General features: G+C 44.8%; 1 protein-coding gene across 1 annotated transcript; it reads right to left on the bottom strand.

The window, feature by feature from the left end:
- Positions 1-908: 908 nt before the first annotated feature.
- LOC138249297 (extracellular calcium-sensing receptor-like) lies at positions 909-107,127 on the bottom strand. Its single transcript, XM_069203254.1, has 6 exons — positions 106,994-107,127; positions 71,235-71,526; positions 32,090-32,932; positions 30,277-30,504; positions 7,365-7,488; positions 909-1,816 (listed from the first exon to the last, which is right to left on the bottom strand). Exons 1-6 carry the CDS (start codon positions 107,125-107,127, stop codon positions 909-911), a joined length of 2,529 nt encoding a protein of 842 aa, XP_069059355.1.
- Between the last annotated feature and the right edge of the window lie 4,563 nt (positions 107,128-111,690).

Raw genomic sequence — 111,690 nt, 5'->3', positions numbered from 1 at the left:
GGCCATCACTTTTCAGATTCAAAAACATACTTTTGTATATACGCCCTCTGCTGTCCTTCAAAGTGAGAGAGGTGTGTTGTTCTTATAAGGGAAGGTGACCTGTTAAATCCATGTCCATGAGTGGAATGCTGTAAGCTGTGAGGCATGGGCATGTACGTCCTGGCTCTTGGTAGGGTATCTTCCCACATCATAATTACAGCTGTCCCTTGAAGCGTGTGTTGCATTAGATACAATAAAGAGGTGTGGTAAATGAATAGGTGAGTCATGCATCATGAGTACCACAGAGCACACATCCAGCAAATAATTTGTGTACAAGAAAATCTTAAAAACAACCAGCAGTAGCTCAGTTCTAAGCCTGGCAAGTGGTTTGCAAATACCGAACTTCTTGCTGTACATCAAACAGTGTCAAACATTCCGTGTCCCACTGGTTAACTGTGTATCTGTTACTCTCACAAGTGCTCCACAACCTCCTGACTGCGCCTATATCTTAATGATGTCATGAAAATCAATTAAATGAGTTATTCATTTTGGTGATAACAGGCATTTTGTTTAATCAGATCCCAATTGTTCAAGGAGTAGGACTTGATACATATGGTCCAGTTGCATTCCTTTTGGCACTCTTTTCTCTTCATACTCACCCATATGATCATTTATATTTTGTCCATTATTCTCCCTATTCTTTAATAACATGGGACCAGATTCACTAACTGTACTTCAAAACCTATTAGAATGTGCTATTCACAAAATGCACTTTTAAAATGACTTACTTTTTTGTAGTAACATACACTTGTGCAGTAAGTCCCTACCTCCATTATTATCTATTGGATGGTTCTGCAATACCATAGGTTGGCCATGTATAGTGATGGACTTAATACAAAAGTGTAAGTTACTACAAAAGTGTAAGTTAATCAGGCCCTTAGGGTTTTTCCAATTAGATGTTGCCTTGTATTGCTGTCTGGTCTCACTAGAATGATATAACACTTTGGTAAGAATATGCATCCCAGCAGGCCTGCACTGGAGCACTGGATTGCAAACACCTCCACGACCACCATGTACTTCCCGCGTGTGCTCAGGTATGCCGGGATGAAGGAGATCCACACACTGACAAACACCAGCATACTGAAGGTGATCAGCTTGGCCTCGTTGAAGCTTCCAGGCAGATTCCTTGAGAGAAAGGCCACTATAAAGCTGACTGTGGCCAGAAGTCCCATGTATCCCATCATACAGTGGAAAAATACAGTATTTCCTTCATTACATTCCAATATTATCTTTTCATTATAGTACTGTGTGTTCATTGCAGAAAAGGGAGGAGACATCATTATCCAGCTAACACAGATTATAATTTGGAATAATGAGCAGAAAAAGACAACACAGCTTGGGGTTCTTGATCCCATCCACCTCCTGGCAGAGCTGTTAGGATGTGTTGCCTTGAATGCAAGGACAACTATGATTGTTTTTGCCAAAACAGAGGAGACACAGATGCAAAACACAATCCCAAAGACAGTCTGCCGCAGCATGCAGGTGTGCTTCTGGGGACGGGCAATAAACAGGTTAGAGCACAGGAAGCAGAGCATGAGGGACACAAGGAGCAGGTAACTGAGTCCACAGTGGCTGGATTTGACAATGGGTGTCTCTCGGTACCTAATGAAGACCCACAGGACAGAGCCAGTGAGGAGGCTCAGGAAGCCTGCAGAGATGGCTAGTATTAGACCCAGGGGCTCTTCAAACAACAAGTGCTCAAGTTCTCGTTCAATGCACAGGTCACGCCTCCTATTGGACCATTGGTTTTCCAAACATTTTAAACATTTGGCTGCATCTGAAACAGATAGGTAATGATGAGGGTGAGTGTTATGGGTTAGTCTATGTAAGGAATAGAGACAATGTGAGATGTAAGATAATAAAATAAATTAACCACATAAGTAAACATTACCTATCTTAATTTTGATTTGATTTTGAGTTTTAATTAGTAAAGCACAGCATTTACCCATAGGCATCACAGCACTGTAGTCACAAAACTCCGATACAGATCAGTGTCAATCAAACCACCATTTTCATTTTAGGAAAATCTGCCTGGATGGTAAAAAGCCAGGTCTTAAGTGCCTTTCTGAAAGGCAGATGCCAAGTAATCACAGTCAGAGACTGAAGAAGCAAGTTCCAGAGTCTGGCAGCAGTGACTGAGAAGGCTTTGGCCTCCCATCTCTTCCTCTGAACCCTTGGCACGATGACCAAATTGAGATGGACAGAACAAAGGTTTCTACGTGCAATTTACCAATGAAAAATATCCCTAATTCCTGGTAGGACTGGGATGGTTAAGAGCCTTGTATACAGTACAGAGAGCCTTAAACATGATGTGCTTTCTGATGAGGAGCAAATGTATCTCACAAAGCCCCACAGTGGACCAGTGCTTAGGAATGTCAAGGATTGCCCTACCAAGCATAGTCTGCACTACCTGGAGTTTTTCATGGGTTCTGCTGTTAGAGTCCAGAAAGAGGGAGTGTCAATAGACCAATTTGGACATGACCAAAGCTAGCACAACCTACTTTTGGGCTGAGAAGGAGATGAAGATGAAATGTTCTTTACCTTCTTTATAAGCCATAAGCAGGTCACAGCAATACAATTTGCCTGTCCATTCAGAGAAAGTTCAGTATCTAGGATCACTGAAAGAATCCATTCATGATTGGATATTGAATATATATATATATATATATTGAGATTTATTATATCCAGATAAGTCATCTACAACTGAACCCCACAGTGCGACAGCAGCCACTTCTTACCTCTCAAGCTCCACATTTCACATGGAACTCCCAAGTACATTCTATCCAAAATGCTGTCCCATTTAACCCAACATACGATACAACAATCATCCCAAGATTTTTGGCCTTTTCAACTGGAATCGGGAAGGTGCCTAAGGTGTCCAGCAACCAGTTGCCATTCCCGATCAAGGATTGCATCCCAAAGTGTAGCACCATTAAGTTTGAGGAAATTAATTTCCATCTAGTTTGCGACCGCCAACATACACTGAGAGAAATTATATGTAATAGCTGCGGATAATTTGTTTCTGAATTCTTTAAGCTGAAAACACATCATATGTTCTCAGCAATACAAAAATTAATGGAGTGAATACAGAACCAGTGAGACGAAAATGCACACAAGAAAATACAAAACATGAAAATAAAAAATAAGAAAATCATTGCACTTTTCGAAAGCAGGGCAGTAAGGCATTTCCGGAGGTTTACACAATAGTGGAGAAAACAGGAATTATACAAATCATACAATGTGTGTGGTAGAGTAAATATAAAAAAAAAATTGAGTTTGATAGCACAAGAATAATAGCAAATTTGAGCTGAAAAGGTTAAAGTTGTCACATTTATAGATGCTGGACACAGTGAGAGCCCCAGGTGAAAACAGCTGCACGTGGAGTGGTGGATGGTAACAAAGGAGTATTCATCACTGCTGGGGTGGATATGGAAAGGACTGAAAGCAGGAGGGCTGCCACATGGTGTGTCAGTGTGATGCCAACAACGAAGCTGGACCTGCCATTACTTGATGTGCAGAATCTAAAGAGATCTGATAAACCAGAGGACTGTTTAGATTATAGAGGGATACACCCAGCCCAAGGTGTATCCCACTGTGTACAGAGGGCTGTGTAGGTGAGGTTTGCCCATAATTGACTACAGTGGATTCTGGCAGAACAGGATCAGATGCAGGAGGACAATTATCCTTATGCAGGAATTTCTACCAGTAAAATGGATGAAAGACATTAATGAGTCCTAAAGGTGGCTGTGAGAGATGTGTCAGTTCTGGCTGCCAGGGACCTCTCCAGCGAGAGCCCCCTTGCCCAAGGAACAGGGAATATGTCAGAAATGTCAGTTGTCTAGAGACTTGCCCTGATACCTTTGCTCATTAAACCTGGTGCTCTTCAACTTCTGCTCAGATATGAGGCCAGCTGTCCCGGTGTCAGACCCATTAGCTCACTTGCAATGCTGTGTCTTCCCCAGAAGTTCATCCAATATGAGATGCCTGACTATGAGCAGCGTTACTAGTGTACAGTGTTCTAAAGTACCCAAGATGACTAACATATGTAGAGAACATGTAGAGTATGTTGAATGAAACTAACAGAACATATTCTATAGAATCTCCGGAAGGAGCATTTTTGATATGCTCACAAAAACTGCTAAATATAATATTGTGTGACAAATAGAGGGGGTGATGCAGACGATAGCTAAGGCTGAATTCAATTTACCCTCTGGTTTATGACACTGACGACGGAGAGGGATGAAAGGAGGAGGGAACTATATATTTCTTTTTTTTACGTATTTAATAGCAGTTTTTTAGTTCGCATAAAAGCACGACTGACAGAGCAATTTAGATAGGAGCAGCTTCACAATACAGAGAAGGTACATTAACTCTTTCGCTGCTCTTACAAGGTTTTTATACACCATAAAAGGGTGTCATAAGGATGCCTTTATGACATATATATATATACCATATTGATTTTTGTTGGTTTTTGACTCCCAAAATTGGCACTTTTTAAAAATTTGTTTTTGGCCCTCCAATGGAAAACAATCTCCTTTTCGTGTGGGAGGGATTTTGCTGGTGCCTGATTTCTTCTGGCTTCAGGTAACCTCCTAAATTAAGTGGTCATGGGCTTAATTCTAGCCCAACTCACTGATTTGCTTCTACATCACATGTAACATCACATAAATATCAGAACTTGTAGTAGGGATTATCCTGCCCCTCGAAGTCCCTTCCCCAGGATTGGGCCAGTAGGCCAAGATCTGGGAAGGGCTAGGCAGGTAAAAATTGCCTCCAACTCCTAGATACCTATACCCACTAACACAGATCCAGTTTTTCTGTAGGCGTTGTAGGGGAGGAGTTAGGAAGGTTGAAGGGAAGGTAGGAGTCAGCTCCTTCCAACTTCCTCGACAAATTCTATCTGACTTCATCAACAAAAGAAATTAACCAGGAGGAGGGGAATGGAAGCAACACACTAGGATGGTTCTTTTGCTAGTCTTCTTTCATTGACTGAGTTGAGGGAGGGACGGGAGAGGTGGAAGTGAGGGTGCAAGGGTCTTAGGAGTTCAGAGGGTAATTATTGCCTGTGAGAAGTTAAACTCTTCACTGGGTGAAACCGGTACCCAGTATACATACCGCAACTCATTGTGGTCAGCCTGAATTTGTGACTTTGACCCGGTCCAACATGACCTTTGCTCCTGTGTTACATATTGGATTTCTGTTGTTTTGGAGTTATTTTATTAGTAAAATATATTTAGTTTTTCTAAATTGGTATAGATTTTTTCCTTGCGTTGTGTTTTCACATTGTTATTGTTTGAGTGTTGGATAAATACTTTATACATTTCCTTTAAGTTAAGCCAGGGTACTTATGTGTGATAAGCTAAGAGGGTTATGCACCGATTTATTCAGTGACTTTTGCGGTTCACCTTGACAAGAATTTTGTTTAATATTCTGAGTCGGGTTCTCACCCCCAGCTAATAACCCCTTTTTTAATAGTAAGGCACCGTGGTTCAATGCCTGGCAAATAGTCAGATGCTATGTTTTTTTCCTAGCCTAAGTAATCAACCATCATTTCCTATTTTGTGAGTTATACCTGCTTGTCACTTCTGGAGAAAACTATGTAAATCTCATGGATGATCTAAGAAGGTTGTGAAATATTGAAATGTTTGAGAGGCAAGGACATCTCTAGGGTCTTGACTTTTAAACAGCCTCAGGAAACAGGTTTCTCCCAGTGGTGTTTGACCATGCCATCTGTTACCCTGAAGCGATATAACTGAGGACTGTGACTGTACCTTTAGTGGTTAGCACCCTTCTCTGTATCTTTACTGGGGTATCTGTTTCCAGGGAAGATGTTTCAAATAGGGGAACACAGTTCATGTCAGCATACATTAAGACCATGTTGGATCGTTGTGAGGTGACCTACAAGTTTCCGATGTCTCTCAAATGTGCTTGTGGAGAGATTGCAACACCGCTAAAGAAATTGATGGACGAAGTGCTGAAACTTTTCAAATACTCACCCCCAGTCACAGACCTGGGTTTAATCCATTGTGTTTTTTCTTGCCATGCCACCCAAGTTTGGACCCAGCCATATGTAAATCAGTCTTGACCCTGTTGCCCATGGGAAGAGTCCAGCCAGAAGTGCCAAGCCTGGACTGGAAAGAAGCATTCTGGGACCAGCTTCGGTGTACAACCCCTCATCATCAAGGCTAGGTTGAATCCAGTGGCACAGAGACCAAGGGACCCCCGTCTGCCCTAGCTACTTTGGGCTCACATAGCACACCACCAGATAAACTGATGGACAGAGTGCTGAAACTTTTCCAACACTCACACCCAGTCGCAGATCTGGGTTTAATTCATTGTATTTTGCCTGTCACGTCACACCAGTTTGGAATCAATGAATGATAGTTCTTGTAAAGAAACCTTATAAATGAATACTTGCATTAATTGTTGCTTCTACAGCACTTCTTGTATAAAACAAACATGTTCTACCAATTAGTATCAGGTCTTTTTTTCCAACTTATAAGTCGATAAAATCACACCTCTTGGAAATGGTAAATTTACTATTACTGATTTTATATTCAAAAGGGAAAGGACTTAGGGCCAGATGTAGGAAAGCTTTAGCGACTCGCAAACGGCGAAAAACGCTGTTTGCGAGTCGCTGAAGCCCATTTGGTATGTAGAAATGCATTTTGCGAGTCGGAACCGACTCGTAAAATGCATTTCCAAGTCGCAAATAGGAAGGGGTGTTCCCTTCCTATTTGCAAGTCGCACTGGTATGCAATCGCGGTCGCAAATGGACTCGCAGTTACCATCCACTTGAAGTGGATGGTAACCCAGTCCCAAACGGGAAGGGGTCCCCATGGGACCCCTTCCCCTTTGTGTCTGGAACAAAAAATAATTTTTCAGAGCAGGCAGTGGTCCAAGGGACCACTACCTGCCCTGAAAAATACCGAAACAAAAAGTTTCGGTTTATTTTTCAAAGTGCAGCTCGTTTTCCTTTAAGGAAAACGGGTTGCACTTTGAAAAAATAAACTGCTTTATTTAAAAGCAGTCACGGACATGGAGTCCCCTGAATCGCTATGGGGTCGCAAATTGCGACCCACCTCATTAGTATTAATGAGGTGGGTCTTTGCGGCCCCATAGCGACTCGCAGAAGGTGTCTGAGACACCTTTCTGCATCCCAAATTGCGACTTGCAATTTGCGAGTCGCAGGGACTCGCAAATTGCAAGTCGCAATTTGGGACTTTGCTACATCTGGCCCTTAGTCTCCTATAATGAAAATCCTACAATATGGATAAACAGGGTTCCAAATTCATTAAAATCAAGAACATATCAAAATTATTTACCTGTGAAGTTGCTGATTTCACCTGGTGAACAGGGAACACAGTCAAAGCAGCACACAGGCTCTCCTCGTCTTGCAACCTTCCTATACCCAAGAGGACAACTATTGCTGCAGACCGAGAGTGGGAGCTGAAATCCAAAGAAGAGGAACAACAATTAGCTGCTTGTTAATGAAGTAAAAAGGGAGAGGCAACATAAAGACTTAAACATCATAGACACTTACAATGACAGCACTGAGCATTACACTTGTATGCTGATTTAGTCCGGATACTGCCTGAGTCCAGAATAAAATTCAATTGAGCCTATATTGCCTCATTCCTCTATAAACCTGATTACTTTGCTCAACCATCAAAAGATCCAGTGGCCCTAGGAACCTACAAAATATACCCAAGAAATTCAACATGAAAAGCAACCACACAAGATGTCCTCTGTGCTAGCACAACAGTGTAGAACTCCCTTTCTGGAAGAATGAGATAATCATGATCCTAAGCACTTTTTAGAAATGATTAAAATATGCCTTTTTCTACTTACACTATACACTGCTCTCTGAACCTCTCCCAAGTTTAGCTTGACTGCTTGACTGCTGGTTATCTTCGCTGCCTTAACTCTCCTCATACCTCTAAACACCTTGTTCTATTACCCTCCTTCTCCGACTACCCCTTCACATTATCACACTCTGTCTCACTTTTTTTCTGAACCATTTGATTATCTCCTGAATACACATTTGCTTCATCAGAACATAACTTGCTGACACCATTCCATCCTTGAAATATTTTTTTTGCTTACTGTTGCTGTTTTATTGACTGCTGCATGCAACATGTCTAATGACATTCTTAAAGGTAGAGTATGCTTATGCCATTGTTTGAATATCATTTATAAAAATTAAAACAAAATAGAAAAAATATTTAAATAAACTGAGTTTATCATTTTGCAGCTCAGCCATTTCTAAGCCTGCATGTCCTAGAGATAGAATCAGAATGTGGGGGCCCGTTTCCAGGACACATATACACAATGTCTGTAAGCAGGTGGGCGTTCATGTTAGCACTTTTAAAGCATTTATATTACAGCACCACCCTTATATCTCTAATAGTCCCTGACAGATGCAATACCAGGTGAAATGGTGTCAGTGAAGAGGCACTAAATTGGGCTACCAGTCGGACACCATTGCTGTTGTGGTCAGGAGAGCAAAATAGGTGTTCTTGAGGGTAGAGCAGATGGCTGTCCATCATACAAACCACCTGTAACTGCTTTATAAATTAGGTGACAGAGTACAGAGGAGGGTGGACAGGACATCCACATCTTCTTGAAGAAGTATTGTTGCCAACCTCCTCTAAGTAAGGTTCACAGCTAGTCTAAAGGAGATGACAAACAGGGCTGCATGACACGATGCACTCAGTGTATAGAGCACCACAGAACTCGGTATCACTGCACAGCACCTTCCAATCTGTCTTCGTGATCATCAGGAGTCACCTTCACTAAGAGATTGTTCATTTACTGATGTGGGAGCTGTTGCCCATGGAAATAAGGTGACAACGGGAAGAGGCCTTCAAGGGGAGTGTAGCAGTAGAATAGCACAACTATTTATCCCAGTCTCTAACTCAGAAAGAGGAGTGCCATGGACTCTGCAGCATTTCATCCATCTTTTAATGATCACGTGATCAAGACCGTGAAGGTCGAAACGCGTTGGTGTTAGTTTGTTCGGGGTCATTTCATGTATTAACAGAAGATATATGCAATCCTGTGAGTGCCGCGTCCTTGACATAACTGTCAAACTGGTGCAAAGATGAATTAAGGGAATAGGTCCTTCCCTGGCGTAGGCACCAACATAAAGCAAGCGCGCCTTTTCTGGACCTTTTGGAATTGATATAAATATATATATATGTACATATATACACGTATGGGCAAAACATGTGGCCCAGCCCTGTGGTCACGTATCTTCCACTTGGGTTGGCCACAGGGCTGGGCCACATGTTCTGCCCATTGGGGCCATCCAATCTTGCAGCGGGTGTTGCACAGTGGAGTTTGGGCACAAGGTATGGCCTGCTGTCAGGCCCTGAGCCCTGCTCCCTGCCTTCTGAGCAAAGCAGTCAGTCATTTTGGCTTTTAGTTTTGCTTGTGTGTGTTTTTTTTTGCAAACTGCATTAAAGTTAGGTCCAATAGAGTTAGGGAGGAAATGGTAGTTGAATCCAGCACTTAAAATTACAACTGCTGAGCTTGAGAGCCGGCAGTGATTTGTGCGAGTTGTGTGCCACATATGACTTTTCTCTTAGGCAAGCCTTCCATTTTTAATGCATCTTAGTATCGCTCACAACTACCCTTGGGTCAGTCATCTTTGGGGTTATTTCCCCATAGCTGAGGATTTTTTTTTAAACTCACTTGCTGACTCATGAGTTTCAAGATGGTTGAAAATAGAAAAATTGGGGCCTAATCCAAGCAGACACATTTTGCAAACAATTAATCATGATTGCTTTCATTCATGAAATGTAGGAGACAGCAGAGATATGCAAAAGTGTTTCCCCTTTAAATCCCGCTCTGCACCTTTTAAAAACCTGAATAGATCAAAAAATACCGACCAAATTAACATGAAATTAAAAAAGCATGCTTTCTGAGGTAACCTGTACTTCCATGACAAGAATAATGTAATCCGCAATTTTTCCTATGGGGGCTAAAATGGGGAATGATACAATTGTTGACCCCCTTAACTATTTTTCCTGGTGATGGATCTGCTTACCTAGGTCTATTCCTCAAAAAAGAATGGGACGCTCGGCCCCTTCAGTGAGGGAGCACTCCCACCCCTCCTTCGCCAACTGACAACTCAATCTTGTTGCTGTAGTTTTTTAGTTGAATCGGGGCTATTATTGTAAAGCTAACTTCATATGTTTCCCTCTCTATGTGCAATATTTTGCTGTTTCTTCTCAGACCGAGGGGCATATTTATACTAGTTTTGCACCGAATTTGCATCAGTTTATTTTATGCAAATTTGGTGTAAAACTAACTCCATATTTATACTTTTGCGCTAGACTCGTCTAGTGCCAAAGTTATGGAGTTAAAGTCATTTTTTGTATGTGGAAACCTACCTTGCATCAATGAGATGCAAGGTAGGCGTTCCTGTGCAAATAATGGCTCTATGGCCTAGGCGCCATATTTATCCTCCCATACTAAAATCACGCATGGGGTAGGAGGGGTCAAATAATGGCGCAAAGCTTGCTTTTTAACACTAGCCTACCCTTTGCACCAGCTTGCACCATTCCATAAACATGGTGCCCAGCTGGCGCTCAAGAATGGTGCAAGCCGGTACAAAACATTTGGATTAAAAACTGCGCTAGTGCAGTTTTGTACCAAAAAGTATAAATATGCCCTGAGTGTCCTTTCACTGGTGGTCTGGTCTGCATATTCAAAATTATGTAAAAATATGCATAAATACAGAGGGAGATTTTGACAAGATAATGTAGTTTGTTGAATGAAAAAATATTCTGCAGCATTTTGGGCCGGATTTAGATATTGGTGGAAGGGTTACTCTGTCACAACAGTGACGGACATCCCATCCACCGAAATCTAAATGCCATTCGGTCCAATGCGGACAGGCTATCTGTCACCGTTGTAACAGAGTAACCCGTCCACTAGTATCTAAATCAGGCCCTTTGTTTGGAATTGATGCTACTTTAGCTTCAGCAGTACAGAGTCTTGTGCAAGAAGGACCCCAGTCCACAAAATGTAGAGAACTGTTGTGATTGCAGTTCCTGTCTATGCACAAAACAATTGAAGGACAGCAAAGTCAGATATGATGGACAGCTAGCAAAGCAGGATTTTGTTTTTGAAAAAAAAAAAAACAATGGTCCCACTTGACTTGACTTTTCTCCAAGGGTGAAGGGGTCAATACTTTTTTCCTGTCTTTTTTACAGCCAGGTTTCACTCTAAATAGGGTGGATTGTATTACGTTTTTTCTTTGATGCCTCATAGTTTGTTGGCCCATCAGCGGAAGTATTCTGTCGAGAAGCCACAAGCAAAGTAATAGGAATATAATTAGTTGAACTGAATGTCATTGGAATATGACTTCATTTTCCCATTAAATCAGAGAAAGATATATAAGCATCAAAGACACAGAAGAAAACTCACAACATTTTTTATTCATTGACTTTATTACAAATATTATGCGAAATATGACACTGAATAAACCAAGGCATTTTGTTTTCGCCATTCTTGTGATCTACTGATCAATAATTTCACAGTTCCACTTTAATACTCATTTTCCAGACAGGGGATGTGGATCCACTATTGCAGTTTCAGAACTTATTTGGGGTTGTTTCTCGTTCCAAATTAATTTTCTGACTGTTACTCAGACACAGCCTTAGGGCTAGGTGGTGACTCCCACAGCAGTAGCAATAGTGCTGGCTCCTAGCAGAAGTATCCCCACACATCTACCATCTACCCTATGTCGTCACTCAGGAAAAACTAATCAGTAGTCATTTGCTAAAAAGAACATCACAGATTGTTTTTATGTAACCTTTTCTACAAATATCCCTAACTTCTGTTCTGGGTCTTCACTCTCTATCCACAGGGATGCAGTGATTGCACCCCCACTGTGTAGGTAAACTACATTTGCTCTCCATCACGTGATGCAAAATGCCTCACTGATCCATCATCATCACAATAACTTTTATTCTGATCAAAAGGTCATGAAAGTACGCATAACAACTAGAGATAGACAATGTTCATCTGAAAAGCCATACAATCCAGATCATTTGAGAAATATAAGACGGTAATTAATAAAAATGAAGTAATCATAGTCAAGGAATCCCACTGATCTCCCAACAACAGTGAAAATGCATTTGCGCAAATTAGCAATAAAGTGCACATAATAATAATAAAAAATCATTGGTAGCAATAAAGTGCAGGTTTTACAAAAGGACTAGAACAGGCCTTCTATAAACACGGATTAGTAAGCTGAACACCTATACAACAAGATTTATGTCATTAACTACACTCTAGCTTGAATGCATTTAGTTCACCCGATCCAAGCCAACATAAAGTATCTTTTGATAGAAAATACCACCGATCTGGAACAATCAGTACTGAGACTCTGCCTCCAAATGCCTCCTGATACCCAGATTCCTGCACCAGGGCTCTTTCCACTTTGCTCTTGGTGCCCATAGGCTGGGCAGAAGAATAAAATATGAATTAATGACTCCGGCAGACCAGCCACTCCTGCAGGTAGTACATCCGACCACTTATTACAGTAGGCTCTGTTTGGAAGGGATTTATTCCTGAATTGTATACACAGTTTCCGAGGCAGTGGTGCTGTGATTCGTAGATCATACTCTCATACAGTGGGAAGTGTTTAAAATCGGTAAACTTCACTGTTAGAGATCCTTTACATCTGTGAAAGGTACCAGCAGATACATACTCCCAATAAAATATTTTAATATCCATTTCAGAAAGAGAGTTAATCTCTCCTCTGGATACAACTCACACCTCTCCAGTCCCAGTTTCCCCAATACATTTTAACATGGGTCAGCCACAGTATTTTTGGGACACAAGCATCAACCCAAAGATCACTTAGATCCTCTTGATATGCTACTAGAACAGGCCAGGTCCATAACCTGTACCAATAGATCAAGGGTCTGCATTCAGCTTTCAAAGCAATCTTTTTGATTGCCACATCCAAATGCAACAGAATCAATGGAGTACTCACAGGAAGGGCAAAAATAGATCTAATGAATCGATTTTCTGCCATTGACAATATACTACTCTTCACATACCCTCAGATCTCTAAGCCGTATAAGACTGCTCCCACAGCCTTAACATTGTAGATCTCCAGTGCCGGGCCACTCTCTCAGAAGTTGTTTTGTTATAGATCTTAGAGATATTTGTAGTATACTGCAGTAGAGATACATGTGATTTTTGTTATTACAGAGTACACTCTAAATTTGGGGTTAGTCCTATCCCTAAATAGTCAAAGCTAGAGACCTGTTCTATTGGATCATTTCCCGCATGTAGCCTGCATTTATCATTTTTCGTCTTCGCAGGGTTAAAAAGAATACATTTTGTTTTTGCGCTATTAAGCTCCATCCCAAACTCTTCACAAAAGGCATTTAAATTATTTAAAAGCTGTGGCTTGCCCTTTACAGATCTGGAAAGCAGTAAAGTATCATCCATACCAAGCAAAGCAGGTACTCTCATTCCTGTCCTGTCACAGCTGCCTTAATCCAACCACTCCATTGCATCAATTATATACAATGAAAACAAAGTAGGGGCCACGGCACAACACTGTCTAACTCCACACGTAATCATTATTGACTCAGTAAATTGGCACTGATACCCCTCCTGCCCCCTGCATAGTTTTCCGCATGCAACTGTACAAGGATTGCCAAAACAGTAGATCAAATACCCATCCTATTTTGGACATTCTACAGTTGTGCTCTCTGAACCAGATCAAATGCTGCAGGCAAATCAACAAAGGCAACAAAAGTCAATACAAATTACTAAAGTGAGACACCCAATCCTAGGGCTGGACAAAATATTCCAGTGATTTCCTGGAGCCACTTTTTCCCTGTACCAAAGTTTTTCAAAATCCTTTATTATCTTTACAACTCATGGAACGGAACACGTTTTCACAATGCGCATTCTCCCTTGCTCACTTGTCTTTAGCCAATTCCCTTTTATGGTAAAGCCCTATATAACATTTAATCACACCTATTACTAGTCTTTGCTGCACATATTAGCCCTTTGCTATTGCACATGCTTCATTATACCACAGAGCTTCCTTCAAATTAGCACACGTATTGCCTTGTACCAGGAGAACTTTAATTGATGCAATAAGTACTTTGTGTTCTTCCTCCAGGGCCAAAACTCCCTCCTCAGGGAAAAGGCCATCAAATTTCACTATCAGATTATTAACTTTGCTGACTACCATTCCCAAGGCCTATGGGTGCTTCTCAACCCATTCCCACCGGATGGCTTTCTCATTGCTAGTATGTAGACATCCTCTACTTGATTATTGCCTAGGATGCTAGGACTTTCCGCAACACTACCTAGTAGCGACAAACTAAAGGCATTATAGGTGCCATCAACCCTGTCTGTTGCAGTCATATCACACAAATGGCCATAGCTTCAAATAGGGTAAAAACAATTATCAATTGAATTGGAATGGCGCGATCTATAAACCGTTTGCCTACCCTGCTTATCAGACAGTGTTCTTCCACTTGCTACTCTAAGGTTACTCTTTAGCACCAATGCAAGTAATTGTGCCACCATTGGTGTCCATTTTGCTGGGGGAAGCTCTAGGAGGGGAATTCTCTACTTGATATCTTGGTCAGTTGTTAGATCTAAGAGGCAACAACCAATGGTTCATAGAAAGAGTTTAAATCTTCTGCCACTATTATAACACCTTTATCAGTAAACTCTAGAAGGGGATCCTCAAGTACATTTATAATTATGGCTTCCTATTTATGCCCATCCACCGATTATGCACATCAAATATTATAAGAGAATTGCCCTTAGGGAGACTCATCCTAACCGCCAATAAGGTCAGAAGAATTAACTGGTATAAAGCTGGTAGAACATTAAAGTCCCATGTTAACCCAGATCGCTAGGCCACCCGAAGGTCTTCCCCTGCATGAATGAAGAATGCACTAAACCCATTCCTAAAATAGGAGTTGTACTCCAGGTCTTCTCGAAGAGACAAATATCATGGCCATGTATAAACTCTCCTGATTCGGATATCAGTCAGTTTAGAACTAATCCCAGCCACATTCCAGGACAAGATTTTATTCTGATTAGTAGGGCCATCTTTAGGTACAACCTGAGCACAATCATCAAAAGCCCTCTCCAGCATACAATCACTTGTGGGCCCAATTTTATCCAGCAGAGGACATTCTCCCTCCCTGACCACCAAGGAATTGGCTCCACCCTCTCCACTATCATTGTAAGGGTACTTGCTTTAATTATACACTACCAAAGCCCTAGTGCTATCCTCAGACTCAGTGTCCTTTGGTTCACTCCCAATGTTACACCTTTTTCTGTTTCCTCTGTGTTCGCTAATTTCACACAATCAATCAATATTACCCAGCCCACTAATTCTAAGTGTCCTCTGAACATTTGAGTTTAGAACATGCTGCAATTCCCCTTGAGAACGCACTTCAACGTGTGCTTTATATTTGGTCTGAGTTTGGGTATTAGCACAGATTTTACGAGCAATGGACATAAGACCATCCTCCAGGGCTTGGTGCTTTCAAACCAGTCTCACTGAGTCACAGAGATATCCAGGAGTCTCAATTTTCTCAACTCTTAGGATATCACTTTTTATAATCAAATAACCCTTCTTAACATTCTGACACCACTAGCTGACCTTATTTGTTAGGGAGTCTTGACCTTCCCTTCGCACCTGCATAATCGTTGGGATTTGGGTTAGGAATGTCTGCCTTGGTTCAATGGAATTCGCATAAGTGGCTAGGTCTTCCTGATGGATGCGAGTGGTGACAATATGGGGTGGGCTTTGTTGGAGTGGACCAGGTATTGGTTAGTGTCCCATTCTGGGTAGCCAACTCCTGTGAGATTCAAGATCTAGGGCCACAACTTCTAGGATTTCTTCATCCCTTCCCCCTCCCTCCAGATATGTTTAACTGGTTATAATGTGTCTCCCAGCACCTATTAGAGTTAAAATATGAAGGCTCGCCTTGGATGGGGATGCAAATGAACAGAATCTTGAATCAGGGGTTCATTGTGAGGCCTTTGTGCCATAGCCCCTCTACTTCCTCCTTTTGCCCGCTCAATCTGGCCAGAATTATTTGGGGACAATAATTCATCAATTTTACCTTACAAAGGTTTTATGGTGTGCCTCAAAATGCGAGTCCTGTGTTTGAGACCCAATTTAACATCTACCAAGCTTTTCGCAATCACGGAGTTTCTCGCCTAATGGCTCAGTGGGTTACTATCACTCCCCTCATCCAGCTTCACCCCCTCCTTGTATATGTAGTACAGCATATCTGTTTTATCAATGGACAGCCGGATTAACAAGTACCAACTCTTGACCACCTGTGCCGCTTCCAAAGCATATGCTTTTTGAGGGTTTCCTAAGTGAATAGCCTGCAAGGGAGAATCAGGCACCTTTGGCTTCTCTATCATTTTTTGAGTCCTCTTTGTTCTTTTATTCAGGGCAACATGAGGGGTTTAATTTGGGGGAACAACAATAGAGGATATGATAGTGGGTTTTAAAATGTCCTTACCTTCCTCCAAAAGATCATCAATTCTAATCATTATGAAGTTCTTTCCTGTTGACTTATGGTTTTTGTAGCTGTAGTTGAGCTGGCAGTCACATCAGATGCCTTCCTCTTCCCCATTGTAGTTAAGCTAAATTATTTTTAGAAGCTATAGGAGGCTGGACCTCTATGTAGTGTGCAAATCTATGCGTAGGGTCTAGGCAAACTCACATTGGTTCACAGAGGTAAAACCTGGATCCACCCATTGCTCTAATTTTTAAGGTAGCTTGGTCGAGCAGTTAGACTAATCGTGGAGAAGTGCAAAGCATTTATTGTACTCACAGTATCAATAAATACAAACATACACTCAAAATAATAACTCAAGATCAATTTATAAAAACACTTCTGATTTTTATAAAATGTTGCAAGACCAAGATCATCAAAATCGAGTAAGTACTTTTTAAGTTATTATTTTTTTTCGAAGTTTAGAAAATGTCTTAGTTCTGTGCATAGTTACTCACCATAGGATTCATAGGAAAAATACTTATAAAATGCATACAATGTCAGCCAATGTGTTTACAAATGTATGTTCCTGGTTGTAGGGTGAGTTCATTGGTGGGCCCTGTAGACTAGTTGGAGAAGTTAAGGCAGCTCCGAGTTTTAGCGGGAGCAGCTGCAGAAAGTCTTTGGAGCTGGTGCAAGGCCACTGTGGGGGACCACTTGGAAAAACAATGCACAGGTGGACTTCAAGGTGAGTCCGGAGGGTGTCCTTGGAATGTTGAGGTTGCAAGGTATAGGGGCCCCTTAGAACAGAGCTGGATCTTTGGCAAAGGGCACAGGGCGGTCGGGTGCTGAGCAAATTGGTGAGCCAAGAGCTGTGTGCAAAGGTGCCCTTGGAAGCAGGAGGTAGGTCAATTTGAGGATTACTTGCAGGTCAGCAGGGTCACTCTGGTGGAGGTCCTGGTGTTTTCTAAAGTCCCTCGGCTGGGGCTTCCTCCAGGTCCTTTTGCAGTCTGGAGTGGACAGTCCTTCAGGGTGTCCGATGTTGGGGGTCCAGTACCCCTGGCACAGTTGAGATCGCAGTACCACCAAACCGTACCTTTGTGAAAATGTTAGCGGGGTGACCAAGCCCAGCCTCCTATGGGCTCAGATGGGTATGGGCAGGCCCACCCTTGGCCAAGGCTTTGCCTGGATGCATCACACTCTGAGCTGTCCCAGCTTTTAGACCCAGAGTGGGCCTACCCTTGCTACCTAGTGTCGGGAAAAAGGACACAGGGCTTCTGTGTGATGTAGTTCTCCCTTCACCTGGCCTTATTCACAGCATGAGTCTGACACTGCAGGAGTTGTTCCTTGCTTTTAAGCCCCAAGTGAGCCTATCTTTCTGCCTCCTGGAGGGAGAAAAAGAACAGGACATCTGGAGGATGTAGTTAGCCCTTCACCTGGCCCGAGTCACCGTATACATCCCACTGATCCATGCACTAAGACTTTCATTACACGAAGAGCCTTACTATTACGCACTTAGAGGCATATTTACTAAAGTTGTGCATTGCCTTTGCATCACGCAAGGTGATACAAGGCAACACAAAACCTTGTATAGGATTTACTAAGCCACACAAAATCACCTTGCATGGCTCTGTGTGGCTTAGTAAATCCAGAGTAACACAAGGCAGCACAAATCATTTCTTTGCAATACCCTCTGTTGGCAAGGTGTTGAATAGGAGGAGCATGGACATTTTTATGCATCCACTATGATCTGGTATGCCTTCCCAAGTGAGACAAAAGACAAAGGGGGTCATTCTGACCCTGGCGGTCGGTGATAAAGCGGCGGCCAACCCGCCAACAGGCCGGCGGTCAAAAAAATGCAATTCTGACCCTGGCGGGAACCGCCAACACAGGCCGCCGCTTTAACACTCCGACCGCCACGGCGGAACAAACAAACAGCGCGGCGGTCCCCGCCAACAGCCAGGCGGCAGACAATGTACCGCCCACCCTATCACGACCCACCAATCCGCCACCTTTTCCGGGGCGGGAGCCCCGCCGATAAAAACACGGCGGAAACAGACATTTTCAATGGAAAACGCTCACCTCGAGACACTCCACGCGGAATCCGGACAGCATGGAACCCGAATTGAACATCATACCTGCTCTCGTCTACCTGCTCATCTACCACGAGTACGAACTCCGGCGCAGACGTCAACGGTGAGTACTGCACCTACGACACACGGGAGGGGGGAGGACGAAAGGTTACGGGCACACACATATGCATCCACCCCCACCCCCCCAATATGTACACACCAATGCAGAGCAACAAGTCACAGTGACACCACACAAACACCCGTAAAAAATACAATGACACAACCAAATTTAGAAGAAATATGTATGTACAAAAAAAGCTCCTGGAAATCATGACCAACCGTGATAAATATATACAAAAATAAAAAATATATACACATCAGTGTATAACTGGAGTAACAAGTCCTGCACATCCTACGAATCGAACATGTCCGTGGGCCAATGTTCTGCGAAACAAGGGCAAAGCCCACACACGAGACCTGAGTCCTTTGGAGAGAACACTGCAGGGGCATCTGATGTTAAAACTACAGGCACCTCAGGGGGAAGGGAAGGGGGGGCCACCACAGCCACATGAGTCCACGACGCCAGATCCACGAGGAGCCACCATGCCCACTGCACCATCCTGGGGAGTGCAAAGCTACAGTCTCTCAATGTCTCTACAGTGGGTGGGCTGCCCACTGGACCATCCTGGGGAGTGCAAAGCCACAGTCTCTCAATGTCTCTACAGTGGGTGGGCTGCCCACTGGACCATCCTGGGGAGTGCAAAGCCACAGTCTCTCAATGTCTCTACAGTGGGTGGGCTGCCCACTGGACCATCCTGGGGAGTGCAAAGCCACAGTCCATCCGGTGGATGACAGTCTCCACTGGTCAAGGAGGAGGCATGGGGGGCACAGTGAACCATAAACAGTGCCTGAGACGGCGGTTCCCAGCGGAGCGGTGCTTGACAGGAAGGGCCCAGCGGAGCGGTGCTTGAGATGAAGGGCCCAGCGGAGCGGTGCTTTAGATGAAGGGCCCAGCGGAGCGGTGCTTGACAGGAGGGCCCAGCGGAGCGGTGCTTGAGATGAAGGGCCCAGCGGAGCGGTGCTTGACACGGCGGGGCCCTGTTCAGCGGTGCTCTTCTGCACGGCGGGCCCTGTTCAGCGGTACCTGTCTTCACGGCGGGGCCCTGTTCAGCGGTGCTCTTCTGCATGGCGGGCCCTGTTCAGCGGTACCTGTCTTCACGGCGGGGCCCTGTTCAGCGGTGCTCTTCTGCACGGCGGGCCCTGTTCAGCGGTACCTGTCTTCACGGCGGGGCCCTGTTCAGCGGTGCTCTTCTGCACGGCGGGCCCTGTTCAGCGGTACCTGTCTTTACGGCGGGGCCCTGTTCAGCGGTGCTCTTCTGCACGGCGGGCCCTGTTCAGCGGTACCTGTCTTCACGGCGGGGCCCTGTTCAGCGGTGCTCTTCTGCACGGCGGGCCCTGTTCAGTGGTACCTGTCTTCACGGCGGGGCCCTGTTCAGCGGTGCTCTTCTGCACGGCGGGCCCTGTTCAGCGGTACCTGTCTTCACGGCGGGGCCCTCTTCAGCGGTGCTCTTCTGCACGGCGGGCCCTGTTCAGCGGTACCTGTCTTCACGGCGGGGCCCTGTTCAGCGGTGCTCTTCTGCACGGCGGGCCCTGTTCAGCGGTACCTGTCTTCACGGCGGGGCCCTCTTCAGCGGTGCTCTTCTGCACGGCGGGCCCTGTTCAGCGGTGCTCTTGCAGTATGTCAAGGGAGTCAGACCTGGCCTGGACACCCTGCTCACTCGCCCTCCGAACGTGCAGGGTCAGGCCCCTTCGGGGACGGAGTCCTGGGCCCTTTGGTGTCGTCCCTTGCAGGCGGGATGGGGCTTGTGGGGCCCTCCTGCTCCGCGCTCCTGGTGGCTGTCCTCTCCGCCCTGCTGTCCTTCCGCTCCTTAGATGGGGCTCTCGGGCCCTTGCCTCCCCTGGCTGTTGTGGCAGGTGAAGTGGCCAGAGTTACCTCCTTGGGTGCAGCCGTCTCTGTCCGCTCACGGCGCCCCTTCACTTTCCGGGTCCTCTTGCCTGGGGGGGGGCTGGCTGTCCCCTTGCTGCTCACCGAAGTGTCACTGCCGCCAAAGGGTGGACTCCACATGCCATGCACCACTTGCACTTTAGAAGCTGGGCTGGTGGTGGCTGAGGTGCCCTTGGGACTTTTCCCAGTTGGAGGGGGTGGGTCAGGGGAGGGAAAGAGGTCAAGATTGGAGAGGTAATATTTCTTGTGACCAAGGTAAGGGGTAGGAGTAGTGGTGAGAGAAGTGGAGGAACAGGATGTGGTTGTATGAGAGTCAGGTGTGCTGTCCTTGGGTGCAGGTGACTGGGACGTAGGCTGTGGTGAGGTGGTTGGCTGTTGTTTGGGTGTCTGCCTGCGTTTATGTGTCTTGGAAGAGGGGGTGACAGACACAATGGGTGAGGACACAGGGGACGTGTAAATGCCAGTGGGGGTGGTGACTGCAGGTGTGCGGCCTGTAGTGGAGGGTGTGCTGGTGGTGGAAGAACTGGCTGATGTTGGTGTGCATGCAGGTGTGAGTGTAGACGTCACAGGGAGGGAGGAGGGAGACGAGGAGGACGGGGACACAGAGGTGGTAGTGAGTGTTGATATGTCTGCATCTGTGTGTTGCTTGGGTGAATGCTTGTGTTTTCTGTGGTGCTTATGTTTGGAAGAGCTGGCCTTGGGTGTTGAGGTGTGTGCAGGCTGGTCTGATGGTGTGGATGGGATAGGCTGAGGTACAGGAGACAGAGAAAGGGTGGAGGCAGATAGAAGAGGGAGACTGGAGACAGGGACAATGGCTGCCGTCAGTGCTGAGGCCAGAGCAGTGAACGCTCGTTGATGGGCAGCCTGACCCGAATGAATGCCCTCCAGGTAGGCATTGCTCCGATGCACCTCCCTTTCCACCCCCTGGATGGCATTCAGAAGAGTAGTCTGCCCAACAATGACCGTCCTCACCAGGTCAATGAGCTCCGCACTGAGGGCAGCAGGGGTAACAGAGGCAGGGGCTGAGGTGCCTGGGGCGTAGGAGACGCGCGCCTTCCTGGCCGAGCGGCCACGGAGCGAAGAGTGAGGGGCTGCTGGGAGGGCGGTGCTGGTGTGCTGGGTGGCGGCTGTACCTGTTGTTGCGGGGGGCACAGACGTTGCCGCCACCGCTAGGGAGCTCCCAAACGAGGACGTGTCCGTGTCGCTGGTGTCTCCACCGGCCCCCGTTGTGGTGCTCCCCTCGCCCTCCGGATCACTGGTGCCCTCGGTGTCTGTGTCAGTGCCCACCGGGGCCTGGTGACCTGCAGCTCCCTCTTGCTCCGACGCCAAATCTCCTCCGCCTGATGATGCTAAAGCACAAGAAAAAAAAGATTTAGGGTGGGGGGAGAAATAAAACAAAGTTGAGTGCATGCCTTATCAATGCCCTTTGCGGAGAGGACAGACACAGGTGCCTCATGCACTAAGTCGCGAACTAGGGGTACACTACTCAGTACTTCTGACTAGGCCAACAGGTCTAGGGACAACAGACGCGCAACTGGGTGATGCTGGACCATGGGTAGCTGCGTTTGGCACCCTACAGAGGTGGGGGGCGGGGGCACAGGGCCATGCCTAAGGGAGAGGACTACACTACAGAAAGCGCCCTGGCCTAATGTCACCCACAGCCCTCCTCCCCCACCCAGACGCCTCCACTGTGCATACAGATAGGAGAATGTGCAGATGCTCACCCCCTTGTGTCTGCTGTGCTGTCCTCAAGCGCCCATCCAGAGCAGGGTAGGCCACCGCCAGGATCCGGGACATCAGGGGGGTCATGGTGCGACTGGCACCCCTCCTAGGTCGGGAGGCCATCCCCAGCAGTGTTTCTGCGGTCTTCCTCGTTCCGCGGCGGATGTCCTCCCACCTCTTGCGGCAGTGGGTGCCCCGTCTGTTGTGGACCCCCACGTTCCGGACTTCCTTGGCGATGGCACGCCAAATATCGATTTTCTGATGGTCGCACACCTGTTTGACATGTACAGGGTGGGAAAGAGAAAAAGTCACATATCTGTTTGTTTGGAGTACATGCCCCCCCCTCCCCAACCTTGCCATGGGTCCCATTCTCTCATCTGTCGTGCGTTGCACTCCTCATTTCCTCCCCACCCCACCAACTTGCATCCCCCCCACACCACACAGGCATAACCCATTCAATGTGCACTCAGTGTACTCACCTGTTGGTCTGGGGGACCGTAGAGTAGCGCATACTGGGGGAGGACCCCGTCCACGAGCTTCTCCAACTCTTCTGAACTGAAGGCGGGGGCCCTTTCACCAGTAGTAGCAGCCATTGTCACTTCCAGACCGAGTTCACACTTGCAGTATAGGTCCTCTCCTGTGGATGATCAGGTCTCGAGTGATTAAGCAGATAGGAAATGGCGGTCACGCCCGCGGCGGTGCGTACCGCGGCGGTGCGTACCGCGACCGCCGGCGCACATCGTCATTGGCTCATGAAGCCCATAGGCTTCAATGTTAACCAATGCGTCTTCACACAGCGGTCTTCGACCGCCTACCGCCACGGTGTGTCCCGCCAGCGCAGTGACCTCACATCCCATTGTCCCACTTCACAGGTCAGGCAGCCGCCATTTCAAGGGCCCACATGGCTTAATTTCTACTGCATCACACAGGCCTAGGCCTTGCTATGGCACACATACAGACATAGCAACCCATACATTTACCTGTCCTGTGCAAGCTGTGTTGTACGTACCTGTGAGTGGATTGACTCTGTACTCCATGTTCTCCTTCCTAGGCACCGTCCGCTGGGACTTGCGATGAGAAGGAGGAATCCTCGCGTGTACCGGCCGCTGGTGGACCTGTCGACAATGGAAGAACGCAATATAATACTACGATACCGACTTGACAGAGCCACCATCCATGAACTGTGTGGCCAGCTGGAGCCAGCCCTGATGTCCCCCATCCGCCAACCCACAGGAATTCCCCCTCTAGTGCAGGTTCTGTCTGTCCTCCATTTTTTTGCAACTGGCTCATTCCAGACAACAGTGGCCATGTCATCTGGGATGTCTCAGCCTATGTTTTTAAAGATCTTGTCCAGAGTGTTGTCTGCCCTGATGAAACTCATGCGGAGCTACATCATTTTCCCAGAGGAGGGTGATTTGCCTACAGTGAAAGCTGATTTCTATGCCCTTGGACATATCCCCAACATCATTGGTGCAATTGATGGAACCCATGTGGCTTTAGTCCCCCCAAATGACGATGAACAGGTGTACAGGAACAGGAAGAATGACCATTCTATGAATGTGCAGGTGGTCTGTTTGGCTGACCAGTACATCGCCCATGTAAATGCCAAGTTCCCTGGGTCAGTGCATGACGCGTATGTTATGCGAAATAGCAGCATTCCCTATGTGATGGAACAGCTACAGAGACAGCGTGTGTGGCTAATAGGTGACTCTGGTTACCCCAACCTGCCGTGGCTACTGACCCCAGTGAGGAATCCCAGGACCAGGGCAGAGGAACGGTACAATGAGGCCCATGGGCGTACTAGGAGGGTGATTGAGCGAACCTTTGGGCTCCTGAAGGCCAGATTTAGGTGCCTGCATATGACTGGTGGATCCCTAATGTACTCACCAAAGAAGGTGTGCCATATCATCGTGGCGTGCTGTATGCTTCACAACCTGGCTTTGCGACGCCAGGTGCCTTTCCTGCTGGAGGATGGTCCAGATGGTGGTGTTGTAGAAGCCGTGGAGCCTGTGGAGAGTGAAGAGGAGGAAGACTCAGAGGACGACACAGACAATAGGGACAGAGTGATACAACAGTATTTCCAGTAACACACAGGTAAGATTCACCCACGCCATTTCAAAATTGCATATAGCCTCCTGCATCTGTACTTTCTGTAGTTCCCCCCAGATCTTTTTCATTAATTTTTGCCTTTCCCTTCCCTTCTCAGTGCTGTCTGACTCAGTGCCTGACTTCTGCTTGGTTTGCCCATGAACTACACCGTATTGACATTGGTATGTTGTCATCAGTAATTGACAGAACAGATATTGAACAGTAATATGTAATACATTTGTTAATAATACAGCATGACTCAAAACAGATTTGTGTGCAATATGTGATTTATTTACAGTGCTAGATATCGGTACATGTGATTCTAAGGGTGATGGGTGGGGGTGGAGGAATATCCATGGCAGAGTCCAGTTCTCAGTCTCACAGGTGCATTGTCCTTTTGCCTGTGGAAGGATGGAGCATAGGCAGTTCAAGGTTGGACAGGGTGGCAATGTGGGACAGTGGGAAGACTTGAGGGGGTTTGTCCTGCTGGCGGGGGTCTTGACATCCTACTCTGTCTTTTTCTTTGATCTCAGGCTCCTCTTACGGGGTGGTTGTTCTTCAGCAGGAGGTGGGGTTCTGGTGGGCTGTCGTGGTGTTGGGGCCTCCTGTCCACTAGCGCCGGCGGAGGTGGTAGGCTGTTCCTGGTCCGGGCTAGTGACAGGGGCCCTTAGTGGTGCAACATGGTCCCGCAACGCGTCCTCTATCCTGTTGAGGGCCAGGACGATGGTCCCCATTGCGGTCCCGATGATTCTCAACTCCTCCCTGAACCCCATGTAGCGTTCCTCCTGCTGTGCCTGGATCTCAGTGAACCTGGCCAGTACCGTCGCCATCGTTTCTTGGGAGTGGTGGTAGGCCCCCATGAGGGTGGTGAGGGCCTCTTGGAGAGTGGGTTCCCTGGGCCTCTCCTCCCCCCCCTGTCGCACAGCAGCCCTCCGAGCTGCCCGGTTTCCCCCGGCCTCTGTCCCCTGGACGGTGTGCCCGCTACCACTGCCCCCAGGTCCCTGTTGTTGTTGGGGTGTTGGGTTAGCCTGGGTGCCCTGTAGTGGCAGACACACCGCTGATTGACGTGTCCTAGAGACAGAGGCATGGGCCCGCTGGGTGGGAGCTGTGCTGGTGTTGCCAGAGGGGGTCGGGTCTGGTGTGGCTGCCTGAGGGGAACCGACTGCCCAGAGGTCCCCGATGGTCCGGGCTGGTCATCAGGTTCACTGTCGACAGAGCTGCTATCCTCAGTGTGGGCCTGTTCCGGTGGTGGGATGGACATTTCTGGACCCTCCTGGCTGGTGTGTTGTCGTTCGGGTCCTGCAAGGGGTAAGAGAGTTTGGTTATTGTTTCTGTGTGTGCAATAGCGTGCGTGTTATGGGTCCCCTGTCCCCCAGTGCAGGCATTCCCTTGAGGGAGGTGTTGTGAGGGTAGTTAGTGGGGGGGGGTTAGTGCAGTGGTCATGCTTAGGTGATGGGTGTCCATGGTTTGTGTTGGCATTCAGGGTTTGGTGTTGGGATGGGTGGGTTGTGCTGGTGAGACATTGTCAGGGAGGATGTGTGCTGGGGGGTTGGGGGTGAGGGTGTGGGTTGGCATGCTGGTGGGGTGGGGGGGATATAGTAGTTGAGATTGGACTTACCAGAGTCCATTCCTCCGGTTACTCCAGCGAGGCCCTGAGGATGCAGGATGTTCAAGACGTCTTGCTCCCACGATGTAAAATTGGGAGGGGTGGGTGGGGGTCCGCCGCCAGTCTTCTGGACCGCGATGTTGTGCCTGGAGACCATCAATCGGACCTTCCGCCGTAGGTCGTTCCATCTTTTGCGGATGTCCTCCCTATTCCTGGGATGCGATCCGCTGCCATAGCTCCGCCTTCCTAGCTATACTGGTGTGCTGCACCTGCGAGCCGAAGAGCTGGGGTTCCACTCTTAGGATTTCCTCCACCATGACCCGGAGTTCGTGGTCCGAAAAGCGTGGGTGCCTTTGGGGTGCCATGGGGTGGTGTGGGTGAGGTGTGGGGTTGTGTATGTGATGATGAGTATGTTGGTGTGCGGTGCTTTGTGCTACTATGTGGTGTGTGTGATGGTGTAGTGTGCCTCAGTGTGTCTTGCTATGGTTTGTCTGCTGTGTCTCTCTCTCCTTCTCTCAATAATTGTGGTCGCAGGGGTTTGTGGGTGATGTGGGTGTGTGTTTTATAGTTGATTGATTGTGTGGGAGTGGTGGATGTATGTGTTTCAGGTGTGTGTATTTCAAATTGTCCAATGTGGCTGTGTTTTGGTGCTGTGTGTGTATTTTGACCGCGGCGGTGTGTAGCGCCAATGGAATACCGCGTTTGAAAGACCGCCGTGTGGATTCGTGGGTCAGAATGGCATGGGCGTATTTCTGTTGGCGTGACGGTGGAGGTTTGGTCATCTCCAGTTTATCGCTGCCCGCTGATGTGGCGGACTGCAGTGGAGGTCGGATTTTTGGAGGTTTGGCCGTTGTGGGTCAGAATGACCGTGGCGGCTTTCTGCGGCCGCGGCGGTGTTATGGCGGTCTTCTGACCGGCGGTAAGCGCCTTTTACCGCTGAGGTCAGAATGACCCCCAAAATATCTTTATTGCTTCTTGTTACTTCCTCTTTCTATGCTGCCTGGACTCACATAGATGCCATCCTGCTCCTGATCTTCTCATTTCAATTCCAGGTCCTTCTGTGAGTTTAGGTGTTGGTTCTCCTCTTAGTCATGTACCAAGTCCTCCTTTTTGGGGTTTTATGATTCTTCTAACCCTCATCCTGGCCCTAGTTTAACTCCTTTTGCTCACCCTGGTACTGGCTTTCTGAATCTAGGGGTTCTGGTTGTACTCTTTCCAGACTCTACTTCTTTAGGCCCTGCTCCTGGCACATCTCTTCTGGGCCTCCTGATCCTGGTACTACTGATCCTCATCCTGATGCACCTGTTGCTGCCTTTATTAGTCCTGGTCCTCCTAATTAGATCCTCTTGGTCTGGGGTCTCCATTTTAGTCCCATTAGTCATAGTTCTGGTTGTCCTGGTTCCCCTGATCCTCAGCAGCCTGGTCCTAGTACCACAGTTCCTAGTCCTCCTGCTCCACTTGGAATTTCAGATCCTGGTTCTTGATTCTGACCTCTCTTCACCTCCTAGCTCTGTTCCTGGACCTGCTTATTCTTATTCCTCTAGTCCACCTAATCCTCCCCATCTGGTTTCTGGTCTTAATGGCCCTAGTCAATCTACTCCTGACCTGACTACTTCTCCAGTCCTCCTCCTGCTCGTTGTAATCTTAAACTAGCTTGCCAACTTCCTCCTTGTTGGAAAGTGGTTTATTAGTAGGGGTTAGTAGGTACCCAGCGCTAGTAATAAGTCTACAACATAAGGTCCAGTGAAGGTCTCATGAAATTGATCCCTTGCTCAACCCTTGGTAGCTGGCAATGAGCAGGCAGGCCTAACTTAGGAGATAAGTGTGCGGAGCATTTTACCAATACTTTTAATAAGTAAGACACAACACAATAAAAATCCAACACCAATTTATAAAAATAGATTATATTTTTATGAATAAATAGACACCAAAACAACAAAAATCAAGTGTAGGGAACCAGAGACGTGACTATTTAAAGATTAAAAGTAAAACTAGTACTCAAAGGGTTTACAAAGGTTCGACTGGTGCCCTGGAACTGGTACTCTTTGGTCTGCCTATTTGGGACTGCTACTCCTGTCCCTGTCTGTCCTTGTCCCTCTGGTCCTGATCAGTGTACGCAGGACCTCATATCCTTTTTTTGTCATTATGGTCCAGGGTCTGCTTTTCCTTCTGTTCCTTCGGGTCCTTGTCCACTGTGTCCAAATCTCCCTGTTCCACATCCTCCTGACCTTCCAGACCCTTTTCACCTTTGGCCCAGTACCACTACTGATGTTTTTCATTGTCCTGTTCCTCATCTTCCATTTGCTCCTGGCCCCCTCTGGTATTGGTAACCCTGGTCCTCATAGATTAGGGCCCGTATTTATACTTTTTGACGCTAAACTGCGCTAACGCAGTTTAGCGTAAAAAAAATTAGCGCCGGCTAACGCCATTCTGAAGCGCCATGCGGGCGCCGTATTTATTGAATGTCGTTAGCCGGCGCTAGCAGACCGGCTCTGCCTGGTGTGCACGAAAAAAAAACACGTACACCAGGCAGCGCCGGCATTTGGGAAAATTGCGTTAGGGCGTCTTAAAATGGGCCAAGTCAGGTTGAGGCAAAAAAATCGCCTCAACCCGATTTGCGCCATTTTTTTACGACGCCCAGGCGCCATTAACATGACTCCTGCCTTAGTAAAGACAGGAGTCATGCCCCCTTGCCCAATGGCCATGCCCAGGGGACTTCTGTCCCCTGGGCATGGTCATTGGGCATAGTGGCATGTAGGGGGGCACAGATCAGGCCCCCCTATGCCAAAAAAAAATATAAAAAAAAATACTTACCTCAACTTACCTGAATGTCCCTGGGGTGGGTCCCTCCATCCTTGGGTGTCCTCCTGGGGTGGGCAAGGGTGGCGGGGGGGTCCTGGGGGTAGGGGAGGGCACCTCTGGGCTCATTCTGAGCCCACAGGTCCCTTAACGCCTGCCCTGACCCAGGCATTAAAAAGAGGCGCAAATGCGGGTTTTTTTGACCCGCCCACTCATGGGCGTGTATTTTGCCCGGGAGTATAAATACGACGCATATGCGTCGGAGTCATTTTTTAAGACGGGAATGCCTACCTTGCATATAATTAACGCAAGGAAGGGGTTCACGCCAAAAAATGACGCTAACTCCTCAAACTTTGGCGCTAGACGCGTCTAACGCCAAAGTATAAATATGGCGTTAGTTTTCCCTGGGCCTGGTTCTTGTCCTGGTCCTCGTGGCTCTGGTTGTCATAGCCCTCCTAATGGTCTACCTCTTGTTCTACCTTTTCATCCTCCTCTTCCTCCTACTGCTTCCATTCATAGCGCTTCCTCCACAATTACTTTAGTCAGGTATATCCTCAAGGTTTATGACACTGATTTTTATTATTATTATTTTTTTTGGCTTCCAGATTTCTTTTGCTGAGACACAACTGTCAAGTACAGAAATGACGGTGCTATTCAACGTGCACCATGTCATGTCTACAGAAAAGGGCTTTAGGACACCTGGGGACATTGCATTAAAAAAATAGTTCATGCTGGCTCCCATTATTACCTGCCAAGTGAACTGCCTTTGGCGTTCAGGAAGACACTTCAAATTGTGGAAAATGGAGATAAATTAGTGAAGTGACTGTGTTTAACTACTGTTCATGTGGCACCTTGTCACCTCATAGTTGCTCTACTTACTGGAGTGAGACCTGAGCCTCTGTTTGTTGGTGCTAATTCTTGCTACTGGTCAAAATTGATCTAAAAAGTACACACAATATGTGTATCATTAATAAAAGTATACCTGCTAAAACACCGGTAGCTATGCCTCAATAACAGTTTACACTTTACCTTTGAAACTAATGTGCTTTCTTACTGTTCCCTCCAACGCCTTCCTCCAGCATGAGTAGGCTGAAAGATGGGTTTGACCAGCTGCGTGTTGATCTATTTCCACAGGGTGGCCATGACAACATCCCTTCTGATAGGGGTCCTCCTTCACATGTTTAAACAAATGTGAGGCACTCAGATGAGTTTAGCAACTACTCAGCATTTTCCTTCTGTTAATATATATTTTTTGCTCATTTCCAAATGTTTATAAAGCATTGGCACTGACTTATGACAGTGTGTAATACATATTAGCATCAAAACGCTAAGTCCATTGATTGATTGATTGATTGATTGATTTCATATAACTTCTTTCTTTTTATTCATCCTAATGTTTCCCTCAAACACAGGGCTTGTTCTAACCTTTGAAGATCCATCACTCCACAGGATGGCACTGCTGTTGATGATGATTTCTTTTCCTTCCCCTGCAGTCGGGTCTAACTTGCCTATCTTCTCAAGTCTGAATTCTTCTTCCTGAGATATCTGCACATTCAGGATGTCGTAGACTGCTGAGGCGTCCCCATTTGCATCAAAAAATATTTCCTTACCAGTGTGGGTCTTAAAGTGTAGATTTTTCAGATAGTGAAGAATCTGGAGGATAAAACGGGACAACAAACACAGACTAAATAAAGTGACACTGGAACATTGCATACCATATCAGCAGGAATAACTTACATGCAATTTTTCCTTCTGCCTTTTATTATTACTACTATAAAAGTAAAATAAAAAAGGAACTAAATCTAGCTGGAACGATATACCAGTAGTGCTAGGTCAGCAATGCATCATCAATTTGCATTGGAAGAAACCATCTATTTAAGGCTGATGAATATTCTTTCTTTCGAGATACCACTTCCCTGTCCCCAAACAAGGTGAAGTGTATACACAAGTTGTTATTACACAAATTGTGTACTTGTCTTTTGTTGAACATTTATTCCTTTGTTAATCACCTTCCTAAAATTATTAGTCACATTACATACTGTCCTCGTCAATCACAAGATGTACATAACCACAGCAAGTTCCACATTCTGTGTTCCGTCCCTAGGTATACCTCCTTCTTGTAGAGAAGCCACAATATATACACGTAATCTGTTCTCCCAGACTCCTTGTGCCAACTGAAAATTAATTTATAATTTCAATATTCCTGATGGGCTCCTTCTTTTGGATGGCTGACACGTTTCTGCCACATTTGCTCTGCCTCCTCAGAACACAACAAGGGAGTGTGTAATTACGATTCAAACAATAAATGTAGTCGGCTTAAGGCATGTACCTAATGAGGTATGGGTAAGGCTCGTCATAGGGCCCATGAATAATTAAAACTACTTGCCCATGTGCAAGCTGTGTTATAAAAGAAATCAGCATTTGCTACATCTGCTCCCAATACCTCTGATATAGGGAAGGATGGATCACATCCCAGAATGTAGAAGTGGCCGTCAGATTACATCTGCAGGCTTTAGGCAGGAAAATTTAAGTTTCTAAAAGTTTATTTTTCAAAATATTCATCAAAATGTCTGCTTTACCAGTAAATTGGGATTCTGACAAATATTTTTAAAAAAGTCTGAGAATTAGTTTTGTAACTGTTTCATAGTCAGAGATAACAGTATTAACAACCAAATCTGCTACTGTGAACATAGCTTTTGGTGCCTCTTCTCTGTAAGAACATGTTTAACATTAAACATTTACTTGTCCTACTTTTAAATACAATGCACTGTGCCTTCTGGACAGTAATGCCTATTTGAGGATGAATTGCTATTACTTAGAAATCAACATTTAGGCTTGTCAAAAGCGGTTATTTTGGCAGATGGGATTTGCAGTTTAGAACTGCACAGCCAGGCTACAAATTAAATCGTAGGCCTGCAATCAGGGGTGGACTATCACTATCACTGCACTGGGTGGCACAAGGAGTGCTGCAGCACACGGGTAACATTTAGGTTACGAGCCAGTGGTTCACTTTGTACCATATACTAGGGACTTACAGGTAAATTAAATATGCCAATCAGTTGTACACAGAGTTCCATAGCCAGCAAAAGCATAGGGTCCTATAGAAAGTAGAAAATACTCCAGAAAGGGCACATTTTTAATGAAAAGCAGACATTTTTTATCATGAATCCCTTGTAAAATTAGTGTTAGTAGCTTCAAGCTCCTTTCCGCCAGTCCCAATGATGCATCTTTATATTACCTGCCATGCTTGTATCTTGTTGATATCCGCACAGGATTGGTTGGTAAAGGGTCCTTGTCCCGGCTTGCAGGATATTAGAGTATTCAATGCATGTGCAAAGGCATAAACTGCAATGTAACTGTGGTATGTGTAGCTCATATCATTCAGTTCAAATAATGTTTTGCTTACGTCCTCCAAATTCTCTTCCCCTGAGCACATCACTGCCCCCCTGTCTCTCTCGCCTTTTGCTGCAGTTTCCGTCTGATTGGCGTCCTGAAGCTTACAAAGGAAACCTTTTTCCCAAAGGAGCTTCATGAATATATCATTGGGGTAGTGCAATGGACGTAAGCGATACAAAAAGGCCTCAAACTCCATCATGTGGTCTGTGAAAGGGACAAGTCCCAGAGATCCATGAAATATTTTCCAGGCTTTATCATCCAGAAGTCCAGGGGTTATTGTGAAGGATGCAGTAAATATTAAGACTTTGCTAGTGTTGTTTTGACTGTAAAGAGTTTGCAGTAACACCTTGACATGCACTTCATTACTATGAACAATGATCACCTTCACTGGATGTCCCAGGATCATCTCTGCTACTTGCAGGACCTTCTGTTTGGAGAAGATAAGGCTAATTTGAACCATGAATGCCACACAGCCGCCATTTTCCTCAATGCCTCTCCTTATGCTCTCGCCTCCCTGCAAGCCCACATCATCATTAGACACAACCATTCCAACCCAGGTCCAATGGAAATGGCCAATCAGTCGGGTGAGGGCAATGTTTTGGAATGCGTAACTAGGCACAGTGCGTAGGAAGGACGGGAACTGGAGCTTGTCGCTGAGGGAAGAGATCACAGTGGCATGGCTTATCTATGATAAACAAAGTATCAGAAAAGATTACTGTTAATATGATATACAGTTCTGTTAGAATTTGTAATACATTTAGATTAATATTCTACTGCATACACAAATCATACTGTTGCTACTCCCGCACTTTCTGGGATACACCTAGTTAGCAATGCTGTTAGACTGTGGATCATTTGGCCACACCTTCTCAGTTTTACACCCATACCTGCCAAATGTGTTTGCATTTCTACAGAAGTGCGCCACAATCATTTGGTAGAAAATAACTCACAATAACACCCTTCAGGAAAAAACATCAGTAAGGAAGCACATGGCATATTCCATGTTGGGGCGACTAAGAAAACTTCTACAGTCACTTGGATCCAAAATCCAAGACAGTCACTTGTTTCTGCGCAGATGGAAGAACATGACAAGCATTTGCAAAGCCAATAGTTCACTTGTGGAAGCAGAATACACAATACGGAAAAGCACAGAGTGAAGCAGATGACTCAGGTAAGCAGTGCAAACAGGAGTACAGAGGGCCAGTAAAGCACAGAGGAATGGACTGTGGGTACTAAAGAGGAGAAAGACACAGTGGAAGGACGACCATTAAGGGAAGCAGAACAACAAGGGGATAAAAGTTCACAAGGAGGTAGAGCAGTGAAGTAAGACGAGAACACAGTGACACAGAACACCAGTGAACCAAAGGATCAAAGGAAGCCCAGTATTTATGAACCCAAAGAGAAGCAGAACACATGAGGTAAGGGGATACAGATGCAGAGCACATACGAAAGGAAAACAAATGGGGAGACCATGCAGAGAGACCGAAGCAATGTACACACAGACGTTAAGATCCCAGAGAGTTAGAGGTGGGGATGCAGAGCCTATAGAAGGCAGAGCTTCAAGGGAATCAAAGAACACAGAGACTGAGCAGCAAGGGAAATCTCACACCTAGAATGGCAAAACATTCATGGAGATAGATAAAACAACTACAAGGTCACTTGAGGAGGTGGAGAATATATGGCATAGCAGAGAAGGAAGCACAGCAGACTGAAAAATAATACTATGAAAGATCAACAGACCACACAAAAGGCAAAATGCCATCTCACTGCCTGTACCCCAGAGTGATTGGCTAATGGTGTGCAGCTCAGATTTTGGAAATGTTTGCAAAAATGTGAATTAAATTCTGCAATAGGAAGCAGTCCTTCTGTGTTCATGGGTGCAATGTCCAAAATAGTATCAATGTAGCAGGCAACTCATACAGTTTACTGAGTGCGGAAGAAGACCCTTTGCTACACAAGGCAGCTAAAGTCGCACAAATCCGCCTTCAGGAAAGTAAAGTGAATCAACTGGAGATTCCCAACTGAGTCGTATAATAACGTGGCATAACTGTTAGACAACGTTTTGTTGCAAGAGCCAATTTAATATGCTCTCCTCTCACCATTCACAGTTGTTCAGTGTTCTAGGTACAGTCCATGTATAAAGATGCACCCATTAAGGAGTTCTGTTATCCTTATGACAGGTATCATATGAAAGGTACAATAAATGAACAAGTCTGGATTAATGTGAAGGATTACATGCAGGTGGCCAGACTTGTAAATCAAAAATGTGATACACTACTGGTATATGCGCATGCCTCACTTAGGAATGCCACTGACACTTTAAAAATGGTACAGACATCTCTAAAAGTGCATATTTGTGATATTCTAACTTTAAAAACCTAGATTGGTCAAGTCATAATTACAAATATTGTTAGTTCCCGGCCAACACGCTAGGTTCAGCCCCTCTCCTGGATATCATGTTAATACAGCAAGACTGTCAGCTCTACACATTCAACAAAGAGACTCCAACTGATGAAGCCCTGGATAATCCCACCCCCTAGAGGATCCAGCACGAACAACAGGGGTGATTGCACTTTCACAACATCATACACCTTAAAACTGAATGTGAACTCATCTATTCATTGCAGAAGTTGCAGCTGGAGGTTTTGAGTCTACCTTTGTGGGATCAAATGACACATATAGTGCCTCACACTTGAAAAACACATCTGTGTGCTTCAAGGATCATGCCAAGATAGCTTTTCTTACACCAATACCAATTAATTGAAAGTTCTAAAGATCAGTAATTATTGTTACAAGTACCATCTCCAGGTCTTACCCAACGGAAGATAACACCTAAGGTGAAAAGTGTTGAGCAAGTTTCAAACCTAGGGATTCCTCCAAAATGCTCGGGCATGGAGTATTGCAAATCAGGGAACCCATATCTCCAGACACCTCAAAGAAGAAATGGGTATGAAAAATAACTTTACACATTAGTATGAATCTTGTCACGAGGTTCACATAATGTATGCTATAGACTCTCTAATACAAATAGGAAATCACTTGGGGAAACTAAACCCTTTCTAGGTAGATTGAGAATCACAGATTCCTTTAGAAGCCTAGGGAACAAAGAATGCCAAGATGGCCAGACCTATATGGAAATCAACTATCCAGCAGGAAATATAAAATTCACAAAGGAGGACATGATATAGAGTAAACCGAAAGACAAACAATAGGCTTAAAATTAAACCCTATGATGTGCATAAGGCCTTTCAGTAAAACTTTCCGAGATAGCCCCACATTTTTTAATCCTAGCCACATAACATCCAGGCCATTCATGATACAAGCGAACATAAAAAAGCATGTGGTGGTAATTTTAATTATGACTTAGCTAATTTAAAGTTTTTAAAAATAAAAAATCACTAATGAAAAGGAACCTTCAGAAAAGTTTTTACTTCTAACTTGTTTGCAGTATTTCATAGTAAAGTGTAAGCATTTGAAGTACTACAATAGATCTGCTTCTCGATTAACTGATTATTGAGGTGTTGCCAATACCCATTGCTACATGCAGACATCATGGACTGAAAAGTAGACATATTTTTCAGGAAACAGACTGCACATCAGTTGTTTCCTGACAATTACACCTGCATCTGTGGTAGGGGCATAAGTCCAGAGTACCTGATCCATGCCAAACTTTCAGGGCTATTGGTGACTATGTTAATAAGTGCCATGTTGAGTAATTGTGGGTAAATGTGCCTTACGAGGATATCCTGAAAATGTGCCAAGCACCATGCCCTCGTAAATTGTTGTCTAAAGCACCAGCCAATCAACCGCCTGCTATGTTTCTTCCAGGAGTTGAAATGATATATATATAAGAAGAAGTTATCCGGCCTTCTGCTTTACAAAATAATGCAACATGTTTAGAGCTTTGTGTATTAAGAGGCAAACTCTTATATCACACCATCAGTTAACCAACACTCTTCGCTGAATGGTTTGTATTGTTACTTTCCTCTTACAGAAGTATGGGCTCAATCATCTGAGCATGTAAAATGGTGCTGTTATCACTCATGATATGCGATAACATGACAGCTGTATGTAGGGCAGTTTATAATTCTTTAGGAGGCACCCAGGATTAACACCATGGTGCTGCTGTATGAAGTTCATCATCAGGCCACTATGAAATCATGATACGCACTGGCTGGAAAGGTCCACTCCTGAATGGACCGAGCCGCAAGGTGCTGTCCTTTCCCTCATTCAGGAACTCACACCTGCTCAGGCCCATATTATGAGTGAGGGACTAAATTCTGGTCCATCTGTAAACACTTGTAAAAGGCCTTGAAAAAAGCAAAACATGGGGAATTTGGTGTGTTAAAAACAGATGGATCTTACACAGGTAGAGGGCTAGGAAACAATATCTGAAAAAAAAGAAGACACAAGTTAAGATGATAATACACAGGCCATTCTAACTGAATATCTGAGGGCAAATGCAGCACTGAATGGTCTGATAGTGATTAAAGAACCACACATTTTTCTGAAAGATGCATCTTTCAGGAGGGACTGGTACATAGAAGTATGGAAATACAACAGGGATGGGCTCCTTTAATTGTTAATACAGCTCAACAATTATCATATGCTCTTCTAATCCAAATTGATACAAATAAACATTTATTCAAAACATAAATCCAGTACACAATGTTAAAAAAGAGATGACAAGACGATGGGATACAAGGAGTTCCTCGCCCAGTCTGAGATCATTAAATTACAAAGAGATCTCAAAGAGTTTTCATGAGAAAAGGTGTGCTCCTACATTGGAGATGACTATAGAGCTCAGAAAGATCTGGCCAATTAGGAACGCAGCATACCCATGGAAGAAATTAAATGGAACATCACGCTCGAGAAGTGATGTTGATTCAAGACCAAGATATAGAGGACAACCATATTATCAGGGCCATCAACAAATGAATCTCCTTCCTCCACTGAGGCTAGGCTTTGGGTGGCCAGGTGTATATCCTCCAGTACAACCTTTCCACTTCCATCTGAATACCCAACCTTTTCTAGCAAGAGGCCATAGGATTGGGAGAGAGAAGCAGACAAGTCAGAAATTTCAGTAGGAGGACTTTAATGATAGAGTTACACAGAGCAAAACAAGAGACTGCATGTCAGAAAGAACAAAGAAGGAACCTAATGGTGAACCTCACCAACAAAGTACTTACACCACCACAATAAAGCAGTTTTGAAGATGGTGTATAAGTTTCTATTGAGATGCGAACCAGTAGAGTATTTTATTTTAGAATACGCTTGAGGACAATCTTCTCTATGGAGCTCCCAGACAACTTGGACAAGGGGGATACAGGATTATGTCCCAAATCTACATTTTTCGCAGCACAGACCCAGTTATCCCCATAGGTTGTGACATGTGAAAATTTGGTCATACACGACATTGAGAACATGGGGGCACTCAATGAGGACACTTTTGGTAAATTGACAAAAGCAGAGAAGCAAGTATTAGAAGAATTTAGAAAGGAAGTTAGAACTGATTAGTAAACTGCTGAGAAGGGAGCGACTATTGTACTTCAAACAAGAGAATCATATAATCTCTGAGTGTCTTCTTCCTTCAGAATGATGGAGTGAAGTGGTCCCAACGGTCCTGAAGTCCAGATGTACAGTAACAGGAGGGCAGAAACCTGTCCGTGAGGTGGCTGCAGCAGGGTCGTGCATCCTCCGATGACTGACTGTCTTCAGCCTGCACCAGAAGAACAAGGGAATCCCTTGAAATTAAGGAGTCACTTACCTGCTTCAGCAGGCACCACTCTGCACCAATGACTGGTGGCTTGGGACCACTCTCCCAAAGAAGTGTGTGGATCCAGCAACAAGGGTGGTGGAGTGAAGTGGTCCCAACGGTCCTGAAGTCCAGATGTACAGTAACAGGAGGGCAGAAACATGTCCGTGAGGTGGCTGCAGCAGGGGCTGCCTGGAAAACATCAGAAGGCTGGTTTGGCAGTGCTGGGGGTCCCCTGTGAAGCCCCCAGAGTGAATGGAATTATACAAGCAATGCTAGAATCAGCATTGGGATATAATTCCAAGAGGTTAGACACCTTACATGGCTATATTCGGAGTTACCATTGTGAAGCTGGACATAGGTATTGACCTATGTCCAGTGCATGCGTAAAATTGCATCCCCGCGCTCACGAAGTCCGGGAAAATAGTTCTGGATGGCGTGGGGGCACCTCTGCTAGTGCAGGGGTGCCCTCACACACAGGTACTCTGCACCCAGCCGTCAGGGTTGGAAGGCCTGGTATATGGCTGACCTATAAGTGACCTGGTGCAGTGTAAATGGCTGTAATAGGGTTCTTGCACCATTTCATACAGGCTGCAATGGCAGTCCTGTAGGAGCCTTTGCATGGGCTCCCTATGGGTGGCAAAAGTAATGCTGCAGCCCATAGGGATCCCCTGTAGCCCCAATGCCCTGGGTACCAATGTACCATGTACTGGGGACTTATAAGGGGGCACCAGTTTGCCAATTATGAGTGGAATACTGTGTTAGCAGCATCCAACAACCAAATTTAAAGGGGAGAGAGCATACGCTTGGGGGTCCTGGTTAGCATGATACCTTAGAAGATAGGCATGCAAACACTTAAGTGGGTTTGCTTTTTCATTGACAGATGGACAATGGCCTATCACTCCATGGCTTCAAAATAAAGCCATGCAGTGATTAACATGTTCTGTAAACCTTTCACTCCCACACTGTTTCATATGTGTGGGACTTAAGGCCTACTCCTTCTGCTCCTAAGCCTAGATGCTGCTCCCTTGTTGTTTGTTCCAGTAAAAAGCAGGAGAGCAGCACCTTGATTGCAGGCAAGCCAAACACTGCTTAGGAGACCAGGGGGCTGTAGCTGTTGTTTCCCTGGCTCACTAATGTTGTGCAGGTAGGGCGAGACTTCAAGTGTACATTTTCAGTCTGGACACAGAAAGGCACCTGTCAAACCTGACATGGACTTCGATTCAAGACATGACCACTTCCTCGCTAAGCCTGCAGTCCATTAAGCCCCCCCTTAGCCTCACAGAAAGGCCAGTGGCTGCAAATGAGCACAGCTGCAACAGGGCAGGCAGAAAAAAACCCCATTAATTTTATACTTAATACCTTTACAGATACAGGGGGAAATGCTCCCATGCCCCAATAGAGGGGCCACCCCTGATTTCACTTTTTCTCAAACTACATAAGACACATTTTAAGACTGCTGGTCAAGTGTATCCGACTGGCTCCCACCACTGGCCACTCTATCAGTGGCACCATAGTTAAAATCTTCCATATCACCTATATCCCAAAAATCACATGCAGTACAGCCTTGTATCATGCCAGAGGTCTGTTTCTCACAATCTCTACCTTGATGTTCCCAAAGTGTGTGTTTTAAACAGGAATTCTGCAAGCATGCCAAACTCTGGATAACATTGAAATCGAAAACACTTCAGGGTTACCAGAGAAAGACGCATCTGTGTTTCTGTAGAAGATGCAGGCAGTAACTCAGTATAATTGGAGCATTCTCCTCGCAATAAGGCCTATATTTATGAAAAAGTGGTGCTTCAGATCTGATGCTCCACTTTTTCTGTGCCCCTCTACCGGCACCTAAATTTCTGATATGGCACACCATGGCTGTGATTAGTAAAATTGTGGCACTTTGCTACACTGACATCAAACATTTTGATGCTAGTGTAGCAAAGTGCATAGAGGCCCACATGTTTCTATGGGTGCATCATTTTAACTCCTGCTCTGAGCAAGCGTTAAAATGCCAACAAAAATGGTGCAGTTAAATCCGTTAAATTTCACTGCTCCATTTTTGCAGGCCTCCTAATGTCGGAATGCCCCCCTTCCATACATTATGTCTGGCGCAGGCATAATGTGGATCAAGGAGTTACAAAGTGGCGTAGGAGAAGGCCACCTTAGCACCACCTTTGCATCACAAAAATGACGCTAAGGCAGCGCTAGTGGCTCTTAAATATGCCCCTAAATATCGACATGCATAATTTGAGGGTTGTACTACCATGGAAAGAATAGCATCACCACCTCTGTTTCTTTCTGTTCCTGGCACACCACCATTAAGCTAGGAAAAGGCCATGAGGCTTTTAATGCTTATTTAGAAGCCATAGGTGGTAGATTCACTGCTAAAAAGAAGGATTTATTCATATGTTATATAATATACAATTTATGTACACCTAGGGCCTCATTACGATGATGGCAGTCTAAGGACTGCAAGCCTCATTGTGACAGTTGGTCCGCCACAATTAATTGCGGTCAGACTGCCACATTACGACCTTGGCAGTCGGACTGCCAGGGAACCGCCGTCCTGCTAGGAACATAGTTCCTGATGGTCCAACAGTGGTCTAATTTATACTAAACCAGAGCGGCACAGTGTTCAGGGCCACCTGGCTGATTACAACTCTACTTACCACCAGACTTTCCATGGCAGTCTGACCACCATGGAAAGGCTGTCAGTAAGCAAGTGCTTGGTGCCACAGGGGTGGCCCTGCACTGCTCATGCCCACTTGCAGGGCCCCACTGCCCAGCACCTTCAGAATGAGCACTGTCTGCTTTGCACACAGTGCACATTCTGACTGTGCTGGGGGCCCCCCTGCAAAGGCATTGGCCTCTGCTCCATATGGAGATGAGACCATAGGAGCCGCAGTTTCCACTGGGCTAATCGGCAGAAGCCTAGGTTTCTGCCGGTCAGCCCAGTGGAAACCCTGTAATGGGGCGAGCCTGGCAGTGAGCTTGTCCAAATGCCAGGCTCGTAATGAGTCCCTAAGTGTACCAAAAACTCTTCCTCCAGAAACTCTCACTGTACATGCTCGTGCTGGAGAAGAGGATGATGGCAATAAAAGTCTCAATGAGTGTTGTACTTGGCTGGATCAATGACAGAATATCGGAAGGTAAAATATTTTGTGGGGAGAAAATTGTGTTAAAAATATCGAAGACCAAAATATCGAGAAGGTAAGTGCAAATAGGTAAGTATAGATTTATTATTCTCAACTCTTTATCTACAAATCATGAAGATATACATATTGTGAAGGTACATATATGTGGAGTTTTAATCAGTAAAACGTTTTACTTACCTGTTGAAACTTACCTTCTTGATTTTTTTATCCTCAATATTTTTGACACAATATTTTGTTTGGTTATGATATTCTGTTTAAACACCACCTCAAACTTTTTGCCTTTTTCCTCTACTTTTTGTTGGCCTCAGGACTCTGTGCACATCACCAAAGTTAGCAAATGATAAAGTGTTTGTGCTCTCTTCCTAAAACATAGTTGGATTGGCTTATAGCCAATTGACATATTTAGTTTACTTATAAGTCACCTTTAGAGTGGTGTACCATGTACCCAAGACCTGTACATTAATTGCTGCCAGTGGCCCAGTGGCACTTATTGTGCCATCCACTTAAGCAGCATTTAAAACATGCCCCAGCCCTGCAATTGCAGCCTGAATACAGTTTTAATCGGCCATGTTGACTTGGCATTTAAACCCCTTGACAAGCCCTAAATCCACTTTTATTATATATAAGTTACCCATAAGGAAGGCCCCGGGTAGCCCATAGGGAACGGTGCTGTGTTATTAAAAGGTTGGACATGTACTTTTAGATTTTACATGTCCTGGTAGTAGAAAAACTCCTAAATTTGTTTTTCACTACTGTGAAGCCTACCCCTCACTTAGGAAAACATTGGGGATTCCTTATTAAATTTAGTAAGCTGTAATTTCGAATTTCCCTCTTACAATTTTGAAAATGCAACTTTTTGAAAGTTGCCATGTTCCTGCCCGTAGCCCTTTGTACCTGCAGCCTGTCTCAGTTCACGTGACTCAGTGTAGCTGACAGTTCAACTTTGTGAATTCCTCCCAGATAGGCAAACAAAAGAGGTATTAGGTGCGCCTCAATTAGCCATTTGCTGGCAGGATGGGGGTGGAGATGAGCACAGCCCCACTTACGACTGAATTGCCTGGGCTATGCCTTAACACAAAGGGCCTAATAATCCTGCATTGTCACTGCAGCCAGCTTGGGCCAAGGCAAGGGACCCCAGTTATTCCATGCATGTCAAAGAACTTTTCCAGAAGTCTCTCTCACCTTCCAGAAGAAGGTCACCAAGTTATTTGATTAGGACCTTCAGACTGACTTTTCAGTTAGCTACTGTACCTGTCAAAGGACTGTCACAAGACTGCCTGCTGTTGTGCATTCTGCCACTCTACTGCTGTACTTGGAAGGACTGCTTTTCTACCTGGTGCCTGCCTTGAACCCTCAGAGGCCAGCCATGCTGTAGAGCCCTACATCTACGTCTCCACCCAGGTCTACCAGAAGTGACTCCATGGGCGAGTTTGCTAGCCTCCTGTTCAGAACCACAGGGACATAAAAGGCTCCTGTCACCTTGAACCCACACCTGGACCCAGCCGAAGTGAGCCCTGGCCCCCCGAGTGGTGCTCCACCATTCCCGGACCCCTTTGTTTTTTTCTAAATGTGCCAGAATAGTAGAACCCAAAACAGAGGACAAATTGTGGCCCAAAAGTGCTCTGAGAACCAGGAAAAGACTGGAACTAACCTGCTCACCTATCCGCCCAGGGTGCATCGTCGGTCGGATTGACTTTGCAGCTTCTCCCAAAATATTCTTCTCCACAGCAGAAAATCTATTTCAGAGGTCCATCGCCAAAGGGATATCTGACTTCGTGGAACTGCCTTCGGCTACAGCCTTCTACTCCGGCACCCTGGAGATTTCTGACTTCCATTTTCATGACTGAGTCCCAAACGTAGAAATCTTCACTGCGTCACCAACCAAAGGACATCCAAATATGAATCTCTCGCCTCAGACTTGCTGCAGCCTTGCCCTACTAAACTTTACCTCCTCAGACACTTTTTCCCAGAATGTTTCCAAGTCCAAAGGTAAACACTGACCAGGCCCAACCAATTCTTGTATCCGAATTGCACTCAATCCTGGTCGTCATTTATTTTACTATGACCCAGTCTCTCACAACCAGATGTTTAGGTGCTATTTTGAACCTTAAACTTTAAAAATTCATAACTCCATTTCTACTGATTGGATTTTTGTTGTTTTGATGTCAAATAGTTTATTAATATTTTACTCTATTTTCCTAAATTGGTTTGGTATTTTTCTTGTGTTGTGTTGTTACTTTATCACTTTTTGGGTGCTGCAAAAATACTTTGCACATTGCCTCGATGTTAAGCCTGACTTCATTTTGTGCCAAGCTACCCAGGATAAAGCCTAGGTTAATTTAGTTACTTTTTATGATTCATCCTGCAAGGGTCTATGGCTGTCGCTTGACCAGGGTTCACACAACAGTCAACCAACAACCCCATGTCTCACACTGAGTATGCTGATGTCATATGAACATTGAACAAGCAATTCAATCCCAGGAAAAATGTTATTAAAATGACAAAATACCACAAACTCCTTCAAATTTCTTAAGAGCCTGGTGAACTGATGGATGACTTTGTGGCAGCATTACCTACGTTGGCTGCCACGGGCAGTTAGAGAGATAAAAGTATATGTGATCAGTTAATTGGAAAGACTCGTAACAAGAAAATTCAAGAGAGACTACTGAGAATTCCTGTTTAGAAACACCACTTATTATTACAAGAAGTTTCGAAAAAATTTGAACATTGTTTGGCACAAATGTGTAGAGGGATGAGAATATGTGAGGTTAATCAAATTGTCAAACAACCTCATAAAAAGATCACTAAAACTGGTTCTGACACATCCCAAACAAGTGATAATCGTAGCAATGGCAGGATAGTAAGTGAGAAAATGCAAATTGTTATGTTTTCAGTGTGGTAGCAAATGTAAATAATGCCAAATGGTGCCCGTAATGATCAAACTTTAAAGAACATGCATGACGTAGCATCTGACAAAGAGGAGAATGTGAAATTAGTGTTATCCACGTCTATCAAAGAAGTCATTCATTTTGCTTCTATGAGCACTGTCCAGAGAAGGAATCCATCTTTTTGTGATATTACCATTGGTGGTGTCAAATTGAAAGTTATGGCTGATTCAGGTTTGCCTTTCACTTTGATTAAGGACACTGAATTTTTGAAGTTCAAAAACTCATGTCTCAAATATTCATGCGTTAACATTTCTGCATATGGAGGAAAAAAGCTAGAAGTTATAGGCCAGTTCAATGGCACACTTGGTTTTGACAACAAGGTAACCAAAGGCCACCATAAATGTCGCGAAGGTTAGGTCAATTTCACTGGAGTGGAAAGAATAAGGAAACCTCAAAATGATTCTGGATGCTAATCATCCTGAACTAACTTTGTCCAGACAAAGGCTCCTGTAGTTGTATAACACTCAGGTAAGCAACATAGATGAGTGTAGGTGGGTGAGCATGTATCCTAAAGTTTTTAACAATGGGCTTGGAAAGTTGAAAGGGTTCTAGAATTACATTATGTTGAAAGTATCAAACTAGTAGTGCATAAAGTCTGTTGAGAGCCTATTCATTTGAGGATGGAACTGAAGTTAGAGTTGGAAAGATGTTGTGCGTTCGGAATCATTGAGCCAAATGAGTGTTTAAGGTAGTTGATCACTGTAGTATTGGTGTGCAAATCTAAGAAGACTCTGAGGTTGTGGGTATTTTTGCATGACCAGTACTATAACATTTAGGTCGACAACTACTTCTAATATGAACAAATTGTTGTCCCCTCTTAAGGGGGCTCTGTTGTTAACCTCTCTTGATATGTCTCTGGCATATCACCAACCGGAATCACATCATCTGTGGCGCCAGAAGGGGCATATCATTGTATGAAAATGATATTTGGGTTGGCATTTACCTCTCTGATGTTTCAGAGGGTGATGGACAAACATTTTGGTAATATTTTAGGGGTTGTTTGTTTTCAGGACATTATTTTAATTTACAGATGATGAATGTGAGCACTATGAGAGAATGGGGAAAGTAATGGACATTCTTAAGGTGTCTGGTTTGACTTTAATGAAAGACAAGTGAAAATGAAGTCAAGATTGGATATATTTTTTGGGTCAGTACATGTCAATTAGGAGTGTAGAGCTCAAAATTAACTTCTTGAGTCCAATCAAAGAGACGTCTGCACCTAGGGATAAAAATCATCTGAGATCATTCCTTGGGTTAAACTCCATGTTTATGTGATTACCTCAAACAAATATGTAATATAACTGGGACTATGAGTGTGAAGAAATGTTTGTGTCAATCAAATGAGATATAGAGAGTTTTTACAAGTTCTAATGGGGGTGTTGCTGCCACAGGCTATCTCCCCGCCAGCCCCATTAACCCCCTGGGTGCCTTGAACGAGGTGATATCGTTCCAGCACACGGTTCCCGTGTGCCTGGGACGAGATCACCCCGTCCTGCACCCGGCCAATGGGGGGAGCGCTAGCGCTCCCCCCTTGGGCTTACCCACCCACCCCCGTCAGAAATGAAAGGGGAATCACTTCCCCTTTCACCCCCGACCCCCCGTGACGTCTGATGACATCAGCATGCGATCGCGTGCTGACCTCATCAGAAGTCGCCTCCCGTTCCAGTGCGATGCGGAAGAGAAATGCTTAGCATTTCTCTTCCGCTCGGTAGGAGGGGGGCGGGAGAGAAATCGGAAGAAATGAAAGGCTTTTCCTTTCTTCCGATGTCATTCTGAGAATTTCTGCTGCCCGATCGCAGAATTGCCCACTAGACACCAGGGATTTTTTTCTTTTTTTTTAATTTACAGGAGGTTGGGCAAGGGTTGCTCCCTAGGGGGGCTAATAATTTTTAGGTCATTTCTGCCCCCCCGGGGGTGCAGAAATGCCCACTAGACACCAGGGATTGTTTTTTTCTTTTTTGTGCAGGGAGTGACCCCTTAGGCCAGGGTCGCTCCCTGGGGGGCCAAATTGTGCTTAGGCCATTTCTGCCCCCCCCCCCCAGGGGAAGAAATGTCCATTAGACACCAGGGAACTTAATTTGTTTGTAAAATTTATTGTGAGGGGAGCGGCTTCATGGGCAAGGGTCGCTCTCCAGGGGAGCAAATAATTTTTAGGTCATTTGGCAGATCGGCCTAAAATTATTAGACCGATCTGCCCTCGGGAGGGGCAGAAATGGCCACTAGACACCAGAGATTTTTTTATTTTTTTTATTTTTATTTTATGTGCAGGGAGCGACCCCTTAGGCAAGGGTCGCTCCCTGGGGGGGGCAAATTGTGCTTAGGCCATTTATGCCCCCCCCTGTGGGCAGATGGGCTCAATATAATTAGGCCGATCTGCCCCCGGGGGGACAGAAATGCCCACTAGACACCAGGGATTTTTTTTTCTTTGTGTTTTCTGATAAAGGGAGCGCCCCCTTGGGCAAGGGTCGCTCCCTCGGGGGGCAACTAATTTATAGGTCATTTCTGCCCCCCCGGGGGCAGATCGGCCTAATATGCTTAGGCCGATCTGCCCCCAGGGGAGAAGAAATGCCCACTAGACACCAGGGATTTTTTTTTCTTTGTGTTTTCTGATAAAGGGAGCGCCCCCTTGGGCAAGGGTCGCTCCCTAGGGGGGCAACTAATTTATAGGTCATTTCTGCCCCCCCGGGGGCAGATCGGCCTAATATGCTTAGGCCGATCTGCCCCCAGGGGAGAAGAAATGCCCACTAGACACCAGGGAATTTTTTTTTTTTTTCTTTTTTTTTTTTCTTTTATGTGCAGGGAGCGACCCCATAGGCAAGGGTCGCTCCCTGGGGGGCCACATTGTGCTTAGGCCATTTCTGCCCCCCCTGGGGGCAGATCGGCCTAATGTAATGCCCACTAGACACCAGGGATTTTTGTTGTGTTTTTTTTCTTTTATGTGCAGGGAGCAACCCCTTAGTCAAGGGTCGTTCCCTAGGGGGCCAAATTGTGCTTAGGCCATTTCTGCCCCCCCTGGGGGCAGATTGGCCTAATATATAATTAGGCTGATCTGCCCCCGGGGGGGCAGAAATGCCCACTAGACACCAGGATTTTTTTTTCTTTGTGTTTTCTAATAAAGGGAGCGGCCCCTTGGGCAAGGGCCCCCTAGGGGGCCATAATATCTTTAGGCCATTTCTGTCCCCTGAAGGCAGATCGGCCTAATATAATTAGGCCGATCTGCCTCCAGGGGGGGCAGAAACCTCTAGTCACCAGGGATATATTTATATTTTTATTTACTTTATGTTTTTATGTATGGGGAGTGACCCCTTAGGCAAGGGTCGCTCCCCTCGGGGGCAAATTGTATTTAGGCCATTTCTGCCCCCCTTGGGGGCAGATTGGTCTATTTGTGTTAGGCCAATCTGCCCCCAAGGGGGGCAGAAACCACAAGACACCAGGGATTGTTGTGTGTGTATGTGTGTGTTTTGTTTGGGGGGGCAGCCCCTTGGGCAAGGGTCGCTCCTCATGGGGACACATTACTGTTGGCCATATCTGCCCCATTGGGGACAGATTTGCCTATTTTTGGAAAGCCCATCTGCCCCCAAGGGGGGCAAAAACTCACCAGAGAATGGGGAAGATTTTTTTTCAAAATGAGAGGGTGGGGTTATGGCCATACCCCCACCCCAAATAAATGGGGCCAAAGTTGTTCTGCCCACCAGTGGGCAGATGGGGCAATTATCCCGATCCACACCCCGGGGGGCAGAAAGTCTACTTGGTGCCATGAAATAAAAAAAAATAAAAAAAATAGTGGGGGGGTGACTACCAACCAGTATGGGCCTGGTTATGCCCTCACCCGAACTGAAGGGGCTAACAGTCATTCAGCTCTCCCCTGCACACTAAAACATCTTATGCCATGGCAAGCAAGAGGACATTTGATTTTTTTGGTTTTTGTTTTACATTTGGGCCATGAGAGCTTGGTAACTCTCAAAATCGTCCCACTTGGAATGGTGAGGGCTGCACTTCTTTTGACTTTGGGACGCTGCCATGTAGAAAAATCCACAAGACCTAGACACATCTGAAAACGAAACATCTAGTTGATTCCAGGGTTGTGTGCTTCACATGCACCCGCACCATTTCCTTACCCACAATGCCCTGCAAGCCTGCAACTTTGCTGGAAAGCACACATTTTTCCTACATTTTTGTGATGGAACCTTCCAGAATCTGCAGGAATCCACAAAATTCCTACCACCCAGCATTGTCTCATCTATACCAATAACATTTCTGCTGCACTTGTCTGCCTAAAAAACTGCCCTTTTGGACCCACTTTGGTTCCCCCTCAATTTCGATGGGTTTTTGGCTCTTCCCTCTCACAAACACTTGGCCATCTATATAAGTGAGATATCATTTTTACCGGGAGACTAAGGGGAACGTTGGGTGGTAGGAAATTTGTCCCGGTGTGGTGATCCCACACAGAAATGTGGGAACATTTTGATTTTTTTAGCTAAATTTGAGGTTTGCTGAGGATTCTGGGTAAGAAAACATTGGGGGATCCACGCAAGTCACACCTCCCTTGAGTCCCTCCCATGTTTAGTTTTCAGAAATGTCTGGGTTTGGTAGGTTTCCCTAGATGGCTGCTGAGCCCAGGACCAAAAATGCAGGTGCCCCGCGCAAAAACAGGTAGTTTTCTATTTGATCATTTTGATGTGTCCAGATAGTGTTTTGGGGCATTTCCCGTCGCGGGCACTAGGCCTACCCACACAAGTGTGATATCATTTTTATCTGGAGCATTGGGGGAACGCTGGATGGAAGGAAATTTGTTGCTCCTCTTAGATTCCAGAACTTTCTGTCACTGAAATGTGAGGAAAAAGTGTTTTTTTAGCCACATTTTGAGGTTTGCAATGGATTCTGGGTAACAGAACCTGAGGAGAGCCCCACAAGTCACCCCATCTTTGATTCCCCTAGGTGTCTAGTTTTAAAAAATGCACAGGTGTGGTAGGTTTCCCTAGGTGGCGGCTGAGCTAGAGGCCAAAATCCACAGGTAGGCACTTTGCAAAAAACACCTCTGTTTTCTTTGGGAAAATTTGATGTGTCCACTTTGTGTTTTGGGGCACTTTCTGTCGCGGGTGCTAGGTCTACCCACACAAGTGAGGTACCATTTTTATCGGGAGACTTGGGGGAACATAGAATAGCAAAACAAGTGTTATTGCTCCTTGTCTTACTCTCCATTTTTTCCTTCCAAATATAAGACAGTGTGTGAAAAAGACGTCTATTTGAGAAATGCCCTGTAATTCACATGCTAGCATGGGCACCCCGGAATTCAGAGATGTGCAAATAACCACTGTTCCTCAGCACCTTATCTTGTGCCCATTTTGGAAATACAAAGGTTTTCTTGATACCTATTTTTCACTCTTTATATTTCAGCAAATGAATTGCTGTATTTCCGGTATAGAATGAAAACCCACTGCAAGGTGCAGCTCATTTATTTGCTCTGTGTACCTAGCTTTCTTGATGAACCTACAAGCCCTATATATCCCCACAACCAGAAGAGTCCAGCAGACGTAATGGTATATTGCTTTCAAATATCTGACATTGCAGGAAAAAGTTACAGAGTAAACGTAGAGAAAAATTGCTGTTTTTTTTACCTCAATTTCAATATTTTTTTATTTCAGTTGTTATTTTTTGTAGGAAACCCTTGTAGGATCTACAAAAATTACCCATTGTTGAATTTGGAATTTTGTCTACTTTTCAGAAATGTTAAGGTTTCTGGGATCCAGCATTGGTTTCACCCCATTTCTGTCACTCACTGGAAGGAGGCTGAAAGCACATACAATCGTAAAAATGGGGTATGTCCCAGTAAAATGCCAAAATTGTGTTAAAAAATTGGGTTTTCTGATTCAAGTCTGCCTGTTCCTGAAAGCTGCGAAGCTGGTGATTTTAGCACTGCAAACCGTTTGTTGATGCCAATTTCAGGGAAAAAAAGCCTTCTTCTGCAGCCCTTTTTTCCATTAAAAAAAAAAATATGAGATGTTCACTGTATTTTGGATAATTTCTTGGTCTCCCTCAGGGGACCCCACAAAGTCTGGGTACCTCTAGAATCCCTAGGATGTTGGAAAAAAAAGACGCACATTTGGCGTGGGTAGCTTATGTGGACAAAAGGTTATGAGGGCCTAAGCGCGCCCTGCCCCAAATTGCCAAACAAAGGCATGACACCTGAGGGGGAAATAGCCTGGCAGCGAAGGGGTTAAGAGTTCCCCGCTAGGCTACAGCATTGTCACCGGCTCATAATCGAGCTGACAGCAGTGCTGTAGCCCGCAGGGTGCACCAGCACCCTCACAATGTTCACTGACTGCAAAGCAGACAGTGAACATTGCAAAAATGCTAGGCAGGGTGGCCCTTGCACTGCCCATGCAAAGTACATGGGCAGTGCAGGGACCCCCCCACCCCAGGCCCGCTGCACCTGTTCTTCACCAACCTTTTCATGGTGGTCTTACTGCCATGAAAAGGCTTTTGGAGAACGAGGTTGTAATGCCCAGGTTTGCGCTGCCCTGGCAGATTAGGATATCGCCACGTCCAGCCCACCAAGATCCTGGGGTCCGACCAATAGGGTTATAATGTAGTGGTTGGACTGCTGCATTGGCGGTGGTCCATACTGCCACAGCGACTGTGGTGGTAGACTACCACACTCGTAATGACCCTCATAGTTTCTGTTCATCCTTTGAAACCCTTTGATACCCACAATGTGTGTTCATTATCACTACTGATACTTGTAATCATGGGTTGGGAACAATCTAAATGTAGAAAAGGACCAATGGCAAACAAGATATTATTGAATTATCTAGAGCATTACATGGTGCTGAACCCACTGAGGGCCTCATTATGACTTTGGTAGTCGAACTGAACCGGTAGGACGGCAGCCTCCCCTCCAGTCGCATTACAATGCTTCCACAAAAAAGCAAAGCTACAAAAAGCTAGGAATGGAACAACCTGTTACCCAAATTGGCCCTAAACTTAGCAAACAATTTAAAGTCGAACTCTTCATAAATAAAAAGGAGTAGATTACTTTAAAATAATAGCTAAAAACATATCATAAAATAAATAGTAACCTGCCAAACTCTTCAAACACTCTATCATAGCAAACCTTATATTTGTTAATAATCAATATCATATTTCATTACATCAGTCAAAAAATGAAATAACATTAAAATTCTATTACAGACTAATACAATAATACCATATATAAATGATTTAAAATAAAAAGTTTTCATCGCCAACAAACAAAGGGCCTTGTTATGAGTATGGTGGTCTGAGGACCGCAACACTCACATTGGCTGCTGGACGCCAGACTCTAGGCAGTCCGACCGCCACATTAAGACCCTGGCGGTTGGACCACCAGGGGATCTCTGTCCCCACCAGGAACATCGTTCACAATGGTCTGATGGTGGTCTGAGTTGTCCTCAGCCATTGCTGTGCTGAACGTAGCACTGTTGTGCTGATTACAACTCAGCTTTCTGCCAACCTTTTTATGGCGGTCTCCCTGCCATTGAAAGGCTGCTAGAAAGCCAGTGCCAGAGACCAAAAATATTTAATGGATGTATTAAACAAATGTTTGAAAATATTGAGCATGTGAAACATCAAAAATATTGTGATAAAATATAAAAAATATATAAAGTAAAAGTTAAATAATAGAATAAATTATTTACAATTATTTAATACTTGCATAAGACATGTTGAAATAATGTTGAACATATATAGAGAATTTTTTAAAAACAATTAAACAATGGAAAATAAAATTGGAAAATGTACAACATACAATACCATGTGAATATAATTTACATTTTTTATTAACTAAAAATGCCAATAAATGTTTTATTTAGTTGACTTTATGAAAATGCTTCTTTTTCAGATGAAATACATATATTTAAAAATGTCAACATGCACAATAAATGAATTTTGAAAACAGAAATAAAATGAGAGAAACTTGTGACGTCTTTATTATACAAATCAATGTAATTAATCCTAATACTGTTTACAAACATGCAACCTTTTTTATTCTATTACTAATGAACAATACTAATAAAATAAGACAAAGTATTTCTTCACATACATAGAAAAATAAAATAAATTCTTTGATAATAAAAATATAAAATTAAATTATCACACTTCTAAATAAATCATTGTGAAAAATGGTAAACACTAAAAGGATGCCATATACTAGTCTCATTCCAATCTAGACTAAATCGGGGAAGGTGCTGGAAACTAAAGGGGTAAAATTTACAATTTCCACTCCAATCTAAACCAGTTTGAGGAAGGCATTGGACACAAAAGGGGTGGCATTTACTATATCCTACTCCAATCCAACCATATTGGAGGAAGATGGTGGACACTAAAGTGGTGATGTTTACTATTCCCACTCCAAACTAAACAAATTTGAGGAATGTGTTCGACAGTAAGGAGTTGAAATGTACTATTCCCTCTTGAATTTAAACCAAATTGGGGAAGGTGTTGGACTCTATAGTGGTAAAATGTTCTCTACCCACTTCAATCTCAACCAATTTGGAGAAAGCATTGAACACTAAAGGGGTAACATGTACTAATCTCACTCCAATCCATCCAAATTGGTGGAAGGTGTTGGAGACTAAAGGGGTGACCATTTACTATTCACTCTCCAATCTATACCAATTTGAGGAAGGTTGAAGGGATGACATTTATTGTCTTACTACATTATAAACCAATTTCAGGAACACATTGGAAACTAAAGCGGTGACGTTTATTATTCCTACTTCAATTCAACCGTTTTGGAGGAAGGGGTTGGACACTAGAACAGTAACATCCAGTAATCCAACATTAATCTGAGGATATTTGAAAAAGATACTGAGAGATAAAGAGGTGAAATTTACAATATCCATTTCAATGTAAGACAAAGAAGGTATTACAAATTGAATATTTTCAAAATGCAATCATTATTCCATACTCATACACATTTTTGACCATAATATTAAATATAATTTGATCTAAAAACAAAGTAACATGAACTACAAACCTATATAAATAAACTAAAATAGTAAAATTCAAAAAATTATCATAATTTTATGTAATAATCAAAATGTTTTTTAAACTCGTTTTCACCCTTTCCAAAACTACAAATCATAGAATAACAAATAAATTATAATGTAAACATTAGTAATATTAAAATATTTTTTTTGTAAATTACCATTTAAAAAAAGAAGCAACAATGTCTTTATTTTTTAATTTGTTTTAATAAAAAAAATATAAATTTATACATTTTTAAATGAACATATTTTTGAATACTTTTATAAAAATTCTAATATGTTTATTTTAATTTTTTTTCTTTACTATTAATATATATATGTTGTAATGAAATTGTTTTTCCTAAATATGAAAATAACAAAACTTTCTTTAAAACAAAATCTAATTAAAAAAATTACATATGTTCAAAATTATTAACAATACTTTGGAATTGTTTGGAAGGGACTCGCTGTCCCAGAAGCCTTCAGTCCAGGAGGCGGAGCCAGAGACCTGCACCACCTCTTCTACAGCACATAGAAGTACAGAAGATTTCCTGCAGCGCTGGAATTGTTTGGAAGGGACTAGCTGTCCCAGGAGCCCTCAGTCCAGGGGATGGCCCCAGAGACCTGCACCACCTCTTGTATAGTGCATAAAAGTGCAGCGGCTTCCCCGCAGCAAGGGATGCGCGTGGGCTGCTCCCGGGCCCGTCCATGCCCGTTTGAGACTGAAAGAGGCTTGGCTGGGCCAGCCCGCTTGGGCCAAGTTTCTTGGATCCTCAATTTAAGTCTGTGGATGGGAAAGAGCAAGGCAAAGGGAAGTCCTGTAGTGGGTGCAGCTTCATCCAAAATTCTTAAACTACATAAAACTTCCTGCAATCTTTCTAACTGTGTTACCAATGAAATTGGTTCACTGATTGAAGAAGTAGAGTCCTTGCTGAAGAAGAAAGACAAGCGACCCTCCGAGGGGCTGAAAAGTTGCTCACTCTCCGCCTTTTTTAAATCTGAAATTGTCTAATAAGGGAGATTCTGTTTGCAAGACCGATGTCCTGACGGTCTTGCCAACATCAGGAGAACTTGGCAATCCTAACATAGAGACTACGAAAATCAACTCCCTTCACACAAATGATGAGAACGCCCCACCATGCAGTGCACTTGTTCATGAAATTTCTTTCTCAAATCGCTTCTTGCCATTGGTGGCTCTTGATGGGAGAAACAAAATAAATAGATGCTGACTCTAATGATATATCAGTAGTTTCAAATAAGCTAAACCAAGGACTTATGCTCCACTGTGTAAACATATATAAAAGACCTGGTTCCCTGAGTCAAACTACTAACACCATTAGTGTGCTGAGTGCCCCGGTTTCCAATTTTCTTTTCCCCACATTGTAGCAGGAGATTTTAGCGTGTCCCTAGAGCCTAATTCCCTCTTCTCTGAGAAGGCGGATTGCGGATTTTATACGTGGAATTCCAGCTTTTTCATCACTAAGAAAACAACCTAAATCTAGCACCAAAGCCCTGCAGGTCATTGATTTTATGACTATGCACTGCCTTTGGCCAGGAAATTCCCCAGCCAATGTTTTTTGGAAGGTCCTATAGCAGTTCAATCGATTTTGTGCTTCTTGATGTAAGGATTTAGCATGAATTCAAAGATCTTAGGCTGGGAGAGGAACGCAATAGTGATCACTCCCCTATTCTGGTAGAGTGTGATAGGTGGTTCTCTATGAAAAACAATACCCAGCGAGAGCACATGCGTATGCTTCCCATAACAGTGACAAATAATAAAGGTACCATAAAGTGGGAGACTTTCATACATTTAGGGCCAGATGTAGCAAGGCTTTTGTGCCTTGCAAACAGCGAAAATCGCGATGCCCATTCCCATTTTGCGAGTCGAGAACCTGGTTACCGACTCGCAAAATGGGAATGCGAGTCGCAAATAGGAAGGGGTGTTCCCCTTCCTATTTGCGAGTCGCATTGCAATGCGGAATTGCTTTGTGACCGCAAACGCGGTCGCAAAGCAATTCGCAGTTACCACTAGTGTCACACTGGTGGCAACCCAATCCCCCTTGTGAATGGCCCTGAAAACATTTTTTCCTATGGACCACTGCCTGCTCTGAAAAAATGAAACTGACACATTTAATTTTTTCATTTGGAATGCAACTCGTTTTCCTTTAAGGAAAACGGACTGCATTACAAAAAAAAAAAACTGCTTTATTTAAAAGCAGTCACAGACATGGTGTTCTGCTGTCTCCAGCAGGCCACCATCCCTGTGAGTGCTGCGACTCGCAAGGGGGTCGCAAATTGCGACCCACCTCATTAATATTAATGAGGTGGGCCTTTGCGACCCCCTTGCAACTCGCAGATGGTGTCAGGGACACCATCCTGCATCCTGCTTTGCAACTCGGAAATTGCGAGTCACTCAGACTCGCAATTTGCGAATCGCAAAGCCGGAATTTGCAACATCTGGCCCTAAATGAGCTAGTGGATAAAATGCACAAACTAGTTTCCACCCACCAACTACATGCCACACTTTGCACATGCACATCTAACCAGATTATGGCCACCCACACGGAACTCTTCTCTTCTCTGAAATATTTATTTTCCAGAGTCAGCAAGGGAAATAAGCAGCCGAGAGGAGGCAATTGTAGTTGGTTTAATAAAGTATGTAGCATGTCCAAGGTCAGACTCTTGGAAGCAATAAGATCAAAAGATGTAGAAAAAATAATTTTGGTGAGGCGTGAGTATGCTCTTGCAATAAAGACTAGCAAGATGAAATGGAAGGCGGCAACCTGCAGGAATTGTCACTAGCAGCCAAAGAGAACAACTCCAAGCGGTTTTGGTCCTTCATTGCCCAAAAAGAGCGAAATGAAAATCCCAGACCTGATTGTCATATCTCCGCTGATAACTGGACATATTACTTTACCGAACTCTGTAAGGCAGGAGACTGCACCTTCTGTAGGCACAAAGAATGCAATACTGATTGTTAGCCCTGCAGCAGATACACTTACACCATTTACCTTAAAGGAAACTGAGATAGCTATCAAAGCCCAAAAATCAGGAAAAGCACCTGGCCTAGATGGAATTCCATCTGATTTTGAAAAATCTGACCCTTAATTCTGGAGCCCTTATATCAATAGTGTGTCCAACGCAGTCTTGGCAGGTTGCAATCCCCCTCGCTCTTGGACAGACGCAATAATTGTCCCAATCCATAAAAAAGGGGATAGGTCAATCCCGGGAAACTATAGAGCAATAAGTCTCCTAGATAACTCCTAGAAGATATTTTCCTATCAGGTCCTGGGAAGGCTTAAGGATTGGTTAGAGGAAAATGATGTCCTAAGCCACCTTCAGGTGGGTTTTAGACACAAGACTAGTACCGTAGACCAGGTCTTCTGCTTTCCTACAATTACATGGAAATCTGCTGACCTGGATGCTGGAATACGTTTTGTTGCCTTTGTGGACCTCAAGTCCACATTTGATCTGGTCCCCCAAGATAAATAATGAGAGATCCTGGGTAGGGCTGGAATCCTGGGTCCTTTGCTAAAGCTGAGTCAAGAGTTTTAGTCTGAAAGTTATGCCAGAATTAGGTGGGGTACGAATGGTGAACTCACGGGGGAACTCCCACTACAGAAGGGGGTGAGACGGGGATGTGGGTTGGCTCCCACACTTTTCCTACTCTTTATAAATGCTTGCATCCCCTACCTATATGATTGTGAAAACGATGCCCCAAAACTAAGTGGGGTAAAGACCCCGTGCTCATTGTTTGTGGATGATACTCTGCTGCTTTTGCAAACCGGCCTAGGACTTGTCAGGCTCCTTGAGAAATTCTTGGGGTTTTGCAGGGAGTTTGGTCTGCAAATTAATGCTACCAAGACCAAATACATGGTATTTGGTGATTCAAAACATAGAGTGAAGAAAATGATATTGCTGGATCGCAAACTTTTAGAAAGAGTTTCTGACTTCGACTATCTGGGAGTCAGGATGGAGGATTCGCATGAATGGCCAGCTCAATTGTTAAAATGCACTATGTGTCTGAAACAAAAAGCAATTCGCCCTAGATCTCCCAGGTTTCCTATTACACCAGCAATGGAAATGTATAAAAGTCAAGCTAGAGGAGGAGCCCTGTATGGTGCAGTTATGGGGACATGGCAAATTACAAGACTTAAGGCCAGATGTATCAAACATTTTTGCATTTGCAAAAGGAGCGAATCGCAAAATTTGGCCGTTTGCGAATGCAAAAATGCCTTTCAAGATGTATGAAAGGCACTCACAATGCAATTTCAAGGAATCGCTAACATAGCGATTCCCTGAAATTGCGACTCCATTTAGAGAATCGCAAATTGCGATTTTCGGAATAGGAAATCACAAATAGGGAATTCCTACTTGCGATTTCCAAAGCACATGTAAAAAGCTTTTCCTCAATGTGAAGTGGGCATTTAGGAAATGCAATTAGCACCAAATCCAAGTTGGTGGTAAGCATGTGCAATTTATAAAAATGCATTATAAATGCATTTTTTAAAATGACACAAGGCGCACAAATGCCTATAGGGCATGTGTGCGCTTCACATGCACGAAAATATTTTTTTGGGGTGCATCAAAGGGGGCCTTTGGGCCCCCCAGCACCCTGGGGTTTGCATTACATAATTTGCAAATTCCTAACTGGAATTCGCAAATTAGGTAATGTAAAACTATTTGCACCTATGGGCCTACAGGTCCATAGGGATGAATGGAGTCCCATTCCCTAATTGCGATTCGATAATAGCGATTGCGAATTTTAAGAAATCGCTATTACCAACTCGCAATTTTCATACATCCCATTTTGCATTTCTTAAATAGCGGGGCTTGATACATCTGGCCCTTAGAGAGAGCGGAGAACTTTTTTCTCACGGCCTTGTTAAAAATCATTCAGAGTTCCCCCACACTCTATTGAGGACATAGCCGCCATGATGCCACTGCAGTACTGGATTACATTATGGTCTACAGTCATTCTAGACCCATATAGAACATGGCTAAGAGTGGTGTTAGCTGTCCCACAAATTGAAAAAAAAACATAGTGCAGATATGTAAAAAATACCTTTTCCAAACTTGGCCTAGGCCTGTATTGGTCTGATCCTCTTCATCTCCCAAAGCGTGTACACAGATCTTGAAGTACGCATACTGGGCGAGCTCGCAGGTTTCAGAGCTAGCATCAGTTCTGATATGACGTGGGAGGTTGTTCCATGCTTTAGGGGTGATGTAAGTAAATGCACTTTCTCCAGATCAGGTTCTGTGCATGCTTGGGATGTGTGTGAGTCGGAGTCCTGAGGAACATGAGACAACTACTATTTACTTTAGGGTGCATCTCTCCTCCACGGTAAGAGATAAGTGCCATTGGCTCACTAAAACACATGTGAAGTTTCAGTAACCTGAGGCCTCTTTCAGGATAATCATGATAAAGGCTCTGATTAACTCAAAATACCTCAGTGTTATCAAATCAAATCAAATCAAAAACATTTATAAAGCGCGCTACTCACCTGTGAGGGTCTCAAGGTGCTAGTAGGAAGGGGTTACTGCTGCTCGAAGAGCCAGGTCTTTAGTTGCCTCCGGAATGCGAGGTGGTCCTGAGGTGGGTGGGGAGGGAATTCCATGTCTTGGCCGCCAGGTAGGAGAGGGATTTCCCACCTGCCGTGGTGCGGCGGATGCAAGGGACGGTGGCGAGTGCGAGGTTGGCGGAGCGAAGTTGACCGGTGGGCGTGTAGAGACTGAGGCGACGGTTGAGGTATTAGGGTCCCTTGTTGTGGAGGGCTTTGTGTGCGTGGGTGAGGAGCTGGAAGGTGATCCTTTTGTTGACGGGAAGCCAGTGCAGGTGTCTCAGGTGGGCGGAGATGTGGCTGTTGCGGGGTATGTCGATGACGAGGCGGGCGGAGGCGTTTTGAATTCGCTGCAGACGTTTCTGGAGTTTAGCTGTGGTTCCTGCGTATAGGGTGTTGCCGTAGTCCAGGCGGCTCGTGACGAGGGCGTGGGTCACGGTCTTTCTGGTGTCCGCGGGGATCCAACGGAAGATCTTTCAGAGCATGCGGAGGGTGAGGAAGCAGGAGGATGATACAGCGTTGACTTGTTTGGTCATGGTGAGAAGTGGGTCCAGGATGAATCCGAGGTTGCGTGCGTGGTCTGAGGGGGTTGGTGCGGTGCCAAGGGACCTGGGCCACCAGGAGTCGTCCCAGGCGGACTGGGTGTTTCCGAGGATGAGGACTTCCGTTTTGTCTGCGTTCAGTTTTAGAAGACTGAGTTCCATCCATTCAGCGACGTCTTTCATTCCATCTTGCAGGTTGGTCTTGGCGCTGGTGGGGTCCTTGGTGAGGGAAAGTATCAGCTGAGTGTCGTTGCCGTAGGAGGTGATGTTGATGTTTTGTTTGCGTACGATGTCGGGGAGGGGGCTCATGTAGACATTGAAGAGAGGCGGGCTGAGCGAGGAGCCTTGTGGGACGCCGCAGATGATCTCGGTGGGGTCTGAGCGGAAAGGTGTGAGGTAGACTCTTTGTGTTATCTGTATGAAGTCTTCTGACAAGGTTACTTTTATAACTCTGTAGCTTCTGGCATCTGTCCCTTTTCTGCGTCACTCCTGCCTCCCATCTCCCCAGCCTCCTACTCCACTTTGGCAACAACATTCCATCCATGAGATCACTGTAGATTCAGGATTAGGCGGCCAGTAGAACACTCTGCACAATAATACTCACAAAAACATTGTCATACAGACAAATCAAACAGGAGGCATCACAAAGTGCTCGCTTAATATAGATTAGATAATGCTTAAGCGATAGGAAGCCTGTCAGCATTTCTATGCATGGGCCATCCAGTGCGCAGTGGTGGTCCTTTGTACAGTATGCCAAGAGATTTGCAGCTTCCATTTAACTAAAAACACTAGAATAGCTGTTTCTCTGCTGGGGATGACACAGGATAAATCAGCCAACTTTTTACCTCACGTCAGTACAGAAAACTGAATGCCCGACTACCATTTTGGATTTTCCCAACATATTCCCAACATATTGGTGGGAGCGTTACAGACAACCTTCCAGTTAGTCTCACTTCCTAACAGTGCAGCAATCCCCACTTGGGTAATTTGAGTCTTGCAAATGAAAATCCTCTACCTTCATTTTAGGTCATAGCGTATTAGTTGAAATGCCTTCCTGAATCACAAACCTGATATGCAACTAGTGACATTCAATTTTAGTCATGCAAATTCCATGGGTGGTTTCTATCATAATAATGTGCAAATAAAGCCTGTCAAAGCAGCATGGTCTCTTCAAGCAGTGCCTCCACTTTAATGTCTGTGTCTGTGCATGGGTCATAATTGGAAAGTGGAGAAGCAATTCCTGACAGGACCAAGTAGACACCCTCCAGGATCCTGAGCCTCTTTGCATCCCACCTCTCATCTCCCTGTTACACAGCAAGAAAGGGCATCAGGCTCACTTTGTATCTTCAATGTGAAATCATTCATTTTAGAACGTCTCCTGCTTAGCTTATCCCCTCCAATATTGGAGTTTTTCATTCCAGGCATTAGTTAAAGTGGTTGATTCTTGGTGAAGTGTTCTACAAAGAGAGGTCTTCAGCTGAAGTGCAGGTGTGCTGTGCAGATTTTCAGACCCTTGGACATGGGATTGCAGATAGTGACATAGATTCGGGTAATCACATAATTACAGTGTTTGGACTATCCAGCCTCCTGCAATACTTTCTCAGTTCCTTAATAAGCCTTGGTGCTTCTAGAGGACACTGTCTAGTGACATTGTGGATGTTAATCTTAAGAGCTTTGACACCTTCTAGGTGTGATGTGGACAGTGCCTGGGCCTTGGCAGTAGTGCTAAAATTGTATGCTTTGTCTTGGCAGAGAATTGAGGTTCTGATAAGACCTTGGAGTATAGCTGTGTGTCATTTGCATTATGTTGAATCTTGATGGATTCTGCTGACGAGCTGTAGTGATTGAAGATGATGGGGCATCAGGTGCACCACGATTTCAGTCATACTCTCTCTGACGATTTCATTTGGACAAGATAATATTCATTAGTCAGGACCATTTGAGGATGGTTCCATCAGAGCCCATATGGGAAGTCAGAGTGCTAAGCAGGTCTTGGTAGATGGCTGTATCAAATGATGCAGAAGCATCCAACAGGATGCGTAGACAAGTATCTGCATAGAAGGTGATGATGAGTTCATCGTCTCCCTCCCAGATTGTGATGTATCTTTGCTACTTGTTTTACCAGTGATAGATTTTGCTTTTGAGTATGGGATGCTCTCATCTTCAAAGGATGTGATCTTCAGACAGTTGAGTAGGGTGGTCAGGTTAGTCATAGTGAGGGGTGGGTTTTGGTCATTTTGATGTATTGTGGGTGGCATGTCTGTTAATACCCCAGGTTATTTGATGATCTTTATGATTTGTTTTCTTTTTGACCTAGAGTTTTATTAAATGCATTTGCCTGAAATATTGTATCGGAAAGTACTTTAGGAGATTTACACAACTTCTTGGGGGAACCTAGATTGCAATTTCATATGTGAATTTCAGAGAATCATGTTAAATTGCGCAAAGTTTTGCAACATACACTTAGCAATATCTTGCTTGGAAACTGAATGTGATGCCATATATCACATTAAAGAAATCACATTCAATACTGACTGGAGACAGGTTCAAGGAGAAAATGTCTTTCTGCAGCAGTTTTATTGTTCCTTCACACCATTTTTGTTATCTAAATGAGTCTCAGGGTAGGTGAAAATCATGCAAAATGTCATATCTGTAAAATCTCACAAAATTCACATAACATGCATTTTGCAAATTTTGTGTAACTTTGTTTCCCTAAAAACATGTTTTGCATGAACATGCCCAGTGTCAATGTTTCTATTTGTGTCTGAGGTGTTAATGTAAAAGTGTAATTACTCATCAATGTTGAGGTTAGGTGAATAGAGCAGAGTGTTTGCTGTCCTAAGAGATCTTCCTGGAGCTGTGGCCTTTTGTCACTCCTTTGTTTGTCTACTCATAATACATTTTCTTTCTGTAATTCCTAAACGGTGCCAACATAGTGTGGACTACATAGCCAGTCTTAAAGAGTGTGGGCATCTTCTTTGGTGTGCAGCACTGAAGGGCTCATTTACAAGTTCAGTGTGCCGCCAGTGCATCACCTTTTGTGACGCACCAGTGGTGCAGAGTGCAAACCCATATCTACGAGGCCACACAAAGCCACTTTGCGTGGATTTTCATGGCCTTGTAGATCTGGCGTAAGGCAATGCCGCAGGGCAGGCTCGACAAGGAGAAATATATTTATTCCTCCTTGTTTTATCCTCTTTCTATGTGTGCTGCATCTTGCAGCACACATAGAAGAGATAAACGCCTCCCAGGATTGTTTTGTGCAGGAAGGTGCTCGATCCTGCACAAAACAATCCAGAATGCAACATAGGCACCCTTGCACCATGGTGCAAGGGTACACGCATTGCTGCTAGGCAGCAAATTGTTGCCAGCACAGGGGGAAAGGACAGTAATGCACTGTGTGTTGTAAATATGGCACATTTCAGCCCTTTCGAATTGGCATTGGGTAGTGTAGCAAAAAGTCTTGCAGCACTGCCATACGCCAATTCATTGCAAATATGCCCCTTAGTTTACAGTGCTGATTCATGGGCTGGCATTAGATAAAGGGTATAATGAAAAATCTTGTGGAACCAGTATTTACTGCACAATATCTCTGGGGTTACCTATGAAGTTCACATTGTTGTTGTGTTCTCGCCTATGTTTTTTGATGTTTGCACTCTGAAAGTCTGCAATGTCACCCATTGCTTACTGAATACACAGTGAAAGATTGAAGCTCCAAATAATCTTCAACAAATATCTGAAATTAATTTGTGTTTTAATGGCTAAATTTAACAATTTGGTAACCCACCTTTCAACCTACAGAAAAGTTTTACAAAGCTTCACAAAGTTTGACTTTAAAATGCAATCTTCATTCTGAAAGAAATACTGAGGCCCATATTTATACTTTTTGACGCTAAACTGCGCTAACGCAGTTTAGCGTCAAAAAATTTAGCGCCGTCTAACGCCATTCTGAAGCGCCATGCGGGCGCCGTATTAATGGAATGGCGTTAGGCGGCGCAAGCAGACCGGCACTGCCTGGTGTGCGTGGAAAAAAACCACGTAGACCAGGCAGCGCCGGCGTAGGGGGAAAATGGCGTTAGGGCGTCTTAAAATGGGGAAAGTCAGGTTGAGGCAAAAAAATTGCCTCAACCCGATTTGCGCCATTTTTTTCGACGCCCAGACGCCATTTAAATGACTCCTGTCTTAGTAAAGACAGGAGTCATGCCCCCTTGCCCAATGGCCATGCCCAGGGGACTTATGTCCCCTGGGCATGGTCATTGGGCATAGTGGCATGTAGGGGGGCACAAATAAGGCCCCCCTATGCCACCCAAAAAAAATTACAAAAATAAAAAATTATACTTACCTGAACTTACCTGAATGTCCCTGGGGTGGGTCCCTCCATCATTGGGGGTCCTCCTGGGGTGGGCAAGGGTGGCAGGGGGGGTCCCTGGGGGCATGGGAGGGCACCTGTGGGCTCATTTTGAGCCCACAGGCCCCTTAACGCCTGCCCTGACCCAGGCGTTAAAAAGTGGCGCAAATGCGGGGTTTTTTGCCACGCCCACTCCCGGGCGTGCTTTTTGCCCGGGAGTATAAATACGACGCATTTGTGTCGCCGTCATTTTTTTAGACGGGAACGCCTTCCTTGCATCTCATTAACGCAAGGAAGGCGTTCACGCAAAAAATGATGCAATTTGCCCATACTTTGGCGCTAGACGCGTCTAACGCCAAAGTATAAATATGGCGTTAGTTTTGCGCTGAATTTGCGTAGAAAAAAACGACGCAAATTCGTCGCAAACGAAGTATAAATACGGGCCTGAGTGCTTAACAGCAAGTGTTGGTGATGCAGTCCACGGGTCTGCGTCTAAAATATGGAAAGGTTTGACAGTTAAACTTTCAATATTTTATACTTTAGTAATTCAGGTGCTAATGGGTGCAATGGTTTTGAACAACTGTAAAAAGTTCCAACATGTGATTCAAAATGAAGGAAATATGCACCCCACTGACATATAACATTTTAACATGTTAACACTATTTATTGCAGGTCAGTTCTTTCAAGAATGACAAATGGATCATAATGCTGTTTTGGTAACGTTTGTTAGGAGAAAACTAAAACCATCAGATTTGCAGCATGTAGATAAATAAACATGGAAAAAGCAATTGGATTGGAATGGCAAGCTTTGAGTATCTGCCTTACTTGGCTGACTTTTGATGAGTTACTAGAATGCCTGCTTGAACTGCACTTAATGTTAGCAAAAGGGTAATGTCCTTAACTTTGCAGAAAATGCAGTGGCTCCAATATACCTGTCCCACTTCACACCATTTCCCTCCAGTGGCTCCTATATACCTGTCCCACTTCAAACCATTTCCCTCCAGTGGCTCCCACATACCTGTCCCACTTCACACCATTTCCCTCCAGTGGCTCCAATATACCTGTCCCACTTCACACCATTTCCCTCCAGTGGCTCCTATATACCTGTCCCACTTCACACCATTTCCCTCCAGTGGCTCCCATATACCTGTCCCACTTCACACCAATTCTCTCCAGTGGCTCCCATATACCTGTCCCACTTCACAACATTTTGCTTTGAGTTACAGTGACAAGTCTGGTTTCGAAGGGTGACATTGCATATACCTGCAAGATAGGATTCCAACACCACTATCACATTTCTCTGTCAGAAGGGGATAGAAGGGGATATATTGATTGGACTCTATGGTTTAAAGGAACATACCAGCCACCAAGGAGACACATCATGGGATGAGTGCAGCTGGAAAATGAGGCCCGGGAATTTTCTAAGATCATTAGGAGGAATGTGTTAGAAATGGTCAACTTTTCTGACAACTACAGAACAACATGAATGAAGGAAGGCGCCATCATCTTTCTTGGATTTGGTACAAAGGACTCTGGGATAGATGTTGCAGTGAAGTGACTTTACTAAGCAGGAAATGAGTAACCTTGTTGCACATATTCAATAGGAAAACTGTGAGTGGTGTAGTATGTTTGGCTTGTTCAAAAAAGCTGTATAGATACTTTCACACTGAGTGCTGCCTGATACAGAAGAAAAAGAGAAGGTAGCCTTCTGGTGATGTTTTTATTTCTCCTCTTGTTTTCCTCTTTCCATGCGTGCTGCATTCTGCAGCACCCATAAAAACAGGAAAATGCATCCATGTATTCCTTTTGTGCAGGAAGGTGTCCCTTACTGCGCAAAACAATCATACATGCAACGCAGACACTCTTGCACCATGGTGGAAGGGTGCCTGCATTGGGGCTCAGCAGCAAATTGAGCGCTGGCACAGTGGGAAAGGACAGGAATGCACCACATTTCATAAATACGGTGGATTCCTGACCCTTCACATTGGCATAGGGCAGCGCCACAAGAAGACTTGTGGCGCAGCCCTACACCAATTCCACGTAATTATGGGCCTGAGTGTTCCAAAACTGGTGCAGTTGATGAGAGGTGTGGCGGTTTGGCTAGTCCTGTCAAAGGGCAAGAGTTAAGGAGGGCCATGGAGAAGAGGACAGGTACAAGATTGCTGCATATTCTGTGGCTTATACGTGTGATGATTGTCTGATGTCAATTGTATTCAGTAGGGTAAGGTATGCTTTTCATGGTTGTCATGGCTGCATCTCCAGGAGGATTACAGTTCTCAAGGAAACTGCAGTTGGGGTATTTGAATAAGGTTAAAGGCAAGACATCTGAGAATTTACTATCAAGGGTGGAGGGTAGTTCTCAGGTCTGTAGATGAAATGGAAAGTAACTATCTGGGATGTAAATAGAGGGAATTGGCATTCAGGCATATAAGATATTGAAAATAGCTTATTTAGGACTGCTGCTGAATACTGCACGGCCATGTTGACCAGTGGATCACTTGGAGGCCCCTAACCGTCTGGTGAAGGAGATGCGGCGCGGGATGTGGAATCTCCGGTAGAACTAGGGTGTAAACTGTGTGTGTAGTAGTGATTTTAAGCCAGGTTTGTGTTATGGGAAGAATATACAGTGTGAGTGTTAATGTGATACCGGCTGCTTCGACTGCAGGTGGCACCACATAGAGTGGGTGTGAACCAACATGAGATTTGGAGTATGTTCTGAAGAGGTAACAGGGGGTGTAAATGTGGCTGTGCAGGTGTCCCTGGTGGGATGTAGCTGCCTGAGTATGAGTCAGAAGACTGTGTGAGGTGTACGGGAAAGGTACCACACGGTGATAACTTTCCTGAGGTGTCAGATGCAGGAGTCCTGGCCTTTTTTCCTTTTTAGGCTCTAGCACAAGAAAACGAGTGCCCTCCACACCTTCTGACCCAATGGTCTCAAAACACAATAAATGCACTTGTTCATTAAAACTTCACTTTGGAGAGAGCAAAGTGTTAAGATGCATATACACTTCTCGGTATCATTTTGTTTTTCTGGTTTTGATTGTTTACTAATGTTCTGTTCTGGAGTAACAAAAAGGTAAATCCCACACATTATTGTGAAAGTTGGAAATGTAGTAATTGTAAACCTATCACTTTAAATCACATTGATTTTGTTTTTTTACGGATTTAGAACAATCCTTGAGTGTGCATAAAAGTATACTCAAGTGTTGATACTGCAGTTATGCAAAATTTACTCCTGAGGATTTTCCAGATTGCAACAAGTGGCAGCAGCACATCTACCAATCAACCTTTCTCTCTTCAGCGGCCAAAACATTTTTGTGGCTAAGAAAGTTTCATGGCCACTCCTTCAGAGGCACTGGAGTTACATCCCCTTTCCAACTACTATCCTCAAAATTCTCACTGCAAAAGTCAGATTTTCATCATTTGAAACTGTGAATGTTGAGTGGTTTGCACTTAGCCACATATTTTATCTATAGTTTTAATGTAGGCAAAACAACTGCTACAAAATTCAAGTATTTCCAGTATGTGCAATGTCTAAATATTGACTTTAGGGGCAGATTTAGGAAAAGTGCGGCTGCACTTAGTGCAGCGCCACTTTTCTTGCGCCCCTTAGCGCCCTCCTACCGCCACCATGTGTCCGCCATATTTAAAGCACGGTGCACCATGGCGGTAGTTGGGGAACTAGCATCAAAAATGTTTACACTAGTTCGATGCGTTGCAGGATTAGCGTGAACAATTATGATGCTAATCCTGCACAGCACCCAGAGGCCCATTGTAACTAATGGGAGCCTTCCTTTAATGCCTGCTCTTAGCAGGTGTTGAAAAATGTAGATGAAAATGACGCAAAGAAATCTCATAGATTTCTTTGCGCCACTTTTTGGCCCCCGCTAGCGCCCCCCCTTGCATATATTATGCTTGGCAGAGGGATAATGTAGCGCAAAGGGTTGCAAATATGGTGCACGTTTTTGGCCTTCCAATGCCACATTAGTGTAAAACAATTATGCTAATGTGGCGTTAGAATGGCACCAGGCCACATAAATCTGGGCCTTACTATCTCCAATATAATGGTAATTGTAAGTACACACCTGCCCCTAACCATCACTGTAACCATTGTTGGAGTGTGTTTTTTTCAATCAATATTAATATGAAAAGCTTGCAATATATTGTCTGATGAAACTGCATAGAAAATGTGTTAACGTAGAAAATAATGCCCACGTTGAAATGTCCCACGGGGAGTGGCTACCAATGTATACGAAGACTAACGAAAAGCTTATTAATTCTGAAATATTATATGCAATAATGTCTGAATTTGTATTAGTATATCATAGTTATAGATGTGTGTTAAGAGTTTGCTTTATTAAATCAGAGGGCCTTAGCTTAGCGAGGGTTTGGGCCTAGCTGCCTGGCCCCATATTGAATTGTATTTTCTAATGTGTAATGTGCTGTTTTCCTGAAGGACACGAAGCTGTATTTTTCCAGGAGTTATGTGTGTGTAGCAAATTCTTTCTCATGAGAACCGGCTTGCTCAAGGCAACGTTCTTGCTAGATGCAACAGTGTAATTTGTAACAGGTGCAAGGTTAACCGTACTAGGAGAAGACAATGGAGACACTGACTGGAGCGCAAAGTGTAACATTTCCTACCTGACATTCCAACTGTTAAAGACGTCAATAATTTGGACCAATCCGCGACATGGGAACTACAAATTGTGGAAAGTTCAAGTAAGGTACTTACCAAGTTATTGGATAGAGATAATAATGCACCAAACTTCATCCAATGAGGAATTAGGGAATAGATAGACAGTTTTGATTTAACGGCGTAACCCGAGAAACAAGACACACTTCTTCTTCCAATTTAACGGGGACTTTTACTCTTATCCTTGCCATTTCTCTTGCTATGAGACTTTTGTTAGGGAACTCTTGCCAGTTGTCATAATTAGTTTAGTTGTCCTGTCACCTTAAACCATCCTTTGTCCATTCTTTGCTTAATGCTAGCTTCTCCTCTGTCTGAGGGAAGTAATCTGTTCTGTAGTTATGCTATAATGAGACTCTGTCCCGTCCTATCTCTGCTGATGGTGAATCGACTGATGTCCTGAGGACGAAGACTGACGTTGTTTGCTGATCTGTTGGATTGGTAACTATCTGATGCAAATTGTAATGCCTTTCTTTATAGGTACCAACTGCTATTTTGATAGAGGCCTTAGTTTAGATGTTTTCCAAATTTGTGTTCACTAAATGTTTGCATGAAGCCCAACATGCTAATGCTAAATTGAGGTTAGTTAAGGTGTTCACTAATATTTGTGGAAATAGAAAAAAGACTGAGTTCTTGCTATGTTAATTTATGTACTAATGAGACTCTGCAAATTTGATTTGTATAATGATGTGCCTAGATGCTAAATGAAATTAGTAGATGTAATGATTAAAATAACGTTTTGATTATAAATTGTATTGTTTGGCGTGGGTTTATTGCTAATGAGACTAACAGATATGATATTAGATTGTAACCAATAGGGAAATAAATATCTTGCATTTTGACTAAACTGGAGTGGTTATTTGTGACTGAGGAATCAAGTGTGTGTTTAATTATTGATTTTATCAAATGTTTATTGACTAGTTATTGTTGTTATTGAATTGATTATTGATCTATTGATTGGCGATGACAAGAAAATATTTCGTACTGGGAAGCCTCCAAACGTGGTCCAAAGGGTTGTCGGCCTAAACTCGTCTCCTGGTAAGTTTACTTATCTAGGCTCTGATGCGCTAACACCATAAACCTAACAACAACCTGGAACCTAACACCAGCCCTGACCCTAAAGGTAGTGCTAAGTCTTTCTCTGACCCAAGCTCTGTACCTAACTGTAACCCTAAATGTTTCTTTGAATCCAGCTCTAACTATTACCATAAACATAAACCTAATCTTGACCCTAATCCTAATTCTAGCTCTGAGCCCAACTCTATCCCTTACTCTACCCCTATTATATAGCCAAACCCTATCTTTGAACCTAACTTAACTCTCAACCCAAACCTAACTAGGATCTTTATCTCTAACCATAACCCTGAACCTAACACTAACCTTATCCCTCTGCCTGATGCTTTCTCTAGTTCTGACCATGACATTAACCCAAAACTTAAACCTAACTTTGGACCTAACTCTAGCACTAGTTCTGACACTGAACCTAACCCTAACCTTAACTGTGAACCTTATCCTAAACCTAAGTCTAACTCTGGGCCTGGACTAGGCCTGGGTGAAATTTACATTATGCCATGGTTATGCTTCTTATGTGAAAGTCCATACATTAACCCATTATGCCACACTGTGCACCCATTATGTCACACTGCGTAAATGTGCACTGTTTGCAGTAAATCTTCACCATGAAAGTGCATGAATAACAAGAACGATGGAATGTGAGTGGTTGTTACTCACAGCATTTGTAAATTTTGTGCTATATTTTTTACAGTGATATGCGTTCTTGTGTCCAAAATTGATACACAGACACATTTTGCACTAAAATACAATGATAAAAAGATGGACTTGCATTTTGCATAATTCTGCATAATTGTACCAACATTTCACATAACTAGGCAAAAGCGAATTAGGCAAATGTTGCACACTCTTACCCTGACCCTAACTAGATTTAAACCAAATGTTAACCCTACTCCTAGACCTGAGCCTACCTCTAGCCCTGATTCTGATCCTAGCACTAAACCTAATTTTAAAGCTGAACCTAACCATTTAAGTGTAACTCTAACCAAGCTCTGAACCTAAACTTAAACATATACATACCTTTGAACCTAAATCTAACTCTGGCCATGAACCTGAGCCTAACCCTAAACGTAACCCTAATGGTAGCTGCAAACCTAAACCTAAATCCACACTTCTACCCTGACCTAACTAGACTTAAATCCAAACGTTAACCCTACTCCTATGCCTGAGCCTACCTCTAGCCCTGATTCAAACCCTAGCACTAAACTTATTCTAAAGCTAAAACTAATAATTTCCCTAACCTATCTCAGAACCTATCCCTAACCTTGAACCTAACTCTAGACATAGCCCTAACCCTAGCCTGTACCTTAAGCCTAAACATAGCACTAAACCTATCCCCAGCCCCAAACATAACCATAGTGCTAAGTATAACCCTAACTCTAACTCTGGCCATGAACCTGAGTCAGACCCTAAATGTAACCCTAACCCTAGCTCTCAACTTAAACCTAAGTCCAACCCTTACCCTGAGCCTCACCCTAATGCAATTCCTAATCCTAGCTCCAACCCTAACTGTAGCCCTGAATCTAAACCTTACTCACCTTATTATTACCCTGACAATATCATGAATCCCAGTACCTTTATCCTAGAGATATTGTGCATACAATATTCTTGTTCATCATTGTTAAAAACCTGCCATTTGGTTGATGCAACCTGTGGGCTCAATTTGTGTTAATTGCATCTGGAAAATGTTATCTGTCAGCAGATTTCTTTCCACACCTCAAGGTAACTCAAGTACTCAAACATTGTGTATCAAGCTCATCAGCAAAATCTCAAGTGTTTTTCTACAGAATATTTATGAATGATAAGAGTGTGTGCTCATCTTCAGTCCTTGAGAAGAAGGGAGGTGTATTGCTGAAGTGTCATAATCTCCATCCTGTGAGTCCATTGTTTTATCTCACACACCTATGTCTTTTACCTGTGGGTACGTAAAGACTCCCATAATCCTGGCCATTGGGATAGTTAAAGAAGCCATTGTTTCACCGATGACCCCGGCCAGCAGTGGGGGTTGCGGGCAGCGATATCCAGATCCATGCTTGAGTTGTGCCGAGAGAAGTTCCAAAACACTCCTAATGGCTCGCCTCTCCGACATGCAGGAGTCAAAAATGTGAAACCCCAGGGTGATGTTTGGTAACAGTGTAGGATCTTGATTGATTTCTTCGGTGGCAAAAACCATGGCCAACACATCCCGGTAGTAGCGAACATTGAACCTATTGGAAAAAGGCCATAAATTGTTTATTTTTGACTGATGTCATTAGTGACGTTTCTGTATCAATGTATAAATTAGTTAATATCATTCAAAGAAGGGGATGCAGGGCACCAGTGTTGTCCTAATCCTTTGAACTGCAAGAGACTGGACTTGTTTTAAGCAATACCAGAGCATCTCTCATCACCATGTCACGCACAAGAATTTTCTGCCACCATGTTGGCAAACTTATTATCATTGAAGTTGATGGATGAAAGTCTGCAATACATATATTTTCCTAGTTCCAGCACAAAGTGGCTGCATTTACTTCTGGGTGAGTCACTTGGCAAACAATATTTTTGTTGGAAATCCACTAGCGTCCATCAATGTGGCCTCAGAGAATGTGTCTTAAGCAGTGTGGGGATATAATGAGTGACCACAGTGGAGTGGGGTGGGATCTCAACATGTTGTGCACAGAAAAGTAAGGGCCAGATGCATCAAGGTGTTTTTCTCGTTCTCTGTGTATGGGGAAATGTATTAGTTAGTACATTGGGACCTTAGGGGCATATTTACAAGCCTCTTGGGCCGCCGTGCACCACCATAGTGTAATTTTTGTTTTTGCACCAAGGTGGCACTAAGGTGGCTTTTCTCCTGCGTCGTATTTACAAAGTGGAAATTGCACCACTTTGCAACCCTTTGCGCCACATTATGCCTGCGTCAGCCATAATCTATGCAAGGGGGCGTTACATAGCAGGGAGGCCCTGAAAATGTGCCTTTTTTCCATAATTTTTAACGGCTGCTCAGAGCAGACGTTAAAATAATGCACCCTTTTTAATCAACGGACCTCCCTGTGCTTTGCTGCTTTGCTGCGCCAGCGTCAAACTTTTTTACACTAGTGCAGCAAAGTGCTACAACAGCGTCCAAAACGTTGATGCTGTTGTGCTAACAACCAGCAGGGTGTGCCGTATTGTAAATACGGTGCAACCATGGTGTTGTTAGGTGGGGGGGTGGAGACGCAAGAAAAGTGGCAGATCAGGCCCAAGTGCCACTTTCAGGTAAATATGCCACTTAGTTTTTTATGGATGTCATTCTCCATTTACATGGCGCTGTTTCCAACATGGTGTTTGTGGCATCATGTCTACCTTCAGCATGGCCGCCACTCTGAGCAGACCAATTTGAGTGACTATTGAGCCAGAAGTGTGAATGAGGAATATGTTTCCTGGCAGATTAGCTGTTGGTGCCTAGTTCTGTGTGAGAGATGTGAATTATGGATAGCAATGTGTATTGCCATGAGCTTGGCCAGATCAGCATCAGAGTCTATTCATTTCTCTTTTTATTTCTCAGTAGTGGTGGACAATTATGAATGGCGTGTGATGGAGGTGCTCCACAGTTTTCCATCAGTAATAGATGTTTTTAAAAGCATTGTCACCATTTCAGTATGGAAATACAATGCTAGCATTGAGGAGGTGACTTAGCCCTAGAGACTTCTACGAGTGTGTAAGGACACCGGTTGCATTAACGTGGAGTGCACTAGTACCTGCTTTGGATGTCACGGACAGCTTTTTAGTTGCCTGTAACCATGGCAGCAGACATGTGAATAAAATCCCATAAGTTATCTCTTGAACTGGTGCAGTGTTACTAAAATGATGGTTCAGGTCTGGACAAGTACTCCATTCCTGCAGAATGTCACAGTGCTTCAAGGGTGATCCAATGAGTGTTTGAGGACGAATTCGGAGAGAGTGTTTGAAATATGGCACTAAGGGCCTCATTTACAAGAAACGGGCACATTGTGATCGATGCACGAGTTTTCTTGCGCTGCCCTGCGCCCTCCTAATGATGCCATGGGAGCGCTGTATTTACAATACAGTGCTCCATTGTGCACAGTGTCCACAGCTGCATAAGAAATTCAGACACAGTTGTGATGCTAAACCGTAACATTGCTGGGCTAATGTCAAAAGTTTGACGATGGACCAGCAATGCTGGCGTGGGGGCATTGAAAACAGCACAGTGTCACTTTAATGCCTGCCCTGAGCAGGCATTCAAAAAAATATGCTGTGACGGCGCAGAATAGCACAGTGAAATCTTGTAGATTTCACTCCACCATTTCTGCAGCCCTTTGTGCGGGGGAAAGCCTACCTTCTATGCGTAATACCTGGCGCAGGCGTAATGTGGTGCAAGGCTTTACAAACTGGTGCAATGGTACCGTTGCATCAGTTTGTAAATGCAGCACTGTGTGGGGGACTGTTTGTGCTGCTGTAGCATAACAAAAAAATGCTACGGTGGCGCAAGAGGCTTGTAAATGAGCCCCTTTGTATGTCCAATTTGATATCTCCATTCAAATGTTTTGCAAGTAATTTTCAGGTAATAAGTCAACAAACTAGGTCATTCAATGTTTGTGCATCAAATAGGAGGCTTTATGGTCAGGGTGTGGATGTCTTTTGTGTCCCTCATATAGATGCCTGAATAATATACCCGAAGAAAATGCTACATCCACAGTTGAATCCACTGGGGGAATCACCTCGACAACAGGTGTAGAATAATCAGTGAAATTCCACCAGTGGATTCCAACCTACTGTGGGAAACTGACACCTTGTTGCAGTTACCCCGCCCACTTTTTGCCTCGTTTCTGAATGCAACTTGGACTGGAGCTCACTGGGATCCTGCTAACCAGGTTCCCAGTGCTAGTGTTCTTTCCCTGAAACAATGTAAAAGTAATTAGATATACCTTTAGCTACCACTATCAGTCCCTAGTAAAAGGTACTTAGGTACCCAGGGCATGGGTACTAAGGGCAAGTCCCTTAGGGCAGCGCACTGACTGTGCCACCATCTAGAGCCATGCATCCAGATGCACCCAGCACAGCCATAGCAGGCTGATTGTTGTGGTGCAAACCTCACACACAAACTCGACTTGACACACTGCCTATGTGCCCTGTCCACCATTCACTGCATTTACTTTGGGTAAGCCACCCCTCAGGCAGGCCTTACAGACCCACGGCAGGGTGCTCTATATTATATATGAGGGCATAGCTGCATGAGCAATATGCCCGCACTGTCCTTGCCAAACCTGGGACATAGTGAGTGAACAGAGCAGCTATTTTAATATATGTGCTGGACACTGGTCAACGCGAGATTCCCAGCTACATGATGGCTACTCTGAACCCTGGGTTGTTTGGTATCAAACAACTCAGAATGATAAGTCCAAACTGATACCAGTACTGGACTTATAATAAAATGTACCCAGACAGCCAATATAAAAACCTTGGGGGAGAGCTTAGTCTCTCTGATTTGTAAAACAAAGCCCTTCCTGGGTAGAGGACATAACACCCCCCCTCAGGAATGTGCACTGCCATGGCAGTGAGCTTCAAAGGGCTACAACCCTTGAAACTCGATCTCCAGGCCTGCTGCTTGTAGCAGATGGTTTCCCCCTTTGCAAACCCCCACTTCTGGAAGGAACAAAGGAGGGAAACCACACAAAGGGTAGGAGGAGTGGCCTCACCTGGCATGCACCACCCCTAATGTGTTGCATGCGAATTGGACCCTCAAATTCACTTTCCTCCAACTTGGAATGGAGGAAAATAGTTAATTAGGTTTAGGGCAGTGACAGGTGCCACAGGAAGTGGTCACTATAGTAGGTGTAGCCACCCTGAGGTAAGTATCTAACTGCTCGCCAGCTACCTAAAAAATGGGAGCATTAGGTGATCTGATTTTGACCTCTGGAAACCAACGTGTGGTTGCCTGGACCACTGCACAGTGTGCCCAGCTTTCCACACTACATAGAGGGCCAGTCTCCTACACCTACATTTAGAACTTCCTTAAAAAAAATAAGGATTTTTGTTCCCACCCTTCTCTAAGATAACCACCTAACATATGTGTGAATATATGAATCAACAACGTCTATGTAGGATTAACCTAGTTACAAAGAAATGTGGCACTTCAAAGCAATATGTATTTTACAATGATAAGAACAGAAGTACAATAGAGATGTGAGTGTACCAGGGATGCAGTAGCTGAAGAGGGCACTGCTTGAGGTTGGGGTACACCAGGGGAGTGGCAAAGTTAGGGTATTTACGGGGAATCAGCAGAGAAGGTGGTAGAACAATCGTGAAGGTCAAAAGCCCCTACCCAGAGACATGTGGAAGAATCAGAGACAAAGAGGAGCAGAGCACTACTTCATACCTTGTTATGTGACCCCTTACATTACTTCTCTGTGTTCAGGACTGGATTGGGAACCAACAGTGCCATACCAGCCCACTAGTGTAACCCAGTGAGTACGACCTACTGTCTTTCGAAGGAGTTCTAGACACAATTCATGTATGCATTTGCAAGAAAATCAGTTTGCTGCTTGAGGGCTGGTGGGATGATAATCCCTTCATCCATCCACCCTAAAAGCAGCCCCATGGTAATCAGTCACCCAGAGAATATCCCTCTGTTCCATATGGCCATTCTAGTCCTATGCCTTTGGGAATCATTAATGCAAAGAGTCTAAGTTGCTAAGAGCGACTCATGTGGCGACATCTGGTTGAGTCTAAATGAGCCTTGATCCAGACACTGTACCTTGGAATCCTTCAACAGCCCATTCTTAGGATCATGACATGACTTAAGTGTATGCATTGATCATTTATTCTAATACCAGTGTATCTCATTAGAACTGAGCTGCTTATGGACCACAGAGAACACCATTGAGTCTAGGCTATAATCTACATGTAATAACCTGAAGCTAACACTTCCATGCCTGACTTAATAATTAGGTATGTGACAGACATTTCCCATTATGTCCGCATACTGAATATTGACTTAGAACTATAGCAATTATTAAGGATGAACTTGCAATGAATCATTAGCAAAGAATTGATAGTCTTGGCACTAAACATGTATTCAATTTAGAAAAGATTTGACTGCATTGACCCACCCCAACTTTATATATATATATATATATATATATATATATATATATATATATATATATATATATTGACATATTTGAACATAATATCAATCTGTGCTTTGGGATATATTTATGAGCTCCTTATGACGCAATGGTGGTGGTGCAACTCCTGCAACTATAGGGCATATTTTTGAGAGTCACTTTTTTGACAATCTAGTGATGCAAGCCTCTCAGCCATATCTATGAGGCCCGCAGTCACTTTGCATGGCGTCATAGATATGGAGTATGACAAAGCAGCTCAAGTCACTGCGTTGCCTTACTCTTCAACAGGGATGTGTTCCATGGGCGTTATGGTGGGTATTCCCACGCAACACTCCTGGATATTGACGCTGCCCCAGATTTACTTAATCACATAAATCAGGGGCAGCACCAAAGCTGTACGCTTCCCCAGAGCAGGCGTAACAAGGAGAAATATTTAAATTTCCCCTCCATTTTTCCTGTTTCTGGTTGTACTGCATTCTGCATGGTGCAAGGATGCCTGTGTTGGTGCTAGGCAGTCAAACCGGCTCCAGCACAGTGTGAAAGGACAGAAATGCGCTTCTATTGTTTAAATACGGCACATTCCTACCCTTTCCCTTTGACTCAGGGAAGCGCAGCAAGGTGACTTGCTATCCTGCGCCAAACGTTCATAAATTTGGCCCTTTCTGGGCAACGTAGGTACATGTGAAATAGGAATTTCTGTTAAACAACTTGTTTATATGTTGACCAATAATACTGATTACAATTTGAGAACATAAATTTACATTTGTAAATAATTAAATAAATGGTTTTTAATTGTAATTTTTAAAAGATGTTTGTATATGGTATATTACGACCCTCAAAAACATCCTGGGGAAATGGAATGGCATTACGAATCCGATTTGTGTGTTGTTAATGAAATGACCAAATAAAGGGATTGATAGACAGGGCACAGACCTATGTTGTCTGTCTTTGGGAATGCATTGTGAAAGCGGAGTAAATACTGACATAGGTTGTTTACACTCAGAAGAAAATGCTGTAGGTTTAAGAAAGTGAGGTACAAAATAATAAAACCGACTCTACAGACATCCATTTAATGCAGCTCCTACAACAAGGCAAACTTTAATACCAAAAAAACCTTTTATGATCAATAGGAGAGGACTTGGAGGATCTTACAAACTTTTCAAGGTTGTGCAAAGTTTACCAACCCCCATGGCACAGCATTTCCCATTTCTAACAAGCTGAACCTCTGTTGCACCCTTTACACAGTCTTCACTAATTGATTCAGAACATTAGATCATACATTGCTACCTAGACGGTGGTTTTCATCGCCCGCCATAACACTGTCTCAGAGAAAGCCTCAGATGAGCCATGTTCATCCATTTCCTCTACACCTTCAGAAGCACTAGCTACCCTAATGACTGCCTTTATAAACAGCTGCCTCAAAGAGGCCGGTGTCCATGCTGCCTTCAACACTAAGTAGAAACTCCCCTCCTCTCAAAAGCAAAAATAGTCCACATAGATCCCAATCAATATGGCCCTGTGCTAGACTGAAGTGGTTTAGATAAAGCTGTTACCACCCCGCTTCATTCCCATATTGAAGCTCACCAAATCTTAGACGCCTTTCAATCTGATATGTGGTATGGGATGCAAAGGGTCTTAGTCGTGGTCCAGGATGATCTTGTTTGATCTTGCCGCCACCTTTGACGGTCAGCAGCTGCTATCTGAGAAAAGTGATGGGGCAGTGCAGGGGGACAATAAAAAAAAATGTATACAAACTTACCTGCCATTCACCGCCTCAGAGCTCCTCTGCTGCTAGTGCACAGGCTACCAGACTCCCCTGCGCCAATCCGAATCCTGCTCTTCTGCTGGTAATACTATTACCCAGCATGAGAGAAGCACTGGGATTGGTCTGAGCCAGCTGGTTTTGCGCTCCCCTGGGGACTTGGGTCTGTGTCTGTTGTTCCCTACCCCGCAACGCACCTCATGTAGGAGAGATCTCATTGTGCATATTGGTTTGGCCATCCTAAGACAGCCACTAAACACTCATGTGCACTTGCAGCATTGCCCACCACTCCTCCTCCAAGCTTGCTTCAGTGCTTTTGTCATGATTGCCCCATCTCTAAGACTCTCCTTATGAAGAAAAATAAAATGAAAATAACATTGTTTTATTTTCATTTTTACTTTTCTTGTTTGCATCTGCTGGCTAGGGGGCAAAGCTCCTCCACCGTAACGGAAAAGCCGCTGCTGCCTTTGACACAGTGGACAAAAAAATCCTGTGGCTTTTGGCCAATATTCCAAATTGAGAACTCAAGTGGCCTAAATGTTTCTGGTCTGGATGCAGTCAGAGGGTAAGATTAAGAAATGCATTGAAGACCTGGTGGCCATTCCCACCTAGTCAAGACAATTTTTATTTCAGAGATCCTTGCCGAAAGCCTGTATATTATTCACCAGAGTGCATTCTTCACCATTGCTAGTAGACATTCAATGAAACTGTGCAATGTCAGCCAGTTCACATGGCCATGGTTAATCAGTCAGCCCTTTTAGTTTACTAGAGGCAACCTCTTCTAATAAGGGTTTGCCTCCGAGAAACAAAGACTTCAATGTCCATGAAGGGCTTGCTGTTTTATGCCTGCCTTGTGGAGACTTTGCTGCTTTTTTCTGTTGAGGATTTTCACATCTTGCATGGAAGTCCCAGGAAGGAATAAACAAATTTGAAGGCTTACCATAACTTGGGCTGGCATTTCAGAGCTGGAGGTTTTCTTCTGGCTGGCCTGCTAGGCAGGTATAGCAGAGCCAGGAATGTGCTTCAGACAGCAGAGTGTTCTCCCAAAGCATTGGGGACATTGCTGCCTTTTCCTATCTGTCTTGAGTTACTAGCTGTGTTCAGAGCACCTGAGGCTGTGTTGGAACTCGTCAGCCAAACAAATTAATGCCTGAGAAATAGAATTTGTAGCCCAATGATGACTTTACTATTTCAATAAAATCACCTTTCACTACCCACCCCCTACAATCTTTGGAACAACAGTGTCTGTAGGAACAACACTGGGAAATCTGGAATTCATGTGGGATGCAGGCATGAGTCTCAACACACAGACTGGAGCCCTGAGGAAGGTAATATTTATCGAGCTGAAAATCCTAGGAAATCATAAAAACTAGATGACACTACATTGTAGTCAGAGCCCTGATAAATCTGCTTCTAGCCTACATCAATTCCCTCTTTGGTGGTCTAACTGCATATTGGATCAAATCATTTGAAAATCCTGAATCCTAAAATGTTTCAGGGCACTTAATTAATTTTCCTTCTCAAATAATTTAAAACAGTAAAAAGCAAAATATAAGGCCTACACATCCTCCCTCTGCAAGCAGAAACTCATTCAAGATGTTTACAGAAGCTGGGAATTCTCTGTACCTCACTTCTTTCTCAACATATTCAAGCCTTACCACCCACCTGCACGCTCTGCCCATGCAAATGAGTAACTCCAAACTTAAGGCCCTAAAGTGTTGTGTGAGTTGACCCATGTTGTTGATAGCATGAGCAGTACATATGGATAACCTGCTCATTTCCAGGAGGTACAGTTTTGTGAGTGATTTTCCTTCTTCCAGAATGAGCACTGGTCAGAGAACCAGCAGTGACTGGAGCCTGGTGCTCCTGACCACAGCCTCAACCCTCAGATGCTTCTTTAGTGAAACCCACCTCTTTACCATCCTCAACAGTAGAAATGTGCTTTATTCACCACAGACCGACAATTGCCTGTCTTTTCTAAGAGGTTTCAGAAAATCTGAGCCAAACTTTCCTCCTCATCATTTCCCGCATCTCAACCTCCTCATTCCAAACTTTCATTTGTGCTTCTGACCTCCATTTTGGAGGTCCTCAAGGCCGCTTTACACACAATGGCTGCTTTTGTTGCTTTTATCCACATTATCACACTCTTGTGTCTTGTGCATCTTACCCACAGCAATGTGGTAGGTGAGGATTGGTCTCATGGCCAGTGTTAGCAGGACTTCTAAATGAGACTAGTACATTTTCAGTGCGTTGTCTAATGAACTTGGGGTATATTTAACAAAGGGTTGCATCACTCATGAGCCACAGAACAGGGTGTAAGAGCGACACAACTCTTTAGTTAGATTTTACGACCCAGCCAAGCCACCTTGCAGGCCTTGCCTGTCTTGATAAATCTAGAGTAACCCACCGCAGCACAAACCACTGCATTGTATTACTCCACCCTGGGAAGGAGTTTCATGGGTGGAGCATGGGTGTTCTGATGCATCCATCCATGGATTTTTGTGCATTCCCAGATTTACCATTATTGGTAGACCTGGGAATGTGCCAAAATCCTACCCCTTCCCAGGTGAGGTGTTACAAGAAGAGATATATTTATTTCTCTTCTTTACTTCCTCTTTCTATTTGAGCAGGTCACACAGAAAAAGGAAAGTGCCTTCCAGGATTGTTTTTGTGCTGGACGGCACCCCTTCCGCCACTAAAGAAATTCTGTCTGAAACACAGGCACCCTTGCGTCATGGTGCAATGATGTCTGTGTTGGCTCTACGCAGCACATTGTGCACCAGTACAGGGTAAAGACAGGAATGCGGTGTACAATGTTAAGTAGGGCATGTTCCTGCCCTTTCTCTAACACGCAACGCAGCAAGATGAGATGCTGAGCTGCGTCATTTTTTGCTAACTTTGTGGCCAAGAGTTTATTTCCAGTAGTTAGGCTGGCAATCATGTCTAGATAAAGACTACATGCCTGGCACAGGCAGGCTCAATGGATGCGCTCCACCCAACGCATCTTTGGGCATTGAATGGGCTACAGAACAAAGTAGAAAAATCAGGCAGGGTTGTTATTTTATTTTAGACAATGTTACTTGTGTCTCTTTTATTTTAACTTTAACAGCCAAAAATCTAGCATTCGGCAGCCGTCATAATTCTCCTTCTGTGCTATTTCATGACATATTTCAAGTGGACGCATGTCAATCAATCAATCAATCAATCACGATATTTATAAAGTGCGCTATGTACCCGTCAGAGTTTCGAGGCGCTGGGGGGAAGGGGGGGTGGGGGGGGTGGAGGTGTGCTGCAGTTAGCGGTCGAAGAGCCAGGTTTTGAGGAGTCTCCTGAAGGTGGGGAGGTCCTGGGTCTGGTGTAGAGATGTGGGGAGAGAGTTCCAGGACTTGGCGGCGAGGAAGGAGAAGGATCTGCCGCCGCAGGTCTTGCGCTGGATTCGGGGGACGACGGCGAGGGCGAGGTTGGCGGATCGAAGTTGACGTGTGGGAGCGTAGAAATTGAGTCTGGAGTTGAGGTAGGAGGGTCCGGCGTTGTGAAGTGCCTTGTGAACGTGGGTGAGGAGTTTAAAGGTGATCCTCTTCTCCACCGGGAGCCAGTGGAGTTCCCTCAGGTGAGGGGAGATGTGACATCGGCGGGGTATGTTGAGGATCAGTCGGGCGGAGGCATTTTGGATACGCTGGAGTCGTTTGATGTCTTTGGTTGGGATGCCTGTGTAGAGTGCGTTGCCGTAGTCAAGTCTGCTGCTGACGAGGGCTTGGGTCATCATCTTTCTGGTCTCTGTTGGAATCCACTTGAGATTCTGCGGAGCATGCGGAGGGTGTTGAAACAGGAGGAGGAGACGGTGCTGACCTGTTTGGACATGGTCAGTGCAGAGTCCAGGATGAAGCCGAGGTTTCTTGCGTGGCTGGCAGGGGTGGGTGGGGGTCCGAGGTCGGCGGGCCACCATGAGTCGTTCCAGGCCAAAGGAGAGCGCCCGAGGATGAGGATTTCCGTCTTGTCGGAGTTGAGTTTCAGGCGACTGTTGTTCATCCATTCGGAGATGGATTTTAGTCCTTCGTGGAGGTTTGTTTTGGCGGTGAGTGGGTCTTTGGTCAGGGAGAGGACGAGCTGGGTGTCGTCGGCGTAGGAGATGATGCTGAGGTGATGCTGGCGGGCCAGTTTTGCGAGGGGGGCCATGTAGACGTTGAACAAAGTAGGGCTGAGGGAGGATCCTTGGGGGACGCCGCAGATGAGGTTGGTGGCTTTGGAGCGAAAGGGGGAGAGTCGGACTCTCTGAGTTCTGTCGGAGAGAAAGGATGAGATCCAGTGGAGGGCTTTGTCTTGGATGCCGGCTTCTTGGAGGCGGGTCAGTAGGGTGCGATGGCAGACTGTGTCAAAAGCGGCTGATAGGTCGAGAAGGATGAGGGCCGAGGTTTCGCCGTTGTCCATTTGATGTCTGATGTCATCTGTGGCGGCGAGGAGAGCAGTCTCCGTGCTGTGGTTTCGTCTGAATCCGGATTGTGAGGGGTCCAGGATGGAGTTGTCTTCGAGGAAGTGGGTGAGTTGTGTGTTGACGATCTTCTCGATGACTTTTGCTGGAAAAGGGAGGAGAGAGATCGGGCGGAAGTTTTTGAGATCGTTGGGGTCGGCCTTGGGTTTCTTGAGGAGGGGTTGGATTTCAGCGTGTTTCCAGCTGTCCGGGAAGGTGGCGGAAGTGAAGGAGAGGTTGATGATCTTGCGGAGTTTGGGGGCGATGGTGGCGTTGGCTGTGTTGAAAACATGATGAGGGCATGGGTCCGTGGGGGAGCCTGAGTGGATGGTGTTCATGGTTGCCATGGTTTCTGTGTCGTCCACGTGGGTCCAGGCGGAGAGGCGGCAGTCGCGGTTGGAGACGTCGGGGGGGGGGATCTGGCGGTGGGCCGGTGTTGAAGCTGTTGTGGATGGTAGCGATTTTCTGGTGGAAGAAGGTGGAGAGGTCGTCGCAGAGTTTCTGGGAGGGCGGGATGTCGTTGGCGTTGGCTTTTGGATTTGAGAGTTCTTTCACAATGCCGAAGAGTTCTTTGCAGTCGTGGGCGTTGTTGTTGATGCGTTCGGTGAAGTGGGCACGCTTGGCGACGCGGATCCGTTGGTGGTGTTCATGCTGCATGTATAGTAACAGTGTCTCATGCTGATTTCTCACTTACAATATGTGACATGAAGGAGTGAGAAAGGTTGTGGCCGTCAAGTTTCAACTGAGTCGAAGAAGTGCTGTTGTTCTATCTGGGCCGATTCTAGACACATGACCATCACTTTTCGTTGGTGGATAGTTTTGGGCCAACTTTGACAGCCTTGTAGAGTGTTGAAGCTTATTCTTAGCCAGTTTCAAATGGGTGAGGTGTGAGTGGCTGAGAGGAATGACCAGGGTTTTAACAAGGTACACATAGGTATTTAGAACATCATTTCTGCCACTCCTTGAGGAACGTTTATCAATTCTTTTTCCCTACCATGATATCTTGTTTAAATAAAATAACAGACCACTACTATCGTTATAAACTAGGGGCATTTTTACAAGAAAGTGGTGATGCATAGATGATGCACCTCTTTTCCTGTGCCTTTCTACCGGCACCTAACGACACCATGGTTGCGCCGTATTTATAATACTGTGCATCATAGGGGTCTATAGCACAATAGAGTCAACATTTTTTATGCTATTATGGCACTTTGCTACACTAGCATCAAAAATGGTGATGCTAGTGCAGCAAAGCAAAGGTAGGACCATCGAACATAATGGGTGCATCATTTTAACGCCTGCTCTGAGCAGGCATTAAGAATGACACAAAAAATGGTGCAGGGAAACCTTTCACTGTACCATCTTTTCAGGCTCCCATCATCAGAACACCCCCTTGCACAGTCATAATGTGGTGCAAAGGGGTTACAAAGTGGTGCAAGGGAAGTATTGCACCACTTTGTAAATATGGCACATCAGAGATGCATACATAACGCCACATTAGCGTAAACAAATGATGCTAATATGGCGCAAGGAGGCGCAAAGGGCTTGTAAATATGCCCCCAAATATTTACATTAAAAAATATCAACTCATAACGATGGTGACTGCAAGTTATCAATTTGCACAATATTGTCAAGTCAAGCGTACGTAGGACAGTGTAGATTTACTGTTCCAACTCCACCTCTGCTTCTCCTAATAATATTCTGTGACTCAATATCTTCTAGTCACCATGGTAGCAGGTCTATATTTAAAAGTTGATATTGTGGCACCATGGTACACTTACCCCACACATGATATTGGTTTGGGCTCTTCTTGAAATGTGATCTTAGGGGACGTGTATGCTGAATGTACCACAAACACTCCACCAATGATGATGTCTCCTTCCATGGAATAAGATTCTTGGTTCCAGCGTTGGAGTTGGCACCCTAGATGAACAGATCCATTTCCTACAACGCAGATGAGAAGATACACAAAGTGCATACGCAGGCCCATTGAAGCTAGAGCAGATCATTCAGGGATTCACCCCAGTGAAGCGGGTAAAAGTAATTCCACAGAAAAGGTGGAGCCAGAGAAGAGAGCCTTAGGTGAGTGTGAACCGACGCCGAGCAACGGCTCCAACAATGTATCTAAAAGAGGATTACCTTACTCTGCGGAAGGAAGTCTCATAACGGTTTCTGCAGGTCTGCAGGTTTATAGTATCCTGAAATCCCCCGCAGGAGTCTTGGTATGTAATTGTCAAGTAAAAAGAAATAGGCCTTGGAAATCTCTGGAGTGACAGAGACGCAGGTGTTGAAAAAACCTTAATTTGTTATTATAATAGTATGCTTAACAATATATGGTGAGACTATCAATTATCATTTCACTCATTATGATTATTATTATTATTATTACTAGTAGGTAATGAGGTAGGATTTCACCTTATCTAGGCAGTATCAAATGAAAGTCTGGTTAGCTCTTTCAGGGCCCCTTCCTTTGTAAGAATCATATTCTGGTTGGAAGACTTCTGAAAACAGTCCTAAATTCATAGTTGTTAAACCTGGGGATGGTCTGAGAGAGGGGCATCTGCAGCTCTGAGATGCACACATTGGTAGTGGAGTCTAGCATGCTAGAGTAGTGCAACACTCATGTTCACAGTCTTCAAATGGGACTAGGATGTGGTGAGAAGGGCATGGCTGAGTGTAACCCATATGACCTCCACCTTCATGAATAGTTCAGTGTTGGGTGCGCTGCAAGTATCGGACACCCTTCACATGCATCGTCGAGGGATGGTGGACAGTTTGCACCTGCAGGTCTCTGGTTGCCCATCCACATCGGTGACGTGAGTGTATGTCAGGACACCTTCACAAGCCCGTCCACTGAAACGCAATCCTGTCTTAATCTTGACAAAGCGGTGGAGTACTAATTCACTATGACTCGGCCTATAGAGTATCAGAGTGTAGCCATCAGTAGGCCGCAAGGGGAGAGATCTGATCACTGTGTACATTTCAGATTCCCCTACACAAGGCCTGTACCTGGTTAGACCACTCTTAGAGGAAGGAGAGCAATGGTAGGTCTGTTCAAGCAAAACCCTCAGTGAATTCGACTTCAATTGAAGAATGCATCTGCAATGTCCACTACCTGCACCAGCAAAGTTCACCAGTCCATACCTTCCCCTACCATCACTGGAAATATTTCACCAGCCTATTCCCTACCTGCACCAGCAACATTCACCGGCCTATCCCCTACCTGCACCAGCAATGTTCACCAGTCCATACCTTCCCCTACCATCACTGGGAATATTTCACCAGCCTATTCCTTACCTGCACCAGCAACATTCACCGGCCTAACCCCTACTTGCACCAGCAACATTCACTGGCCTATCCTTTACCTGCACCAGCAACATTCACTGACCTATCCCCTATCTTCACTGGCAACATTTACTGGTCTATCTGCACTTGCAATATTCACCGGCCTATTTCCTACCTGCCCCAGCAACATTCACAGGCCTATCCCCTACTTGCACCGGCAGCATTTACTGGTCTATCCACTACCAGCACCAGCAACATTCACCTGCCCTTCCCCTACCTGCATTGGCAGTGTCCATTTACCTGCACCAGAAATGTTCATTTGTCCATACCTTCCCCTTCTTGTTCTAGCCACATTTACTGGCCCATCCCCTACTTGCACTGGCAACATTCACTATCTATCCGCTTCCGGCACTGACAATATTCACCAGCCCTTCCCTTACCTGCACCGGCAATATTCACCGGTCTATCCCCTAAAGCACCTGCAATATTCACCGGCCTATCCCCTACCTCCACCAGCAATGTTCACCAGTCCATACTTTCTCCTGCTTGCTCTGGCAACATATACTGGCCTATCCCCTGCCTGCGCCGGCAATCTTTACTGCCTATCCCCTATGTGCACCGGCAACATTTACTGGCCTATCCCGTTGTGCACCAGCGACATTCACAGGCCTATAACCCACCTGCACTGGCAACATTCACTGGCGTATCCCCCACCTGTACTGGCAACATTCACTGGCCTATCCCCCACCTGCAGTGGCAACGATCACTAGCCTATCCCCCACCTGCACTGGCAACATTCACTGGCCTATCTCCCACCTGCACTGGCAACATTCACTGGCGTATCCCCCACCTGTACTGGCAACATTCACTGGCCTATCCCCCACCTGCACTGGCAACGATCACTAGCCTATCCCCCACCTGTACTGGCAACATTTACTGGCCTGTCCCCCACCTGCACTGGCAACGATCACTAGCCTATCCCCCACCTGCACTGGCAACATTCACTGGCCTATCCCCCACCTGTACTGGCAACATTCACTGGCCTATCCCCCACCTGCACTGGCAACGATCACTAGCCTATCCCCCACCTGTACTGGCAACATTCACTGGCCTATCTCCCACCTGCACTGGCAACATTCACTGGCCTATCCCCCACCTGCACTGGCAACATTCACTGGCCTATCCCCCACCTGCACTGGCAACGTTCACTAGCCTATCCCCCACCTGCACTGGCGCCATTCACTGGCCTACCCCCCACCTGCACTGGCGCCATTCACTGGCCTACCCCCCACCTTCACTGGCAACATTCACTGGCCTACCCCCCACCTTCACTGGCAATGTTCACCGGCCTAGCCCCTACCTGCACCAGTGTTGTAGTGTTGTATTATCTAATACCTAAACCGGCAACATTCACTGGTCCTTTCCCTACCTGCACAGGCAGCATTCACCAGCTTATCCCCTACCTGCACCAGTGCCGCAGAACTTGGAAATCCTGTATGTGTATAGACTACAGAGCGCAACCCTCACGTGTTCTTACCGGCTTGCTGTTTCTGCACGTATTACTCATTTTCACTTGTACGGCCACAAAGCACTGGCAGATCATGAATATATGTTGCATGTGATGTCATGATGCAGAATTAGCAATTACCCTCATTCCATGTTTAATTATGAGACTACTACTACTACTACTATCACTACTACTACTGGTACTACTACCATTACTATTACTACTACTACAGTTACTACTTGTGCTACTACTGCTGCCAATAGCACTACGATTAATACTACTACTGCTACTATTATTGGTACTATGACTCCTCTTACTGCTACTGTTACTATTACCACTACTGATATTATTACTATTATTACCATTATTATGAATACTACTACTACTACCACTGATATTCATAGTAATAATTATACCAATAATAGCAATACATGTTAATATTTCTATGAATATACTAATTATTTTATTAATGAAGCAGTATAATTCGATTCCATGATGTACTATTACCAATTACAAACACGATGTGTTTGATTATGATAACACTGCTAAAACTGCTGCTAAACCTACTACTTTTACTACTACAACTACTGGTACTACTTCTGCTGCTGGTCCTATTATGGCTACTAATATGACTGATACCACTACAGTTACTGCTGCAGCTACTGCTACTACTGCTTTTACTATTAATACTATTACGATTACTACTTCTACTGCTAGTACTACAGGTACTACTACTGCTACTTCTGCTGCTACTACTTTTACTTCTACTATTAGTACTACTGGTACTACTAGTACTACTACTGCTAGTACTACCGCTACCACTACTACTACTACTGTTACTGCTACTGCTGCTGCTACTGCAATTACCATCACTATTACTACTACTGCTCATATTGCTACCAATAATAATAGTAATAATAATAATAATAATAATAATAATAATAATAATAATAATAATAATAACAATAATGTTGTTAATATTGATAAGAATATGATAATAAGGTGTGACAATATGTATTAAAGGAAGTCTTGGGTTTATCGTGCCAGCTCGAAAGGACAGTTTAAATTGCACACGTGGGCTGCAGCGACGGGCCTAAGACAAGTATTAAAGGGCTATTGGGGTGGGTGGCACAGTCAGTACTGCAGGCCCACTAGCAGCATATAGGATAGATATACTATCCTTGTCAGGAAGCCAGAAATCACATGAGATGGTAGCAGATACTGAAATTCATAGCCATAGGTAATAGCTAAAATTTCTCATTGCTTTTGAAAATATTGTCTGGTATCCCGTTTGGATCTGGGGCCGCGTCTTTGTGGCTTCTCCGTATAATTTTCACAAGCTCTTCGTTGTAGGGCCACTTTGGAGAAGTTGAGATGTCATTTGCTCCCGAGGGATCCTGCAAACTTTTATCATCCTTATGTGAATGATGAGCTGCAGGTAAATGTGGAGATTGTGGAAGTACCACTTTTTGTCCCTTAATTACTTTTCCTTTGCTACATCTAGGGCTTCCTTAAATTATTCCCAGTTGGAGGAGCCTATTTGGCTTTGTGTGGGCTGACGTTGTCCAGTGGTTAGTGTTTCACTTCAGGCATGCAGTAACTAGTTTATTCTGCCATGTGTGCTCTTTCATGTGGCATGATGTCATCCAGGTCTGATCAGAGATGCTCTGTTTGCATAGGCTAAACAGGCCTGTTATGTAGTATCTTTCTGCTGACATGTGAATATGATCTCTTTCTTTTGGATCTGCCCTATTACTGTGTTTTCATTTGTCTTAACCATGGCAAAGTGAAGGGTAGGATTTATAGAAATTCATTGTGATTCAAGCCTCATAGCATGAGTCTATGGCTGCTTTCATGAGCACTCAACTGTTCAAGAAGTGAATGAGTATGAACAGTAGCCCTTCATTTATTGAAAAGAATGCATGATGCAAGGGCATGCCCACAAGACAGGCTGGATGCTCAAGGGCTGCTCATATGAATTTAGCGAGGGCTTCCCTGAGCATGTCAAGGTAAATAGTGTTTCTCCTCAGGGCATTTAGTGACAACTTTACTCGCTTATATCCAGGGGCGTGGCTCGGTCAGTAAGATGGGAGGTGGCGTGTGCGCTTCAGGGTCAATCAGGCTAGCATATTATGTTTAGATGCTTTATACGACAAGCAGGGTGCACGAGAGGGGCATAAGGGGAAGTGGAAAGGGGACTGGTAGGAGTACTAAGAGAGGAAATACAATATTTTGCAAAATAACCTAGATTTATGAGGACTTTCAAAACATAGAGGGAAAGATTGTGTATGTGTTATTGTCTTTCTATGTAAGAATTCCTGCTGAAATCTGACTGACATCTCACAATACCTGACTGAGGGCATCGGTACCCAACTATCTATCAGGAAACACATTTCTTAGGGGGAGTGTAACACCCAAAACACCCCCTCCCTGAACCTACGTCCCTGATTATATCAACTAGATACAAGGTCTGCTAACATTTTTGCCAAGTCTGGAGTCTCACATTTTAAGTAAATGCTGATAGTTATTAGCATGAGGTTTGAACTGTTTCTATTGCATATTCCTTTTGGTGTATTTACGTATCCCTTTAGCTGGGCAGAGGAAAGAGAAATAGTGATAGAAATGCATCCATTCTCCAGTGGTGGCAGGTGAACAATAAGGCCCATATGTATACTTTTTTAGCACCGCATTTGCGCTGCTTTTTTACACAAAAGCGGCGCAAACTTACAAAATACAATTATATTTTGTAAGTTTGCGCCGTTTTTGCATCAAACAAATACACAAATGCGGTGCTAAAAAAGTTTAAATATGGGCCTAAATGTGGTGGGGTGTAATCCTTGGCTTAAATTTCAGTGAACAAGGCTGGCTCACTTACTTGGAGGCTTTGAGGGGTTCCCTCACACTTGCTGCAGTCAGTCTTACACTCTCACTTATTCTCACTCAGACTTAGTCAACAGTCACTTTTACTTAATCTGACTCAGTTTCATTGACTCATACAGTCTCACCCAGACTCACTCTGACCTTCTTTATCCCACTCATTCTAAGTCATTCTGACTGACTAAATCTCACTCTGACTCATACAGTCTCACTTAGCTTCACTCACTTTCACTCAGTGTCACTCTGACTCACTCATTCTCACTTAGTCCCACTCATTCTCACCTAGTTTCCCTGAGTCTCACCCTGACTCGCTTGTTCTCCCTTACTCACTCAGTCCCACTTGCTCAGATTCCCTTAATTTCACTGTGCCTCACTCATACTTATTAAGTTCCACTCATTCTCACTCATTGTAACTCACACAATGGCTCTCACTCAGTCTCACTGAGACTCACTTAGTTTCACTCTGTCTCACTCATTCTCTTTGAGTCTGCTCACCTAATGTTTCCTGATTTTTCTCATAACTCACTCATCCCCCCTGATTCACTCAGTCCTATTCATTCAGATTCAATCTCACTCTGACTCACTCATATTCAATCAGTCTCACTCATTCTGACTCACTCAGTCACACTGTGACTCAGTCTTACTCATTCACAGTTAGACTCACTCATTTGCACACAATCTCACTCATTGTCACTGAATCACTCAGTCATAGTCATTCTGATTCATTTTGACTCACTCAGACTCACTTATTCACGCTGATGCAGACTCAAATTCACTCAGAAACAACCAGTCTCACTCAGTCTCCTTCACTCTCACACTGACTCACTCTGACTCACTCATTCTCTGACTCACAAAGACCCACTCAGACTTGACTCACTCATTCTCACAAATTCTCCCTCCCTCAATCATTCTCACTTGTACTCACTCTTTAACTCACTTTTACTCACACATAAGCACATAGACACACATACATGCTCACTCATACACACACTCTCTCGCAGACACACACTCTCACACATACATACACTCACCTTGCTGTCTGTGCAGGTCCCGTTTGGATTCATGCTTCTTATTTCAGCTTTAGTCACTTGAAACTGAAACCTCAAACTTGTGCCGTCACAGATTTGAGTTTTCAGTCTCTGCTTATTCACCCCACGCTTTCCCAACTCTGTGATGAGTTGGGAAAGGGTGGGGGGGCTGGCTCAGGTACATGCCGCCACGGGCACTTCAGGGCTTAAGCCTCCAATGTCTGTGGCTAACTTTGTCTGTGATGCTTCAAGACATTGCATATTGTGAGGTACTGAGGCGTGCCAGGGGTCTGAGGCCAGGGCTGAGCGCCTATGTGCACCTGTGCCAGACATCAGACATTCTCTCTAGCAGAGCTGTCCAGGGATGCTGCTATACCGCATTTTCTTTTTATACCAAGAGTAAATAAAAGGTTATTATTTACTCTTGTATAACAAAGCAGATGGCCCCAACAGGAAACCCGCCACTGCCATTCTCACTGCGCATGTCTTTCCTAGAGTCTCTACTACAAAGATTGAGTTTGCTCCAAGATGAAGAGGCACCAGTGGTGTTGAGCAGGCTAATGCAGGTGTACTGGAGAGGACGGTTCCGATCCACATTGTTACATGCTAGTAAGCTTGCACAAGTTAGTGCTTGTACATCTGTATGCTGGTCCTTTCCCTGTTTCCATGGCAACATAATAGGCAGGATTTTGCACAACAAAATAGCACAACTTGAAAGAAGATGGTAAAAAGGAAAAGTGCTTTTACTTCTAACGGTTTCCACTTTGCACGTGTGTTGCATTGTACAGCACACATGCAAAGCATGGTATTTTGTATTGGGAGGGTACCCTTCCAGTACAAACCCTATGCCTGACTCAGGCAGACACATTAGCACTTTGGCAGAAGGATGTGTGCGTGGCACTTGGCAGTCCAATTGTGCACCAGTGCTAGGGAAAGAGGAGGGAAGTGTCAGATCTTTGTAGGTATCTCCCCTCTCCCTGTCACATAACATAGACCACCAGTTATTGAAATTTGGTCCAGAGTGTCATATTGTACACTACTTAAGTCACTACATGTGCTAATAGTCCCATCTCCCGATAGGCGGTCCATGTCCCAGAGAGGAACCGGGATAGGTTTTATCACATTTTTTGTTTTATTTTTTGCATCTTAACCTCAGATCTTTCAACTTGCCCTGGCTATTTTCCTGCATTCTGGTACATGTAGGTGTGCTTGTCCTGACATACTAAGATGTGACATGGCTACTGATTGCATACTTTGTTTAGCAGCTTGTTCATTAAAGTTTGTTCATTGCCTTTACACCATGCATTCCTTTTGTAGACCTGTCCCTTCTGTTTTATTACACATATTAATGAATACCAACTTGCATTTCAATTGGTTCAAGCCACACCCCCTTACACCAGCACACCTATTACATATGTGTTAGCTCTTAGTTAATGAACTGGTCCAAAGAAAAAGCACGGTTTGTTCATGTTTACATCAACAGAGGAATTTAGGGGTTGGTTGGTCATACTTGAAATGTATTACTCTGGATGATGCCGAAGCTGGAATAAAGGAAAACAAGAGCCTTTAAATATATGGAATGATAGATTTCAACTTACCTTTCAACAGGGATGGGACTGAAATCAATAGAATGAAACACTGACAGCAGAAGCCTGGGAAATCAGTTAGCTCTCTGTCTGTCAGAGAAGAACAATGGGGGTCATTACGACCCCGGGGGACGGCGGAACACTGGCAGTAATGCCGCCAACAGGCTGGCAGTGTTCCACTGGCATATTATGACCGTGGCACATTCGCCATGCTCATACCGCCGGTCCCGCCAGGACACCGCCAGGGCAGGGTTGCAAGCAGCGCTGGCCTGGGGATTATGAGTACCCAACCGCCAGCCTATCCATGGCGGTAAACACCGACATGGAAAGGCTGGCGGTAAGGGGACTTGGGATGCCCCTCCGGCCCCTGAACTGCCCAGGCACTTGGCATGGGCAGTGGAGGGACCCCCAAGCACAGCCCCATCGTGCATTTCACGGCCCGAATTACAGGCAGTGAAATGCGCTACGGGTGCTGCTGCACCACCTGCACATCAACATTGCCACCGGCTCTATTACAAGCCGGCTTCAATGTTGATGTGACTTTTATGCTGGCCCAGTGGAAAAGTCATAATAGAGTGCAACGCATACTACCACCACTGGCGGTATGTTGGCACCCACGGCTTCGGCCGTCTTGAGCAAAGACCGCTGAAGTCATAATGAGGGCCAATGTCTTGTTTGTAGATGAGTATTGAGTTATTTAATGGTATGCCTCTCACAGTTCTGATCATCATTCTCTTCTCACAGTCGAGCATGCTGACACATTACAAATATACACTTAATATATATGACACCTCATTACTGTTAGCAATAATTGTAGCTGAAATTATCAATTTGCAAATTGGTAAACCTGTTTGACCCCTTATTGTTTATCTTAATTGTTGTAATGTGTGTTTGTTTTTTATTTGTAGGTTTATACAGTGATTGCACTGCCTCTTGGATGCACTAGAGGGCTAACACAGGGAAAGCATGTGAGGGAAGGCAGAGGGGAGGAACACACACTACCCAAAACATGGTTGGATGCAAGCATCACCAATTATTTAAGTTATAGGCCAGACCTATAGGATTTGCCAATGCTTGTTTTCATTGTTTACTAGGCCTGTTGTGTCAGTACAGCTGTCCTCAGGGAAATAGGTGATCACCAGAATAGGAGCTGTGAGAATTTGTACTAAGGGAGGGGCTGTGAGTCTGCCTACCTGTTGCTCGTCTTCCCTACAAACAATTGACTGAAAAAGTCTTGCATTAGTCAGCCTAAGTACAAAGTAAATTACTAATTACCAACATGGATATTGCTAACAAAGACCCCAGTATAATACATGAAGAAGGGGCTTTATGTGGAGTAACACCTGTGCCCAACATAGCAGGAATGGGTTCCACATTGTGAACTCTCTGAAAAATAATATAGGAAGAGAATGTATTTTGTACTACTTGTAAAAATGCAGGCATTTTACACTGTGGATCCTCTGATCAATGGGATAGGAAAGGGTGCTGTATTATAAAAAGTGCAATATCAAGAGGTTTTCCAGTGAACTTTCTTTCCAATACAGTAGGAATGTTTATAACCTCCATGATAAACACCAAGTGAAAGGACTGAAAGACTGAACTTAAAAAAAACATTAAACAGCATTCCTTTTTTAGACCTTGCCATCATAATTTATTAGAAATTTGGTTAGAAACTTCTATGTTCATGCCAATGTATTCCTTGGGTCTGCCCAAATTGTGATAAGTCTCTCTTGCCAAATGCACAAGGTTATGTTTATGTTCATGGATTTATTTTTAAATGTGGCAAACAGAGGAAGTAGGTCCCTCATTTTACATTCTGAATGCCTAAGAAAGGTTGTCGATTTACCACTTTTGATGGTGAAAGCCTCATGTTTTGCAGCAGACCACTGTCTCTTTTTAGGATAAGGACCTGCAGGTGCACACACGATCACGTTCATGTCCACTGAGATAGTTTTTTAGCTTCAGTTTTTGCTCTCTTATTAACCTGCAAAGCCTCTAAATGATGACTTCCAATTTATAATTCCACCCAAAATGTTATAAACATGTGCCTTTGTGATTACAATATTTAGTGCTGCATGATATGAAGATCTTTTCCAATGTGAAGAAAACGCCCGGGCTGGACATTGTGTTTTTAGTATTAATGTTGTGCTTTGCTGCGTCCTGAGGTTCTGGCCACAGTACCTTCTGGAGCCAGCCTTGTACTGCCCTGCCCAGTTGCCCCTACAGATAAGTATTTAAGAGAGCCCTCCTACCACAGTTTGAGGATATGGAATACAGAGGCGAGGGGTGAAAGACCCCAGTGGCACATTGAGGACCGGTCACTTACTACTGTGCTGTGTCCTCCTGAACTGGATTTCTCAAAGTCATTAAGATGAGGATTTACATTAATAATGCTCTGACAAATTTAATATGAAAGGGTTTTACCTTGTGATTTTTTTGCCAAAGAACTCTCTGATAGGTACATAAACATGGATTTTCACATTCTGAAGTCACTTTTAAATATAACAGGAAAGGTTTTCACATTGTGAACCCCATTACAAACACTATATAAAGGGCTTAACAGTTTCATCTTTGTGATGAAGAAATAGGTAATGGGTTTTACCTTGTGAACTAGCTGAAAAACGCAATAGGAAGGAGTTTAGTACCTACAACCCTTTAGAGAGAGACTTTATGTTCATGTCAATGTATACTTTGGATCTACTTAACATGTTTTAAAAGAGATCTTTGGAGAGACACATATGATCATGTTTCTGTTCATGTTAAGACCAATAATCCTAATTAATTGATGTTTAAATGAGGTGACAGGCAATATCTGTGAATGATCTGACAAAGCCTGTAGACTTAACCCTATGGTAAAAACATGTATGTGTCATGCTAGGCCTTTATAGAGGCATTGCTGTTTTTTTATTTTTAATGACTGTTGGTGTACAAATGGTCACCTAGCACCAAACAGAAAAACTAGAGGTACCACGTTAGTTTATCTGTGATATTTTTTCATGTACATGATTTGCACCCTACAGTTCTGTGGAGCACTAATAGGAGGGGATTCGGTTTCAAAATCCACTTACTTTTCACTAGCGTTGGATCTGGCTGCATCAGATACCAACAATGATATGCAAGGTAGGGGTTCCCTCCTAAAAATTTACCCTAGCCTGCTTGTGACACATTTACAAGCATGTTGGAAAATGACGCACACCTAGGAAAAGTTGCACAAAATCTGACTAGTGTCAAAATGTTAATGTCTGGTCAGACCAGGCATTAAAATGTCAGCAAGACACATGTACATAAGGAGAACACTCACAAAATACTGTGGCAACTTGGAGGAAGATATGGACCTACTCCTCTTAGAACTTGGGGCAACAAGGAGACCAGCACAACTCCCAACAACACCACCACAACATCCAGCACCACCACGGTTACCACCACCCAGACTACAGAGGCAGCGTAGGAGAAGGGATCGTGTCTACCACCAGCGGGCATTCCTGATTGCCCTCAGAGAGGAGGAGGCCATCACCTTCTACTAGCTGCACTCGGAATCGATCATCCAACTGCTCCGCCTCATTGCCCCACATCTGCAGCCAACTGTTGAGTGGTCCACTAACATCTCAAAGCTGACCAAGCACCTAGCTGTGCTTCACTTCCTTGCGCCTGGATCCTTCAAGACCACAGCAGCATGCGTGAGTGGAGCCTCATAGCCATTCCTTTCTGCATTCCTGCCCTCTATTCTGGATGCAATCATCAACCTCACACCCCAACACATCCTCTTCCCCAACACCTACCAATTAAACATGGCTTCTACGCAATTGTTGTACTTCCAAATGTCCTCGGAGCGGTGGACAGCACATATGTGCAACTTGTACCACATGCTGCAGCTGAACATGTGTAATGCAACTGGAAGCACACATACTCAATGAATGTTCAGTTCATCGTGGATCATTACTGCTTAATCATCAATATACATGCCGAATACCCATGTAGCGTCCATGACTCGTTCCTCAATCATCAACCAGAGGTTCCAAGATGGATAATGGCCTGCTTGTAGGTAAGCAAACAGCAAGTACCTAATGGACACAAGAACAAAGAGATATGGGGGACACAACACACAGCTCACTCTCAGCCTACACAGATAGGAACTGCATGATGAGGCCTGTCACACATATATGACTATGCCTCTGTACACAGATCTAAGGCAAATCACCTTGACATCCAGTTGAAGCCATCTCAAGTCACTTTTGAATTTGTTGCATGATGGAGAGGCACACAGCCATGTAATGCAGACAAGAAATCTGCTCTACATCTCTATGTGCAAGGGAGGGTTACTATCTACCTTGGGGGTTGTTGCATGCCACACACGGGACCTCAGTTGTGTCATGGTTCAAACCTCAGGGATTAGGGGCCTCAGTTACCCCATCCTTGTGCCACTCTGTGCCACCAGAGCAGCATTTCTTGAATGCTCCACTGGAACAGTGTGCCAATCCATATTTGCAAGGCCATACAAAGCAACCTTGTGTGGCTTATCATGGCCTTGTAAATATGGACCCTTGATGTGCATAACACTGTGTAAAATAGCTGTTCAATGGTGCTGTTTTGGGTATACTGACACAACATCCATGGATGAAAAAGGTACCTGGCATATTCACAGATTTACAATGTATCATAATTGTATGCCATCTTAGGGGTGGCGTAAGAATGACCAGGGGGGAGCAATATCTCTATCACTCCCTGTATCTTCTTCTTCCTATTTGTGCTGCATTCTGCAGCACACAAAGAAAGAGGGAAATACCTCTCATATTTGTTATTTTTTTGTGCAGGAAGGTGTACCCTCCTGCATAAAAACTATCATCCCCGCAATGCATGCACCCTTGCACCATGTGGCAAAGCTGCCTGCCTTAGCGCTAGGCAGCAAGTTGTGCCCCAGTGCAGGGGGAGAGGACAGAAAGTTGCTATATCTTATTGATAAGGCGCTTTCCTAGCACTCCACATTGGTGCATGGCAGCACAGCAAGACATGTGCTGTGCTGCCCTGTGCCCTTGGCCACTACAATGAGGCCCTAAGTGCCAGATGACAAACCACCAGCCATGGCCAAGTCACGTGTAACTTTACAAATGTCGGATGCTATGTCAAATAACTTAGATGTCACATGTGTAAAGTCTAATTGTACACATAGACATCACCCGCCATCTACTGAGGGAGCAGCCTTGGCTGGAAGTTGCTCACGCACACACAATATATGTTCTTAAAGCCAAAAGCTTAACAAATAACCCCTGATGCAAGTGTGAATGTGTACTGCCTAGGCAACTGGTGTGTAATTCCACTTGTATGGACCACAAATTGACATGAGTCTACAAGTAATGTGTACCAGTTCCCCTTCTTAGAGATGTAATACAGTGCAGGAAGTTGTGTAGCTGGAGTGCAGGTTAACACGCACAAATCTGCAGGATACATGTTTTGTGGACACAATTTGGCACAATTTCTTCCCGCATGTACACAATGTCACTGCACCGTGACATGCAAACATTCTTTAGAAAATGCCAGTTGTCACATTAGGTCACCCATTTGGGATGTGTGAGGACATACTGTGTGGATGGGATCATGTCTACTCTCATGGACAATGTGGGCCAAACAAAGGCATGGGCAAAAGTAATGTAGGGCAATTCCAACATCTGAGGAGGAGCAGGGACCCATATATGTGTCTGTGTCAGCTATGTCTGGCATGTCGACAACAACCTAGGTTGGACTGACAGAAAATATTCCCAGGCACAATCTGTTGCACAACATGTAGGGGCACAACCCTGCTGTACAAATATGACAATCAGAAACTTTATTCTTATGATCTATCTGCCCATTAACTGCATTTGCCCCAACATACAGTGAGTGAACAGGCCCCTGGAAACTGCACCACACTGGCATGACCAACATGTCATATGGTTGGCTGAAGTGCATAAGAATAACAATACAAATGACACACCTGGGCAGGATTACTGCAAATGCAGTAAATCAAAGCAATGACATATTTTTTTTCATTCACCATTTCAGCTAACCAAGGTTACGGCATTCAGCCATGGGTGACGCCCCTATTGCTAATCCACAAACAGATGCTGAGAGGGTCTATAACCAGGTCAATACCAGGATCCAGACCTTTGTAGAAAGGACATTTGACTTGTTAACTCCCACTTCTGTTGGCTGTATGTATCAGATGGGCGACTGCTTTATTCACCATCATTAGTGTGCAAGATGATACCAGCATGAGCCTTACTGGCCAACATCTGTGTGAAAAGAAATATCCTCTGGGATGAGTAGCAGGAGGCTCCCTGTGAAGATGAGGAGGATGACCACGCAAATCTTCTAGACATACACAATACTGTTGCCGGGGCACAGTGACGTGCTTACATGTCCAGCTTTTTTTCATATAAATATATGTGGAATAAGGCATGACTGCCAAACATATAAATATATCATCCCATATAACATATGTCTTGGAGTGTATGTCACAGTCTTATTTCACAAAAAACAACATATCTAGGAAACCATGAATAGGCCCCAAGAGTCATTAATCTAGAGTGAACACTTTTGTCACCCACTACCAGACAAAATGCACTGAGCTCAGAAAAATGTGGTGTATGATGTTTGCATTACCTCCCAAACAAACATATATGACTGAAAACACTCATCTCTGCCATTGAACTTCTGTACCAAAAGGAAAATAGATAGCTAGAAATCACTACATGAAGCATCATTGCAACACTGTATGCCAAGGTCTGTAAACATTAGTTAGGAACTGCTACAGTTGATCACTGTGAGATATGTGTCAAATCAATGGGTAAAAGATTCATAACACTGCTGACAACTCACAACATCTACACCTTTTGCACTTACAAAAACTAGCAAGTGTATCACAGAGGACAATACATCTGTATGTGTAGCATAGTGTCCAACAAATCAGTGGCCATCTTGCTTGTATGCCAATTAATGTCATTGCATGTCTTATGCCGTTGGCTATGGGTCTGAGTACACCATGACACTGCTTGTACATAGATGTGGGGCCATTAGCTGTAAGAGGCATTCTGCCAAGCAGAGTCCCACTCATGGCCATAACAGGGCCTGCTATATTGTGGAGGGGGCTACCAGAGTACACCAGTATTACTCCTGGAGGCAGGATAGGTTGTGGGACTATTTACCCTACTCCCCACCAATCGCAATTGAAACATTACCACTGTGCTCCATATTTACCAGACTCGTGTGCAGGACATAATCTCCCATGGGCCAATGCCAACGACGAGCAAGAACAAATGGACGACAAGTATGTTGAAGATGGGAAGCAAGACCAAAATGTAGCATCAACAGCAGCAACATTGTTGAGTCAACAACTTATGGTCCAATGTGTGGTAGATGCATGAGTGACTCACACAATGTCAGATGAGCACGATGACAAGAAAGACTGTACCTATGTGAGAAAACATATAGCATCACAAACAGTGTGAAGCCAAATTACATGCCCAGTCACAGTGTGAGAAAGTCATCCAGTTTGCACATACTACAAAATGTTAGTTACAGAAAATGGTGTGGACTGACCCTGGCTGTACCCTGGGTCTGCTATCCAGTCCTAGGTCCACTACTCTGAATAAAGGGTAATGCTACCTTGACAAAGCACAATTACAACCAACATACTCCTGTAAGCCACTAGTATATAAAAGAGCAAGGTTGACTCAAACTACCTACGAGACCCTAGTAGATAAAAGGGCAAGTTTGAACCCAACTTCCTATAAGTCCCTAGTAGAGGGAACCATCCCCAACCACGACTCCTGAACCACAAAGTCATGAACAACAAATGCGGAACAATGCTTTTGTTAACCATGACTTCCTTGTTCGGTGCCTTACCCACGCATGTGCTGAACAATGCACATATATGGTTAAGGCACAGAAGAAGGGAGTCGGCTTCCTCCGAGGATGCAATGAGGTAAGTGGGGCTGGGTACGCTTTAGGGGTGGGGGTGGGGGGGTCAGGGCATTTTTAGTTTCAGGGGCTGGGGTGAGGGGTCAGGATATTTTTAGTTTTTGGGGGTGGGGGTCAGGATGGTTTAGGTTTAGCGGCGGGGTGGGGTGGCCGGGGCATTTTTAGTTTTAGGGGCAGGATGGGGGGGGGTCGGGTATTTTTAGTTTTTGGGGTGGGGGGTCAGATGGTTTAGGTTTAGGAGCAGGGAGGAGGGGTCGGGGCATTTTTAGTTTTAGGGGCAGGGGTGGAGGGTCAGGATGTTTTTAGTTTTAGGAGCGTGTGGTCGGAGTAGTTTAGGGGCAGGGTGGGGGTCGGGGTATTTTTAGTTTTTGGGGGTGGGGGGTTGGGGTAGTTTAGGTTTTAGGGGGTGGGGGTCGGTAGTTTTAAGGGCAGAGGTAGGGGGCTGGGCAGTTTAGGTTTTAGGAGGTTGGTGGTCGCAGTAGTTTTAGGGACAGGGTGGGGGTCAGGGTAGTTTATGTTTGGGGGTGGGGGATTGCAGTAGTTTTAGAGGTGGGGGTCGGGTATTTTTAGTTTTTGGGGGTGGGGGTCAGGGTAGTTTATGTTTAAGGTTAGGGGTTGAGGGGTCGGAGTAGTTTTCAGTTTTAGGGGCGGGGTGGAGGGTCAGGATATTTTTTGTTTTAGGAGCGTGTGGTCGGGGTAGTATGGGGCAGGGTGGGGGTCGGGTATTTTTAGTTTTTGGGGTTGGGGGTGGGGGTTGGGGTCGTTTAGGTTTTAGGGGGTGGGGGTCGGGGTAGTTTTAAGTGCAGGGGTAGGGGGCTGGGCAGTTTAGGTTTTAGGGGGTTGGTGGTCGCAGTAGTTTTAGGGGCGGGTGGGGGTCGGGGTAGTTTATGTTTTGGGGTAGGGGATTGCGGTAGTTTTAGGGGTGGGGGTTGGGGTATTTTTTGTTTTTGGGGGTGGGGGTCAGGGTAGTTTAGGTTTAGGGGCAGGGGTTGAGGGGTCGGGGTAGTTTTCAGTTTTTAGGGGTGGGGTGGGGAGTCTGGGTAGTTTAGGTTTTAGGGGTTGGGGGTCGTGGTAGTTTTAGGGGCAGGGGGTCGGGGTAGTTTAGGTTTTAGGGGGTGGGGGGCCGTGGTAGTTTTATGGGCGGGTGGGGGTTTGGGGTACTTTAGGTTTTGGGGGTGAGGGGTCGTGGTAGTTTTATTGGTGGGGATTGGGAGGTCGGGGAAGTTTAGGTTTCGGGTGCGTGGGGGTCACATACTTTTAGGGGCAGGGTGGGGGGTTGGGGTATTTTTAGTTTTTAGTGGCGGGGTTGGGTGTCATAGTAGTTTAGGTTTTAGGAGGGTGGGGGTCTTGGTAGTTTTAGGGGCAGGGGTGGGGGGTCGGTTAGAGGTGGGGGTTTGGGGTATTTTAAGGTTTAGGAGTGGGGGTTAGGGTAGTGGTAGAAATATTTTTGTGGGTGGGGGTTGGAGTACAAGTGTGTTAGGGGTGGGGGGAGTCACATGCTAGAACCATGCATGCCTTTACCGGGAAAGCCTTTACAACAAAAAATCATTGTTAAGGCATTCGTGCTAAAGGCATTCGTGGTAAGAACACAGTTGTTGTTCCGACCGCGTTGTTTAGCCATGCGTGGGTCCAGTATGCATTGTTCCAACTCCTATTCCCGAGTAGACAATAGGGCAAGGTTGAATCCAACTACCTATAAGTCCCTAGTAGATAATAGGGCAAGGTTGACTCCAACTACATATGAGTCCCTAGTAGATAATAGGGCAAGGTTGACTCCAACTACGTACAAGTCCCTAGTAGATAATAGGGTAGGGAAGTTTTGACCGTCTGATGCATGTCAAATGCGGTGCCTGGGGCAGATACAGTATCCAGTAGCAAAATGGCAGTGTGTCTCCTGATGGGAGGCCCCTGGATAGGGGGAACATGATCAAATGGCTACATTCACATATCCATATACCTGTGTGTACTAAGGGCCTTATGTATAAGGAAATTGTGCACAAGAATATGGTGCATCACTGTGTTCTCCCCTGAGCTGGTGCTAAATCAGCTGCCTAGCGCCAACACATCCACCCTTGCACCATGGTGCAAGGGGGCTTGCTTTGCGAGGGTGAAGGAAAGTACCCTCTTTTTGGCATGTTACCCCCAATTTCTGCATGATGTCAGTGTGTTTGACTGCCACTGGGATCCTGCTAACCAGGACCTCATTGCTTCTGCTCTCTCTCCTCTCAATATTGTCACTGCATACTGGTAACCCAGTATTTCATCCCAAATTGGCATTCTAGTCACCCATTGTAAGTCCCTAGTATACGGTATTTAGGTACCCAAAGCATTGGGGCTCCAGGGGATCCCTATGGGCTGTAGCATATCTTTTGCCTCACATAGGGAGCCCATGCAAAGGCTTCCACAGGACAGCCATTGCTGCCTGTGTGAAATGGTGCATGCATCATTTCACAGCCATTTACACTACACCAGGTCACTTATAAGTCACCCAGTCAGCCAGTCAGTCAGTCAAATAACTTTATTCGGCAATTGCCATAAAAGTACAAACCAAGACACATTTCCCAATCTCTAAATAGTAAAATAAAACTTTAAAACCATTACTGGAAGCACCAGATGAACATCCAATCTGAAACCCCTTGACATACATAGATAAATATACTAGACATGATTAAAAATCACAAAGTCAGAAAAGTACAAATGTTAGCGTTAAAAAGATATACTATACGTACATAAAATATTTAAAAAGGAGTAGGCCTTTTCCTAATGCGTAAAGAAGCTGTGACAAAGTCTAATACATGGTGACAAATTTGGATATTAGGCAATCTCTGAAGGTATAGCAGGGCTTCCTTATAATGAATAGGTCTAAAAAGACGTAACGTGGGTAAAATAAAGGCCCCTCTAGGTGCAGCATATAAAGGGCAAAAAAGAAAAAAATGCAAAGTGCTCTGGGTTGATTTGGAGTCACAGGGACAAAGCGGTAAATCCTTTTTCCAGAAACATGGTTCAGGGAAAGCTACCTTAAAATGAATTAGATTAAGTCTAAAAAGTGTTAAAAAGGAAATTATTTTAAAACTTGAAAACCAAGACAAATAGGGTTCAAGGCATGGAACAGTCACAATCCGAGAATAAGAATCAAAAGATTTCAATTTCAGGGAACTATAAAATCTCAGCTCTGATATGTGCTTGGAATAAGTAGACTTCAAAACAGACCTAGAGTTTGTGGTTAATAGATGGGGATCATCAAACATATATCTAAGCCCTAGGTTCTCAAAGGAGTTTTGCAGAAACATAAGCCAGGGAATCCTATTTGAGTATTCCAATTGAAGACAATCAGTGATACAGTCTTGGACCAAACTTGCCATAGGGTTTGACCAACATTTGATCCACAGCAGTAGGGGAGCCATAAAGACCCTGTCCTCCAAAAAGCACTGACCCAGTTCTTCATGGCAGATTATGTTTGCGGTGCATTTTGGAACCAACAATAATCTGCGCAGGAATTTATTTTCTACACTCTGAGGAGACGGTATTTTATTATAGCCCCAGACGCCTGCCCCATAAAGGACTGATGCAGTGCATTTGGAATTATTAAGAGTTTTCAACTGAGCAGGGGGTCTGTGACCTAGTTTATTTGAAAAGCGAAAAATTGCTTCATTGTTCCTTATCAACTGTTGGAGCTTAAAATTAATGTGTGTCTTCCAGGACAAAGAAGAACTCATGTACATGCCTAGATAACAAAATTCTTTGACCTTATTAAGAGTGTGCCCTCCCATAGAAAATAGTTTAGACTTTGTATTGCGTGGGCCACAAGTCATAACAAAAGTCTTTGGGTAATTTACTTTCAGATCCAGATTCAGCATAAAACATATAAGTCACCCATATACCAGTACTTCAAAACTGAAGGCTGGGTTAAGAGTACTTGTGTGTGAGGGCACTCCCGCACTAGCAGAAGTACCCCCACATCATCCAGGACCATTTTCCCAGACTTTGTGAGTGGAGGGATGCCATTTTATGTGTGCACTGGACATAGGTCAATACCTATATCCAGCTTCACAATGGTAACTCAGAATATGGCCATGTAAGGTTTTGGAATTATACTCCAATGCTCATTCTAGCATTGGTTGTATAATGCCATGCACTCTAGGGGCTGCCCTCCTGTTGCTCAAGCAGCTTGAACCCAGAAAGGCAGAACAAAGCATTTCCTTTGGGAGAGGTGTGTTACACCCTCTTCCTTTAGAAATAGGTATTACAGGTACGAGAGGGGTAGCCTTCCGGAGCCTCTGGAAATGCTTTGAAGGGCACAGATGGTGCCCCCCTTGCACAAGCCAGTCTACACCAGTTCAGGGACCCCTAGTTTGTGCTCTGGTGCAAAAATGGACAAAGTAAAGGGTATCTAGAGTCTCTCCTCTGGGTGTTTCCTCAAATTCAGATTGCAAGACTACAGCAGGAATCCTGTGCATCGTTTACTTCACCTTCTACTGACAAAACTGCATCCGGACCCTCCAGGAACTCTACAAACTGCAACAAAGAAGCAAAGACGACTTATGCAACATTGTACCTTCAGCTCCTGCCATCAACTGCCACTGTTTTCAGCCTGCACCAGAAGAATGAAGGAATCTCCCTTGAAATGAAGGAGTCACTTTCCTGCTTCAGCAGGAACCCCTCTGTACCAACAACCGGTGGCGTGGGTCCCCACTCCTAAAGAAGTGCATGGATCCAGCAACACAGGTGGTGTACTGAAGTGGTCCTGATGGTCCTAAGGTCCAGCTGTCCCACTTTGGTGAAGGCAAGAGCTTGCCTCCCCACGCAAGACAGTACCCCCATTCACCTAGTGTTTTGCAGTTGCCAAGGCGTGTTGGTATCCTTCCATGAAGATCTTCAAGCACCATGCAGCTCCGGCCCCTCCCACTCTATCCTGTGATGCACATTTTCCTGAGTGGCTCTCTGGCGGCATGGGATCCCCTTGTGTAGTGCTGCATGGGTCTCCTTTTGAACTTTTTTGTCCCAGTGCTGTGGGACTCCTGTGCATGCTGCCTTTTCTTCTGAGGGATCTCTGAGTTGCTGAGAGGCCCCTCTGCATCCCCCTCCTGGGTAGAGGCCACCATGTCCCTCCTGTTCCCGGGCAGTGGCACTTTTGCTAACCGCATGCTTTACGTGTGCCAAGGCTTATTGTCAGAATCCAGCAATGCAAACCAGACTGCAATCATACATCCGGTGTGGGACATCATCTGCACCAACCAGGAACCCGTATCTGTCTTCTTGGGTGCAGTACTGACTGTTCTTCTTCTCCGGTGGTTCTTCTTTTGCGCCTTTGTCCGGGTTAGCAGGGGCTCCTGTTCTCCCTGGACTCTTCCGTGACTTGGTCCCTGTGACAAGGGATACCGCAAAGAAGATTCACAGCCAGCGGTTTACTGTTAATTTGTCTTTATTAGTTAGTACTAATGTTGTATAGTTTATGGTTTTGTTTGTTTCTTTGTAGTTTTGGATAGGAGTTATTTTCTTCTGATTCTGCTCTCATTCTCTGTCTATTTTCTCTTATCTTCTTTTTGTCTCAGCTATCTTCTAATCTTCTGAGGTTTTCTCTTTTCTCAATCTCTGTTCCTATCTGGAGTATCTTCTCTTACCCCCTTTTCTAGTGTTTGCCAGTTCTCAGTGTTAATATAAATTCAAACAAAAACTAAGCCGTCTTGGATTTCTTCTTTTATCCGTTGGAAAATAAACAACTAAAAAACTAAAGATCTGACATCTTTCTGTCTTGTTCCTCCTTTTGTCATGTATGTCTTTGGGGAGATAACATTGTACAATGCTACTTCTGTAGGAAAAACCCCTATTAGAACGCTTCAACTGAAGAAGGTACACAAACAACAACAAAAAAAAACAACCATTATCAATAAGAATACACTAACGTTATGTTGTCAACCGGCCTGGCCGCCTCCCGCCTCCTGCTCGTACTGCCAATAGGTTAGAACCGTGTCCTCTGTAGGACTGTACCTGACAAGGCCATGCTCTCCCTAGAGTGTGGCTGGTTGTCTGGTGTTGCTGCTTCCTGGTCCTCCTGTCGCTGGATCAGGGAAGTAACCGTCGTCGTCGTGTTCCACTCACGAGTCTGGAGTCTGCGTTGAAGGTGCTGATTCGAATGGAACGTCGGACCTCTCTTCTGTGTAAGCCGCGTTCCTCCTTCTGCACTGCTTCCTGAGGTCTTCTTGCTGGTGCTGCCGCTGCAATCCAGATCTCATAGAGGAGGGTTTTACAAACCCCACCGTTACCCGGATGTGTTACTGGATTGGATGATATTGGTGTCGCATCCGGGTAAGGCAGGCTTGATGCGATGGTGCCCCTGGGGTACTGCTGTGTCGGCGCTGTGTTGGTCGGCCAGTGACAGTCCCCTTCTTCCACAGGTCTTCAGGTCGAGGAATGCATCGTTGGTGTCTTGTAGCTTCTTCTGGTTCTTTCATAATCGTCTTTCTTGTGTTCTTGTGTGTTCTAGGAAACTTAGGGCCAGATGTAGCAAAGTTTTGCGAGTCGCAAACGGTCCGATTCGCTATTTGCGACAGTGCAAAATCGGAAATGCGATGCAACAAGCCCATTTCCGACTTGCAAAAAGCGATGGGACCCGTTTGCGAGTCGCATCTGTTGCGACCCCATTTTGCGACCCGCAAATACCACGTCGCAATTTGCGAGTCGCAAACCTTATGCAATTGCAACTCGCAAATTGCGACTAGTCGCAAAAAGCCCAGTTTGCATGTCCCATTTACCACTAACTCAGAGCAGGTGGTAACCATTACCAAAGTATAAAAGGAGACCCAGAAGGCATCTGGGTTACACAAGATGGTGGAGATATACCTGATAGCAGTGAGAAGGAGAGTCCACGCAGCCCAGCAGAGGAGGAGGAGGGGCCACAGACAGGAGAAGATATATAGAACAAGGAAGACTCTTTTTCAGCAAACTGAGGAAGAGATCTATGACAAATACCGCCTTAGCAGCGCAGCCATACTAGAATTAATAGATTTACTCAAACCACAGCTAGAACACCAGACTCAGCGTGGCTGCGCCATCCCTACGCATGTGCAAGTGCTATGCTCACTGCACCTCTTGGCCTCAGGGAGCTATCAGGGGGTCATTGCTGTGGCAGGTGGGGTATCCCAAAGTGCAGTGTCAAGGTTCCTCAGGGCCTTCCTAGATGCTTTAGTCACGCACATGTCCCACTTCATATACTTACCAAGGAATGAGGCAGAAATGAACAGCACCAAGCTGGACTTTTACCCCATTGCCCACTTTCCCCATGTCATAGGGTGTGTAGATGGGACACACATTCAAATATGCCCCCCTGCTAATCTAGAACAACTTTTCCGCAACAGAAAGTGTACCCACTCACTGAATATTCAGGTTGTTTGTGACGCCCATTATGTCATCACGGACATTGTAGCTAAGTTTCCAGGCAGTACCCATGACTCATACATGTTTAGGCATAGTGGGATACATCAACGCCTGGAACGTGGGGAATTCGGAGACGGTTACCTCCTAGGTAGAGCCACAGACACTTGCAGACATACACACAGGTCACTGTGCACGACAATCTGGACTTCCTAACAGTGTACTTTTTGTGCCCAACAGGTGACAGTGCATATGCTCATAGGCCTTGGATCATGACTCCGTTTTTAACACCCAGCAATGATTCAGAGAGGCAATACAACAGTGCTCATAAGAGGACCAGGAACCTCATCGAGCGCACCTTCGGACTCCTGAAGGCAAGATTCAGATGCCTCCACCGCAGTGGAGGTGCCCTCCAATACACCCCCATTACCGCATTCAAAATTGTGGTGGCATGCGCCATCCTCAACAACATAGCCACCCGACGTGGGCTACCTCTCACCCCTGCAGACCCAGATCCTAATGATGAAGAGCAAGAACAACCACATCGCCATCATGGGGATAGGAGTATAGCTAATCAAGGCAGACTGAGACGGGAACACATTGCAACACAATATTTTGGAAGGTACGTGTCAACTCCCACCATACTCACCTATTGACCAAAAACTCCATTTGTTAAGTGGAACAAAAATAACTGTTTTATTAGTGCATTAATGAAACTATTCACAAGTACTGATTGTCCATGGGCATGAAAATGCTAACCAGGCATGTGGCACATTCACGTCATGTGCCACATTTTATGGTCCAGGGTGATCTCTAAGACCTTCTGCCCCTCCTGCCAGCCTGGCTGGTCCCTGGTGCTTCCGTGGTGCTCTGCCTGCTACTCCTGAGCACCCTGCTGTCAGTGACAGAGACACTGCTCACTGTTGAGCCCTCCTCACTGTCCTGGGGTGTTTCCCCTGTGCCCCTCGACATATTCTGTGTCTCCATCATTTCTATAATGTGGGTCAGACGTCCCAGGCCCCTAGCCACATCCCCAGCGAAATGGCCCATCTCCACCTGCAGCCCAACTGTCCTCCTCAACAGGCCTGTGGTGTTCATGGCGAGCCTGCCGATATGTGGCCATCCTGTCCAGTCTGTGCATGAGCTGACGGTCCCTGAGCCGCCCACCCTCGGCCTGGGCCAGTAGTCCTCCCGCCAGTTCCCTCATGGCAAGGTCCCCAGTGTTATTGCAAATCATGTCCATCCTTGTGTTGAGGTGCTGCATGCTGGCATGGTTATTGCGCACGAAGCGGTGCAGCACACCACTAATCCTCCCCAAAATTCTGTAGGCGCTGACCATGCAGCAGATGTGCCTCACTGGTGCTGGGAGGAAGTAGCCCGGATGCAGACTGCAGCCCTGATGGTATGGACCTGCGACGCCTGCGCAGCGGTGGCTGCCCTGTGCTTCCACCTGTCTCATCCCTGCCTGTTGCTGGGGCAGCCTCTTGTGGAATTATTGTAGCAGGTGTGGCTACTGCAGGGATGCTGCTGACCGTGCAGGTGGGGGTGCTGGCGGGTCCTGAGGTGTCCTCATGGGCCTGGCTGCTTGGAGTAGTGGTGGTGTCTTGTTGGAGACCTGTGGGACATGGGGAACTGACTGTCAGTGTCTACTATCTATTGCACAATTCATAATAAACATTTGCCTATGAACTGCCTACTTGACTACATTTCCCATAATGCATCATTCTGGCATTTGCTACCCTGAAATGGAGCTATCTTGGTTGTGCATGCCCCTGTGTACATGGTGGGTGGGGGTATGGCATTGATAGGGGTACAGGCATATCACATGGTACTCACCGGTTGATGTGCTGGGCTCTGAGGTGTCCAGGTCCCCAAATCCAGACACTGCCTCCTGCTCCAAGGTTTCCTCCACCCTTTCTTCCAGGGGTGTGGGTGGTGGCACAGAAGATGGTCCCCCTCCTGTGCCTCTCATCTCCCGGAGCCTTTCAGCCACCCTCTCCTTGGTCCGGGAGCGGAGGTCATACTACCTTTTCTTGATGTCGTCTATGGTCCTATGGCTCACCCCCAGGGAATTAATCTTGTCCTGTATGTCCTGCCACAGCTGTTTCTTGGTGGCTTCAGGAACATTGAGGGCTGATCTCCCAAACAAGTCATCATAGTGCTGACAGCATTCCTCTGTCAGCACCTCCATCTCCCTCTCAGAGAATTTCAGCTTCCTCTTCCTTGGTGTTCCCTCCATGGCAGCTGCTGTTTGTCCTGTGTGTAATTCGGCAGTTATAAAAGGGTGTGGTCCTGCCTCCTCCCAGGTGTATTAGTAAACCTCCTGGCTGTGATGTCATCATCATGTGCCAGGAAGTGTTTCCAGAGTGTTCTGGAGTGGTTTCTGGAGTGTTCTGCTGCACCTGTAATCAATTTTCAAGTTAATCGCAATTTGCGACATCTACTCGCTAATTGCGAGTTCGTTTTTTGCACACTCGCAAAAAGCGACCTCGCAATCGGCGGACTTGCACACTGCGTTGCGAGTCCGGGTGCGAGTCGCTATTTCGGCACGTTTTTTTCCCTGCATTCCAATTTGCGACTCGCATTTTGCGAGTCGCATCAAATCGCAAAATGCGAGTCGCAAATTATTGTTTTGCTACATCTGGCCCTTACTGTGATTACTACTGCTTTTCTATTACTGGGGTGGGTTCTATTACTTACCTCGGGTATTCTATAACACCCCCAGTGCCCATCTACACACTTCACTTGCCTAGGTGGGAAACTAATTTTCGCATTCCACTTTCTTAGTATACGGTTTGCATCCCCCCAGTTCCTTTTCTAACTATTGTGATTTTCACTATTTGAACTGTTTTAGTTTCGAACTGTTTTTATAGCTATTTCTGCATACTAATGTATATCATTTGTGTATTACTTACCTCCTAAGGAAGTATAGTCTCTATGGTATTTTTGGCATTTGTGTCACCAAAATAAAGTACCTTTATTTTTGTAACACTGAGTATTTTCTTTCCTGTGTGTGAGTACTGTGTGACTACAGTGGTATTGCATGAGCTTTGCATGTCTCCTAGTTAGGACTTGGCTGCGCATTCATACTATCCCTAGAGAGCCTGGCTTCTAGACACTGTTTACATTTCACTAATAAGGGATAACTGGACCTGTTATAAGGTGTAAGTACCTTAGGTATTGTCTACAAACCAGGCCAGCCTCCTACAATCATTGCCTCACGAGTAAACTGGGGATCACGTTCCTAGTTGAATGCAGCTACACATTGGAGTAATTGTCAAAAATCCAGACCTTAGTTTGGGCAGCCACCACCCAGGTTATCCATTGTCCTGAATGTCTAATGTCTGTCCCACAAGGACAATTGCCCTGTGGTCATACATTTTAAACTATCAAATGGGGCTGTTCTTTCACTGTGTCAATACACT

This window comes from Pleurodeles waltl, chromosome 8 (genome assembly GCF_031143425.1).
Source record: "Pleurodeles waltl isolate 20211129_DDA chromosome 8, aPleWal1.hap1.20221129, whole genome shotgun sequence".
Taxonomy (NCBI): domain Eukaryota; kingdom Metazoa; phylum Chordata; class Amphibia; order Caudata; family Salamandridae; genus Pleurodeles; species Pleurodeles waltl.
Note: the sequence above shows the minus strand (reverse complement) of the source record. Positions and strands in the feature narration are given on the sequence as shown.

Coding starts and splice junctions, on each gene's coding strand:
- LOC138249297 (XM_069203254.1), bottom strand. CDS start 107,127: ATGAGATCTGGATTGCAGCGGCAGCACCAGCAAGAAGACCTCAGGAAG. Junction 32,933..71,234: donor GAGTCTTTACGTACCCACAG/GTAAAAGACATA, acceptor TGTTTATCATAG/ATAAGCCATGCCACTGTGAT. Junction 30,505..32,089: donor ACAAGATACAAGCATGGCAG/GTAATATAAAGA, acceptor TTTATCCTCCAG/ATTCTTCACTATCTGAAAAA.